The 144,179-nt window shown below is 41.8% G+C and overlaps 1 protein-coding gene across 2 annotated transcripts; it reads left to right on the forward strand.

Annotated features, from left to right (window-relative positions):
• The first annotated feature begins 1,058 nt into the window (after positions 1–1,058).
• BBS10 (Bardet-Biedl syndrome 10) lies at positions 1,059–96,724 on the forward strand. Of its 2 annotated transcripts, XM_057555850.1 has the most exons (4): positions 1,059–1,300; positions 14,412–14,510; positions 64,170–64,278; positions 96,676–96,724. In XM_057555850.1, the coding sequence occupies exons 1-3, from the start codon at positions 1,116–1,118 to the stop codon at positions 64,186–64,188; spliced, it is 303 nt and encodes a 100-aa protein (XP_057411833.1). In that variant the 5' UTR covers positions 1,059–1,115; the 3' UTR covers positions 64,189–64,278; positions 96,676–96,724. The 2 variants fall into 2 exon arrangements, with proteins under 2 accessions (XP_057411833.1, XP_007195055.1); XM_007194993.2 differs by lacking the exons at positions 14,412–14,510; positions 64,170–64,278; positions 96,676–96,724 and adding an exon at positions 1,733–5,739.
• Positions 96,725–144,179: the final 47,455 nt, after the last annotated feature.

The following is a 144,179-nucleotide window of genomic DNA, read 5'->3' on the forward strand; positions in this document are numbered from 1 at the left end:
CGCGATGAAGAGTGGCCCCCGCTCGCCGCAACTAGAGAAAGCCCTCGCACAGAAACGAAGACCCAACACAGCAAAAATAAATAAATAAATAAATTTATAAAAAATTTTTAAGAAAGAATTACTATTCAAATTTTTTTTTAAACCGCTTTGTAAACATTCTCACCCTCCTTAAAACCTTGTGTTTTTTTTTTACATATCTATTATCGCCATTTTTTTTTAAGATGAGAAAAGCGGAGACAAAAGAACGTCACAGATAAGTACATGGCACAGCAAACCCAGGTCTAAATATTAAGCCTATGCTCTTAACCGTTTCATCCTTAAGAGAGAGGGTATGTGTGTGTCAATATACGAAACAGTTATGTTGTTTCTGCTTAACAGTATGTTTTTTTCTGCCGTCGGATTGTGTCCAATAATCTTGGGTCACTGTGTTTTTAAAGCATCCTATTGATTTACCAATGTGGCTAAGTGTTCACATCTATCACCTCTGCTAAAGAAAAATTAAACCTTGGTGGGTTTCATAGTGATACCTAAGCCCAGGAAATGTGGCAAAGCCCCCAGCAGAAAGCACGAAGCCGGCAGCTCGTGACCGTGGCCAGGGCCTCCTCATCTGTCCTACATCCCGAAAGAGAACCGCTGATGCAGAGTGTGGACAGGACATGCACGAGTCCAAGGCAGAGGTTTTTGTTACGGAACGGTGAACTTTTGACGGCGGTCGGGAACGAACCGAGCTCTAGCCGCGGTGCCCAGTCCCTCCGCTCTCGTGCCGAGTTCCTGGGAGATGGAGGGATCTGGTGGCAGCTGAAGCCTCCAAGAGAGAGGAATGAATTCACCTAGGAGGGGGAGAAGGGCTTGCGGTTTCCTGTCCGGAGACAGCTCCCGAGAAGCCCCGACCTCTTTCCCATCCCCGCGGGCTTTTGGACCGCTAGCTCCTACTGGCAGAACAGCGGGGCTCTCCCGCTGAGTGGGCGGGAAGGCGGACGCTCGCCCAACCAAGAAACAGAGCAGCACCGGCTTCCGGCCTCCTGTCCGCCTCTTCCGCTTCCGCCTGCGCCCCGCTCCTGCTCGTCCTGGGCTTCTACAGGCGGCGACCTGAAGCCGTCAGAAGCTAAAGGGCTATGGCCGCTGCGGGATCTGTGAGGGCGGCGTTGCAGGTGGCGGAAGTGCTAGAAACCGTCGTGAGCTGCTGCTTGGGGCCCGAAGGGCGGCAGGTTCTGTGTACCAAGCCCACTGGCGAGGTGCTGCTCAGCCGTGATGGAGGCCGCCTCCTGAAGGCGCTACACTTAGAGCATCCCATAGCCAGGTACTTGCGTGTCACGCTCCAGAGCGTTAGAGCATCCTATAACCAGGTACTCAGGTCCCGCACTCCAGCCCTCAGGCCATCTCCCTGAACTTCTTGTCCCTGAGGTTATGCTCCTGGAAGAACTGACCTTGGACGAGACCCGTGTACGCTCAGAGTTAGAGCGCTGCCCGCTGCCCGCTGCCCGAGGGAACATTCCCAGACATCGAATCATTAACAACTGCCGAGAGCATTTCTCACTCCTTTCCTTCCTGCTCGACCCAACCCCTAGAATCTTGAAGTAGAACAAAGTAACTTAAAAAAGGAAAAAACTAAAACTAGGGATATCACAGAGACGGTATTCTCGTTATATGCCTGTAGCTGTAAAAACATGGTTTCAACTTGATTTAGGCAGCCCTCTGAGAATCTGAGTTGCTTTATTTCTTTCTCGTACAGGATGATGGTGGCATGTGTTTCCAGTCATATAAGAAAAACAGGAGATGGTGCTAAAACATTTATTATCTTTCTTTGCCATTTACTCAGAGAACTTCGTGCAATCACAGACAAGGAAAAGGATTCTTTCTTTTCTGAAAATATTCAAACCCATGGAAGGCACTGGAAAAATTGTTGTCGGTGGAAATTTATTTCCCAAGCTCTTCTAACATTTCAGACACAAGTATTAGACTACGTTATGGACCATTACTTAAGTAGACACTTTTTGTCCATCTTTTCTTCATCCACCAAAGAGAGACCATTGTGTAGGAGCTCTTTAGAGATGCTCTTAAGAGCATACTTTTGTGGAAGAGTGGGAAGAAATAATCACAACTTTGTATCACAGTTGATGTGTGACTACTTTTTCAAGTGTACAGCTTGTGAAAGTGGGTTTGAAGAAGTACTTGAGTTAGTGGATGACTGTTTTGTCGAGTTGAAAGTTGGTGTCACCGGCCTTCCCGTTTCCGATTCCAGGATCATAGCTGGGCTTGTGCTTCCCAGAGACTTTTCTGTGTACTGTCCAGCAGACGGTGACATAAGAATAGTGATAGTAATAGAAACCATTCAGCCTCCTTTTTCAACTTTTGGATCAGAGTTTATTCTAAATTCAGAAGCACAGTTTCGGACATCTCAATTTTGGATTACAGAAAGGACAAAGGCAATAATGAAATATTTACAGAAGCAGAATGTAAAATTGCTCCTATCTACTGTGAAACAACCAGACTTAGTAATTTATTGTGCAGGACTGAATGGCATATCTGTGGTGGAGTGTTTATCATCTGAAGAACTTTCTCTTATCCAGAGAGTCATTGGTCTCGCTCCCTTAGTACTACCACAGGCCTCTTCTCAGTATGAACTCTCTAACACTGCTATGGTGAAATTTTGTAAGCCCTTTATTCTTAGATCCAAAAGGTATGTTCATCTTGGCTTGATTAGCACATGTTCGTTTACACCACACTGTATAGTTCTTTGTGGTCCAGTGCAGGGTCTTGTTGAACAACACCAGGATGCTTTACATGGAGCATTTAAAATGCTTCGGCAGTTATTTAAAGACCTTGATCTAAATTATGTGACACAAGCCAGTGACCAAAATTGTACTTCAAGTCCTCTTATTTATAAGAATAGTAGAGAAAGTAATGACTTACCAGAAATTGTTAATGGCTCAATACAAAGGCCATATCAGGACACAGTTGTAAAGAACAAGGATGAACTGGCAAAAACTCAAACATATTTAAAAGCATATTCAAATTTGGTAGTTCCAAGTGTAGAATTAGAAACAAATATATTGTGTTCAACACCAACAGTGACACTAACAGCTACATACCAGACAGATGCAACACTGAGATGTTTCTCTCCAAACAAAGCCAGGATAATGGATGACCATGAACCATTTATTGAGAGTAATTCTGCTAACTCAACAACAGAAAATACTAGAAGAGAAATTTCTTATGAAAATTTACAGGTCACAAAAAATGGTAGAAAGGGGAGCATATTACCAGTGAGAGATAAGTCACTAGAGATGTGTACTTCCCAGAGTTACTGTTTCTCATCTGTACCAGCTGGTTGTGTTTTGCCAGTGGGTGGTAATTTTGAGATCTTGTTGCATTACTATCTTCTCAACTATGCCAAAAAGTGCCGGCAATCAGAAGAAACCATGGTTAGTATGATAATAGCTAATGCACTTTTAGGTGTTCCCAAAATCTTGTATAAGTCTAAGAAAGGAAATTACAGCTTTCCACAAATATATATAAGAGCTCTCCATGCACTGCAAACCAATCAACCCATGATAAGCAACCAGACAGGTTTGGAATCAGTTGCTGCCAAATACCGGTTACTAACTTCAGTTCTTCAGTGTTTGACAAACATTTTAACCATTGACTTGGTAATCAATATTAAGAGACAGCCTCAGGAAATTTATGATCAAGATTCAGATGAAGAACTATAAAATTGGAAGCTTTTTATTAACCAAAGTTTTAATCCAACTCAAGCCATAAAGCAAGGCAGGCATGTGACCACTGATTTTCAAGTTAATTCAGTCTAGTTAGGAAAACAGCATAACTTAAAAAGTCTTTAGAAGTACACAAGGCCAGCACACACTCAGACACAAATATTAGAGACTACATCATGGCACAGTTCTGAGGAGGAATCCTGGGTGGGTGAAGCCAAGATCTGAGTAAGCGTATCGTTTTTCCCCCTCAGTATCCCTGTGTCTGCTGTGTGTTAGTCTGTGCGTTTGGGGGAAGGTATTTCCTTATAGCTCCTTTTTACTCTTCTGTATCTTTTTTCACTCTTCATCCCTTCTCCCTTGCTTTTCTGTATCTAGTTTAATAGAGTAATTTAATCTCAGATTTGGATGTCGTCTTCAAATGCCATCCTACTTTAATTGTTTATAATATAAAACATTTGCTTTATTTAAAATGATTTATTTTCCCTACTCGTAATTTCTATAGCAATGAGTAAAAGGCTCATTTTCTTTTTCTCAAACAGTGTGTGAGTAAAATTAGTTTTTACTTTTTTGTGGCCCCTTGTTTAGAGCCTGGGTAGATTTTTTTCCCCATTCATACACCAATGAGTATGTCACCATAAATAGGATTGTGCATTGTAAACTTATTTTCATTTCTTTAGTTGAAAGTTAATTCCAGAAAGGATATGAAATTCATACTATCATTTTCTCCTGTCCTCTAAGAGCTTGCAAAACTAATTCATGTATTTGCTGAGTTTTCTTGTATTTGGTGCATAGCCAGAGTTCAGTAGTAATGCAAGAGGGAGGGGATATGGGGATATACATATGCATATAGCTGATTCACTTTGTTATACAGCAGAAACTAACACAACACTGTAAAGCAGTTATACACCAATAAAGATGTTAAAAATAATAATAATAATAATAATTTGAGAATTACAGTTGGCTCTCCAATCCTTGGGTTCTCCATCTGTGGATTCAACCAACTGTGGATTGACTATATTCAGGAAAAAAAATTCCAGAAAGTTCCAAAAAGCAAAACTTTAATTTGCCAGGTGCACTGGCAACTATTTATATAGCATTTACATTGTATTAGGTATTATAAGTAATCTAGAGATGATTTAAAGTACACAAGACAATGTGCACAGGTTACATGCAAACACTGTGCCATTTTATATAAGGGACTTGAGCACCCACAGATTTTGGTATCCTCAGGAGGGGGGGAATGTTCTGGAACCAATCCCCCTTGGATCCCAAGAGACGACTGTATTTATTTCTAATATGAATTTTTTAATGTTTATATTTTATCTTAAAGGTTTATAAATGCAAATAATACTGTGCACCTAGCTGTGAATAAGGACAGTGTTTTCTACTTTTAGTAGTTCTCTGTAACACCCCAGGCAGTGCTATGTTCATACCAAGTATTCGGAAGTGCTTGTTGAATAAAACTGTTATCTTTAATCTGATCTAATTTTGTGTTTCCAGTTTACTAATTCAGCAGGTTCTTATTGAGTGCCTACTATGTGCCAGATGCTGAATATACCATGGTAAACAAATAGATATGGTTCCTACCTTCATGCACCTTTCCTCAAAGGTTAATGGGTAGTAGATAGTGACACCACTTGGATCGAGATTAAATTTAGGAAAACTGATGAAAATTTCATTACAGTTAAACTTGAAAAAGCGATGACTAACGTATTTAAGAACTATAATATCCCATCATGCAGATCTCATGATCTTTTATATTAAATATAATTTCATTTTTGTAAGGTTTATGCCATATATGATAACATTATTTTACTTCTGTGACTGTGGAGAGAATGTATTAGCTCTACTTCTTATACGGATTTCATAGATATATAAACGTACTGTAAAATTGTTGTATAATTTTTTCCATTCACTTTTTTAAATTGCCTGTCAGGTCACTTGATAGCTTTGCTTTATTTTGTTGTTGTTTTAAATACTTCATCATTGAAGGCATTCAAAGACTTTTCAATGTATGCCTGTGCCTTGCATATGGTAGGCATTTTAAAGAAGCAAAAAATGTAGAACAAATCTGCACAAAGCAATCGTTTTTCTTTTAATTAAAAAAATCCTCAAAAATGGTGATAAAGCTTTCATGGGTCATCCTTGTCATTTACAGAATAACACTAGGGAGTTTATATTACTGGGTTAGATAAAAGAGCACTTCAAAAATGTAATTACGTTATACTTAAACCCACTTACACAAAGGATTTGAGGTGACCTGCAACAAAAAATAGATGAAATTAAAGTAAAATCTAAATAAAAATTAAAGAATCAAGAGCAAAGAAAATGTAAAAATGATTAAAAGTCAAAACCATGTTCCTGTTTTTATTCTGCATAATGAATAACCTCAAAATTTACTTGATTGGAATCACTGTATTATTACCTCTCATGGTTCTGAGAGTTGCCTGGATTTAGCTGGACAACCTTCCCTGTATTCTGTTGGGTGAGGCAGTCATGCAGGTCAGCTGGAGTTCAAGGGGAGGGAACACAGGCCCCACCACTCAATGGAAAGTGTCAATGACACATTATAAGAAGAGCGTGTGGGATGAGATATATTGAGTCAGCTATCTTTGGAAAACAGTCTGCAACACCATGGGAGAGAAAAGAGGACAACTTCTCAGCTGAGGTTTTTATTATTGTTTTCTGAAGTTACATGTCAGTCCACCTCCCACAAACACATTTTCCCCAATAACTTTTATGAACTCCTTATTTTTTTCTCACTGGGCTAGCACAAGCCATTTTTATTCCCAAAACAATAGGCATTGAATAGTTGAATATCTCTGAACTGCTTTAACCAGGGAGCTCTTTAACCATGTTACACTGGAAATGTTAGGGTATGCATGTTTTAGACTAAAAGGGATGGGGAAGAGGAATGCAATTTGAGCCTGAGCTTTTTTTTTTTAATAAATTTACTTATTTATTTATTTTTGGCTGTGTTGGGTCTTCGTTGCTGTGCGCAGGCTTTCTCTAGTTGCGGCGAGCAGGGACTACTCTTTGTTGTGGTGTGTGGGCTTCTCATTGCAGTGGCTTCTCTTGTTGCAGAGCATGGGCTCTAGGCGCGTGGGCTTCAGTAGTTGTGACACACCGGCTCAGTAGTTGTGGCTCGTGGGCTCTAGAGTGCAGGCTCAGTAGTTGTGGCGCACGGGCTTAGTTGCTCTGCCTGTGGGATGCATGTGGGATCTTCCTGGACCAGGGCTCGAACCCGTGTCTCCTGCATTGGCAGGCTATTCTTAACCACTGTGCCATCAGGGAAGTCCTGAGCCTGAACTTTTATCAGAAATTACTCATCTCCTCCCAAAAGGAATAGAATATGTTTTTCTTATCATCACAGCACAGCAGAGAAAACAAAAACTACAGTTGGAGGGGGATATATATATATGTATATATATATATATATGTTATATGTATGTGTATATATATATATATATATATATATATATATATATATATATATATATACTTTGCAGTTTTGTAAACAGCAAGAGATTGGTAACAACCTAAACTCTAGATGGATCCGCAAACTAAATTGGATAGGGGCAGTGACTGGGGGGGAAACGTGCATAGGGAAGAGGTGAAAAGGTGATTTGTCAGTGTATACCTTATGGCATTTTGATTTTTGAACCATTTGAATACTACTTATTCAAATGAGATACAATTTTTAAAAATAGGTTTAGAGCAAACACATAGAATGCACCCCAAATAGTAATAATGTAATAAGGATCCTGGCCTAAGGAAACACAAGATCAGAATGGAAGAAAAATGATGTGAGATACACAGTGATGGATCAGTACTTTTACAATGGAAGAAAGGATACAGTCAAAAGAGGGAATATTCTCTTAACTGTAATTGGCTAGGGGTTTTCTCAACAACTCTGGAAACATTCTCCCTTAGCAGGCTACTATGAGCCAAGGAAGTGCCAGCAAGCAGTGTGGCATTCACTTCCTCATGGAATTTTCAGTCCTGGGTCTGGCTTCCTCTTATGCAGACTCACCATCAGATTTTGTCAGCACGTTGAGAATGGCTTTGTCTCAGGGTCTGAGTCAAACCAAACTTGTGAGAGTGATCAATTTATTTACAATAAGAACTGTCCCAGGAACTAGAATATTCCAAGTCCATCTGACCAGTCTTTCCTCTATGTATGGACCTGTATTATTACTTCCTGTGGGAAGTAATAATCAGGTGGTTGCTCAGTAAGCATGGAATCAGAACAAGAGAAATCAAATTAACTCCTCCCAGCCAGTTATGCTCCAGTTCCCCAGTGCTCGGTCCTGGCCGCCTTCTACACCTACACTTGCTTCCTGTGGGATTCTATCCAGGTATATAACTTGGGTGCCACTACATGCTGATGATTCCAAATTTTGTATTTCCAGCCAACCTCTTCTCTCAACTCCCAACTCATTTATCCAACTCCCAACCCAGTCTCCATGTGGATGCTTACCCTTAAACATGTCCAAAACAGGATCTCTATTTCCCATCCCCTAAACCTGGCCTTTCCCCTGCTGTCCCATCTTAGTTAATGGTATCACCAGTCTCCCACTCATTCAAAACAAAAACCTGAGAGGCATCTTGGCTCCAGTCTTTCCTTCACATCCCACAGCCAATCAGCAAATCCTACTGGCCCCACAAATAAAGTGGATTTCAAATCCACCCACTTCTCACAATTGCCTTTCCAGCCCAAGTCACTACATCTCTTACCTGCAGCAGCCTCCTAATGGTCCTCTTCGCCTCTCTCTCACCTTGTACTTTATCCTAGAGTGATTTCCCCCCAACTTCTTATTTCAAATGTTTTAACTCCACAAAAAAGTTGAAAAAAAAGCACAACAAACGCCCACAAATCCTTCATCTAGATTCATCAATTACCATTTTACCCTTTGTGCATGCGTGTATGTGCGCACGCACGCACACACACACACACACACAGACACACACACACACACATTACTGAACCATTTGAAAGCAAGTTGTATCCCTAAATACCTCAGTAAGTATTTACCATGAACAAGGACTTCCCCTACATGATTGAATGATTCTTTTAAAAATGCAAATCCTGTCATGTCATTCCTCTGCTCAAAGTCTTCCAAAGGTTTTTCCTTCACACAGAATGAAATCCAAATTTATCATGGTCTACAGGGCTGTACATTATCTGTTCCCCTGCTTATCCCTAAAATCTCATCTGATACTCTCCCTCTAGCTTTCTCCCCACCAGTTACACTATCAGTCAGGACAAGTTATGCCATACTGAGGTAACAAATAACTCCAGATCTCAAGAGCCTTGACACAGTACAAATTGATTTCTTGCTCACATTCATGCCTATTAAAGGTCAGGCTTCTCGGGCTTCTGATCCCACACTGTTTTCTTCCTCACTCCTAATTCAAGGCTGGTGGAGCAGTCACTGTCTTGAGCATTACCAAGCATCATGCCAGAGAGAGAGAAAAAAGAGATCTAGAGGGTCTTGCATTGGCTCTGTTCAGAACTGGCACGTGTCATTTCTGCTCATGACTCACTGTCCAGAATTCGTCACATGGTCCTACCCATCCACAGAAGAACCAGGTAGTGCAATTCTACCTTGTGCCTGGAATAAGAGAGAACCAGAACATTTGGCAAACAGCACTAATGAGTACCCAAATTGGCCTTCTTTCTGTCCCTTGAACGCACAAGTTCATTCCAGCCTCTGAGTTTTCCATTTGCTGTTCTGTCTGCATAAAAGTCTTCCCCTCTGATCTTCATATGGCTCACTTCCTCACTTTATTCAGGTATTTCTGCTTTAATGTCACCTCCTTAGAGATAACTTTTCTTGACCTTTCAATCTAAAATAATACCATATTCCTTCCCCATGACCTCCCTTGTTCTCTATCTTCCTACCTTGTTAAGCTCTTTTTGAATCACATATCTGATGTTATTAGTATGTGTCTTTATTTTTTGTATTGACTGCTTTCTCCACAAGAATGTAAAGTCCATGAGGACTTTGACTTTTTCACTTCCATATTTCCAGCACGTGGGATAGTGCCTGGCCAAGTAGGCACTCGGTGAATGAATGAATGAGTGAATGAATGAATAGGAATGAACCAATGGAAAGACTGACTAAGGCTCCCTTCTCCTGAGCTGTGATCACATAGATCCAACCAACATTTGCCTCAGTGACTCCATTTTTGTTTGTTTCCAACACCGCCTAAGTGCCAATGAACTCAGTTTTTTCTTAAAATACTAAATCACTGCAGAGTCCTACCAGCCTGGAAGCCATTCTGTTTCCTTCAGGTGACTTAGCATGTCCCTGTTCTAAACAGTCATTTGTTCATTTTAAAGAGTAGCTCTCAGTAGAAATTTCCTTCCCAAGTCTGTGCCGAAAGCCTCCCTGTAGCCTTATGTAGACATGCTGTATTATGGTTGAATCGCATTTATGCTTAGGTTAACGATATGGTAAATATGCATAGTTCTTGCAGTGTCTGTCATTTACAACAACTCCTTTGGATGTTTGTATTGATATTTAGCCCCAAGTAAAATCACCAGTCACCAATGCCAGATCTTATTATAAATAAGATCTGGGTGAAAACCTCCCTGATTATAGCAACCAAGGTTCTTGTGCCCAGATTAAACACACCTAGTTAGTAATTGGCTGTGCTCCTTGAACTACTCAGGGAGGTTTCCATTATCTGTCCCCCACTATGGGGAAATCCCTGCTATGGCAACAGAAATGTCCATCTTCTTTAAAAAAGGGACCCCATGGTATATTTAGCCTTAATACATATTTCAAAAGTACATTTGTGCAAAACTTCCTGGGGCTTCACTTGTGTTTCTGTCACAATTTACACATCATTTTGTACTTAATAAACTCCCATACTGAACTCTTCTAATTTGTACTGTATGTCTTAAAATTTACATTAACTCACAATATAATTAATCTTAATAATTAGTTAGGGTTTCGTATACAATCCCCCAGATGGTAATGCCTACAAGATTATTATCAAATGATAAACTTGGGCATAACTTGATAAGGAAGTTATCTAATGTGCTCTTTGAGAAGACTTTGTTGGTTATTTAGGGGGAAAAAAAGTCCATTTATATATTTCTCTTATTTGCAATATTTTACTTTAACCCTTTTGAGAAGTGAAAGAGGAGATCTCTTATATATGTATCAGAAGAAACGAAATTAACTATGTAGTGAAGACAAAATTGGGACAGTTTGAAGATTGTATTTCTGTTCTAAACTGAGGCACAGTGTAGTAGAAAGAACATGGTATTTGAAGTCAAGCAGACCAGTATTGCCATCCTGGCTCTACCAGTTACTATTTGTGTAACTTTGGACAAGTTGCTAAATACCTCTTCTACCTTAATGTCCTCATCTATGAAGTAGTAATAACAGAACCTACTTCATATAACTGTGGTGAAGATGAGTAAAGAGGTCTGATGAGAAGTGCCCCGCACAATGCCTGCCACATTATTAAGTAGGAGCTTAATAAATAAGCTTTATTTCTTCCTTTGGTTGCCATAAATTTTTTTAAAATATTTATTTATTTATTTATTTATTTGGCTGCACTGGGTCTTAGTTACGGCACGCAGGATCTTCGTTGACACGTGCAAGATCTTTAGTTGCGGTATGCAGGATCTTTTAATTGCAGCATGCGGAAATCTTTTATTTGCGGCATGCAGCCTCTTAGTTGCAGCAAGTGGGATCTAGTTCCCTGACCAGGGATCGAACCCAGGCCCCCTGCATTGGGAGCGCGGAGCCTTAACCACTGGACTACCAGGGACGTCCCACCCATAAATTTTAAGCTTTTCCCTCCATCCTCCAGTTCTTCAGTTATACTTGATAACCTGTTCCCTACATGGAAAAACAGCAGAAACCTTTGGGACTCATGCCAGCATGGACCACGGATATCACAGATATAGTAGAAATTCACTGTGGCAGATTGTATTTTCTCCCATATGTCCCTTGCCATATTCTCTAAGTATGACCTTGACACTCCTCTGATGGAATGGTGGAATCTAAGTCTCCTCTTCTTAAACCTGGATGAGACCTTGTGACTGCCCTGCCCAGGAGACTATAATGAGTGACACTGCGTATGACTTCTTAGATTATAAAAGGCAACCTCTTGGTTCTCTTGAAACTCTTGCTCTTAGAACCCAACCACCAATGCTGTAAGGAAGCTCAAGCAGCCTGAGAAGAGCCAAGGCCCTAATCCACAGCTTTAGTGAAGTTTCCAGCCAACAGCAAGCATCAACTTTCGTCATTTGAGTGAAACTTTTTTTTTATTTTAATATTTATTTATTTTGGCTGCTCCAGGTCTTAGTTGCAGCACATGGGATCTTCGTTACAGCATGCAGGATCTTTAGTTGTGGCATGTGGACTTCTTAGTTGTGGCATGCAGACTCCTTAGTTGCGGCATGCAGACTCTTAGTTGCGGCGTGCATGCAGAATCTAGTTCCCTGACCGGGGATCAAACCCAGGCCCCCTGCATTGGGAGCACGGAGTCTTAACCACTGGACCACCAGGGTAGTCCCCTGAGTGAGCCTTTGAAGTGGATCCTTCAGTACCCAGGGTTTGTTTACAGGTTTGCTTCATGTGAATTGTGCCTATTGCCAGCTGAATTAGATAACATACCACAGGAAGAAAATTTTCCTGTTATATTTTAAGAATTTGATCTTAACTTACAAGTAAGTATATTATCAACTGGAAAGCACTGATAGAGCTACACATGTTGTCAAAACTGACATTCTTCTGAATTGGTTTGGTAAATAGCTACTGTCTTCAGCCTCCCAAGTCTACTACCCTCTCCCCCGAATCCCATCCTACCACCCTGGTCTCCTAATCCCTATCCTAGGCGCCCTTGGGTTCAGGTTAATATCTGGTTCAGCAGGGGAGTTTGGTGGGATCTTGCCCCAGTTCTATGGTGTCCACTTTAATTGGTGAAGTATTAACCATGCCACAGAGGTTGAAGTATTTTGAATATCACTCCTTAATGCAATAATATATATTAATGTGATCACACCATACATACTATTTTTTCATTGGAGTATAGTTGATTTACAATGTTATGTTAATTTCTGCTGTACAGCCAAGTGATTCAGTTATACATATATATACATTCTTTTTTTATATTCTTTTCCATTATGGTTTATCACAGGATATTGAATATAGTTCCCTGTGCTATACAGTACGACCTTGTTGTTTATCCATTCTATTTATAATAGTCTGCTAACCCCGAACTCCCACTCTGTCCCTCCCCCACCTGCCTCCCCCTTGGCAACCATGGGTCTGGTCTTTATGTCTGTGAGTCTGTTTCTATTTTATAGATAAGTTCATTTGTGTCATATTTTAGATTCCACATATAAGTGATATCATATGGTGTTTGTCTTTCTCTTTCTGACTGACTTCACTCAGTATGATAATCTCTAGTTGCATTCCATATTTCTGCAAGTAGAATTATTTCATTCTTTTTTATGGCTGCATAGTATTCCATTATATACATGTACCACATCTTCTTTATCCATTCATCTGTTGATGGACATTTGGGTTGTTTCCATGTCTTGGCTATTGTAAATTGTGCTGCTATGAACACAGGGGTGTATATCTTTTTGAATTATAGTTTTGTCTGGATATATGCTGAGGTGTGGGATTGCTGGATCATATGGCAGCTCTATTTTTAGTTTTCTGAGGACCCTCCGTACTGTTTTCCATAGTGGCTGTACCAACTTACATTCCCACCAACAGTGTAGGAGGGTTCCCTTTTCTCCACACACCCTCTAGCATTTCTTATTTGTAGACTTTTTAATGATGGCCATTCTGACCAATGTGAGGCAGTAGTTTTGATTTTCATTTCTCTAATAATTAGCCATGTTGGGCATCTTTTCATGTGCTTGTTGACCATCTGCGTACATACTATATTTAGTGATTAGTTTTCTTTTCCTGTTTTGCTTATCTCCCTACTCTCTTCCCCACTTCTTTCACATTGTCCCCCAGATGCTTCCCCCCAAACCAGGTAATCCTCATAATCTATGAGGTGACTCATAATCCTATGAGTCACCTACCAGGTATCCTTCCATATTTTTCATTATGCTGCTTATAAAATCAAATAAAAATATATTCCTATTCATATCTGTACATTTGGATTGTTTTTGACCTTGGTTGAGATTTCTCTTGGCTTCTTGTCTCACTCACTACCCCTCCAGGGAGGCAAAGGGACTTACCTGATTGGTGAGTTTGGGTGGAGGAACTGCGTGTGCCTGGCTCAGCACTCCCTTTCTTTCTCTTGGTTAAGAGAAATGAAGCAGGGTCAGCATCTCCCCACAGGCCTGGGACAGGAATCAGCACTGTTAGGAGCCATGCCTGTGTCCATCTGTCTGATTCAAAGGTGGAGCATTCACCTGCCTGTTCCATTTAGCACTCTAGGCCCTAGGGTCCAGTATAGGCGTCCTAGGGAGTTACTGTGGTGTTTCTGTCTCCTTCAGCCCGACTCCCATGTATGCCTCCCAATGGGAGGGGAGTTATTTATTGGGTCTCCTAGAACTTGTTCCCTACCACAGACATTGCCAGCTTTATATTGCCAGTGTCAGGTAAAGTAGCAACAAAGACCAATTGAAACTGCCTGGTATCCTTATCGTTACCACCAGTGTGCCAGTGCTTGCATGCTCACATGGCTGAACTCTCTCCCCAGGATCCACTCATCCCATGAACAAAGAAGCAGGCCCACAAAGAGAAATGGAAAGGCCAATGGCTCCACATCACAAACAGCTAAACTGTCCTTGGAAAGAAGGTATGTGAGCTGGACAGGAGACTGAGATTTTAGTAATCAGCTCTAAAAGCAGTCACTGGAATGGGTTCATTTATCCAGAGAGACCCAAGTGCTCTTACTTGACATTATTAGATTTTTTTCTACTTCCGGGGTAAACTGAGACTCTAAAAAAGCAAAGTTATTTGGAGAACCAAAGTGTTGCATGTTCTTTGCCACTGAATAGAGATTCTTGCATTAAACCTACTCCACAGACGTGAAGTTGGAATCATAGACAAGGGATGGAGAGAGAGCTCTCCAGTTAGAGCTTGCCAAGGCCCAGCAATATTCCTGCTTTTGGGCGCCAGGAGACTCCCCTACTTAAATTAGCTCAAGGAGTCTAATATTCCTGAGGAGGGCACTAATGATAATGCTTAGTGGAGTGACTAGATGAAAGGACTGTTTTATTAATTTGATTAGGAAAATGGAAGGAACAGAAGGAGAAAGGGAATTGAGTCATTCCAGGGTGATGGGATGAAGATATTAGGTCTTATCAGCATAGACTGGAAGACTTCTGGGCACCAGGCATGTAAATAGCTTACAATAGCTAATTAAGGTTGTGTTTTTAAGATTGGCACATTTTGTGTCCTGTTGAAGAAATCTTTGCCTACTTCAAGATTTTGGCCTTTGGAAGAGTAACTAAGAAATCTCAGAGAAATAATGCGTTTCAGTAATTCCTTCATAAATATTAAATATAGATATTTGAATATATACATATATTAAAGATGGATAATACATAATATTGAACCCAAAAATATATTGAATATATTTTAAAATTGAGCAATCTAGTATAGTCCATTCACACTCTGAAAACTCTTTTATAATACCATAATAATGAGCTAAAGAAAAAAGTTACTTTTTTATCTCTAGTTACTTTTGTATCTCTTTTCTGCTTTATAACAAACTTGCTTCAATCTACTCTTCCAACAATGTCTTCACAGAAATTCTTTAAATAGTACAGTACACTTCTTCATTAGAATTGCCTTTTTACCCAGCATTCTCTCAGAAATTCTTCCAGTCAGCAGCTTCTTTGGAAATCCAAAAAGCAACCTCCTGAAACTGTAACATGAACCAATCTGCAAAGATTTTATAATAGCACAATCAAACGATTTTGCATTTGCCACACTAAGCATCTTTAGGAGGCAGCATGGTGTGGTACAGAGATCAGGGGCTTTAGAGCCCCACCACCTGTGTTTGGATCCTGGATCTGCCACTTACTAGTTACATCACCTTGAACAAATTACTTAAACTTGCTGTACTTTACTTCCCTCTTTGGTTCTTTCAGTTATCTATTGTTGTGTGACAACAATATTATCCTCATACTTAGTAACTTGAAACAGCAAACATTTATTCTCTCATATAGTTTCTGTGGGTCAGGAATCTGGGAATAGGTTAGCTGGGTGGCTCTGGCTCAGGGTCTTTCATAAGGTTGTAGTGAAGATGTTGGCCAGGGCTGCAGTCATCTGAAGACTCACTGACTGGGGCTGAAGGATCCACTTCACTCACTGACGTGGGTGTTGGCAGGAGGCCTCAGTTCCTCACTGTGTGGGCCTCTCCATAGGGCTGCTGATGTGTCTGAATGACATGGCAGCTGGCTTCCCCCAGAGGGAGTGACTCCAGAGAGAGCATGGAGAAAGTGCAATGCCTTTTGACACTGTCACTTCTGCTGTATTCTATTCATTAGAAGTGAGTCACTGAGTCAGCTTATGTTTAGTGGGAGGGGAATTAGGCTCCACCCTTTGGAGGGAGGAAAGTCAAAGAATTTTTGATTTAAGGTCATCACATCAGTAAAAAGAAATAATAATATTGATCTTATTGTACCTTTGAAAGAATCAAAAGTGAACATCTAGAACAGTGCTGGCTTCAAAGTGTATACTCATTTACTTAGTCTTTATTGAGTATTTACTAATGTGCTGTATGCTCAGCATACGGTCATGAGCAAAACCCAGTCCCTGCCCTCATGAACTCACAGTTCAATGGGAAGATAGACATTAATCAAATAATACATAAACAAATGTAAAATCACTGCTTCACATGTGCACGATGCAATGCAGAGGAATTGAAACTAGATAGGAAAGACTTCTCTGAAGAAATGATGTTGAAGCTGAGATCTCAAGGATGAGTAGGAGTTGACTAGGTGCAGAAGAAAGAGAAGAGGGTTCTAGGTAAAAGGAGCGACGGGGTAAGATGAGTGGGTGTAAGCATGGAGAGGACGAGGCACTGGATGAGGCGGTGTGGCTGGGGCAGGGGAAGGGCTGTGTGCCAAGACGGGGGAGGTGACAGGGAGCCAGCCTCTACTCTGCTTGTCTGTGTCTGACAAAAGAGGGGAAGATAAGCGTTTTATATATTTTTATGAGATCGGTGAGTGCCAGGGAGTAGAGCTAGGTGTAGGAGTTGAGTACAAAGGGGCATGAAGGAACTTTTGGGGATGATGGGCTGCTCTGTATCTTGATTGTGGTGCTGGTTGGAACTTATACAGCTGTAGACTAAAGAGGGTAAATTTTACTATATGTAAATTATACCTCAGTATCCCTGAGTTTTTTAAAATGTACTTTTTATGCAAGCACTGTTATGAAGGGATACCGTAACATCGTGAAATTTCCTATAATATGGGTTTTGGATTTCTTCCAAACAGTATTAATTCCTGCAGTATGAACAGAAGACTGCCACAATGAAGTTTAACCTACCTAGTGGTGCTGTAGCTAAAACCCCACAGTCAGTGAGAGTGAGGGGTGTGTGTGTTTTGGTGGAGGGGGACTGAACACATATCAAAGTAAACTAAATGTAGTACACTTTTTGGCATTAAAAGTAACATGTTTTCACAGCTGTGTAAAGCATGAAGAGAAGAAAAATTTCAGAGGTAATAAATCAAGTTACTTTAATGTAAATGCTGACGTTTTTGTTTGCTCTGTTTTTATTTTGAAAAATGTTGCCATATGAATACAGTTCTAAGATCAGCAATGATGTTTAACAATGGAATTTAAGAGACTATTATTTTGTCACAAAGCTAATAACAGATAGGAAGCAAAGCAAGTTTTCCTGGCTCAGAAGCTGATCTAGTGCCTATAATATTATCCTTATGCAAGACACTGAGGCCATTAAGCTTTTGTGAATTTTAAGATTCAAGAGTCTTGACACACAGAACAACACTGTGTTCATTGCAGCACTGGACTTCACTTTCAACAGCTGAGCTCTTGAGATTTCCAGTGTAAAATATTGTTAATGATAATGAAATGGGTAGAATTCCATTGTATAAATATACCCCAATTGATTTATTCATTGCAAAGCAACGGGAAGGAACAGCCTACCACATGCACACAACACTATGGATGAATCACAGACAAAAGAAGCCAGCTACCAAAGTGCATCCAGTATGATTCCATTTATATAAAGTACAAAACCTGGCAAAAGCAGTCAAGGCTGTTACAAGTCAGTACAGCAGTCCCCTTGCAGAGGAGTTGGGGGAACAACTGAAAGAGAGCATGCTGTAGATTTCTTGGGAAGGATGATGTTCTTTTTTTTTCTTTCTTTTTTTGAAGTGTAGTTGATTACAATGCTGTGTTAATTTCTGCTCTACAGCAAAGTGATTCAGTTATACATACATATATATATATATATATATATATATATATATATATATATATACACACACATTCTTTTTTTAATATTCTTTTCCATTATGGTTTATCATAGGATACTGAATATAGTTCTCTGTGCTCTACAGTGTAACCTTGTGTATCCATTCCATATATAAAAGCTCACATCTGCTGACCCCAACCGCCCACTCCATCCCTCCCCTAACCTCCCCACCCTTGGCAACCACCAGTCTGTTCTCTGTGTCTGTGATTCTGTTTCTATTTCATAGATAGGTTCATTTGTGTCATATTTTAGATTCCACATATAAGTGATATCGTATGGTATTTGTCTTTCTCTTTCTGACTTCACTCAGTATGATAATCTCTAGTTGCATCCATGTTTCTGCAAGTAGAATTATTTCATTCTTTTTTTATGGCTGAGTAGTATTCCACTGTATATACGTACCACATCTTTTGTATCCATTCATCTCTTGATGGACATTTAGGTTGTTTCCATGTTTTTGCTCTTGTAAATAGTGCTGCTATGAACATAGCGGTGCATGTATCTTTTTGAATTATAGTTTTGTCCAGATATATGCTGAGGTGTGGGATTGCTGGACCATATGGCAACTCTATTTTTAATATTCTGAAGAACCTCCTCCATACTGTTTTCCACCGTGGCTGCACCAACTTACATTCCCACCAACAGTGTAGGAGGGTTTGCTTTTCTCCACACCCTCTCCAGCATTTATTTGTAGACTTTTAAATGATAGCCATTCTGACTGGTGTGAAGTGGTACCTCATTGTAGTTTTGATTTGCATTTCTCTAATAATTAGGGATGTTGAGCATCTTTTCATGTGTCTGTTGGCCATCTGTATGCCTTCTGTGGAGAAATGTCTGTTTTAGGTCTTCTGCCCATTTCTTGATTGGGTTGTTTTTTTGTTGTTGTTGAGTTGTATGAGCTGTTTGTATATTTTGGAAATTAAGCCCTTGTCGGTCGCATTGTTTGCAAATATTTTCTCCCATTCTGTAGGTTGTCTTTTTGTTTTGTTTATGATTTCCTTTGCTGTGCAAAAGCTTGTAAGTTTGATTAGGTCCCATCTGTTTATTTTCATTTTTATTTCTATTGCCTTGGGAGACCTAAGAAAACTTTGGTACAATTTATATCAGAGAATGTTTTGCCTCTTCTCTTCTGGGAGATTTATGGTGTTCTGCCTTATGTTTAAGTCTTTAAGCCATTTTGAGTTTATTTTTGTGTATGCTGAGAGGGTATGTTCTAACTTCATTGATTCACATGCAGCTGTCCAACTTTCCCAACACCACTTGCTGAAGAGACTGTCTTTTTGGGATGGATAATGTTCTATTTCTTGATCTGGGAGCTGGTTACACAGGGTGTTCAGTGTGATAGTCACTGAGCTGTACATTTATGATATGTGCGTTTTTATACATTATGTTTTACTTCAATAAGAAAGGTTTTTAAATTAAAAAAATATATGGAACAACTATAGGAGATGTGTGCCCTAACACAGAAAATTAGAACATTAGACCACACTCACCATGATAATAGATTGTTGTAATAGAAGGCTGCTACACATGTGACCATGGAACCGTCCTCCTGTCTGAGAAAACCCCCCTCGTTGAGCAGGTGGCTTCAGGAGGCGATGCTTAGGTAGAGGTTAAGAAGCAAAGCAACACCAGATCAAGCCTAGGAATCAGTGAGGTGACGCTCATAGCCCAGTCACCCTCACGTTCTCTTTACAAGGTTTGGGATTTTACATAATAAATCCAGTTAAAACTTTTAAAATGACCCAGACATTAATGTGTGAAAATATTTGCGCACAGCATTTCTGTAGGACTTGGAAGTTGGAAAATCTGTTTTCTGGTATTTCTCATGATTTCACTATTCATAAGCAAATTTATCAAACAACTTTATTCAAGTCCCTTTTCCAGAAGTTGTGAGGGATAGAATGATATATGAGACACAGTCCTTGACCTCAATATGCTATTGATTTAATATGGAGATAGCCCAACCATGAAAAGATTAACCAAAAATACACAGGCGTATACTGTAAGGGTTGAATTGGGGGGAGCATTAACCAAAGGCAGCTATTGGCATGTGAGGTAAATTTACTGTGTTCAGTGAAGGACAGAGAAAGCTTATCAAAGGAGACAGAACTTGAGTTGGAATTTGAAGGAAGGAATTTAAAGGAATAAAGAAGACCTGGAAATGTGGGGAGAAATTTCAGGAGAGAGGTTAACAGTGTAAACAAAGATTCCAAGGAATCAGTACACAAAGGGGATTTAATTGGGATTGTCTTGTGGCTCAGTCTCTGAGAAGACATTCAAAGAAAAAATCCAGTGTTAAAAGTCATTCAAATTTTTACTGGAACCTTTTAAAGACTGTCCACAGAGATTCATCCAATTGGTAATCCTTAGCATCACTTCTTAAAATATCCCTTTCTACATTCCTTGAGGTCTAAAACCTCTCACATATTGCAGCTGTAACTAGACTAGGGGTTGGCAAACTTTTTCTATAAAAGGCCAGATAGTCTTTGTCACAACGACTCAACTCTGCAGTTGTTGCACAAAAGCAGCCATAGACAATGTGTAAATGATGGATGTGGCTGTGTTCTAATAAAATTTTATTATAATAACAGGTGGCAGGCTGGATTTGGCCCACAGGTCATACCTCGCTTACCCCTGAACAAGACATCCAATCCCCCACAAAGATGATTTCTCCTCACCTGTGTCCTTTTCATTTTTCTCCCTCCCTCTATCCTTTTGCTTCTTCTCTCTACAATTAAATTTTATTCCTTATGACACCAATTCCTGTTCCTGTGATGAGTATCCCAGAACAATGGGTAGAGAAAACAGGAATCTCAGACATCCTGGGGAACTATGGACGGTTTCTAACCAGTGAGAGTGAGTCAATCCAAGTGATATTTTGAGAAAATTAATCTGGCAGCGCTGTGTAGGATGGATTGTCGTGGGTATAACAGAAAGCATAGAGACCAATTAGGAGGTTATTGCAAAGAATGTGTGCAGTAGATGTGGAGTCTAAACTAGAACGTCAGCTAGGAATGGGAAAAAAATGGATGGGTGCGGGACAAAGTGCGATTCAAAGATTAACTGGAATTGGGACTTCCCTGGCCGTCCAGTGATTAAGACTCTGTGCTTCCACTGCAGGGGGCACGGGTTTGATCCCTGGTCGGGGAACTAAGATCCCACATGCCACACAGCACAGCCAAAAAAAAAAAAAAAAAAAAACTAACTGAAATTGACAACAGAGTAGATGCAGAAGAATGCAGAGGAAGGAGTCAAAGATACGTAAACAATTACTAAGATACAGAGGCTGAGTAAGTAGGAAAATATTTGCATCATTTTTGTCTACTTTTTAAATTTTCCTTCTCCTTGTCCCATAAATGTCAGTGTTCTTCAGGTTTCTTTCCTTTCCTTCTGTTCTCATCCCTTCACCTCCTACCTCATACAGTTTTCCTGGGTGGCATGATTCAAATTTATAGCTTTGACCAAGACTTCTCAGCTAATGATTTCCAAATCTGTTATCTGTAGCGCAAGTGTCTTTGGTGCGATGCAGACCCCCAACTGATGTTTCCAGGAAGACTCACAGACCCTCAGCTCGGGCTCCGGTTGAAGTTGGTTTTACCCTACTTTCAAGCCAGTAAATTAGCCTATTACTGTTTCATGGATGCAGGCAAAAGAAGTAAGGCTCTTGGTTCAGAGACAGAAGTTCTTATTCCTCACAGCACAGCAAGCAGCATAAGCATCAGCATGTTGACGTCAGTTGCTCTTGGCACCCCAAGTGCACCCCAAGTCCCACAGGGTGAAACGGAGGGCCAGATGGAGGCTTGCACACGCAGCGGATTGCGCTACAGGAAGGGGACACTGAGCTTGAGGAACCTGCTGTTTTATTGCAGGCGGTGAGCAAGCCTGCTCCTTGTCCTGGAAAGAGTCCCTCAAGGTTACTCAGGGCAAAAACAAGCCTGAAAAATGGCTCAGGTAAAGAGCAGTCAGGGCCTTGCATTCTTAGCATACGCTGCAAAACGTGTAGGAGTGGAAGAGACCCCATTGAAGATTGTTCTAGCAGTCTGAATGTCCAAAACTGAATTCACCAACTTCCTTAAGACCTGCTTTTCTGTTTCCAGTCTAGGTGAAGGATACCATCTTCTACCCCAGTCACCCAAAGCAAAACCTGACAGCTATCTCAGGCTTTACCCTATTATTTGCTCCCCTCATCCGAATTAACCACTGAACCAGTGTCCTGTAGCTGCTGTAACAAATTACCATAAACTGGGTGGCTTAGAACAACAGAAATGTGTCCTCTCACAGCTTTGGAGATCAGAAAGAAGTCTGAAATCCAGGTATTGGCAGGGCTGTGCTCCCTCTGAAAACTCTAGGGGAGAATCTGTCCTTTGCCTCTTCCGGCTGCTGGTGGCTCCAGGAGTTCCCTGGTTTGTGGCCCCATTACTCCAGTCTCTGCCTCCAGGCTCACATTGCCGCCGCCTCCTCTTCTATCTGCCAGATATCCGTCTGCCTCACTCAGAGGGCACTTGTCAATGGATGTAGAACCCATCTGGGTAACCCAGGATAAATGCCTCCTTGCAAAATCCTTAACTTAATTACAGTGTTTGCCATGATAAGATAATACTCACAGGTTCCGGGGATTAGAATGTGGACATATCTTTCTGGCTCAGTCCCTACAGTCACCATGTTCTCGAAAGGTTCTAGCTTAGTCATTTTTACATAATAATACAAGTTGGATTTAGGAGTTATTTGCTTAGAAGTAATGGCTGAGCCATGAACATGCAGCTAGTGAATAGTTATTCCAGGTTCAAAGCCAGGCTGTATGACTCCGAAGTCCATGCTTTTAATCAGTAACAGGCGCTGTCACCTTCTTGCCCTTTTTAAATGTTAATTTTGTCAAGTTACAGAAGTCAACAGCTATGAAAGGAAGCATGGGCTCAAGTCGTACCAATATCCCCTCCGTCCTTGGGTTGGCAAGGGTTCTATGGACATAAGAAGCCTTTTGCACCACCACCGGCCCCCAAAGATTCCCCTACTGAAAAATCAATGTGGCACATGGATGCCCTGCAACTGAGTAACCAGGAAGCCGAGTTCCCTTTCTTGCCAGTTCCCTTTGATTTGCACTTCAGTGCTCAGAGTTTCAGTCTGCGAAGTAGAAATGACCCTGACAGTCATCTGCCTACCCGATGAGTTCTCTGATCGGGGTTGGTGCAATTTAGTGAGAATCAGCCCTGATGAGGGGCATTCATAATCAGCTTCTCATTTTGCAGAGACTTTCTGCCCTACAGGCCGAATGAGAACATGGGAGCAAAAATCCTTAAGACTTATGAAGCACTTTATATTTCATAAGCACTTCGCTAAAATTAATTATCCAGTTAATCTCCAAGGATGATAACCAAATGATTTCTTTTAAAAATTATCGTTACTTATTAACAGATTAGAAAGCTGGAAGCTGATGGAGATATTTTGCCTAAGTTTCCACAGGGGAAATTGGAGTCACTGAGGGACCAAATTCCAGTCCCTTCAAGGTCTTTCAATAAAGCAACAGAATCCAAATGTACGGAGGTGGGACACTGGAATCTGCCCCGTCCCACTGTATGGAAATCACGAAGTCACTAAATCCCTGGAGGCTTCTATTTCTGTGTCAACCACAACACTAGAATTCTGCCCTTGCTTCTCGTGCTGAACTGAGAAAATGTTGACGTCTTCATGGAAATTAAAACATTTTATTCTGGGAATGTTGATTGACTTGCATATTAAGCGAATTTAAAATAAATTTTAATTAAACAAGAATGCTTTTAAGTCAGGGATCCCTTAACTATGATTTATTATGTAACTGGCTTTGCTGGGGTTATGTTGTGGTTGTGAACAAAGGATCTGGAGCCAGATGGCAGGATTTGAGTCTCACTCACTACCTGGGTGACTCTGGGCAAGTTACATGCCTCAGCTTCCTTTTCCATAATATGGCATCACGATGGTGTCATTTTGAGGACTGAATGAGTCAATACAGGTAAAAGCTCTCAGCCAGGTTCCAGTTACGTGGTAGGTGCCCAGTTAATGATTATATCTGCACAGCTCATTAAGGACTTGAGAATTTTATCACAACAAAGAGAGGACATGAGTGTGTCCCCTATGTTTCTCTGTCTCCACAGCCTTTGACCAGATGAGCACTGACCAACTGTCCAACAGACTTACAACCCCTCACATCCCTCTTCCCCTTCTCCCACTCCTCTATGTCTGTCTTTCCCCATCTCTCTGTTACTTTATCTCCCTGTCTTCTCTCTGCCTCCCCTTTTCTTTTCATCCCCCTCTTCCTGCATCTTCACCATCCAGGGCAATGAAGGATCCCACAATTGGCTGGGTCTGCTTGTGGGAACTATTTTATTCTCATGAAGTATCAGAGAAAAACAACCTGCCCTGTGAAGGTCTCTGAATCCACTCTCCTCACTGAACAGACTGTGTTTGTACCTCTGCCCCACTTTTTATATCTGCCTCTCTCTGACTCTCTTCTTGTCTTGGTCTGCATGTCTTTGTTTCTCTCTGTATCTGTCGTCTCTTGCCGTGTGTGTGTGTGTGTGTGTGTGTGTGTGTGTGTGTGTCTCCGTCAGTTGTGTGGGTCCCCTTAGCTGTGAGAGGTGAGCTCCCTGGGCCCTCTGAAGACCTGCTGGTGGGGAAGAAGAGGGGAAAAGATCTCATGCCTCCTCCTGCACTGGGACATGATTGAGAGAACTGTTTCCTCCAACGAGAGTAACCATCAGTATGACCTGGCAGGCGGTTCTGGAGCTCCAGGGAGTCGGGTCGCTCTAGATAGCCCCTGAAGTAGCAAGACTTTAAACAGTGTATCTCCCAACAGATGTCTAAGTAGAGCAGAGATGATGATTCTAATCAAGACAACTTACATGAAAGTTAACTGGGCACATATTTAATGATGCACATAATTATGATTGTGCTGCATGATAATTCGCATAAATGGTAAGGGGCTCATGTAAATGACTGTAATTAGCATTACTTTTTCCCAGCTAAGCCAAATTTTATTTCCCCTTTCTACATTGCTAATTCGCCAGCATCTCTAATCAGTGTCAATGTTGATAATTTCTTGATGTCACATACTGTTTACTCATCACATCCCATGAACATACTTAGATCCAGACACACAGATGCACATGGAAACACACACACACACGCGCGCACACAGAAACAAAGAGCGAGCCTGGACCCAACTCTCTAAAATGAGGATTCCCTTATCCCTAGTTCACTTACCCTCCTCTGCAGGGCAGAGGTTCGCTCTGTTCCACCCATGAATCCCCACCCCATGCCCCTCCTTCTGGGATCCTTGCGATCTCTTTGGAGAGGCTTGACCACTGGCTGAGGTGACCTGTGAGTTCCCTTCTAATCCTAAAATTCTATTTTAAAAATAGTAATGGGGGGGGGCATTTAAAACATATGAGTAGGTTTTGGTACCTTCATAATATCACCATCATCTTCATCACAAAAAATTATTGAACATATTACGGATACAATGATGTGCTCTTCATATGCACACTCCGTTTAAATTTTGAAGTAGATATTCTTCATTTCCTAAATGAGAAAACTGGGGCTTATTGAGGTTAAGTATTCGCCCAAGGTCATGGAGCAAGTCAGTGGGAAGTCAGGGTTCAAATTCTGGGGATTTTGACTTTAAAGCTCATGGTGTGTAACCAACTTGTTCTTCTAGCAAAATATAGATGATAAGGACAGATATTTCCTTCCCCTAAATCTTTATTTTTTTCATCAGTAACTTTGTTCATAGGGCAGATCTGTCTTATTTTTATAGGAAAAAAGGAGCTCTGAAGAACTGAAAAGTTCCCTCTGTGGCCCTCAATGTCCTTGTCAACTGTAGCTTGTACCCCTGCTTGCACATGACTTCAGCCCCTCACTGTTCTCCCACTCCTCTTGGTAAAATCCAAATTGTCCAGACAATGACTGCTAATTAGTCAGAATAATTCCTCCCTTTCCTGAGAAGCATCTCTGAACAAATATTCTTGAAAATAGCTGAACTTTAGCTGACCCTGCCTGCTGAAGCCCTGTAAAAAATTCCACCCTCCTTCCCAAGTTAGAACGCTCCTTCTCCTGCCGACAGTTTTGAAAAAAGACTTATGCTAATGGCAGTCTTGTTTTTTTCCACAAAGGGTATGAATAAGGGGTGCTGAGATGCTAGTAGGCGGTCCACAACTTGTGGAGAAGCCAGCCTAAGAGTGAAATTAACATAGGAAGAGGTAAAGACATAAGTTCTGGGAGAAGAGAGAAAGAGAGTGGTGGAGGCAGAGACAGATATCCAGTGGTGTTCAGTTTGCCATCCTATCTCTCTGAGGCCAGCACAACATCTGTTATTACCATTGTTTTTCTTATATAAGTGAATTAAACATGTACGGTCAAAAAACAAAACCAAAAAAAAAAAAAAGGATAATCACAGCAGTCCTCAAATTTAGCTCTGCAAACATATGATTTTTATAACTCTATACTGAAATAAACTCAAATCTCGAGCCTCTATGTCAAGGAATGAGGGTAAACATTATTTTTCCCTTTTTATTAGCTCATTCACCTAGTCTTTTCTGGGTACATGCTCAGTCAGAAACTCAGGGTTCTCCCCTCACCCCTTGCCAGCCCCACTTTTGGAGATGAACTCAGTTGCTAGAGAATCAGGGTGCTAAAAGATAATTTTCAAAAATTATGACTCTCATACAAATATAAAATATGTGTCAAAGATTTTATTTCACTCATTATTTTAATGAGGAAACCAGTGAGAAGCAAAAACTGGTTCAAAGGAAAATCCAAAGGAAAAGCATGTATATAGGCAATCAGGACTACTGAATTGAATTTGCTGATAGATACAAAACTGACATCTTCCATAGAGTGGAAATTGATGCACCTTCATTGGATAAAGTTCACTGGTATTTCTAAAAATTGAATTATTTGCATCACCATCAGCCTTTCACAATTTAACTTCAATTTCTACAGACTTGCAAAATAGGGTCAATAAAAGACATAGATCCCTGTAGAATCAGATAATCCTGAAACGGTCCTTTCTCCAGAGGTTTTTACCGAGAAATCTGTGTGTTTAGTCTGATCTGCCACACAGGATCTACAGACTGGTTTAAATAGAAGTGAGATTTGAATAACTGAACTTGAGAAACTTCCTGCCAAATATGACCTATAAATTGCTGCCAAACTAAAAATATTCTGTTTTCATACAGTCCCCCAACCCAATTCATGGACATTGTGACAACACAATATCCATCTAAATTTTTAGTTTTTACCATTAATTTTAATTAGGGCAGTTTATCTCGCACATTAGGAAACCCTATCACAAGCCTTTGGCATCCCCACCTTGAGATGCATATGCAGATGGAGTGCTATCTCAGAAACTAGGGTTTCTGTAAGAGGAGGAAATAGGTTTAAGATTTCAAAATCAGATAAAACAGACCATCTGAGTATGGACTTGTAGCCCCAAATAGGAAAGCTTGAAAATCATGATGAAAAAACTTAAAAACCAGCACCTTTGTTATCTGGTCTCCACTTGCCTTTTAGACACATTGTACTTCATTTGGATATTTCATCCTGGCTTTTTGCATCAGGAAACAAGATGCACACTTTTGGTTTGGTAAGTGATCAAGAAATAAAAACATTCATGGTCTGGTGGGACTGCTTCTCAGAGCTAATAGTAGATGTATTTACTCCTCATTGGGAAAAAAATATGGTCAAATAAGGCAAATTGAACACCTCACAAGCAAGTGGAATATCAGCCTCCTGGATATCTCCCCCCTTTTTAATTGTGAGAGGGGTGGAGACAAGAGCTGAGAGTCAGTGATTGCAAAGGCAAAGACAAAGGAAGGTTCGTTTCAGGCCCAGATAATGGAGCACCGGATAAAATTCTGATCAAGGGTCTGAAGACTGAGAGAAGTCATACAGATCTGCCCCATGTTTTTCTTTCATCTTGGTCTGAAGTGGCCCTCTACAGTTTAAATACCAAAGTTGGTATTGTACCCACTAGTACACTCTCTAGTTCATATACTAGGTTCATTCTCTCATTCATCTCTTCATTCATGTATATACTAAGCATATGCCAGTTGTCATCTTGGTGTCCCTAAGTCCTCTAGTCTATGTATTTAGTTGCTTTCGTATTTACTGTTTAAAGAAAAATGGCTTGAGTACCTATCCAACATACTATGGAGAGTTCAGTGCCTTTCCCAAGATTTCTGCAAACCCCAAGGGGCTTGACTGCTGTGCTTGCTCCTTGCTCAGATTTCCTAGTCCTGCTAAACTCTCAATCCACCTCACATTCCACTTCCTATGGTTCTTGACCTTTCTCCATCCATTGGCACCTTACAAGGGAAAAAGTCACACATTTTTCTTTGATTTCCTCACTGATACAACAAGTTCTTGTGTAGCAAACATTTACAAAAGTTTGAAATAACTTTTGAAATAGTTTTACAATGCTGGACAGTACAGCAAAAAATTTAAAACGAACCATGACTCTTCTTAAAACCCTTTGGACAAAAATAGATGAAGTAAATGTGGCAAAAAGTTGATAGAGTCTAAAACTAGATGGATCCATAGGGTTAATTTTTCCATTTTTGCTCTTTTTTATCTGTTATAAAGGTTTCATAACAAGAGTTTAAAAAAATACACTGGTCATGGGGCCATGGAAGATATTTTGCTGTCTGTGTCACTTAGGGTAAAGGCAGAGCTGCCATATCAGTCTCCAAAGTGCAGAGGCTAACAATGTAGACGTTTATTTCACTCTCATATAGCAGATGACTCCTCACAGTCACACAGGGTTCCAAGCTCTTGTTTCATCTTGTTTCCCTGCCTTCCCCTAGGGCCTTGTCCTTGACTGCACAGTCAAAGCTGGGCTGTAGACAAGTCTGTGTTACCATTCACAGATAAGACAGAGTAGAAATGCAGGGCAGTCACATTCTTTCTAAACAAGTGAACAAAAGCTGCATATGTCACTTCTACTCTCATTCCATAGTCAGAGGACCACACCTAGCCACAAGGGTGACTAGGAAACAGCTTCTAGCCAGGCAGTCATATGCACAACTAAACTCTGTTCCTCCGGAAGAAGGGAAGATGGCTTTTGGCAGACACCTAGCAGACTCCCCAACACCATCTGCCTCCTTCTGCAGGATCCCTGGCCTCCCTCCATGGGATGCGGCTTCTGTGTTCCCTCATCCCTCCCTCATTCCCAGCTTTCCAACCTCTATGTTCTACCTGTTTGTTGTGGCTGAATTGTGTCCCCCACCAAAATTCATACGTTGAAGTCCTAACCCTGAGTAATCAATATATATTTAAAAAATCTGCACATATTTAATGTATATAATTCGATGGGTTTGAACATAAGCAAATATGCATGAAAGCATCACCACAATCCAGGTAATAAACCTATCCATCACCTCCCAAAGTTTCCTCCTGTCTCTTTCCTTTTGTATGTGTGTGTGGAACACTTAATCTGAGATCTACCCTCTCAACAAATTTTTCAGTGTGCATTACAGTATTGTTAACTACAGGCACTGTATTGTACAGCAGATCTCTAGAATTTATTCACCTTGCATGACTGAAACTTTATACCCATTGAGCAACACCTCCCCGTTTCCTCCTCCCCCCAACCCCTGGTACCATTCTACTCTCTGCTTCTATGAGCTTGGGATCATAATGAGATATCACTTCACACCTATTAGGATGGATATTTATCAGAAACACAAAAGACAACAAGTGTTGATGAGGATGTGGAGAAGTTGAAACCCTTGTATGTTGTTGGAGGGAATGGAAAGTGGCGCAGCTGTTATGGAAAACAGAATGGAGCCTCCTCAAAAAAATTAGAAATAGAACTACCATATGATCCAGCAGTCTCACTTCTGAGTATATATCCAAAAGAATTGGCATCTGAATCTCAGAGAGGTATCTGCACTCCCATGTTTACTGCAACATTATTCACAATATCCGAAATATAGAAACAATCTAAATGTCTACTGATGGATGAATAGATAAAGAAAATGTAGTGTATACGTACAATGGAATATTATCCAGCCTTTAAAAAGAAGGAAATTCTGGGAATTCCCTGGTGATCCAATGGTTAGGACTCTGTGCTTTCACTGCCGAGGGCCTGGGTTCAATCCCTGGTCGGAGAACTAAGATCCCACAAGCTGTGAGGTGCAGCCAAAAAATGTTTTTTAATAAATAAATAAAAAGAAGGAAATTCTACCACATGCAACAACCAAATCCAGGTTCATATGGATGAAACTGGAGGACCTCATGCAAGTGAAATAAGCCAGTCACAGGAGATAGGGTCTTTAAAGAGGTAATTAAGTTAAAATGAGGTCATTAAAGTGGGCCCTAACCCAATATGACTAGTGTCCTTATAAGAAGAGGAGATTAGGACACAAACACAAAGGAAAGACCATGTGATGACAGAGGGAGAAAATGGCCATCTACAAGCCAAAGAGAGGCTTCAGAAGAAACCAACGCTGCTAACATCTTGATCTTGAACTCCTAGCCTTCAGAACTCTGAGAAATTTAATTTCTGTTGTTTAAGGCACCAGGTCTCTTTTACTTTGTTATGACAGCCCTAGGAAACTAATACTCTGCTCCTTTTAATGTAAACAGTTTTATTCTCCACTTCACTGCTCTGAACCCACGCAAGCCTCCCTTGGTAAATCCTTAACCTCATTAAGGCTCTCTGCTAAACAAAAGGCCATTCTCTCAGGATATCTGCCCGTTAGTAGCACAGAATACCCATAGAAGCTGGGGAATTAGCCTTTCCTTGAACAAGATCAAACTCTTTGGCATATCAGTCTCCTTAAGTTGGAAGGGAGCAATATACAACTCTATTCTTCCCTCATAAGAAATATGCTACCTCATAAGAAGCTGGAGGCATCTACAGCCAGATTTTCTTCTGTTTGCTTGAAGCAGCCGGTCTCCCCTTCCCACTTCATTCACATGCATTCATTCACCTAGTCTTAAGAGCCTCTGGGGTACAGGCCACTGTGTGCAGACCAGCTCCAGCCCTCATGGGGCTTATTTCCTAGTGGAGAGACAGACATTAAAAGAGTAAACAGACCAATAAAATATAAATTGCTCAGGGATGCATGTTGGATGTGAGAGGGAAAGAGGGATTCACGATGATTTCAAGGTTTGACCCGAGCAACTAAAAGGATGGAGTTGCCATTTATGGAGCTGAATAGGGGTGTGGGTCTCCATGCATTCTTCTGTGTGGAATTCAGTGCTCCCTACGGGGGGTCCTCATCTCTATTAGGAATTGCTACTGACAGGTGCAGGGCAGAAGAGACGGGAACTAACATTTGTTGAGGCTTTAATATTTACCAGTCACTCTATCTGGTGCTTTATTATACATTATCTCATTTCTTCTCTACCAAAAAACCTACTAATTTGTATTTTTCCATTTAAAAAAAATTGGGGGTGGGAGGTAAAGCAAATTGAGTCCAAGTGGGATGGAGAAATGCTCCCCAGGTCCACCAAGTTGAAAGTAGCAGAGCCTCTCCAAACTTAGGAAGTCTGTTTGGCTCTCAGGTATATGTATATTTATCCTATTTTTGAGAAAAGTCCATGGGACAGAAAGCTTGAAAGGTGCTGGGAAAGACAAAGGGGCCCAGGGGTAAAAAGATCATTGGGGAAAATGGGAGAAAGTCTCAAGTAAACCAAAAAATTCTTTAAAACTAGTTCTTCTCGGATTCAGTATCTGGACTGAGCCACATTCTTTGCCCAGCTCTGCATTTCAGTTCTCTGTGCCTTCATTGCCACAGCCCACCCCTCCCCCTCCCCCTCCCTCCCACAAATCATTCTGAGACATCCACGAAGGGAAGTCCCAGCTATGGAGATAGGCAACTTTGCTACGAAGGCACCGTTAACTCTTCATCTCTAAACCCGTCTACACTCCTAACATCTCTACCTAATTGTAAATTCAGTTTTCAGGTTAAACTCAAGTTCAGAACTTGTCAATTGTAAATTACCTCTCTTCTACTATTTCCCAGTTCTACCATGGCATTATGATTTTTCCTATCAGCTGGGCTTGACGCTTAGAAGTCTTTTGTCTCACACCCATGCAGGTCTAAGATCTACCTCCTCAGTATCTTACACAGCCCTTCCTATAATTGAAGGTTACTACCATCTGCTGTGCCACGGGCCTTCATGACCTCCCGCTTGGATTTCAGCAATAACCTCCTGTTTCCCATCCCATCTCGATCACTTTCTCCTTCTATCCACCCCATATCTCTCTGTCAGATTGATTTTTTTCTAAAGCTCAGCTCTGAAACTGTCAGTGTTTCCCTGTTGCTGCCAAAATAAATACAAATCCTCAGATTCCCATTCAAGCCCCACCCAATTCCATTTCTCATCCCTGATCTCCCTATGTAGCATCTTCTATGGATAACTGCAGTAACGTGCTTCTACACACTATTTCCCTCTGACTTTTCCATCTTCATCCCTTTGCCTCTACTGTCATTTGAATCCTACATATCATCCAAGGCTTATTTCAAATCTTATCTGCTCCATAAAGTAACTTGCTGGTGACCCCTTCCTTGAGGGATCTTTTCTCAGCCTCTTATCATATACCTCTCTTGTGGCATTTATCTAGATACTTACAGGTTGGTTATTTTTTATTATTATTATTATTTATTTTTGGCTGTGTTGGGTCTTCGTTTCTGTGCGAGGGCTTTCTCTAGTTGCGGTGAGCGGGGGCCACTCCTCATCGCGGTGCGCGGGCCTCTCACTGTCGCGGCCTCTCTTGTTGCGGAGCACAGGCTCCAGACGCGCAGGCTCAGTAGTTGTGGCTCATGGGCCCAGTTGCTCCGCGGCACGTGGGATCCTCCCAGACCAGGGCTCGAACCCGTGTCCCCTGCATTGGCAGGCAGATTCCCAACCACTGCGCCACCAGGGAAGCCCTGGTTATTTTTTTTTTTCTCATGTAGTGGATATGAATTTACAACTCCAAATACTGATGATCAATAAATGGCAATTCAAAGATCATATTACATTTGACTCCAAGTCCCAATACCTCCAGATTAGCAGAGAATTCAGTTTTCCCTAGGTATGAATGAGAATTTATGAAGCTCACAGGTATCCCACTGAGCTCATCATTTGGTTTCATTATCCAAGTCTTCACCATTCCTTGAGTGGAGCCTGCTGGCTGGGACATACCCTCTCTCCATGGTCTACTCTTCCCCTCTAAGCTCTGTCCTCCCATATGGTGCTGTTGGAAGGAGCGGCAGTCTCCTGCTACCTATGGATCCAGCTGAATTCTATTTCCTTTCCACTTGAGGGATATTTTTCCCCTCTCTTGACCCTGAAAGACACTCCTTTTGTTCTGCCTCGCCTTAATGGATACCGAATATTTTCACAAGTCATACCACCTTTTACAAAAGACAGAAGGACAGATCGCCTTCCTGTATTTCTGCTTTCTGCCCTGAAACATAAACCTCCCTGAGGCAAAGGAGCACTCCTCTTAGCTTGGGGGAGGCTGCAAAGTCACGGAGAGCAAACACAAGTTCTCAATCAGGAATCCAGCCGCACTTGTCCAAGTTTTCTGGTGACAGCAGTAGTCTTACTCATGTTTCTATCCTTTATAGCCTGTGCACATTGAAAAGGTATCTGGCTTAATCAATAGGCAGGACTCAAGAAAATTCAATCAGGAAATGTCCATTTTTTGTTTGTCTTGTTTTTCCTCTCTTACTACCATCAAACATCCTATTGGTTCTCCTTTCTCTGCCTTTGGACAATATCTCAGGCAGATCCCTTAGCTTTACCTGTCACTTCCAAGTATTAGGACACTATTATTTCAGTAATTAGGAAATCCAGATCAATCTAATGTCAAACTTGTGCTCTCTGGGACTTCCCTGGTGGCGCAGTGGTTAAGAATCCCCCTGCCAATGCAGGGGACACGGGTTCGAGCCCTGGTCCGGGAGGATCCCACATGCCACGGAGCAACTAAGCCCGTGCACCACAATTACGGAGCCTGTGCTCTAGAGCCCGTGCTCTGCAATGAGAGGCCACGGCAATGAGAAGTCTGCGCACCGCGATGAAGAGTAGCCCCTTCTCGCAGCAACTAGAAAAAGCCCATGCGCAACAATGAAGACCCAACACAGCCAAAAATAAATAAATAAATAATTTTTTTAAAAAACACAAACTTCTGCTCTCTTCATCTAGTTCAAAGCTTCTTGCCTTTCCCCTGCCCATGCCCAGCCTATGCTCAGAACCCTGGATTTAGGGAGGGAACTGTGGTCTGTCCTTGCTTCATGTCCTCCCCAGGATGCTATTGACTCATCCACATTTGGAGCAAAGGGTGGAGGGGAAGAAGGATGATAGGAAAAGGGGCAAAATATTATTTCTCTAGTGCTGTTTGAGTATCTCTCTTGGCTGTTGAATGCCTTTTCTCTCGTGGAAAACAGCCCAAATGCTGGCTCAGTTTTCTTGTGAGGAACGTTTGTCAGTTCTTTGAAGGACACTCCCCATGCTCACTTCCATAATTCCACTCTGCTCTATTCTCTGCTGCGTGTAATGCACTCTTTGGGTAGTTCCCACTCAGCTCTTCTGCTCAGCTGCTTTTCCTAGTATCCACTTGGCCCTCTAGAAAACATCATTCAGTCTTTCCTCACTTGTCCCCCGCCCCCTTGCTCCCGCTGAAACCTAGAAGATCAGGCCACTCTCCTTGCCCTGCCATCAGAGGCCAACAGGGGCCACCTCTGTCTTCATCAGGCACACACCCAAATTCCTATAGTTACATATAGGTTCTCGGCTCTGGTCGGAGAACTGGGGCACCTCATTGAGCATCTAGCTGGGGACTAGGTGAGCTGTCCCTTTCCCTTTGTGGCAGACGCCACACTCTTGGCTCTGAGAGGTTCTCTGACTGCTTCCTTCACCTGATTGGAGGTAGAGGAATATTCCAGAGCCCATTCTCCTGACAAATCTATTCAAAGAAAGCCTCTTTCCTCCAACAAATCCCTAGCCTTCTCTTAGACAAGCCGGAGGTGGGTGTTAGGCTAAGGGCCACAAAATCACATTTGGTCACTCTTAACAAATCCTGAATAGCTGTGTCCAGCGTCGCTCTTTTTAGAACTTGTAGTACTCCTTAGCTATCGGTCTCAGCTTTGGATTTCAGCTGCAATTCTGAGGCAACAGAAATACCTGTTGAATTAAATAACCTTCAGACCCATTCATTTCTTTGGGTATTTAAATGCAAAATAGTAAGTAAAGAAAATGACTTGACAAAAAAAGGAAATGGCTTCATCCTTGTAAACACATTCTGAGCACCAGTTGGATTAGGCAGGTTGTCTGTCTCCCATCCCCTTAGGGTTGGAAAGGGGCCATTTGGGTGTCCTGCAGCCTCTTGAATAGCCTTTCTGTATCAATTATGGTAGACCTTTTCTCGATCATTTTAATTTACTACATGGAAAATGTTGGTATAAGTAATTACATTTCAACTGCTTGGGGAACTTTTTCTTTTAATGTTTTTTAAAAGTTGCAGTTCTTGTACAAAAATTAAGCTGCTTCTTATATTCAAGTACTGGTCCACTGGTTTCTGCCTTTCTGAACCTAGAAAAATGACCATCACATTCACTGATTTCCTACCCCTCCATGGAAAAAAATTGTAACACAGTGTTCTAGAAAAACTGTTTGCATGAGAGAAAATAGTCTTCAGATTCAGGCAGAGCCTTCCTTACCATCCAAGCAGCTTGTAGGCTTGGGGAGCCCATAAAAGGAGAGGTCACAGGGATGGGTGGACAGTTGGGGTAGGACTCAGAGACAGGCCCTGAAGGGGCCTGGAATTTCGCCTTGTGACCTGGAGGAAGTGCTTGTGTTTGCATTTGTAACTTGTTTTTCTTTTAATCATTAAAAAAGAATCTTAACTTTGTCTCTGTTTCCTGGAACGTGACCTATGGACCATCTATATCAGAATCAGCTTGGAGAGCATGTGTAAATGCAGATGCCTGGATCCCACATAAGACTACAAATCAGGACCACAGCCTTGGGACCCTAGAATTTACACTTTCAATAAAAGCCACCTACCTATCAAGTTTGAGACTCCCTGTAGGCTCTGCTGTCCTCGTTGGCACAGACACTCTGAAGAGGCGTCAGGCTCAGGGCTATTCATCGTCTTGAAGCAGAACCACCAAAGCCCCCAGTTTCAACTTCCTCTCCTTCCTGACAACCTGTCTTCCCAAAATACAGGTGTGCTTTGTCCTCTACTAGTCCCTGATTCTTTTTCTCTTTTTTCTTCATTTTCTTTTGTCTTCTACTTTGCCATTCTTATTCATTGAGATCATAGTTTTATTCAGTTAACCAGAGTCTTTAAGTTTCCATTTTTAGGGAAATTTTGCAGTTTGTCTCTCATGTCTCTCATGTCTCTCTCTGAATGAGTTACACTCTGACCAAGGTTAACCTAAGATGTACTACACATCTGCAAAATTTAAGAATACTTTTGGCCCCAAACTTGAGATACAATTTCCAAGTCCTACAACATCTTCTGGGAAATATGATCCCTTTATTCCAATGATTCCTTCCCCACTAGTTAGATAGACTTTGCTCTGCCTGCCTTCTTTCTTGGGAATAACATGATCATGGAAGAGCAGAACTAATGGGTAAGCTACCCCAAGTGTGTGTGGTGAGGGAGGGGGGGCCTGTCCATATAAAAAATTGGAGCCTTGCCAAATCAGCTTGTTGGCATCATTCTGACGGACCAATCTCTTGTGATCCCGTGAAAGAAGCATTTGCTCACCAAGCTGCCCTTCTGGCATTGAAGACTAGTGAGAGCATTCCAGGACGTCCCCACAGACCTGAGTCCAGGCTTACTGCCCAGATGGCATTGTACTTCAGCCTCCACCAGCTGAAACCCTGCAGGGCAAAGGAACCCAGAGCCCCAAGACTGGGTGTGGTCCTCACTCTAATGTTATGGCCTGCTGCTTCTATTCTAATGCTAGATACTATAGAAATTATGTCTCTTCCCTTCCCTTCTTCCTTCTTTCCTTTCTTTCTGTTCTGTCTTCATCTCTCACACACAGTCAGTTTCTGTTGTTCTCATGCAAGGTGCCTCACGCAGTTGCAAGCTCACTCACTCTTCTCTTTCTCACACACCCTCACATTTGCTTTTATGCTAGGTTTCACGAAGACAGGAGAGTGGTGGAAAAATGTGACAGAATAAAAAAGGTATGAGCTAATAAATGTAGTAAACTTGGGGAAACAGCAAGGCCTGTTCATTCAGATTCCACTTAGTGTCTTAGAGAAGGATGTTCCTTTCCTCTGGGTTTAGGGAGAGCACCTCTCATGTAGAGTTTTATGTCCTGCTTCAAGGGAAGGCCAAAAATCTTTCTTGCACATGCCATATCTCAAATTCCTTCAGCTTAAAAATAGATGATATGTCAAGGTGTTATACGTTGAACCCTGTCGCAAGGGAGGAGGGAGTTTGTCTAGGGTCCTTACTTAGGCTGTGAAAGGTAATTAGAGCTTCCTGGATATGGAACTATATAGAATTTATTTGGAGGCAATTATATAAGAAACAGGGCACCTAAACGGAGGCAGTTGTTCCATCAGGAAATGTAGATGCTGATGCAGGAATGCTGCCGGCAGCAGTGCATGGGAGTCGCGGCAGTGGGGACATTGCCAAACGTACGGAGCGCGCTGGAGGACAAGATCATGCCAGTTTTCTATAGAAGCCCCCAGATTGGGGTATGCAAATTACAAAGCTATGGAAAGAAGGATTTGAGTTCTCTTTTTCCCGGCTGAAAATTTCTTGTTTCAATGCTGATGACATAGTTCATCAGCTAGATCATTCCATAGAATAGCTAAAACCATCTGGACACAATCAGCGTATTCCCAAACCTGCACTCTTGGAGCACGGACAGTATTCATGAGTCTTCTAACTGGCCGACCCTGCCTAAGGTGCAAATGCATATGGAATCATTGGCAATGGAAAAGCACAGGTTACAGAGGATGTTTCCTTCTGAAGGGAATCGCTGATGGCACATCAATTTCTGATATCAGAGGCATGGAAATATGTCTGCCACAGAGTCGCAGAATTTTTGAGTTAGTAGATTGAGGTCATTAGTTTTCACCTCTCAGTCAGTGAAGTATTTTCTAGAGCATGTCAATAATAATAATGACCACTAAATAATAAGGAGGTGATGGTACCTCATCTTTATGGAGCCCTTACTCTTAATTTACACTCTCTTGTTTAATCCTCATATCATATCAGCAAGCTAGGTGGTATTTTCATCCCTCATTTCACCGAGAAGGAAACTGAAGCTGTTAAGTAAAGCAGTTTATCTCCAAGTCAAAACCGTGAGTGAGTGGGAGAGCCAGGGTTGATATTAAAATATTTAACCACAGGTGTGGCCAAGGCATGAGCCAATGAGAACAGACAGTGGTCCCTGGAGGTCCCCTACTGGGCCAGGAATTAACTCTTTAAGTAACTGGACCTGGGGGAGTGGGGCTGGGGGAAGGTTTCTGGGACACCCGGGTTTGCTGGGAGTGAGGATGGAGCGCACTTGGGTACTCAGGGAAAGAGTTATTTACCAGCCTTTTCACTTACTCTAAATGTCTTGGGAGATTACCTAGGATGGAGGAACAATGCTGGCAAGAAATCTCATTCCATTCTTTGTTTATATCTGCTAGAGTAGTGATTCTTTTTTTTTTTTTTTAACATCTTTATTGGAGTATAATTGCTTTACAGTGGTGTGTTAGTTTCTGCTTTATAACAAAGTGAATCAGTTATGCATATACATATGTTCCCATATCTCTTCCCTCTTGCATCTCCCTCCCTCCCACCCTCCCTATCCCACCCCTCTAGGTGGTCACAAAGCACCGAGCTGATCTCCCTGTGCTATGCGGCTGCTTCCCACTAGCTATCAGTTTTACGTTTGGTAGTGTATATATGTCCATGCCACTCTCTCACTTTGTCACAGCTTACCCTTCCCCCTCCCCATATCCTCAAGTCCATTCACTAGTAGGTCTGTGTCTTTATTCCCATCTTACCACTAGGTTCTTCATGACCTTTTTTTTTTTTTCCTTAGATTCCATATATATGTGTTAGCATACTGTATTTGTTTTTCTCTTTCTGACTTACTTCACTCTGTATGACAGACTGTAACTCCATCTACCTCACTACAAATAACTCAATTTCGTTTCTTTTTATGGCTGAGTAATATTCCATTGTATATATGTGCCACATCTTCTTTATCCATTCATCTGATGATAGACACTTAGGTTGCTTCCATGTCCTGGCTATTGTAAATAGAGCTGCAATGAACATTTAGGTACATGACTCTTTTTGAATTATGGTTTTCTCAGGGTATATGCCCAGTAGTGGGATTGCTGGGTCATATGGTAGTTCTATTTTTAGTTTTTTAAGGAACCTCCATACTGTTCTCCATAGTGGTTGTATCAGTTTACATTCCCACCAACAGTGCAAGAGGGTTCCCTTTTCTCCACACCCTCTCCAGCATTTATTGTTTGTAGATTTTTTGATGATGGCCATTCTGACCAGTGTGAGATGATATCTCATTGTAGTTTTGATTTGCATTTCTCTAATGATTAATGATGTTGAGCATTCTTTCATGTGTCTGTTGGCAATCTGTATATCTTCTTTGGAGAAATGTCTATTTAGATCTTCTGCCCATTTTTGGATTGGGTTGTTTGTTTTTATGTTATTGAGCTGCATGAGCTGCTTGTAAATTTTGGAGATTAATCCTTTGTCAGTTGCTTCATTTGCAAATATTTTCTCCCATTCTGAGGGTTGTCTTTTGGTCTTGTTTATGGTTTCCTTTGCTGTGCAAAAGCTTTTAAGTTTCATTAGGCCCCATTTGTTTATTTGTGTTTTTATTTCCATTTCTCTAGGAGCTAGGTCAAAAAGGATCTTGCTGTAATTTATGTCATAGAGTGTTCTACCTATGTTTTCCTCTAAGAGTTTGATAGTGTCTGGCCTTACATTTAGGTCTTTAATCCATTTTGAGTTTATTTTTGTGTATGGTGTTAGGGAGTGTTCTAATTTCATACTTTTACATGTAGCTGGCCAGTTTTCCCAGCACCACTTATTGAAGAGGCTGTCTTTTTTCCACTGTATATGCTTGCCTCCTTTATCAAAGATAAGGTGACCATATGTGTGTGGGTTTATCTCTGGGCATTCTATCCTGTTCCATTGATATATATTTCTGCTTTTGTGCCAGTACCATACTGTCTTGATTACGGTAGCTTTGTAGTATAGTCTGAAGTCAAGGAGCCCGATTCCTCCAGCTCCATTTTTCGTTCTCAATATTGCTTTGGCTATTCGGGGTCTTTTGTGTTTCCATACAAATTGTGAAATTTTTTGTTCTAGTTCTGTGAAAAATGCCAGTGGTAGTTTGATAGGGATTGCATTGAATCTGTAGATTGCTTTGGGTAGTAGAGTCATTTTCACAATGTTGATTCTTCCAATCCAAGAACATGGTATATCTCTCCATCTATTTGTATCATCTTTAATTTCTTTCATCAGTGTCTTATAATTTTCTGCATACAGGTCTTTTGTCTCCTTAGGTAGGTTTATTCCTAGATATTTTATTCTTTTTGTGGCAGTGGTAAATGGGAGTGTTTTCTTAATTTCACTTTCAGATTTTTCATCATTAGTGTGTAGGAATGCAAGAGATTTCTTTGCATTAATTTTGTATCCTGCTACTTTACCAAATTCATTGATTAGCTCTAGTAGTTTTCTGGTAGCATCTTTAGGATTCTCTATGTATAGTATCATGTCATCTGCAAACAGTGACAGCTTTGCTTCTTCTTTTCTGATTTGGATTCCTTTTATTTCTTTTTCTTCTCTGATTGCTGTGGCTAAAACTTCCAAAACTAGGTTGAATAATAGTGATGAGAGTGGGCAAGAGTAGTGATTCTTAATTTTTTTTTTTTTTTTGAGTCTGAGGGTCTGAGATCCTTCTAAGAATCTAACAAAAGGAACAGACTGTCTTTCTAGAAAACACACACTGGTACGTGCACACATGCATGAAACACACATGACACATAATTTTGAGTTCAAAGAACCCTAGAATTAAGAATCAACCCTCCACATGGGTGCACCCATATATACTGACCCTCTTTTTGCCATTTTGCCACTCTTCCCAGCCCCGGCCTGGGTGGAACAGCCTCAGGTCTATGTGACATAACAGCTAAGGAAGGCAGGAACAAAGGAGGAATGACAGGAAATCTGTTCTTCCTATCCCAAGTTGAATAACTGAACACAGTTTTCCATAGAAATATGTTTCTATCTGTTGATCACTGTCTAGATTATCATTAGGTCCATATTGCTGGTATCTTGTGAGTTAACAGATTGTGAGCTTGCATGGAGACAGAACCACTCATCTTCTTTCTCTGCGAAAATGTGTTTAATCTGTTCCAACCAAACAACCTCTGAATGAAGCTTTGGAACTTCTAAGTTGGGTTCTTAGTAAGTTGGGGACAGACTGTGCTCCATTTGTGAAAGAGGAGAAAATATCATATTAGCCATGTAATTGGGCTGCAAGCCCAAAGACTTAAAAGGATGCACGTTATGGAAAGTACTATTTTTTTTTTTTGAAAGTACTATTTTTAATTTAAAAAATTGAAATATATACCACATGATGTTAGGACTCTGTGCTTTTAAACCCCCTCATGTCCTCTGTGATCTAATGCATCACCGTGGTGTTGGTAAGTGTAGGGAAGGCTGTGCTTTTTCCAGATGGTAAGAATTTTTACGTAGACATAGATTTTTTCTTAAAAAATCTTTTTGTAAGGCTGAATAACCAGCTATTTTAATGATCTAAACCGCCTAAAATTTCAGTACTTTGGATTCGATTTTGATGCATAGTGTTCTATAGAAAGCACAAGCAAAAATGTATAATTCATGAATGATGTGGTACATTCATGATTTATTTACAGCCCAGAACTCCTGGTAACTCAGAGAACATCAAACACCCTACACCCTGGCCTGCCATTTAAAGCAGCATCTAGGAAAAAAAAGGACAAGACAGAACACAGGAGATGTACTGTTAACTTTATATAAGGCAATGAGTAAAACACCTAAATATTTGCCAAGAAATAAATTGAACAATGATAGAAATAAAACATGGCTTTGAGAAAACTAGAAGTATCAGGAGATTGACTATTGATGCCATGAGAGAAGTTATATATGCTATTATTTGTCACGGCCTTCTCTGTCTGCTTTTTCCTAATTAATTCTTCATCATATCTTGTGATTTTTTTCAGTCTTCCTGAGTATTCCTATTTCCTAATAAAATTTTAACTACGAAAAAACCCTAAAATCCCTAGGACGGTTAGGAGAGGGACATAATTCTGTCAGTTTTCCAGCACAGTTACTAGTTCGTTGTTTCACGAAACATTCTGTTACATATCACAGGCCCCTGTCACCCCTTACCAGCACTGGCATCATCCTTAGCCCGCACATTCTCAGCTGGGAGGCTATTTCAGGCGTGACTCCTCACTGGGTGGTGCGTTACATTAATCTGGAGTCACCCTGTTGATGATCAAACAAAGAGTTGTGGGGGTGGCTAGGTGGGAGTAAGGATGACAAAGTATCCTCTTTTGGTAAAATTATATTTTCCTCTCCACAAAAAAGCGACTGTCTCTATTAAACTGGTAAAATGGTTAATAAAAAATAAAAAATTATTTTTAAATCCTCCATGAGTTTTCATAAAATGCAACTCCATGTGCACTGGAGACCTTAAGGCTGAAGGACACTGTCCACCTGGCCCCAGGCCTGGGGGACAGTGTATGTCCCCTGAGCTGGGGCAGGGATCAGATGGGAGGCTTAGCTACCCAGGCCTGGACTGACCCTTTTGTCACAGTTGAGGTGAATTATCAGTGGTGGACAAGCTTTTGGTGAAACGTGAGTGGTTCTGAGGGTTCATTTTCCTAGGGGTCATCAAGTTCTGCCTTCTCCAGAAACCCCCACCCCACCCTGTTACAGCGCCTTTGTCTTTATTAACGATAAAACCCCAACTTTGACAAATCCCTGTTCCAGGGGGCATTGTGGGGTTGGAATCCTCGCCATGGATCGCCTCCTTCCACCTTTTGTACAGGTGGGATAGATGGAAATAATCACTCTCCCTGGGAGAGATACTTTGGCAGGTGGTCCTTAGCATGGATTTTACCTCCTTTCCTTCTCTTCAAATATAACTAATTCTTGTGGGAGTTTGTCTTAGTCAGCTCAGGCTGCTATAAAAGTTGCCATAGATTGAGTGGCTTATAAACAACAGACATTTATTTCTCACGGTTCTGAAGGCTGGGAGGTCCAAGATGAAGGTGCCAGCAGATTCAGTGTCTCATGAGGGCAACTCCTCCTGCCTTGCAGGTGGTTGTCTTCATACTGTGTCCTCACATGGCAGAAAGAGGGATCATCTCTCTCGTTTCTCTTCTTGTAAGGGCACTAATCCCATTCCTGAGGGCTCCACCCACATGACCTAATACCCCCCCAAAGGTCCCACCTCCAATTACTACCGCATTGAGGATCAGGGCGTCAACAAATGGACAGGGAAGGGGGCGGGGGGATGCAAACATTCAATCCATATCAGAGTTTATTCCTAAGTAAAAAAAAAAAAAAAAGAATAAAACGAGAACTTTGAAGAGCAAAAGACACTCAGTGGGTTAAAGCCATGGGGAGAATGGGGGTCCTGGCTCCCCATTGCAATTTGACCACCCTACACATTCACCCTCAAACGTGCTGCGTTGTTAGCTGTGGTTGCCCCAGGGACCTAATAATTTTAAGGCTTTGCAGGGGGCATATTAGCCCATATGGACAAGCAGAGTAGCATTTAGGGTGACATGTGAGGCAGGACTCCTTTTTCATGTCCAATTTTGCTATTTCCAAGCCTGTCGTTAGAGCACAATATGTGTGATGTCCACTACAGCAGGTACCAGGCTGAAGGCCTCTCAAGAGGATCATAAATGAAGACAGACTAGCTCCATTAAGTATGTTGTAAAATAAATTATTCTTCTACTACTTTTCCTCCCTTGGGTTTTTGAGTTAGTCTGTGTGATATTATTAGCATCTGTCTTACTTTCTCCTTTAGGACAAAGAATAAAGTCAGTTGCTTTAGAAGAAAGTATAAACATCTTGTCAAACAAAGAGGAAAATTGGGCTCTTTGGAATGTGCAGGGCCCGATTAAATAGGAAAAGGGGAAGCAGACCCCAAGTCATAGAAGCAAGGGTTAGAGAATAGAATAAACTTTTCAGTGGGGAAATCTTGGACTCTGTATGGACGCTGTCCCATAAATATCTCCCACAAGCCACACATACCACTGATCTAAGTCCACCGGGCAACCTAGATTATGATGCTTCTAGGGAGACTGAATCTATAGACACAACATTAACAAATGACCTATGAACAGACCAAATCCTGTGGACCAAATTTGCTGTGAGTAAGTCCATCTGAAACAGCAGTATCAGCAGGGATGGGGTCTCTGAGATCAACGGCCACTGCAAGGCTAGAAGTGGGGCATGGGGATGGCAGACTTTCTAAGAAATCTGCTTTTGCTAAAATGGGGTCCTCATCTAAACTTCTCTCTAGAGCAAACTGCCAGGATCAGAACCAGTCTCCTGCCATGACCTGTAGTGACCAGTGGGCAGCTCACCTAAAATGGGATTGAGCCTAGAGCATACCAGCCTCTGAGGTAACCCAGAGTGTGGGCCAGAGAAAAACAGCTAAACAGGCTGTTTATTTCAAAATTCTCAAATTCTCTAGTCTGCATGATAAGTACAGTACAGTGAACAAGGGGATTCAGCCGGAGCTGGAATTGATCAGACATGAGTTGCACACAATGGCATATAGGTTTTAACTGGCACACTAAGCCCTCCTGGCTCATAGTTGCTCTCTGGGGTGTTGTGTTAAGGAGGATCCTGAGCCCGAATCTGAGCCCAGCAGGAAAGAGGACCATGATCAGTGGCAATATGTACCATGGACCAGAATTGGAAGAATAGCGGCCACGTGCCGTATACGTACCATCTCTGAACACACACTGACAGTAATGCTCTGGGCCTAGAAAAGTAGGCTGGAATCTAGTCATGGAAAGCTTCAAATATCAGACTAAAGAGTCTGCCCTTCATTTTGTGGAATTTTGTGGTTCGTTTGGTCAGAGCAGTAGTTCCAAAAATATGGAATGTTAATGTCTTTAGCCAGATCCATTCTCTCCACCTGGCAGCAAGCCTCCACAGCTCCCTGTCATCCTAAACATTCAGTCACATCTTACACCTACATCACCTGAAGGTATTTGAGTTTGCAGCCCTGTTGCAGGAATTAGAGAATCATTGATGGATTGAGAGCTGGATTGTGAGCTGAAAAATGACATGCTCAGAACAGATTTTAGGAAGATTATTCTTGCAAAGATATAAAAGATGGATCGGAGGGAAGGAAAAAGTAGAAGTTGCAATACCAGTTAAGAAGTTCTTGGAACCCTTCACTTAAGTTACATAGACCTAAACTAGGACTATGGGAATAAAAAGAGTGAGCTAAGAGTCGTGCAGAAGTGATACCAAGGTGTAGATTGGGTGTAGTAGGTGGAAAGAAGAGAGACTTCAAAATAATGTCAAAGTTTAAACCTGAGGGCCTGGGTGAAGACTGGTGATCCCATTAATAGATATAGGGAATTCAAATAGAGGAACAGCTTTAGGCTGGAATGTAGGAAGGAAGGAGATGAGTGGATGAATTGTAGAACCCAGTTAGTTTTCTGATGATGCTACTGTTATATGGACTCACAACACAGCATTTTCCTGAGAAAACCTGTGAGCTAAACATGGTGTCTTGGGCTCCCCTGGTGGCGCAGTGGTTGAGAATCCGCCTGCCAATGCAGGAGACACGGGTTCAAGCCCTGGTCCGGGAAGATCCCACATGCCGTGGAGCAACTAAGCCCATGCGCCACAACTACTGAGCCTGTGCTCTAGAGCCCACGAGCCACAACTACTGAGCCCGCGTGCCACAACTACTGAAGCCCACGTGCCTAGAGCCCGAGCTCTGCAACAAGAGAAGCCACCACAATGAGAAGCCCGTGCACCGCAACGAAGAGTAGCCCCCGCTCGCCTCAACTAGAGAAAGCTGCACGCAGCAACGAAGACCCAGTGCAGCCAAAAATAAATAAATAAATTTATAAAAAACAAAACAAAAAAATATGGTGTCTTGTCCTATCTTTTCCAAGACTAATGGAGGGAGTCCAATTTGGACAGCTGGCTGGGATTAAAGGTTTAGCCAGTGGCCATGGAATAGAGCCAAATTAGCTGGGATAGAATCTGTGCCCTTGACCAGAAGAGCAAAGGACTAGCTGGTAATCAGCTTCAGCCATTTAATCAGGTATCGGTTTCCTGTCCTCAGCTTCTTGCCAGCTGGATGGTCGCCTTTCCTTACCACCTGGCACAGCTTTGGGTAGCTGTCCCACTGAACTTGTTTGATGCTTCACCTCTCTCGGTCAAGTGTGGGATTGATGGAGTGAGCACGATAGGGAGTGGGAAAGTATGGCTAGGCCAACAACAAGTGTGGGTACAGTCTTGCTGGATGCCTAGGATTGCACCTTGCCTGCCCATTGGGTCCAGGAGTCCTGCTTCATGATGCCAGATGTGGGGCTTGCTAGTGACCCTTGCCGCACACCCCCCACTCAACATCTTGTCATCGATACTTGATGCCAAGACCCGTTCTCACCTGTTGAGTCCCAGTTCAGTTATCAATTAATTTAGTGGCTTGGTATAACCTTTTTGTTGTTTTTTCATGCTTGTATAGATTGACTGGGGCTCAAGTGAATGTCTCATGGGACCTTCACACATCTGTGGATGGGGCTAGAATATCCAAGATGCTTCATTCACATGTCTGGTTCCTTGGCAGGGACAGCTGGAAGCTGGACTCAGCTGGGCTACTGATGGCTGGGTCTCTTCCTCTCACCATACAGTCTCCGGCCTCTCCATGTTTCATATGGCCTGCTCACATGGTCTCTCCAGCGGGTAGCTGAACGTCTTATACGGTGCCCAGGGATTTCCAAAGCACAAAAGAAAAAGCTCCCATGCTTTCTGGTGACTTAAGCTCAGAACTGGCACAGTGTCACTTCTGCCTTGTTGTGTTAAACTGAATCATACAGCCAGCCTACGTTCAGAATGGGAAGGGACTTCTTAAGGATGTGAATATTGGGAGGTGCAATTCACTGGGGGGGCGGGCATCTGATGGCTTCACATCTGTCTCTGAATAAAATCCTCTAAGGAGCTCTGGGAACTGTACCCCACACCCTCTGACCTCAACTCATCCTCTCTCCCTCCCTCCCCCAATTCTCTCTAGCTACACTGGCCCCTTGCTTTCCTTCAGCCTGGGAGAGGTGGGGGGAAAGGAGACATCAGGGAGGTGGTGGTGAGAGCCTGAGTGGGTCTTGTCAGACATGTAGGAATCATTTATGAAGACAGTTAATGGTAAGGGAATCCCAAGAAAGGGTAGAACATTTAAGAGCACTGAGGATTTTGAAAATTGCCAATTGTGTGATAAGAACATAGAGTAGCTCTTGGGGTATTACAGAAGATGAGGCTAAGAGACAAATTATGAAGGAAATTATGTGCCAAGCCAAAAAATTTCAGTTTGGTTCCCTAGATATTGAAGGGTTGTAAGCAGGGAAAACTTGATTAGATTTGCATTTTAGAAAGAGCACTCTTTGGCAGTTTGGAAGATGCAAAGTTCGTGGGCCCATGAAAGATGATTAACTGACGATTTAGAAAATGGGTGGAGTAGAGATAATCATAATTGTCTTCTATCCAATCAGTGAATGAAAGATTCTTTGTAATATCCAGTCCCCATCTGTTCCTGTTGAGGTCCAGGGACTATCTCTTCATGCTCTTTCTCGTTAAATATGCTGTTCCCAGCTAATTTATATCTTCCACTGCAAGAAAAAGGTAGCAACACAGTTATTACTCAAATGTCGTGGCTTTCGCAAGCTCTTTCTGTAGAAACAATATAGATCTTTTTGCTCCTGCAGTTCCCTAAAATCAGTTATTTCGCACTGGTTGTATCATCACTCCTGATGCGGCAACATCCGTCATGCTGCCTGTCACACTGGCTTCCAGTGATCCTCTCGGAGGTTGTTATTCTCTCAGAGATCATTATCATTGATCATGATCACAAATGCAAGTCTTGTCCAGGGGATGCAGGAAAATGTGAACAATAATTCATTTTCTGCTCATGTTAAATTTATTGTTCAGGATTTTATACCTTAAATGTAAAATAGCTCATATTCCAACCATGACTTCTTTTGAACTCTTTAGGCCATACTCACTGCATTCCTAGAATGTTATCTCTCTTAACATTGAACACACTCTGAACTTCCACACCACCACCTTCAGTGAGGATGGGAGAGGAGCCTGTGGATCTAATGGGAAGAGCACAGGTCCATTTACTCAAGGAATGTCCATCCCTCATCTGGCAGGCCTTAAGACCTACCTGGGAGAACACGATGTCACCATATCAATCAGAGGAAAGAAAGGACATTGATCAGAAGGCCTGCTGCTGCTGCACAGCAATGATCTCAAAGGCCTTGGAGGAGACAGGTGTGGTCACTCCTGAGGACTCCCTGATATGTGGTACGTCGCCTGCAAAAGGAGTGGGGTGACTGCCCTGGGTGCCAGCAGCAAAGGTTAGAGGTAAAGGATTCCTGCTACCACTGTCAATACCCTTGGGTGCTCGAGAAGGATTCCTGCTACCACTGTCAATACCCTTGGGTGCTCGAGACCAGAAATGGCACTGTAGTTGGAGCATGGACACTCAAGAGCCAATGCACAGGCCCACAGATGCAGCTCAAGTCCGAAGATGGGCAGTGGACTATCAGTTGTCCAAAGCCCTGATTTTTTCTTATGTCTTTTGTGAGTGTCAGTAACCCCAAATCAGAATGTCAGCACTACTCTGGCAACCCAATCTTAAACTATCTTGTGAAATAAATACTGCATTGGCCAGTAGGAACAATCTGCTTGTCAGCCTGCACTCCTGGAACTGGGGCTTGGCCATGTGATCCCAGAAAAACCCCATAGGGGCAAGCTCCAGAGTTCCTTGGGACAACTGGTTGACCACCCATACCAGGTAGAGTTTCAGAGAGCACTCTGAAGAGGAGAAACAGGGACCAGGAACCATGCGGGCTAGGAAGTAACTTGCCTGGATGGCACTGCTGTACCCAGCCAGTCCCAGGCACTGAAGGGGACTTAGAAATGTTTTTTTTTAATTTATTTATTTTATTTATTTATTTTTTGCTGTGTTGGGTCTTCATTGCTGCGCGCGGGCTCTCTCCAGCTGCAGGGAGCAGGGGCCACTCTTTGCTGCAGCGCGCAGGCCTCTGATTGCGGCGGCCTCTCTTGTTGCGGAGCATGGGTTCTAGGCGTGCGGGCTTCAGTAGTTGTGGCACGCGGGCTCTAGAGCACAGGCTCAGTAGTTGTGGCGCACGGACTTAGTTGCTCCACAGCATGTGGGATCCTCCCAGACCAGGGTTCGAACCCGTATCCCCTGCATTGGCAGGCGGACTCTCAACCACTGCACCACCAGGGAAGCCCTGGGACTTAGAAATTTTTGAGGAAAGCCCTCTAAAACATGAGGCCCACTTTGTGGCAAGGTGCCCTGCTTGCCCATGTCTAAGGGTGGTGCTCACAGTTTAAGGGGCACTGGATTGAATTGCTAGAGATTCATTTGACAGACTCTTAGAAGAAGCTAAGGGAAATGATCCATAATAATGATTTCCAAACTCTTCTCCCCCCTCCCCTTCTCTTGAACATATATATATATATATATATATTTTTTTTTTTTTTTTTCAAACAACTCTTACAGGGAACACCAGTATGTAAACAGATACAAGCCCACATCATGGTGGTTGAAGTGGGTCATAAGGGCTCAGAATCAGGGGTACTGAACTCAGGACTGATGGCTGAGTTCAGTACCCCTACCCCTGAGATACCTCTGTCTCTATGGAACGCTAGGAAAACGATAGGCCTCCATGGAACACAGTTTGAAAACCACACATCTAAAGACTGTGCACACAGCCTGGTGGTTTAAGTCTGAATTGCTGCTCACTCTGCTGTTAGTATTGTAGCCATCCACTAAGATTTCCCACGTGGTGTTTTCTGATTGGCTTTGGAAGTTTGTTGAACTTAAAGCCACTTTAACTTTTTCAGTTTTCCTTTTTCCTCAGGAATCCAGTTCAAATCTTTGTTAAGTCTTACAGTTCTCCCCTGCTTCCAACTGCCCTACATAGGACTATAAGGAAATTTTAGGTAAGGGAGTTGTTGTTATTTATAGACAATTTATAATAACTCCCCCCAAAAGGAAATACCAAAAGAGTAAAATAATCTACCCAAATGCTTACAACCAAATGAATTGGAGTGAAACATGACGGTGAGTATCCATGCTTGTGCTTGGTTCTGTGTGAAGGACGGTGTCCCTGCAATTTCATTTCAGGCCCACTTGGAAATGATTTATTTTCACTGGAAAGTCATCCAATTTTTTCTTCCAAAATCCCTTTATCAAATGGCTCCAGGAGGGTTTCACTGTTTTCTGGAGAAGAACAGTAAAGCTATTGTGCCTTAAACTGGAATGACTGACAGCAAAGGAGGCCGAACTTAGTGCCTTTGCACCACAGATAAAAGGGCTGCTTTGAAATTCTTGCCGACCAGTTGACAGTATTTTCATTATTTCTGGAAGCCTAACAGTGGAAACCTTTTAAAGGAGCAGGACTTTGTGTCGCACACCCAGGATAAGTTAGCTGAAATAGTGCACATTCTACCTCTCCTGAAGCTTCCAGAGGCTAAAGGCTGACGACCTACAAAAGTGACTTCACTAAAGATGTAGAAATGAAACCCAGACGGGTTGTAGGGATCAAACCTGACCACTGAAGAAAATGTGGAACAACCGAGAGGAATCTCTATTTCAGTGGCCTGCAAGCCGAAGCCTGGCTAGAAATTGGGCAGAGGGTTGCAGAGAGTAGGAGCCAGAACAGGGGCAGGGCCTCTTCCACTGGTGGATAGAGTAAGTTAATGAAAGAGGAACTGCCTTTTGAACACTTTTCTCTTAGAGTGCTTGCAGAGTGAGCTCTGTTGTTTTAGCCCCACGTCTTACCGATCCTTGAAATGGTGCCGCTATGGGAGAATTGCTCAGACTTGCTCCTACTGTCCTCCTTCTCCCTCTACTGTCAACAGTGCCACCTGCAAGGTGCCTTCAAGTGGGGAAGGACACTTTATCAACCCACACATTTGAGCATCCATCAGGGCACAGTTCAGCGTCACCTCCTCTGAAGCCTCCTTGTTCCTTTTATTCAGAATTAAGCTATGCTACCACCATGAGCTTTAAATCTTAGCTTTATGCAGGATGCCTTGCACTTTATTATGTTGTGTATTTTAATGAGGTAATCCCTGTAGACACGAATCCTGTCTTATTTACACTCTGTTCTCTGTCAGCATCCACACCACACTTGTCTTTTCTGGATTTTCAGATCCTTGGATGTTAGTTGAGAATGCCACATGCTTGGTAGATTTAAAAACAAATAAACATCGGTTTATTGGCCATTGTGATGACACTTTTTGTGGAGTACCTCTCTATGTCTATTCCTCACTTTTCTATTGAGTCACCTGGCTTTTTCATATTGGTTTGTAGAGTTACATATTCTGGATAGCAATCCTTTGTCAGTTGTGAGTATTGCAAATATCTTCTCCCACTCTGTGGCTTCTCTTTTCATTCTCTCAATGGTGTCTTTTGGTGAAAAGAAATTCCTAATTTTATATAGTCCAATTCATCATTTTATTTACAGCTAGTGTGTCTCAAGAAATATTTGCCTAGTCCCAAATCATAAGGGTAGTCTCCTAAATTTTCTTCTAGAAGCATTATTTTCCTTTTCATGTTAACTAGTCAATCGTGATCAACTTTTTCTAGACAGGTGTGTAAATATCTACAGCTCTCAAGGTCACCATCACTCAGCCTAGTTCTATCAATACTTACAAACGCATAATAATGCCCTGTGTAAGTTCTCAAACGTTTACCTCTAATACCTTAAAAGAGAATGTTAGTCAAGTTCATAAAGTTTTCTACACTTCACTTACTTCACTGAGGCCCTTCGAACACAGAGCTAGACTAAGAGAGGCAGAAAAGATGGTTTGTCAAAAAAAAAAATCTTTGCTGTTAAACAGAGCCAGGTTTAAATCCCAGTGCAGCTTCTTAGCTGTTTGTGACCTTGGGCAAATTACTTAATTGCTTTCAGCCTTGGTTTCCTGATCTGGAAGATGGGGATAGTAATAGCTAAGATGTTGGAATGTTTGCTACATGCCAGAATCTGCCAAGTGCTTCACCTGCGTGATCTCACGTAAGCCTCAAGGCAACCCTAATAGTTATGTACAGTTAATATTGTATTATGTCCTCTTACTGATGATAAAAAAGCCAAACAGCAAGTCAGTGGTGGATCCATGATTTAAATCTGGGTAGGCTGACCCCAGGGCTCACATATGTAAACACTGTTCATACTTCGATACTAAAAATCAAAAGCCCTGTTGTGACAATAAAATGAAATAAGCCATGTAGAGTGCTTAATTCAGTGTCTGGACCCTATTAAGTGCTTAATAAATATTAGAGTTTGTGAATACAATGATAATCAAGAAACTAATTTGTATTATCCCCATTCCCAGGCACTTTGAAAGTTAGAGCTAGAATCCTCATTTGCTTTGAGAAATGACACGAAGAAATCTTTTGAGTTACAGGTGAGAATATCATGAACATCATATGTTGGTATGATTGAGGTTAGAAATACTTACTGATTACACAACCAGCATCATAATCTTAATGAATTGCTTAGTTTTCCTCCGTTCTGTCTTTCCTTCCTTTATTCTTTCACTCAGCAAATATTTACTGAGTGTTTAGTATGTGCCAGGCCCATTCTAGGAGCCAGTAACACAGCAGTGAACACAACAATCAAATTCTCTGCCCTGTGAGCTTACATTCTGACTGGGGAAGATAGACAATAAATAAACAGGTAACTATGTAATATTTAGTAAGTGCTCTGAAGTTACATAATGCAGATTAAAATAGTAGAGAGTGAAGAGGCAGGGGGCAAAGGGGATTCCAGGGAAGGCTGCTTTGTTGAGGTAACATTTGAATAGACACCAACTGAAGTGAGGAGTGACACGAGGCTACTTGGGGACAGAGGATTGCAAGTGGAGGAAAGCAGTAGTTTCAAAGGCCCTGAGGTGGGAGTGTATTAGAAATATTCAAGGAACAGCAAGGAGGCCAGTGTGACTGGAGTAGAGTGAGCATGGGTGTAAATGAGACCAGAGAGGTATATTAGGCCAGATCGTGGAAGGCCTTAGGGCCTTGGTAAGGGAGCGTATTAGTGAGAGGTAGTTTTACATAATAGTTGAGAACATAGTTTCTGTCAGCAAATTCTCTAAGTTCAAATGCTAGCTTTACTGTTTATGTGACCTTGAGCATTTTATGGTACCTCTTTGTGTCTCATCTGTACAGTTTTCTCATCTGTAAAACGGGTTTAACAATATTGAATTAAGCTTAAGCAAATTCTGGCAATTTTTTTTTGCATCTAGGTAAAGAGCTGAAATTAAAGCATTTCTTTTTTTGAACTTGTAATTTGTGGAAGGTGTTAAGCCTTTACTTGCATAAATACCAAAAATGGATTTTGTATTAACTGCATAGAGGGTGGTGTTTCAGACTATTATCATGAGATAATCGACAAAAGAGTATCAGTGGTAGTATTTCACTAATTGGTGATAGTACTAATCATTAATTACAGTGGCTAGTCAGTGATAGTATTTCAATCAACAAATGACTTTGCATGTTACTGGTGAGTTTCCAGTGAGACTTGAGAATAGGTCTGAGTCTGAACGCCTATGAGACTATGTATCAGAATGAACTTTCTCCCAGACTTAATCAGAGCCTTTCATTAAGATGGCTCAAGTAATGGATATGAAGATGAATCTAGGCCATAAGGATATAGCCTATAAAGGAAGATAGGTTTTGTTAGTGTTCTAATATACAATATAATTAGATTTACAGTCTAGACTCTTCTGAAAACAACACAAGCAGCCAAGTACATCAGGTCAAGATTTTAATTCAGAAAGGGGGATGAGAATAATATTTTGTAGGGTTGTTCTTCCTTATTAAAGGGTGACCTCTATTATAGAGTATGTGTTGAGATCTGATATATATTTGGCAGTGCCGATGTCATCAGTGTCTTTGATTCACTTCCCAAAGTGAAGAGAGAAATACAAGTGGAGAGGAAATTGGGATTTATTTGGATTCCTTGCTTCCAAATGCAATATCTACTGCATTTACATCTCTTACTGCCTCAGTTAGCCATTAGCCCAAGATTATTTTTTTCCTCCAGGGTGGTAAGTAAGCAAATGGCTTGAGCAGCAACCTCTATGCTAATTTTGAGGTAGAGGCTGACTGTGATTATGAGAAATCTTGTTCCATTTTCATTCATTCAACCATCACTTTGTAAAACATCCACCATGCTGGCCCTGAGAATCTCAGAGTTCCACCATCACTGCTACCTTTGCTCTTCCCTCAAGAACAGGATCAAGGGCAAGAAGAGTAACTGAGACAGGTTTCTAGAAAGTATAGTCTTTTTGAAAGGGTTTAAATTGGTCTGTTTTGGGGAAAATGTTCTGCTGACACTGATTCTTTGGATACTTTTCATCCCATAAGGCCAGATAAGATGGATCTAGAAGTTATGTCTATGGGATAACAGGTCAAAGAATAAAAATCAGGGATGCTGTTGACCAGGAGATATTCACAACTCCTCTCACTCCCCCCACATCCCCTTATTTCACCCCTAGTAGTAAAGAGTCTGTCCATGCTGTTGGCTCTGGATATCTTTTCCTTGATAGGGCCAGAGGCTAAGACAAAAGGCCTAAGGACTCAGACTAGTCTGGGCAAAAATACATTCAACCAAGTTATATGTGGTCTATGCTAGGTCACAAGGCTGTGCACTTGGGCTTGGGCTTCATTGACCAGCATCATTTTCTGTGCATATATTTCACTCTAGAGCAGAATTCAGGTATGCAGATTTCCTTGGCCATCAATTCCTCCATCTCCCCGTGTTCCCAACAAGTGGCATAGATTTGATGAACCAAGAAGGCATATTCCCTGGGGACCAGCAGTTGGGGAGTAGAAGCCCGCAGCGAGTGAGGGAAGCTTTTGTAGGATTTGATATTAGCAGGAAAAGGGATTCCTTTGGGGTGCCAGCTTGACCAGGATTTAGAATGCTGGGCCAGCAAAGAACTGTGAGAGCCAAGGCCAAGTCGACAGTCAGCTCTGCCCGATGGATCTGAAGGCTCTGACTTCCACTGCTCTGGAAGCTCAGCTGAGGAAGTCAAGCCAGGAGGATGAGATCACTGTTGCCTTATTACTGTCCCATATGTAACAAAATGGGGTGGCAGGGAGAGTTCTCTTTCCAGAGAATACTCTGTCTTGTCGCTTAGTCAAACAAGGACAAGAACGTTTCAAAATGTGTGACATTTCAGCAGGAGGCAGGTACAGGTCCACCATCCTTCCTCTGCAATTACAAAATCCAAAAAGCTCTGAAAAACAGAACCCTTTTTTATAAGGGCAGAGACAAAACTCATTTGGTGGCAAAGACAGTTCTGATCATTATATGTGTCTCAGAGCTCCCACTCATCACTATCATATCTGCTGTGTGCATTTTTGTTATTTTGAAATTTGGGTTTAATTTCACTCTTTGAAAAGAGTAGAAGCTGTCCCTGTAAGTAACAGGGAAAAGAAGAAAAGGAAGTACCCGTTGTAATCAATAATGTAGTAAGAAAAGTTATTACAGAAGAAAACGTGGTGTCTGTCTTAATGAAAAATAAAATATTGGAATCAAAACAATGTATGACTGAAAACTGAACGTCAAGTTGTGGAAGATTTCCTATGCAGTGATGATCAAGAACTAATTGCAAAGGGCAAATAATGTAGATCATGACTGTGTGTTTATCAGATGGATTTGACAATGCAGAAGTGAACATATACTTCTAGTTTGTTGGTCCTGAAGCAAGCTACTTTAATATACTATAAAAATTGAGCATGATATCAGCGTGAATACTCAGAAGGCTGCTGTATTAGTCAGGGTTCTCCACAGAAACAGAAACAATAAGGTATTATTTTTTGTATATTTTTAAACATATGTAAAAAAGATTTATTTTAAGGATTTTGCTCACATGATTATGGGGTCTGGCAATTCCAAAATCTCAGATTTTGCACTGAGGCCTTCAACTGCATGAATGAGGCCCACTGACATTACTGAGGGTAATCTTCTTAAAGTCAACTAGTTGTAGATGTTAATCACATCTACATAATACCTTCACAACAGCATCTAGACTGGTGTTTGACCAAATAACTGGCCACCGTAGTCAAGCCAAGTTGACACATAAAATTTGACCATCACAGTTGCCTAGAGAATTTAAGAGCATCATAATGTAAAATATCTAAAACATCTGTAATGAAAGCACTCCTACTGATGTTGAAGAAACTAAAATCTTGATGAATTTGTTAAAATAATGTCTGATGTAAACTTTAGCCTTGAAAATATTTATAATTTTGATAATTAAGCTTTTTACCAGTACTAAAGTTGCCCCTCACACCACCTATAAAAGAAAAATCATTAACAATGGCTGAGGAGAGAGTACCTATAGATTTTGACAACACTAAACACAGGTGGACTGTTCTTGCATGTTCAGAACTGCAGGAACACATGAGATACACTTGGTAGTGCCTGGAAAAAGCCTACATCCAAGAAATTTGAAAGGTGCATGCAACTTATCTGTACAATAGTATGCAAACAAGAATGTATGTGTAATACTTTACTGGAGAAAAATATTTCTAGAGAAGAGAAATATTTTATGATGATTTAATAGCTACCTCATACCGTGAATGTAGGCTCCTTTCAGGCAAGCTGGATTGGAAGAAAGCCGTAAAGTTGTGTTGCTCCTGGACCATGGCTTTGCACACTTTCCTCTTAAACTTTTCGCCTAATGAGAAAGTTTTTCTTTTCCTCTGAAGATGACATCAGTACTACAACCTTGGGACCAAAGAATTTTGTACACTACGAAGAGCAAGTATAAACACTCTTTCCAAGCTGTATGCTTACTTCAGTGAACAGAAGCCCAGGAATATAAGACTTCCTGAAAGAGTTTAGTCTTAAGGATAACATTTATGGTGCTGCCAATGCTCAGAATGATATAGTTAAGTCAACATTGACAAAAGATGAGCACAGAATTTTGGCTACTCTGATAGTGGAAAATAAATTTGCCAACAAAGACTTAGAAAAATTTGGGGTCGTAAATGAAAAAGTAATGATATCAATCTCTATTGCCAGAATATGTTAGAAGAAGCTGATAGCAAACAAATATTGGTCATTGACTGCAATGTAATTGTGTTTCTTAAGTGAAGGGAAAATTGCTAAAATGTTGCAAAATATGGCTAAACATGAGGATAATAGGGATGATAATGATGATGACATTATGAATATAGGTGAAAAAACATAAATGGTCTGGTGATGGTTAGTTAATGTGAGGTTAATTAATCGCTAGCCTTGAATATCATGCTTTCATCAATGATGAAGGGATCCTTGGCATTCACTCAATTAAAGGGAAATTGCTTAGACAGAAGTCCATATTAATGAAATAAATCAAATTGGAGGAATTTTTAGCTTTGTTTAACTTTATTAAAATTTTTTAAAAATTTACATCATTTCTTATGATTCTGTGGTTGCCTGGGAAGTTCTGATGATCTTACTTGGGCTCACTTATGTCATTGCAGTCAGATGAGAGCTTAAGTGGGACAGAAATGTCCAAGATGGTATCATTCACATGTCAGGGCAGTTGGGCTGCCTCTAAGCTGGAGTGTCTCAGTTTTCAAACATGTAGCCTCTCATTCTCTTGTAAGCAAGGTTGAGCTTCCCACATGATGGTGGTCTCAGGATTCCAAGATGCTGAAGGTGAAAGACCTGTTAAGACATAGCCTCAGAATACATCATCCATTCTGCCACATTCTATTGGTCAAAGCAAGTCATAAGACCAGCCAAAATTCAAGGGGGTGGAGAAAGAGATTCTACCATGTGATAGGAGGAGAAGCAATGTTACATTGTAAAGGGCCATGAGAGGAATTATGAGAGGATTGCCTTTATTTGCAGGCAATCTACCACAATGTCCTTATTTCCAGGATTCCTCATTCCTTTATGTAGATTCAAGTTCATTTCTGGTACCATTTTTCTTCTTTCTGAAGAACTTTAAATTTTTTGTGGTTCAGCTCCTCTGGTGATAAATTCTCTCAGCCTTTCTTTAAAAGGGTCTTTAGGGGCTTCCCTGGTGGCACAGTGGTTGAGAATCTGCCTGCCAGTGCAGGGGACACGGGTTCGAGCCCTGGTCTGGGAAGATCCCACATGCCGCGGAGCAATTGGGCCCATGAGCCACAACTACTGAGCCTGCGCGTCTGAAGCCTGTGCTCTGCAACAAGGGAGGCCGCGATAGTGAGCGGCCTGCACATCGCGATGAAGAGTGGCCCCCGCTTGCCGCAACTAGAGAAAGCCCTCGCACAGAAACGAAGACCCAACACAGCCAAAAATAAATAATAAATAAATAATAAATTTTTTTAAAAAAGGGTCTTTATTTTGCCTTCTTTTTTAAAAAAAATTAATTAATTAATTAATTTGTTTATTTGGCTTCACGGGGTCTTAGTTGCAGCATGCGGGATCTTCGTTGTGGCAACGGGATCCTCGTCGTGGCATGTGGGATCTTAGTTCCCCAACCAGGGATCAAACCTGTGTCCCCTGCATTGGAAGGTGGATTCTTAACCACTGGACCACCAGGCATGTCCCCTTGCCTTCTTTATTTGAAGGATATTTTTACTGCATATGAAATTCTAGGATGACATTTTTTTTTCTTTAAAAATATCATTTCATTATCTTTTGCCTAGCACAGTTTCTGACAGGAAGTCTATAGTAATTCTTATCTTGTTCCTCTGTTTTTGATGTGTACTTTTTTTTTTTTGACTCACTTTAAGATTTTCTCTTTATTACTCGTTTTCAGCAATTTGATTATGATATGTTTTGGTGAGGCGTGTGTATGTATTCTGCCTGGGATTCACTGAGCTTCTTGGATTCTCATAGTATGGTAGAAAGAATTCTCAGATGGCTCCCATGATTCCTACCCCCTGGTGTAGACATCCTGTATAATCTCCTCCCCTTGAGGTATGAATTGTGAATATGATGAGATAGTCACTCCCATGATTAGATTATGTTCAGTGGCACAGTTGTCTTTAAGAAGCAAAGATCATCCTTAGTGGGCCTGACCTAATCAGATAAGCCCTTAAACGGAGAGGCTCTTTCTGATGAGAGAGATTTGAAGTGTGAGAGGGATTTAATGCAAGGGAGATTTTCTGTTCCTGGCTTTGAAGATGGAGGGGGCTACATGGCGAGGACCTTTGAGCAGAAAGGTCTCTAGAAGCTGAAAGCAGTCCCTAGCCAACAGAAAGAAAATGGTGACTTCAGTTCTATAATCTCAGTGAACTGAATCCTTCCAACCTAACTGAGCTTAGAAGATCATTCCCCAAGAGCCCCCAGCTAAGAATATACCCCAGTCAGCATCTTGAATGAGAGATGCTAATCCATGCCTGGATTTCTGGCCTACAGAAGTTGTGAGATAATAAATGGGTACTGTTTTAAGCTTCTAAGTTTGTGGAAAATTATAACATTGTGATAGAAAATTAATACACATAGATTTACAGGGTTTTTGTGTTTGTTCTTTTTTTTTTTTTTTAAACATCTTTATTGGAGTATAATTGCTTTACAATGTTGTATTAGTTGCTGCTGTATAACAAAGACAGGTTTTTTTTAGTTTGGAAATTTTTCAAGTATTAATTTCTCAAATATTTTTCTGTTCTTCCCGTCTTCCTCCTGGAAATCAGCTATACGTATAATGGCTTGATTTTGTCTCACAGGCACTGAGACTCTGTTCATTTCTTTTTTCAGTCTTTTTTCTCTCTGCTTCACTTTGGATGGTTTTTATTACTATGTCTTTAAGCTCAATGATTTTCTCTTCTGTAGTGTCTGATCTTCTATCAAACCCATCCAGTGAATTTTTCATATCCTTCATTGCTCTCCTCATTATGCTGATGATTTCTTTTAAATTCTTGAACATATTGAAAATAGCTGCTTTAAAATGCCATATGCCAATTCCCTCATCTCTGTCATTTCTAGATCTGTTTCTATTGATTAATTTTTTTTTTTAGGTGTGAATCACATTTCCCTGCTTCTTCAAATGTCTAGTAACTTTTAGTGGCTCTTGGAATGTAAAATTGCATATTTTATTTTGTTGGACTTATTCTTTGGAGAGGGGGGTGAAGTAGAAAAGAATAGCTTTATTGCTTTGCCAGGGAAAGGGGGCCACAGTGAGCTAATGCCCTCAAAACTGTGTGTCCCCTGTTGGACTTTTTCATAAAAGAGTGTTGGATGTCGTTGCTGTAGGCTTGATCATTTCAAGGCTTGAATGTTTCAAGGCCTCTTTTGTTAAGCCTTGTTAGCGTGGGTTTAAGAGTAACCTTTACTTCGGGGCTAGTTTAGTGTTTCTGCTAATGTGTGGTCCTTTTAGGGTATCTACTGAATGCCCTAGATGTTCAGCAAGGACTCTTCACTCTGAATGATCAGAACTTGAAAGTCTCCCAGTTCTGTGTGCACTCTGGGAATTGTTTAGCTTACAGCTTGCTGGTCATTCAACATATGAGTTTTAGGGGGACACATTTGGTCCATAGTATCTGCAGACAACTCTGGGATATTATGTAAAATATAGTATATGAATGCATAACCTTTCTAAAAATCTTTAAAATCCTAAATTATGAAATACCCAGCCACAAAGGTTTCTGACAAGAGATTGTTGACCTATACGAAAATATCCTATAACTTCTTTTTTCTTTAAATTAATTAATTAATTTATTTATTTTTGGCTGTGCTGGGTCTTCGTTGCTGCACACGGGCTTTCTCTAGTTGCAGCAAGCAGGGGCTACTCTTCATTGTGGTGCGTGGGCTTCTCATTGCAGTGGCTTCTCTTGTTGCAGAGCATGGGCTCTAGGGCGTGTGGGCTTCAATAGTTGTGGTGTGAGGGCTCAGTAGTTGTGGCTCGCAGGCTCTAGAGCGCAGGCTCAGTAGCTGTGGCGCACGGGCTTAGTTGCTCCACAGCATGTGGGATCTTCCCAGACCAGGGCTCGAACCCATGTCCCCTGCATTGGCAGGTGGATTCTTTTTTTTTTTTTTTTTTACATCTTTATTGGAGTATAAATGCTTTACAATGTTGTGTTAGTTTCTGCTGTACAACAAAGTGAATCAGCTGTATGTATACATATATCCCCATATCTCCTCCTTGAGCCTCCCTCCCACCCTCCCTATCCCATCCCTCTAAATTGTCACAAAGCACCGAGCTGATCTCCCTGTGCTATGCAGCAGCTTCTGACTAGCCATCCATTTTACATTTGGTAGTGTATATACGTCAATCCTACTCTATCACTTCATCCCAGCTTCCCCTTCCCACCCTGTGCCCTCAAGTCCTTTCTGTACGTCTGCATCTTTATTTCTGCCCTGCCACTAGGTTCATCAGTACCGCTTTTTAAAATTACATATATATGCGTTAGCATACGGTATTTGTTTTTCTCTTTCTGACTTACTTCACTTTGTATGACAGATTCTAGGTCCATCCACCTCACTACAAATAACTCAATTTCGTTCCGCTTTATGGCTGAGTAATATTCCATTGTATATATGGGCCACATCTTCTTTATCCATTCATCTGTTGATGGACATTTAGGTTGCTTCCATGTCCTGGCTGTTGTAAATAGTGCTGCAATGAACATTGTGGTACATGTATCTTTTTGAATTATGGTTTTCTCAGGGTATATGGGCAGGCGGATTCTTAACCACTGCGCCACCAGGGAAGGCCTATCCTATAACTTCTTTCCTTAAAAGAGTTGGGATTATAGAACTATTAATCCAGAAAATAATATTACAGAGATAAAAGGATATTACAGGGTTTGTTTCTCCCTCTGAGCTTCCTTCTTTCTAAAGAGGATTGGGGCTATTAGGAACTCGATGAACAGGGTCTAGAAATCTCAGCTATGTTTTACATTTCAGCCTCAGTCTACTCTGACTTTGGTGTGAAGCGATGCAGGTCCTCAGAGTCTCTGCTTACTAGTCAGGAACAAGGCAGGATTATGGGCTCCTATCACGAGCACGCACTCTCCCGGGTACAGCACTCCTCTACTCTAGCTCTGCCACTTCCTGGCGAGTGTCCTTGGGTGAGCCTCATCTCCAAAATGACAGTGATAACTGTGCTTACCTCACAGGCTGTTGTGCGGATTTGATGTAATGATCCTCAGGAAGTGCTTAGCTTAGCGCCTGCCGTGGAGTGGGCTCTCAGTGGATGTCTAGCTTTTGCTACCACTGCTTTTTTTATTCCTATTAAAGGTGGAGAAGAGGAGAGATTACTTTGGTGGTTTCCATTAAGGTGTAGGTGGCTCTGAGAAGAAGGAAACTCTCTCAACAAAAGTCCCCCTCCCTGCCCCCCGTTCACAGCTACTTCACTTGGTCTATGGACCTCCGCTTGTGCCTCTCAGAGGGGAATGGGCCCTTTCTCCTTCCAGCTTCTGCTGCATCTGTAGAGCTTAAGGGACTTCACATTCACCAGCTCCAGGAAGGAAAGCAGGGGAATAAAGAGCAATGCTTCTCAGAGACAACTTTTTAAAACATTGCTCTTCTTTTTTTTTTTTTTTTTTTTTTTTTAAATTTTATTTATTTATTTATTTATTTATTTTTGGCTGTGTTGGGTCTTCGGTTCGTGCGAGGGCTTTCTCTAGTTGCGGCAAGTGGGGGCCACTCTTCATCGCGGTGCGGGGACCGCTCTTCATCGCGGTGCGCGGGCCTTTCACTATCGCGGCCCCTCCCGTTGCGGGGCACAGGCTCCAGACGCGCAGGCTCAGCAGCTGTGGCTCACGGGCCCAGCTGCTCCGTGGCATGTGGGATCTTCCCAGACCAGGGCTCGAACCCGTGTCTCCTGCATTAGCAGGCAGATTCTCAACCACTGCGCCACCAGGGAAGCCCAACATTGCTCTTCTGATGATGACGATCCTTCTCTCTTTTCCCAGAGATGATGCCTAGAGAACCTCCAGAATATTCACCATCTACCCCATCACTTTGCCCAGCACCACACTGCTTCCCTGTGCCTCTTCATTGTTTTCCTAAAGCTAAACAAATCATGTGGGCCCCTGAAGTTAGTGTTTACCTAATGGGATTTTAAGCTAGATTAAATAGAAGGAACTGTACTATGGAAATACAATATTAAAATTAATTTCACAGGTTTCTTTTTACTTGTTTTAATGTGATTACTAGAACTTTTTTTGTTGTTTTGTGTTTTTTTTTGTTTTCTTTTGTTTTTTGGTTTTTGGCTTTTTTTTAGGTAAACAACAAGGATTTACTGTATAGCACAGGGAACAATATTCAATATCTTGTAATAGCCTATAATGGAAAAGAATCTGAAAAAAATATATATATATATATCTGAGTGATTACTAGAACTTTAAAATTATACATGTGGTTCGTATTATATTTCTATTGGACAGAGCTGCCTTAGAGAATTCTAGTTTTGTTTTTTTTTTTTTTTCCAATGAAACTTACATGCACAATTAAAAAATACTTAAATTTGGGACACGGTGTGGGGAGGTTACTAACAACCTACTTGCTTTCCCCTAAGCATCAAGTTCTCTTTGCAAGCAGCTTAAATCACCTCTTCATTTACTGAAGACCAAAACTCAAATGTTTTGAGGATTAAAGAGAAGAAAAGAGGGCCAGAGAAAGGGAGATGGTCCCTGCTGGCAGTGTCCTTGTCATATTCTGGGAAGTGAGTTGGCCAAATGGTACTTACAGTTTGACATGTGAAAGGGAAGAAAAGAAGCCACTTCTCAACTCTAAAGTTCTAATATCTCTCTTCAGATCTCTCTCCAGCTTCTAGAAGAGCAGGTGACTTTGGGCTGGGAAGTTAAGTGGCCTTCAGGAGGAACTGCGATGGGGCCTGCGGAAGCTGACTCCTCAGAATAAACAGGTAAAGATAAAAACAGGTAGATGGAGAGTAAGCGTTTGCTTATATTCGGTGGCCTGCCGTAGTAGGAGAGAGTGATCTTAGCCTGAGTCAGTAAGATCCAGAGAATGTCAAGGTAGCAACAAGGAACCTCCATATATAGAGATTAAAAGCACACAGATGACCACAACAGTTTTCTGATGGATGATGACGTATAGGCTATCCACTAAGACTTGTCCCCAGTGGCAAAGTTACTGTACCAAAGTTATTTTCCTTGAAGCAGTGAGTCTTCAGTTTTCTCTCTTGCTGTTCACGTGTTGTCATTTTGCCATTAAGAAGTAAATGATGTGCAAAGTACAGGGAGATAAGCTCGGTACTTTGTGACCACATAGAGGGGTGAGATAGGGAGGGTGGGAGGGAGACGCAAGAGGGAGGGGATGTGGGGATAAATGTATATGCATAGCTGATTCACTGTGTTATACAGCAGCAACTAACACAACAATGTAAAGCAATTATACTCCAATAAAGATGTTGAAAAAAAAATGATGTGCAAAGTAGAGAGTACAGAGACTCTCCTTGTCCTCCCACAGATAATATGCAGATAGCAACATCTAAGAATGTGTCACTCATTCATTTCTGCAGGAGCAATATTCTTAGTATTGTACCAGTAACATCTCTTGAGAGTTATTATTACTAACTGTTTGTATTAAGAAGTCTTCCTAGTTAAACTATAGATTCTGAGTTAATAAACATCTTGTATAATATCTTGGAACATTTTGGGGGTGGTGGAAGGTTTTTAAATATCTTGCTTTGAGTGTAGATTCTGTACTTTACAATTGATTAATCTAAGCACGATATAAATGTGGAATCAGAAATCAAGAGAAAATTTCTGGAATGTTTTAACTTCAGAGATTATTGAAAAGTTATCGTATTAAGATTTTAAGACTATATTATTTTCTTGGCATACGATTTACTCTCTCTTTCTGTGGTTTCTATTACTTCAGGGTAAGAAAATTGTGGGGGGTTTTCTGACACCAAATACATCATTCCAACACCAACCAATTCTCCAATTCTCTGACACCAACTGGTTGTCCAACAATTCAGTTCAATTCTGACACTACCCAGAGTTGGCACAAACCCCACAAGTTAAGGGCTCAGTCCCATAGACTGCCCCAGCTTCAGACACAGCTGCAAATGGGGTCCCCAGGCCAGCCACACTTCTGCCTGGCAGGGTACCAATTTAGAAGTTCCCATGAAGTCTGCCCTCAGATTCAATAATTCACTAGTGTGACTTACAGAACTCAGGAAAGTGCTTTGCTTAGTATTACTGGTTTATAATAAAGGATATAACTCAGGAACAGCGAAGTGGAAGAGATGCATAGGGCAAGATATGGGGAGGGGTTGTACGGTGTTTCCATGCCCTCGCCTGGCATACCACCCTCCCAGCACCCTGATGTGTTCACCAACCAGGAAGCTCTCCAAACCTCATCATTTAAGGGTTTTATGGAGGTTTCATTATGGAGCCATAATTGATTAAATCAATAGTCAATCGTGATTAACCTCAATTTCCATCTCCTTTCCCCTCCCGGAGGTAGGGGTGGAGGTGGGGCTAAATATTCTAACCCTCTAATCGCACAGATGTTTTCTTTGTGGCAACCAGCCCCCATCCTGAAGCTACCTAGGGTCCCTCCATGAGTCATCTCATTAACATACAAAAGACAGCAAATTCCAAGAGTTTTAGGAGCTCTGTGCCAGGAATCAGGGATAAAGACCTGATTTATTATACCCCCAAATGATCATGACAAATAATATCAATCATTCACACGCATTGGATGTCAGTGTTCTGAGAGCTACATAGCTGTTTGCTCATTGCTGTGTGGTGGGGGAGGACAGGGCTGAAGGCAGGGACATAATCCTCAGAGATTCTGGCTAGCAGACAAGAGGGGGCACAGGAAACAGCGTTTTTAATAAGGGCTCTAGATGATTCTAGTTCAGGTGGCCCACAGATTACTATGTCAAGAGACAAAACATACTCTTTAATCAAGCAGTTTTGACATTGTTCTACCTTGTTTAGTCCAGTGCTGCAATAAGACCAAAATGAATTGTTTTTATTCCGATTCAGAAACATCTAGTTTATATACCCTGGTATATCTAACGTTTGCCAAAGATTTTATTCTAATTCAATTTGGTGTCATAAACTCAATAGATACTCAGGCCAATTTGGTTTCTGAAACGGAGAGGAGAGCAAAGAAGTACGACATACAGATGGCTAAGAGGCACATGAAAAGCTGCTCAGCATCACTAATCATTAGAGAAATGGAAATCAAAACTACAATGAGGTATCACCTCACACCAGTCAGAATGGCCATCATCAAAAAATCTACAAACAATAAATGCTGGAGAGGGTGTGGAGAAAAGGGAACCCTCTTGCACTGTTGGTGGGAATGTAAACTGATACAACCACTATGGAAAACAGTATGGAGGTTCCTTGAAAAACTAAAAATAGAACTACCATATGACCCAGCAATCCCACTACTGGCCATATACCCTGAGAAAACCATACTTCAAAAAGAGTCACGCACCACAATGTTCATTGCAGCTCTATTTACAATAGCCAGGACATGGAAACAACCTAAGTGTCCATCAACAGATGAATGGATAAAGAAGATGTGGCACATATATACAATGGAATATTACTCAGCCATAAAAAGAAACGAAATTGAGTTATTTGTAGTGAGGTGGATGGACCTAGAATCTGTCATACAGAGTGAAGTAAGTCAGAAAGATAAAAACAAATACCGTATGCTAACACATATATATGGAATCTAAAAAAAAAAAAATGGTTCTGAAGAACCTAGCGGCAGGACAGGAATAAAGACGCAGACATAGAGAATGGACTTGAGGACACGGGGAAGGGTAAGCTGGGACGAAGTGAGAGAGTGGCATGGACATATATACACTACCAAATGTAAACTAGATAGCTAGTGGGAAGCAGCCACATAGCACAGGGAGATCAGCTCGGTGCTCTGTGACCACCTAGAGAGGTGGGATAGGGAGGGTGGGAGGGAGACGCAAGAGAGAGGAGATATGGGGATATATGTATACGTATAGCTGACTCACTTTGTTATACAGCAGAAACTAACACAACGTTGTAAAGCAATGATACTCCAATAAAGATGTTAAAAAAAAAAAAAAGGAACAAAAATGGGTCATTTGTAGAGATGTGGATGGATTAAGAGTCTGTCATACAGAGTGAAATAAGCCAGAAAGAGAAAAACAAATATCGTATATTAACGCATATATGTGGAATCTAGAAAAATGGTACAGATGAACCTATTTGCAGGGCAGGAATAGAGACGTAGACATAGACATAGGGAACGGATATGTGGACACAGGGGGAAGGGGAGAGTGGGACAAATTGGGAGATTAGGTTTAACATAAATACACTACTATGTATAAAATAGCTAGTGGGAACGTGCTGTATAGCACAGGGAGCTCAGCTCGGTGCTCTGCGACGACCTAGATGGGTGGGATGGGGGTAGGGGTGGGAAGGAAGTCCAAGAGGGAGGGGATATATGTGTACATATAGCTGTTTCACTTCATTATACAGCAGAAACTAACACAACATTGTAAAGCACTTATACTCCAAAAAAAAAAAGAAAAAGAAATGTTCCCCCATAGACTTCATCAAGAGTTACACACTAGCAATAGATCAAGTACTGAAAGCAGTGCTTCTCAGCTTCATTATTATTGACATTTGGGATTGGAAAATTCTTAGTAGGGAGTTATCTGTGCATTGTAGAGTGTGAAGCAGAATCTCTGGCCTCTACTCACTAGATGCCAGTAGCATTCACCCCTTCCCCACCTCCAATTGTGACAACCAAAAATGTCTCCAGACCTTGCCAGATATTCTCTGGGGGGGCAAAATCCACTCTAGTTGAGAATCACTGCTCTAGAGGAAATCAGTTAAGTGTCCTGAGGTAACCTCTCTTTTTGTTCCTCTCCCTTTAATTAAATGGTTTTATATTGTGGGGAGATGTGCAAAGCAGCGGAGAGCTAGTTAAAGGCAGCTTTGAGCTCAGAGTAAATGAGAACAAACATTGGACCCTCCTCTGGCCCACCAGGCACCTTTTGGACCTCAAGTGAGAGTCCTGGTGGAATGGGTGGGGTGAGAGGTCTTTGCTGGCTGCACTTTTCTCCCAGCATTTAAAGAGATCGTGAAATGTAGACTGACTCATTCTCACCCACTTTCACCACAACTAAAATCCCCTAAATTGGACCGTTGAAAACATCATCTTGTCAACAGGAACACTTCCAGGAGGGGTTCTTAGGTGTTGTGAATGCGCATGTGCTTCTACACACGCCTGGAACGCTTGTTACCATCAGAAGCAGGACCCGGGATTTCAGGGGCCTCAGGGGGCTCCACCGTGAGAGGAATGACAGCCTAGGAGACACTGCCAATGTTATTAATAGTTTGCCTCAGGTTATTGAGGTTGGTCCGAGCAATTCTGTCCTTGCAGGATAAATCCAGGTGGCCAGTCCGCTTGGAGAAAAATAAATAACGGATCATCGATTTCTCTGTAGATTCAGGAACTTTATGTGTAGCAAGAAGGAAGAAAACAGATATAAAATCCTCTCCTCACCTCTGCTGTCCAGAAAATGAAATATGTCTTCTTAGAATCTGTTTGGATGATTCAGTTTCCACAGGATGCTGTGACTGTGGAAACTTTTTTCAGTTTTTCAGTGTAAAAGGACAAGGGCCTTCCTGAAACTGTAATCTTAAGGAGCTGCACAGGGATGCTGTCCCCTAACTGAGCCTGGGCACATATAGTTGGAGTAAGTGGTCTGTGGTGAGTCCAGAAGTGAGGGCCACCAGAAAGACTTCTTTGCCAAAAGCCCACAGTCATCCCACTCTTGTCTGAAACTGAGAGGAATAAAAGCACTGAGAGAAATGAAATTACGGCTTACAGCCCATCCACAGCCCTTTATAGCTACTTTATTTATTTATTTCTTTATTTTTGGCTGTGTTGGGTCTTCAGTTCGTGCGAGGGCTTTCTCTAGTTACGGCAAGTGGGGGCCACTCTTCATCGCGGTGCAGGGACCGCTCTTCATCGCGGTGCGCGGGCCTCTCACTATCGCGGCCCCTCCCGTTGCAGGGCCCAGGCTCCAGACGCGCAGGCTCAGTAGTTGTGGCTCACGGGCCCAGCTGCTCCGTGGCATGTGGGATCTTCCCAGACCAGGGCTCGAACCCGTGTCCCCTGCATTAGCAGGCAGATTCTCAACCACTGCGCCACCAGGGAAGCCCCGCAGCCCTTTAAAAAATTCAAACATCCCTGGGAAGAGTAACAGTTAAGATGACATCAATCATTCACACTTTAGTGTGAATTAGGTTATTATCTGGCACAAAAATGAGGAATTAGCATAGACACTGAGACTTTGAGGGACATTTCTGGGGGAGATGGGAAAGCAGGGATTGTTTGGGAGATAGCAGATCATCTAGAAAAAAGAGTCTAAAGCAAATATCAAGTGCTAACAATTTCTTTCTTGTTGTTGTTCGTTTTAGTGCTTTATTATTGTTGCTGTCTTAAACTCTAAAAGTAATATGCTAAACCAAACAATACAGAACCATATAAAATAAAAATGTATAGTCTCTTCCTCCCCCACCCATCTGGTTTCACTACCGTGTAAATCAGTCAGTGTTAACATTTTGTTTATTGGGTATCTTTTCATTGGGTTTATAGGGTATGTTTTTCCATGTTTATATAAACTCACATATGCATATATAGTATACAAACAGAGTTTTTAAAGTTTTTTAAACAAAAACAAGATTATTCTTTATGCTTGGTAATTTATCATGGACATCTTTCCAAATTAATGCCTTTCTCTCATTCTTTATAATGGCTGCGTATATTCTATGATACAGGTATATCATTATTTATTCAACGATTTTTGTTTGCAGATGTACATTTTATTTCTAGTTTTCTTATTATTAAAGATAATGCTCTGTAATATGGGAATCAATAAATAAACTGATGTAGTTATATCATAGAATATCATAGTTAAAATAAATGGACTAGTTGTATATGTAACACATGTTTCATCTTAAAAACAATCTTGAGTGGAAAAAAATATGCAGAACTATATACTGATTACGGATATGTATAGATGTAATTTAAAAAATTAACAGAAGAAAAAGTAATGCTTCAAAAAATATTCTGGTACATATATCTGCATGTGCTGATGCATGTGTTTCTCTAAGAAAGATTTATAGGATATCCCACCTAGGACAAAGTAGCAAATTTCTGTCCCCTTTTCACATGACATGGCTTGGAGTGAATTCACTATTCTGTTTACCAGCTTTTAAATATATTTACTAAGTCCTAGTTGGAAAAAAGAGAAATACAAGAAAAATAATAATTTAAAATTCTTCTTCAACTGGACACAAAATTCCTGGGGAGTTTGAACAGAACATACCTAACCTGACTATTCACTTCCCTTGTTCTAGAGCCTGTCCTTTTATTTAGGGATGGCAAAAAATTGTGTTCACTTTGAGGGCATCAATCTTATTAATAATTTGATCCTGACTCTTAAAATAATAAATATTCCAAAAAGGATCTGAGAGAAATGTTTTTTAATGGTCCAGATATCAATACAAAGCTTTATCCACCCCAGTTTATCCACCCCAAAGGGATACAGAATAAAAACAATCAAGACTAGCAAATCTCTGACCTTGAATTTTAAGTTGAAGGGCTGACCCAATTTTTATATGGTATAGATATCAAGGATGGAAATGTGGCGTGCAAGAGACATGAGTGAGTAAGCAGACACACGATCCAGCCCTGCTCCCATGTCTGACACTGTTCCTTTGAAGGTGTTCTACCTGTTCATGAATGGGCTTCAACAGCCTAGCAGGTGCAGGACTGGTGGCCTTGCAGGTGGCCACTCTAGGAAACTGCCTTGGGTGCTGTTAATTCCTTCCTTCCTCCCTTCTTTCCTTCCTTCCTTTCTTTTGAAATATAGTTGACACATAACATTGTGTAAGTTTGTGTACAACTGCATTGATTTACTACATTCATATATTTCAAATTGATTACCCCCTTAGCTTAGCTAACACCTCCATAGTCACATGATTAACATAGTGAGAACATTTAAGATCTAGTTTCTTAGCAACTTTGAAGTATGTAATGTGGTACTGCTGACTGTAATTACAATACTGTGCATTAAATCTCCAGAACTTATTCATCTTCTAGTTGCAAGTTTGTCCCCTTAAACAACATCTCGCCATTTCCCCCACCCTCAGACCCTGGTAACATCCCTTCTACTCTCTGTTTGTATGATTTTGGCTTCTTTGGATTCCACGTATTAGTGATATACAGTATTTATCTTTCTCTGTCTGACTTAGCTCACTTAGCATAATGCCCCCAAGGTCCATCCATGTTGCTGAAAAATGACAGAATTTCCTTCTTTCTCATAGCTGGATAATATTTCATTGTACGTATACCACATTTTTGTTTGTTTGTTTGTTTGTTTTGGCTGCGCACATGGCTTATGGGATTTTGTTCCCTGACCAGGGATTGAACCCAGGCCCTCGGCAGTGAGAGCACGGAGTCCTAACCACTGGACCAGGGAATTCCCCACATCTTCTTTATCCATTCATCCATTGACAGACTCTTAGTTTGTTTCCATATCTTGCCTATTGTGAATAATGCTGCAATAAACATGGGAGTGCAGATATCTTTTCAATATCCTGTTTTCATTTCCTTTGAATATGTACCCAAAAGGGGGGCTGTTGGTCCATATGGTGGTTCTATGTTTAATTTTTTGAGGAACCTCCATACTGCTTTCTGTAGTGGCTAAACCAGTTTACATTTCCACCAACAGTGCCCATTTTCTCCATATCCTTCTTATCTCTTGTCTTGTTGACAGTAGAAGTTCTAACAGATGTGAGATGATATCTCATTGTAGTTTTCATCGGCATTTCCATGATGATCAGTAATGTTGAGCATTTTTCTATGTACTTGTTGGCCATTTGGATGTTCTTTGGAAGAAATGTCTATTAAACTTCTCTGCCCATTTTATCATCTAATTGTTTACTTGTTATAAGTTGTGTGAGTTCTTTATATATTTTGGATATTAATCCCTTATAAGAAATATGGTTTGCAAATCTTTTCCCTTATTACTTAGGTTACCTTTCCATTTTGTTGATTTTTTTTTTCATTTGCTGTGCAGAAACATTTTAGTTTAATGTAGTCCCACTTGTTGATTTTTGCTTTTGTTGCTTGTGCTTTTGGTGTCAGAGTTTCTTCAATATATATTTAGAAAACTTCTAATCCCATCTACTTGTCAGAATTCCCCCCTTAAGGCACGTTATCTTAAACATTATCTAGTTGCAGAATTCACAAATTGAAGCCACTCTCTAGACACCTACTGAGAGGAAGTAGGGTTTGGATGGGGGGCACAAGGGGACAATGAGGAGACCACTAACCTGAGTATTACCTACAGACCCCAAGTTCTGGGGAGGATGTCTTCACATCTCCCTGCCCTATTGCCTCAACACCCTTAAAATTTTCTACGATGTTATTTGTACATAACCAAAAATGGGTCAGATGTCCACTCTCTTTGATCCTATAGCTCACTGTGCTTACTATCTCAGATTTATCATATTCTAAGATTTTTAAATGAAAGTATTAGTGAAGGCATGTTCCAACTGATACTAAGACTCCTTAGGTCTTTAATCCTCCTATACAAGACCAAATTTACTATATATTGTCACTGAGGCAGGGGCAATGTGATTTTGCTCCCAAAGTACATGCCAGCCTTTAGGTACTAGACAAATAACTTTCAAACTACACACCTGGACAGCCCTACTTCCCCACAAAAACCAAGTAGAATGTCCTACTCTAATTTGGGAGTCCTATACATATTTCTAACCCAGCTTTGTAAAAGAATGCACACAGATCAATCTCAGCCTACTAGGTTGTTAGTTTCTAGGATTCAGGGACTGTGTTTTATTCATCTTTTTTTTTTTTTTTAAGATTTATTGATTGATTGATTGATTGCTATGTTGGGTCTTCGTTTCTGTGCTAGGGCTTTCTCTTGTTGCGGCAAGCGGGGGCCACTCTTCATCGCGGTGCACAGGCCTCTCACTATCGCGGCCTCTCTTGTTGCGGAGCACAGGCTCCAGACGCGCAGGCTCAGTAGTTGTGGCTCACAGGCCTAGTTGCTCCGCGGCATGTGGGATCTTCCCAGACCAGGGCTCGAACCCATGTCCCCTGCATTAGCAGGCAGATTCTCAACCACTGCGCCACCAGGGAAGCCCTATTCATCTTTTTATTGTTGGCTCCCAGTAGAGTGCCTGACACATAGTAGGCACTCAACAAATGTTTGTCAAATAGTTGTTAAATTTAAAAATGGAGCAGAGAGGGACTTCCCTAGTGGTCCAATGGTTAAGAATACATCTTCCAATGCAGGGGACTTGGGTTCAATCCCTGGTTGGGGCACTAAGATCCCACATGCCGGGGGGGTGGGGCTGTGGGCAACTAAGCCCACGCGCCACAACTACTGAGCCCACGCACCACAACTAGAGAGAAGCCCTGTGCCACAACAAAGAGCCTGCATGCTGCACCTGAGACCCGACGCAGCCAAAAAATGAAATAAAATAAATAAATACTATTAAAAAATTAAATAAAAAATAAAAATGGAGCAGAGAAGGAAACCAACAACTTACTGAGCACCTACTACATGCCAGGCTCTGGGCTAAGTGCTTCGCAAAATTCATTGCATTATTTGGTATTTGTTAGTGTTCTGCATGGTGTGTGGCTCCAGGAATTGCACTAGGACTGGTGAAGACTATAGGAAGATACATTTCTGTTCAATGTTAAGAGCTTTCTGATGTTCAGAGCTGACTAAAGATGGAGTTGGCTGCCTCAGGGAGGGTGAATTCCCTATGACTACACGTCGATTGAAGAGGTTCTGTGAGGACCCAAGCATCAAGTCGGGAGGAGGCTGTCAGCCAGATGAGGCCCCCACATTCAGATGCCTGCAGAGGCTAGGCCAAAAGAAGAGGCCAAGGGGAAGAAGTACTTCGCTTCTCCCTTACCGCCAGGTGAAATAGTTACAGCATGGTGATCAACAGTAGCAGGCTTTTGGCCCGTAAGTCGGAGATATAATAGGGAGTAATGGGGTCTGTGAATATTCTGTCTGAAGAGCACGATCAGTTGTTGTTCAGCACCAAGAGTTTCCATGCAGGAATTTGGGTCCTGTGTTGAGAAATTTTCCTGTTTTTCAAGAGAAGCTGGGAATTCTCATTTGTATGACCTCCTGATTTTTTTTTTTTTTTTTTAAAACCCAAACTCCCTCATGGTTTTCAGGGAAGAGTTTTTATTTATTTATTTATTTATTCATGGCTGCATCGGGTCTTCATTGCTGTGCGTGGGCTCCCTCCAGCTGCAGCGAGCGGGGGCCACTCTTCGTTGCGTTGCACAGGCTCCTCATTGTGGTGGCTTCTCTTGTTGCGGAGCATGGGCTCCAGGCGCACGGGCCTCAGTAGTTGTGGCACGCGGGCTCAGTAGTTGTGGCACACAGGCTCAGTTGCTCCGCGGCATGTGGGATCCTCCTGGGCCAGGGCTCGAACCCATGTCCCCTGCATTGGCAGGCGGACTCTCAACCACTGCGCCACCAGGGAAGTCCCTACCTCCTGATTTTTAAATGTGCTATCCAGTTCCATGGGGGGCAGGGGGGGAAACACTGTGGGACACACAACATGTCTGCACGTTTGGCCCATGGTCAGTTTATTATCTCTGCAACTAATGACGTTTAAGATAACTTTAAACCTGAGATTCTTGAAATATTTGCCTTATAGAATGGCTATAATCCAGTGTTTGGGTATAAATGATAAATCCTGACATTTAATGACAATGTCCTAAGTTTACAACTTCTCTAGCTTTAACTTTTACACAGGCGGATTAATTTGTTCTGGCCCTATTTTATTTCACTGCTTTTTTGCCATCATCATCATTGCATCAGAGGCTTATATGATTATTTTATGTAACTTCATCAACCACAGGATTGATTGATAACACAGGGATTGAGAAAGGCAGGTAATCTTATTATGACTTCAAGCACAAAGCTCAGCTCCCAGGGGCACAGGCCGACTACAGTGAATTAAAACCCTGTCCAAAATGATGCACACTTTGGCAGTGATATTTTGACAGTCTCAGTTTTGAATTATCTTTCCAGATGTTCTCTCAGAAAAATTAGAGAAACCCCATTTCCAGTGAAAGTCCTTTGAGCATAAGGTGAAAAATGACTTAGAATAGAAACTTATACCCTTCTACAAAGTGCATTTCTTCCCTTCTTGATTTGGTCTGATGGAAGCTATTATTTGGAATTCAGGAAAAGTAGTGCAGAAACCACAAATGTCTTCTCCTGGGATGATAGATTACTGATGGCCATGTCCTAGAAGAATGTAATTGTTGATTTCTAGGGAATGACCTCGAGTGGCTTAGATCAGCTCTGCTCTGGGCTATAGAAAAAAGGTCCAAGTCCATTCCTTTCCTTCTTTTCTTTCTGGATGTGTTAGTCCATTCAGGCAGCTATAAGAAAATACCATAAATCGGGAGGCTTATAAGCAACATTTATTTCTCACAGTTCTGGAGGCTGTGAAGTCTTAAGATCAAGGCACCAGCAGATTCAGTGTCTGCTGAGGGCGCATGGTAACCTCACATGAAAGGGACAGTATTGCTTCCAGTTGCAAAGTGGTGTCTCCTGAGTGTCCATGTATAGGCTAGAGTGGAAGTTTCTGCATAGTAAATGTGAGGTAAAGGTTCTCCCCTGGGGAGAACTAGCCCAGGGTTAGGACCTTGGGGGTCCACAAGGAACTGAGGGTTGGAGTGGGTAAGACAAAAAAATTTCAAGATCTACAAAAAGGAGGCTAGAAAGAGAAAGTAGATCCAAGATTCAAGTCCAAGAGTATTAGGCACAGAGTAAATCTGGACTCCTGAGTAAATTTCTGGCAACAGAAGACATATGAAGAAGGTAAAGCCAGCAGTATTCAGAGGTGAAGCTATATGCCAGGGTGGTGCTGAAAAAAAAGTGGGAATGGAGGTAGTTATTAAGGGCACCAGGACTTTTCAGGGTATGAGAGTAAATAGATTGGTTCAGTCACAATATTTCTCTAAAAAGTAGAACTATAAAAAAATGGAAGAAACCTGTACACGGAGGTTCATAGCAGCTTTATTTGTAATAGCTAAAAACTGTAGTCAGTCCAGATGTCCTTCAAAAGGTGAGTAAACAAACTGGTATATACATACCATAACGTACTACTCAGCAATAAAAAAGGGAACAAATTATTCATATACTCAAAAACTTGTATGAATCGCCAGGGAATTACCCTGAGGGAAAAAAAATTAACACCCCAGAAGGTTACATACTATATGATTCTATTTATATAACATTTTTGAAAGATAAAATTTTATAAATGGAGGACAAATTGGTGGTTGCTAGGGGTTAAGGACCCAGGATAAGGAGAATAGATTGGTGGATTGTATTCAACTCAGTGTCCTTCCTGGTTGTGATTTACACTATAGTTTTGCAAAATGTTACCATTGGGAAAAACTAGGAAGAGTGCACTCTCTGTGTTATTGCTCACACCTGCATGTGAATCTATAATTATTGCAATAAAAATTTCAATTAAAAAGTTAGAGAGTCACATAATAAAATGACTTGTCAAACCTGAAAGCAATTCAATCTATTTTGATCTAACATACATAATATTGGATGCCTGTTAAGTGATGGTTGCTGAGGTGATGATGAGGGAATGCAAAGGGCTTACCCAAGGGTTTTCCTGGCCAGAGAGGGCGCTCTGAAATCCACCTGATTTCACTAAGGCTTTCCTTAGGAAGACGATAATGGACTCCTCCATCATGTTTTGGAATTAATGAAGAATTGAGTGAATAGGTGCCAGTCCTGGAGACATATACAGTGATTCCCACCAAACTGGCTAAAACACTAGGTCTAACAGAACTGATGTCATGAAGTACATTTGGAAGGGTTGGGTAGCAGTACAGACTCCTCAGAAGAGCTTTCCATCTCTTAGGAATGTATGGAGGTTGGAGGCTGAAGGAGACGTCTAAGAGATCCATGGCCACACTGAGCCAAGTTGAGGTTCATGGAGTTCTCCAGGACACAGAGACCCCTAGAGGCCTCATGCTTTCATCCACTGTCAAGCTGAAACCATAAATTACTTGCACAACTTCCAGATATCTACTCTGTTAGTATATGGAAGAGTTTGGATAGGTTGAGTCACATTATTTCCGTCTTTTACTGGGCAAACTGTCAGACTGCATTTCTGAGCTCTCTTAGAAGTCAGATGTAACCACATGCCTGAGTTTTGGCAATTGGAAATTGACACTGACACTGAGTTCAGGACATGCCACCTCAAAATATACCACTTTGGTATATTGATTATTTTGAGCTGTAGACACTGGAAAAACAGTAAATATAAGGAGGGGCTTTCTCTGAACTCCCCTTATCTGCCTGAAGATGGAACCTCCAAAGGTAACTCAACTGTCATAGATCCCCTCCCCAGGAGTTTCATCAACCAGGGAAAATTGACTGTTATCACCGAAAATACTAGAAGTCAATACCACCCCCAAACTCTGTCACCAACTATCCTACCTCCCATCTATTCTTCTAAGAATTTATCTTTTCTAAAAATCATTTATTCTCCCATAAGAGGCCTACATTTCTACTCCCCTTTCCCCATTAGAATGGTAATTAAGCCTGAATTCTAAGCTACCTTGGAGAGTTACTCATTTTCTCCTGGGTATCTCCCATGTATACATGAGGTATACATATTAATAAACTTCTTTGGTTTTTCTCTTGTTAATCTCCCTTTTATTCCAGGGGTCTTGGCTAAAAACTTCTCCCCTATAATTGTTAGAATGATATGTAAAAAGAACAGCATACAAAATTGTTTTTCCTGAATCGTCTCAAATGTGTTTTTAGAAAAGTGGGGGAACATTTGCCACAATGTTAAAAACTGAGAGAATAAGTTCACTGAAAATACGTATCCCTTCACCTAGATCCAATTCTGCCCCACACTTTGGAGGCCCCTTTATTCCTCCAGCCTCACTCCTCACCAAGAGATGAGGAGTGTCTAGGCCAAAAGGCACCCCATCTGGAGCTTATCTCCCACCCCCAGCCCCTCACTTTTATTCCATATGCTTCAGGTATCCTAGACCCTGGAATTCCTGCTACTTTCATTTATTTTGGGATCTGCTTTCCTGATGTTAGGTCACATCCACTATGCACACCCCTTGGGCCAAGAAACAGTTGTCTGTGGGAGTGGGGAGCTGTGATGTGGATATATAGGGGAGGAAAAAATAGTTTCCCTCTACCCTTCTAAGTCCTTGGCTATGACCCCCACAACAAAAGACAGATTAATAAGAGAAAATAAAACAAATTTATTAATAAGTATACTTCATGTATACATGGGAGGTACCCAGGGAAAAATGAATAGCCCAAAGATTTAGTTAGAACTTGAGTTTATATAGTATCTTAGCAAAGGAACGATACATTTTTATAGAAGTGATGAGATAAAGGAAAAGGACCTTGAGTCTCCAGGGACAGCAAATAACGGGAAGGCAAATATATAGGAAACTAATGGCAGACGAAAGCTGGTTAGTAAAGTTTGTTATGTAGATTCCTGCGGTGCCATCTCCAGGTGTATAGGATCTAAAGTTATCTCTGGCGATTAACTTTTGTTCTTCCTGGTAGAGAGGGGAAGAGGGACACCTTTGAAAATGTATGTCCTGCTTTTAGGCAAATAGAGGAAGGGTAGGGAGCTTATTTTCTATCTGCTTCTTCTCAGTTGCCTTCAGCTCAAAATAATCCTTATGCCAACGTGGCATATTTTGTGGGTGGCATATTCTGCCACCTCACAGATGGTGCTTGAACGCATGAACTGAGGTGTCACACATGCATATGCATAAGGTCCCTTATGGTGCAAGATGGACCTGGGGCGTGGGGGGAAAGGAAGGGGACTGGCTGCAGGCCAGGAGCCTAGGGGTTGGCTCTCCTTACAGTGCCATGTTCTAACTTGTAGGAGTTTGTGAATTCTAAATCTGAACTTGGCTTCTAGGTCATTATGGAGACATACTGGTAAAGTAAAAGATAGAACATATTTTATTACTTGTGAGTTTGCCTTATAACTTTAAATATCTGGGCACATGGTATAGGAGTCTCCATTTGCACCCAGGCCGTGCAGGGATAGGAAGAGGTCTGCTTAAACATGCACATTATCAACATTTTGCCACACTGGCTTGCCTGCCCTCCTCCCCCCATTCCTTCCTTCCTTCCTTCCTCTTTTTCTTTCCTTTCTATCATCTATCTATCTATTTTTCTATCTGTATCAATGCGCTGTTTTTTTTTTAATGCTGAAAAGTGCCCCATAGTGTTAACAGAAGCTGGTGACTAACAGGAATTTTTTTTTTTTTTAATATTTTTTTCCCATGCTGAGGGTTGTCTTTTTTTTTTTTTAATTAATTTATTTATTTTTGGCTGTGTTGGGTCTTCGTTGCTGCGCGCGGGCTTTCTCTAGTTGCAGCAAGCGGGGACTACTCTTCGTTTTGGTGCACAGGCTTCTCATTGCGATGGCTTCTCTTGTTGCGGAGCGCAGGCTCTAGGCGCGCGGGCTTCAGTAGTTGCAGCACGCGGGCTCAGTAGTTGTGGCACGCGGGCTTAGTTGCTCCATGGCATGTGACATCTTCCTGGACCAGGGATTGAACCTGTGTCCCCTGCATTGGCAGGCGGATTCTTAACCACTGCACCACCAGGAAGTCCCTATTGAGGCATTTTGCATGCTGTTTTTTGTTTCTTTGGTTTTTTTTGGCCACACCGTGTGGCATGAGGGATTTTAGTTCCCCGACCAGGGTTGGAACCTGTGCCCCCTGAAGTGGAAGCGTGGAGTCTTAACCACTGGACTGCCAGGGAAGTCCCATTATGCCTGTCTTTTTTTCCATTGTCTAGTTATTCTGTTTTGTTGTAGTTTATAAAATGTGAGTTCATGATGGATTGAGAAAAGAAAAACTGGTTCTTCACCTCAGATAGTTTGAGAAGCACTGTCCTTAAAACAATGTTTGGGGCTTCCCTGGTGGCGCAGTGGTTGAGAATCTGCCTGCTAATGCAGGAGACACGGGTTCGAGCCCTGGTCTGGGAAGATCCCACATGCCACGGAGCAGCTGGGCCCGTGAGCCACAGCTGCTGAGCCTGCGCGTCTGGAGCCTGTGCCCCGCAACGGGAGGGGCCGCGATAGTGAGAGGCCCGCGCACCGCGATGAAGAGCGGTCCCCGCACCGCGATGAAGAGTGGCCCCCGCTTGCCGCAACTAGAGAAAGCCCTCGCACGAACCGAAGACCCAGCACAGCCAAAAATAAAAAAAAAAAAAAAAAATGTTTGGCAGGAGTATGTGTATGTGTGCATTTGTAGGGTGAAGGTGTCGGGGAGGAAGACATTTTCCTTCTTCCCTTCTACGTTCTTCTGGCTGGTCTAAGAATTAAATTGACATGAGACAGATTAACAGGAGAAAAATCGAACAAAGTTTAACAACATGTGTACATGGGAGAGACCCAGGAAAACTGAGTAACTCCCCCAAATGGCTGAAGGCCTCACCTTAAATACCACCTTCAGCTAAGGACAAAAGATGTTGAGGGTGGGGCGAGTCAGTTACCAGGAAGTTACCAGGAAAAGCACAGTGAACAAGAATGATTATGATGCAGCTTTAAGTCCTGCCTTTTCCCGTTTTCCACTAATAAGAGTTTCTAGAGCTTTCCTCTTCCAGGTACAAAGAGGGAGACACACTTACAAATAGAGACTTCCCTTACAAATGTAAATATTTCTTACAGAAGGGCAACTCCTACTTTGTTTTCAGAACCCTTCCCACGTCTACTATTTCTCAGAAAATAACCACCTTAAAACAATTAATATGCCAAAGAGATATATTTTAAGGTGGCAAATTCTGCTCCCCTACAAAGGGAGGGATAAAGTCATTAGTTTTTTGGTTTGGGGCTTTTTTCCAATCTAAGAGTCAATCAAGAATCACCCTGTCGGGCTTCCCTGGTGGCGCAGTGGTTGAGAATCTGCCTGCCAATGCAGGGGACACGGGTTCGAGCCCTGGTCTGGTAAGATCCCACATGCCGCGGAGCAACTGGGCCCGTGAGCCACAATTACTGAGCCTGCGCATCTGGAGCCTGTGCTCCGCAACAAGAGAGGCCGCGATAGTGAGAGGCCCGCGCACCGCGATGAAGAGTGGCCCCCACTTGCCGCAACTAGAGAAAGCCCTCGCACAGAAACGAAGACTCAACACAGCCAAAAATTAAAAAAAAAAAAAGAATCACCCTGTCAAAACAAACTTATGGTTACCAGGCAATGGTGGGGGAGGGATAAATTGGGAGATTGGGATTGACATATACACACTACTATATATTAAATAGATAACTAATGAGAACCTGCTGTACAGCACATGGAACTCTACTCAGTACTCTGTAATGGCCTATATGGGAAAAGAATCTAAAAAACAAGAGTGGATATATGTATATGTATAACTGATTCAGTTTGCTGTACACCTGAAACTAACACAACATTGTAAACCAACTATACTTCAATAAAAATTAAAAAGAAAAAAAAAAAAAGAATCACCCTGTCGACTGAAAGCAAACGTAGAACCTAGAAGTTGAGAATTATGTTTTATTTGGCAAAATTTCTAAGGACTCAAGCCTGGAAGGCAGCCTCTCGGGTAGTTCTGAGGGACAGCTCTGAAGAGGTGAGGGCGGAGCCAGGATATATAGGAGTTTCTGTCACAGAAACCAGGTAATCAGAACATCAAAAGATTACTGTTAGTTAAAGAAAACCAGACATCTCAAGTTAATGAATTTGGCACTTTTCTGTGTATGGGAAGATGCAAGAGTCTGGGCTCACTGAAATCATTCCTTTGATATGCACTTTAGGTATCTAGGGCCAGTATCCTGTTTTTCTCCATCCTGAATCCCCATCAGGGTGCATAGTTGGGGAGGCTGCAGTGCTGATGGCTTGGTGGCCACAACATCCTTTGTTTACTGATATGGCAGGCAACATTCCACAACCCATAACATTTTTTTTCGTGTTGTATAGTAATAAAGTTATGAAAACACCAAGAAAGGGTTCCTGTTACATAGAGATCAAATTAGATTGCTTGGTGTAATTGGTGGAAATGTTAAAACACTAAACACATTTTATGGAAATAGAATGCACAGTCTCCAAAATTCTAAGGGAGTGAGGAGAATAAATGCCTACAGCCTTCGAGCTTTAATTTCACATATTTTTCCAAGACTGTTACTCCTTAATGATATGCACCTGCTTTTCCTTCTGTAGGCTTCTGCTGTGATTTTATATTTATCCTAAAATTTAGGTAGAATAAAAGCAAATGTCAGATGAGGGAATTTTTAAAACAAGTAAAAGTTTGCTCGTTGTGCTCACATGTTTTTAATAAATGAATTTGCACTTTGCACATTTGCAAATCCTTGCACTCTTAAACACTGATTTCTTCACCTCTCTCAGGCATACTTTTTCCATGTCCTCACATGCAGCAGTGAAACATAGGTGTTTGTGAAATGCAGTCGTTTCCTGATAGCTCATTCTTTTTTCATTTAAGAATAAAAATGTTCTTAACAAGAAATGTAAGCAGATAGGGTTGGGGGGGTCCCTGTGTTACCGATCTCAGGTTCAGCTGCTTGCCACTCAAAAGCCAATATTTGAGAGACAAGGGTTGGTTGGAAAGGAAAGGTTGCTTTATTCAGGAGGCCAGTAACTTGGGGAGAAGGTGGACTCGCATCTAAGCACCAACTCTGAAGATTCTACTTGACCATGAGAGTTTATAAAGGGAGACAAGGGAAGCTAATCACAGTTAATCATATGGGGAGGGGGTCAGAGTCTTTGTTATCTTCCACTGTGTGCAGACTTTCTTCTGATTGGTTGGTGGTGAGGTAACGGGGCGGTGCTCCAGGACTCCTGTGCTCTGCCTGAAGTTACCATCCTCCGCCTGGGTGGGGCCTTATTTCCTGCAGAGCTCAAAGGTATTGTTATGTACATGCCTTGAGGAGGAGCCAGGACCCTGCTTTATCGCTGCACTATTGTTTCTAGACTGCTCCTCCTTTGTTTCTGCATTCCCCTCACTTTTCTGAGAGCAACCGTTTGAACCTGCCCTTTGGGACTCAGGGAGGGACTAGGAGGCTGAAGCCTCTTTCTTACAAATAAGAGATGGGGGACATGCAAAGGATTGGTACCTGGGAGGGCCCCACAGGGTCCTGCTTGGTTTCACCCAGAGAAGGAGAACCAGGCGTTGCTTTCTTGACAGAAGAGAAGCCTTTTTTGGCCTAAGCTATTCTGTGATCTAAGCCTGGCCACAGTGCTTGCCCTTGAATCTGTCTCAGTAATTAATGACCTTAAGGGCAGTAAGGGAATGCAGGAACAAAGGAAAAGTAGTCAGCTAACAATACTTCAGCTTTAAAACAGAGTCCTAGTTCTTCCTTAAGGGATATATAATCTGATACATATCTTTGAGTTCTGCAGGAACTAAGGTCCCCACCCAGGTGGAGGATGGTAACTACATGCTAAGACCCCAGACTGGTCAGAACCTAAGCAATGTTGATGTTGACCTTTTCTGACCCTCGTGAATTCAATCAACTGAGACATGGACTCTGGCAACCTTTGCCCCAATTCTATACTGAATTATCTTCTGCTCAAGCCCCTTCATGAATATGCATACACCTCCCAACCCCCTTCATGAATATGCATGTGCCCTTAGCTTAAAACTTCCCCAGTTTTGCTGTTCAACGAGACACTGCTTTGGGAAAGACCCCCAGTGTTCTCCTTACTTGCTGTAAGTGATAAATCCTTCCTTTCCTGCTCTTCCGTTTGGTTGTGTCTTTTGGCTCAACACCCACCAAGAGGCGAATCCAGTTTTCAGGTAACAGAAACACATTGAAAACAGACAAACATTGAGCATTAGAGATCAGTACTCCTAGGTATTTATTTGGGGTCGCCAATATATTTTTATTTGGACCCAAGAGTCCATTGGAAGACTGGCATTTTTTTGAATATTTGTGAGTGGAAAAAAATACGCAAAAAGACCTTTTCAAACAAAAATCTTGACTCCTTAAAGATTATTAAAACTGATTTGCTTTATGTTATTTTATTTTATTTTTGGCCACACCACGCAGCATGTGGGATCTTTGTTCCCCAACCAGGGATCGAACCCGTGCCCCCTGCATTGGAAGTGGGGAGTATTAACCACTGGACCGCCAGGGAAATCCTTGATTTGCTTTTTTTTTTAAGAAATTCACGTTCTTTTATTTATTTATTTATTTATTTATTTATTTATTTATGACTGTGTTGAGTCTTCGTTTCTGTGCGAGGGCTTTCTCTAGTTGCGGTGAGCGGGGGCCACTCTTCATCGCGGTGCGCGGGCCTCTCACTATCGCCACCTCTCTTGTTGCGGAGCACAGGCTCCAGACGCGCAGGCTCAGTAATTGTGGCTCACGGGCCCAGTTGCTCCGTGGCATGTGGGATCTTCCCAGGCCAGGGCTCGAACCCGTGTTCCCTGCATTGGCAGGCAGATTCTCAACCACTGCGCCACCAGGGAAGCCCCGATTTGCTTTATTTTAAAGATACAAGTAATTGAGGATCAGAAGGATAATGTTGTCTATGTAGTGTGATGTGTATGTATAGAAATAATAAATAATAAATTTCTGTATATATGCAACACACTACATAGATGAATCTCTATGCATCTAAGTCAATGCTATTCGAAGTGTGGGCCATGGCCAGTTACCAAATAGCAAAGTATTTGTTGCCAGTTGTTGAAATAAATTTCTAGACACAAGATGGAGCCGCCTCTGCCCTGGGTGTCACATCAGCAAACCAAAACTTAGATAACTTTCATGTCCCTGTAAATGCTCTGCGTCATCTGAAATGCAGGATATCCAGGCAGCCAACCCCAAATGCTAAGCCAAATCTGGGTTCCATACTTATTTCCTTGCTCCTTCTTACCCCAAACAAGGTTGACTCTGTGACTTCAGCCAATCAGATATTTTCTATTTTTCTTTTTCTTGTTCTTTATTTCCTATCTTATAAAAACATCCTGCCTTCCACCCTGTTTTGCAGTTCTCCAAGTGGAGACTGTCTGCTTCATGAAGTGTTAAATAAGGGATGTTTGTAACACCTAAATTGTCTTCTTTAATCATTTTTAAACACAGTCCATAAGGAAGTAAGTATTGCATTGAGAGTGAGCATTTAGAAACTTTTAAAGCAATATGTCAGAGTAATTTTATATATTTTGAAACTAAGAATAGAAAACTTGGCTTGTATTTTGTGTGTCTTTTTATTCCATTTTACTAGTTATTCTTTTTTGTTGTGGTTTGTAAAAGTGTGAGTTCACGATGGATTGGGAAAAGAAAAACTGGTTCTTCACTCAGATGGTTTGAGAAGCACTGTCCTGAAAATGGTGTTTGGCAGGAGAGTGGAGTGTGTGTGTGTGTGTGTGTGTGTATAAGATTAAAGGAAAGAGAGGTGAAGCAGAAAGTCATTCGATCAAATAAAATATCATTTGTGAAAGAGTTGGGGGTTATTTTTTTCCACTGTATTTTACCATAGAGTTTGCAGACTCCGTCTTAACAGGGGAGCTGAATACACAGGAAACACTTTCAGGAGCGTTAACTTGTACGTCCAAACAAGAGGTTTGAGCCCTGCAACTGGCTGAGTTTGTGGACAGGATCCTTCCTCATCTGGTGAGCAGCATTCCTGGGTTCTGAGTCCCATCTCTAATTAGGAAACTAGCCATCCCAAGCAGAGAGGCCTTGGACGCCAGGGCTGCATCCCTAGGGACTCCCGATTGATGGCTGCCCTCCAGCACTACGTTGGACTGTCAGGTGCATTTTCTTTATTCCTTTTTCTTTTAAATTGAATGCAGGGATCACAGAATAACAGCTTCTGGAGGATAGACAAAATGGTTTTGCTCAACAGAATGTAAAGAGTATTTACAGGAAAATGTTGCTCTTCCATGTACAAGTGAATAAAAACATAATGAATGTTTTTATTAGTATAACTGTAAGCAGCACAGAAAGATTCTCAGAGTTGAAAGAGCATGAAAAATCATTTAACCCAAAGGTGAGGAAATGCCTGCTGAGAAGTAGTCCCCAGTCTCTGCTTAGGACATACACGTACATCAGTGAGTGTCCTAGCAGGAAAGAGATGGCAGACTCCAACTGGGTCACTAGAAAGTGGTGATTTGCAAAATTGTGGGCAGCCTTCATGGAAACCATAAGGAATAGTGCAGCACTTCCAAACCAGCAATATCAGGGGGCCCCTACCTTCCCTGTGCCTGAGGCGTCCACAGAGGCCATGGTCCTTGGAACTCTGAGACGATAGCTGTCTTAGTCTGCTGGGGCTGCTATAACAAAATACCACAGACTGGGTGGCTTAAACAACAGACATTTGTTTCCTACTGTTCTGGAGGCTGGGAAGTCCAAGATCAAGGTGCTGGCAGATTGGGTTCCTGGTGAGGGCTTGATTCCTGGCTTGCATACAGCTGCCTTCTCACTGTGTCCTCACATGGCAGAGAGAGAGAGCAAGCTCTGGTCTCTCTTCCTTTTCTTATAAGGAAGATAATTCCACTAAGTGCACTCCACCTTCATGACCTCATCTAAACATAATTACTCCCTCCAGGCACCACTTCCAAATACCATCACTTTGGGGGTTAGGGCTTCGATAAACGAATTTGGGGGGAACACAGATATTTAGTCCAAAACAGCAGCAAATGGAAAGGGCTGCCTAATAGGGGCCTATCACCTTCAAGAGAGGGATTAAGACAATCCATGGCAATATGACATAAAGGGAACCAGGGGAATAAGGACCCCAATCTCACTTTCCACAGCTCTCCTATTGGCCAAACCCACCAAGAAGCAGGAGGATAAGGTGTCTAGTTGATCTGGTTCATGTCAGTCAGCCTCTCTTACCACAGAGCAAGGGGGGTAAGGATCTGGAGAGGCAAACAGAAAATATACAGCCATCCTCTCAGACTACTCATTTCCCTGGAATGACTAAATGCAATAATGTGTATAAGGCTCTTTGTGTACTGACGACAATGCTATAGAAACAATAAATGCTAATGTGCCGGGTGTAAATTTGATAGTCCCAGACTTATGACTCAGCTGTGTATTTATTCAGGTTTTCAAAAAATGCTTAAAAACTGAGTTTGGATCTAAAGTCCCCAATTTCTGTTTAGCAGATTGCAAAAACAGAGTCTTACTAAATCATTATAACTCAGTCATTTTTGAAAAATTGATTTTCTTTAGATAAATTGCCACATTCAGGGTTTTCCTTTCCACTTTCTTCTCCATTTCTCTCCTTCTCCCCAGGCCTGATCTAAATTTCTGGAAGGGTCTTATGAATGATCTAGAAGTTGGTAGTGTATGGCTCGCTGTCATCCTATGTCCTCCGAGATATTATCTATTCTTCCCAGTTCTGTGGTTTCTGCCATGCACTTATGCTCTGAGTCTTCCGGGCTTTATCCTTAATACAGGCCTACCTCAAAGATATTGCAGGTTTGGGTCCAGACCACCACAATAAAGCTAATATTGTAATAAAGTGAGTCACACAAATTTTTTGGTTTCCCACTGCATATAAAAGTTATGTTTACACTATACTGTAGCCTCTTAAGTGTGCAATAACATTAAGTCTAAATAATGTGCATACCTTAATCTTAAAATACTTTATTGCTAAAGAAAGCTAATCATCATCTGAGTCTTCAGAGAGTCATAATCTTTTTGCAATAGTAACATCAAAGATCACTGATCACAGATCACTATAATAAATATAACAATAATGAAAAAGTTTGAAATATTGTGAGAATTACCCAAATGTGACACAGAGACACGAAGTGAGCAAATGCTGTTGGAAAAATTGTACCAATAAACTTGCTCATCTCGGGGTTGTCACAAGCTTTCAATTTGTAAAAATCACAATATCTGCGAAGTGCAATAAAATGAGGTATGCCTGTACTTACAATCAAGCTTTAGAATTAAAAATAAAACCAAATATCTTTCAGCCTCACTTGCCCCCTTAGCTAGATAACCACGTGCAATGAATTATCTGTGCAATCACACACAGCAGTCTTCACAACCCGGTGTTAAAGTGTGTTATTAAGAGTCAAATGTCATAGAGTTCAGTCTGAAGTAATGGAATTAAATATCAGAGGTAATATTTAAGAAAGACAGACAGAAAACTATGATCCTATTTATTATAAAACTTATTTTTTGGCTGCTTCATATTTATTAGGGAGTGAATAAGGCTGACCACCCAATAGCCACACATCAGTGATGTTTGACCTACCTTGTCAAGAGAGACTTTAATTTTCATGGATGTGTAAGTTTGAGGTTTGGCTCTACATTGAGTTTCTGCTTCCAGATAATAACTCTTTTCAGCCTCACTGACAAGAAAATGGAGTAATGGAGTAAGTTTGCTGCTGGAAACTCTGGGGTTTAGTTTGGTAAGATGCCGCAAGGGAATAAAGGAATAAAACCAATTATAATTTTATTTTCTAATGTATTATGGAAGGACATTTGCACAGCTCCAAATGCTCTGAATACTGGAATTTTGACATTTTGAAACAAGATCAATATGGTCTGCAGACTGTGCCAGTATCCAAACTGGGAAAGTATGGTGCCAGTTCTAGGCTTGAAGGTCGTCACCTAAATCCGACTAATGACCAAAGAATGTGGAACCATGGCAGTCAAGAGGATTGAGTTAATCTGTGTCAGCTGTTTGTGGTTTGGTCCTTTGTGGTTGGTTCTGAACAGATGAGAGCCTAAAGTTTAATTCCTCTGTCTCTGTTACCATTTATGCATCCAAAAGAAACATAAGAATAATGAACATTCTGTCCTCCATATAAACACCTAGAGAGTCCAGTAGTAACTAATGCAAGATCCTAACTTGCTGAGGGCTCTGTTAAATTATATAAAAGACCAAGTATTTACATACATCTTCATTGCTAGGACACAATGTATCTCAATGTATTACTGTTGTCACGTCTTTTTTTTTTTTTTTAATTTTATTTATTAATTTTTACTTTTTTCTGGAACTAATTCATTTACATGTTTTATAACATCTTTATTGGAGTACAGTTGCTTTACAATGGTGTGTTAGTTTCTGCTTTATAACAAAGTGAATCAGCTATACATATACACATATCCCCATATCTCTTCCCTCTTGCGCCTCCCTCCCTCCCTCCCACCCTCCCTATCCCACCCCTCTAGGTGGTCACAAAGCACCGAGCTGATCTCCCTGTGCTATGCGGCTGCTTCCCACTAGCTATCTATTTTACGTTTGGTAGTCTATGTAAGTCCATGCCCCTCTCTCACTTTGTCCCAGCTTACCTTTCCCCCTCCCCGTGTCCTCAAGTCCATTCTCTACGTCTGCCTCTTTATTCCTGTCCTTCCCCTACGTTCTTCAGAACCTTTTTTTTTTTTTAAGGTTCCATATATATGTGTTAGCATACAGTATTTGTTTTTCTCTTTCTGACTTACTTCACTCTGTATGACAGATTCTAGGTCCATCGACCTCACTACAAATAACTCAATTTCATTTCATTTTATGGCTGAGTAATATTCCATTGTATATATGTGCCACATCTTCTTTATCCATTCATCCAATGATGGACACTTAGGTTGCTTCCATGTCCTGGCTATTGTAAATAGAGCTGCAATGAACATTGTGGTACATGACTCTTTTTGAATTATGGTTTTCTCAGGGTATATGCCCAGTAGTGGGATTGCTGGGTCGTATGGTAGTTCTATTTTTAGTTTTTTAAGGAACCTCCATACTGTTCTCCATAGTGGCTGTATCAATTTACATTCCCACCAACAGTGCAAGAGGGTTCCCTTTTCTCCACACCCTCTCCAGCATTTATTGTTTGTAGATTTTTTGAGGATGGCCATTCTGACTGGTATGAGGTGATACCTCATTGTAGTTTTGATTTGCATTTCTCTAATGATTAGTGATGTTGAGCATCCTTTCATGTGTTTGTTGGCAATCTGTATATCTTCTTTGCAGAACTGTCTATTTAGGTCTTCTACCCATTGTTGGATTGGGTTGTTTGTTTTTTTGATATTGAGCTGCTTGTAAATTTTGGAGATTAATCCTTTGGCATTTGCTTCATTTGCAAATATTTTCTCCCATTCTGAGGGCTGTCTTTTCGTCTTGTTTATGGTTTCCTTTGCTGTGCAAAAGCTTTTAAGCTTCATTAGGTCCCATTTGTTTATTTTTGTTTTTATATCCATTTCTCTAGGAGGTGGGTCAAAAAGGATCTTGCTGTGATTTATGTCATAGAGTGTTCTGCCTATGTTTTCCTCTAAGAGTTTTATAGTGTCCGGCCTTACATTTAGGTCTTTAATCCATTTTGAGTGTATTTTTGTGTATGGTGTTAGGGAGTGTTCTAATTTCATTCTTTACATGTGGCTGTCCAGTTTTCCCAGCAACACTTATTGAAGAGGCTGTCTTTTCTCCATTGTATATTCTTGCCTCCTTTATCAAAGATAAGGTGACCATATGTGCATGGGTTTATCTCTGGGCTTTCTATCCTGTTCCATTGATCTATATTTCTGTTTTTGTGCCAGTACCATAGTGTCTTGATTACTGTAGCTTTGCAGTATAGTCTGAAGTCAGGGAGCCTGATTCCTCCAGCTCCATTTTTCTTTCTCAAGATTGCTTTGGCTATTCGGGGTCTTTTGTGTTTCCATACAAATTGTGAAATTTTTTGTTCTAGTTCTGTGAAAAATGCCATTGGTAGTTTGATAAGGATTGCATTGAATCTGTAGATTGCTTTGGGTAGTACAGTCATTTTCACAATGTTGATTGTTCCAATCCAAGAACAAGGTATATCTCTCCATCTCTTTGTATCATCTTTAATATCTTTCATCAGTGTCTTATAGTTTCTGCATACAGGTCTTTTGTCTCCTTAGGTAGGTTTATTCCTAGGTATTTTATTCTTTTTGTTGCAATGGTAAATGGGAGTGTTTCCTTAATTTCTCTTTCAGATTTTTCATCATTAGTGTATAGGAATGCAAGAGATTTCTGTGCATTAATTTTGTATCCTGCTACTTTACCAAATTCATTGATTAGCTCTAGGAGTTTTCTGGTAGCATCTTTAGGATCTTCTATGTATAGTATCATGTCATCTGCAAACAATGACAGCTTTACTTCTTCTTTTCCGATTTGGATTCCTTTTATTTCTTTTTCTTCTCTGATTGCTGTGGCTAAAACTTCCAAAACTATGTTGAGTAATAGTGGTGAGAGTGGAAAACCTTGTCTTGTTCCTGATCTTAGAGGAAACGGTTTCAGTTTTTCACCATTAAGGATGATGCTGGCTGTGGGTTTGTCATGTATGACCTTTATTATGTTGAGGTAAGTTCCCTCTATGCCTACTTTCTGGAGGGTTTTTATCATAAATGGGTGTTGAATTTTGTCAAAAGCTTTTTCTGCATCTATTGAGATGATCATATGGTTTTTCTCCTTCGATTTGTTAATATGGTGTATCACATTGATTCATTTGCGTATATTGAAGAATCCTTGCATTCCTGGGATAAGCCCCAGTTGATCATGGTGTATAATCCTTTTAATGTGCTGTTGGATTCTGTTTGCTAGTATTTTGTTGAGGATGTTTGCGTCTATGTTCATCACTGATATTGGCCTGTAGTTTTCTTTCTTTGTGACATCTTTGTCTGGTTTTGATATCAGGGTGATGGTGGCCTCATAGAATGAGTTTGGAGTGTTCCTCCCTCTGCTATATTTTGGAAGAGTTTGAGAAGGATAGGTGTTAGCTCTTCTCTAAATGTTTGATAGAATTCGCCTGTGAAGCCATCTGGTCCTGGACTTTTGTTTGTTGGAAGATTTTTAATCACAGTCCCAATTTCAGTGCTTGTGATTGGTCTGTTTATATTTTCTATTTCTTCAGTCTGGGAAGGTTGTGCTTTTCTAAGAATCTGTCCATTTCTTCCAGGTTGTCCATTTTATTGGCATAGAGTTGCTTGTAGTAATCTCTCATGATCCTTTGTATTTCTGCAGTGTCAGTTGTTACTTCTCCTTTTTCATTTCTAGTTCTATTGATTTGAGTCTTCTCCCTTTTTTTCTTGATGAGTCTGGCTAATGGCTTATCGATTTTGTTTATCTTCTCAAAGAACCAGCTTTTAGTTTTATTGATCTTTGCTCTTGTTTCCTTCATTTCTTTTTCATTTATTTCTGATCTTATCTTTATTATTTCTTTCCTTCTGCTGACTTTGGGGTTTTTTTGTTCTTCTTTCTCTAATTGCTTTAGGTGTAAGGTTAGGTTATTTATTTGAGATGTTTCTTGTTTCTTAAGGTAGGATTGTATTGCTATAAACTTCCCTCTTAGAACTGCTTTTGCTGCATCCCATAGGCTTTGGGACATCATGTTTTCACTGTTATTTGTTTCTAGGTATTTTTTGATTTCCTCTTTGGTTTCTTCACTGATCTCTTGGTTATTAAGTAGTGTATGGTTTAGCCTCCATGTGTCTGTATTCTTTACAGCTTTTTCCTGTAATTGATATCTAGTCTCATGGAGTTGTGGTCGGAAAAGATAGTTGATATGATTTTAATTTTCTTAAATCTACCAAGGCTTGATTTGTGACCCAAGATATGATCTGTCCTGGAGAAGTTTCCATGAGCACTTGAGAAGAAAGTGTATTCTGCTGTTTTTGGATGGAATGTCCTATAAATATCAATTAAGTCCATCTTGTTAAATGTATCATTTAAAGCTTGTGTTTCCTTATTTATTTTCATTTTGGATGATCTGTCCACTGGTGAAAGTGGGGTGTTAAAGTCCCCTACTATGATTGTGTTACTGTCGATTTCCTCTTTTATGGCTGTTAGCATTTGCCTTATGTATTGAGGTGCTCCTATGTTGCGTGCGTAAATATTTGCAGTTGTTATATCTTCTTCTTGGATTGAGGCCTTGATCATTATGTAGTGTCCTTCTTTGTCTCTTGTAATAGTCTTTATTTTAAAGTCTCTTTTGCCTGATATGAGAATCGCTACTCCAGCTTTCTTTTGATTTCCATTTGCATGGAATATCTTTTTCCATCTCCTCACTTTCAGTCTGTATGTGTCCCTAGGTCTGAAGTGGGTCTCTTGTAGGCAGCACATATATGGGTCTTGGCTTTTAATCCATTCATACAGTCTATGTCTTTTGGTTGGAGCATTTAATCCATTTACATTTAAGGTAATTATCGATATGTATGTTCCTATTACCATTTTCTTTATTGTTTTGGGTTTGTAATTGTAGGTCTTTTCCTTCTCTTGTGTTTCCTGCCTAAAGAAGTTCCTTTAGCATTTGTTGTAAAGCTGGTTTGGTGGTGCTGGATTCTCTTAGCTTTTGCTTGTCTGTAAAGGTTTTAATTTCTCTGTTGAATCTAAATGAGATTCTTGCTGGGTAGTGTAATCTTGGTTGTAGGTTTTTCCCTTTCATCACTTTAAATATGTCCTGCCACTCCCTTTTGGCTTGGAGAATTTCTGCTGAACGATCAGCTGTTAACCTTATGGGGATTCCCTTGTATGTTATTTGTTGTTTTTCCCTTGCTGCTTTTAATATTTTTTCTTTGTATTTAATTTTTGATAGTTTCATTAATATGTGTCTTGGCATGTTTCTCCTTGGATTTATCCTGTATGGTACTCCCTGTGCTCCCTGGACTTGATTGACTATTTCCTTTCCCGTATTAGAGAAGTTTTCAACTATAATCTCTTCATATATTTTCTCAGTCCCTTTCTTTTTCTCTTCTACTTCTGAGACCCCTATAATTCGAATGTTGGTGAGTTTAATGTTGTCCCAGAGGTCTGTAAGACTGTCCTCAATTCTTTTCATTCTTTTTTCTTTATTCTCCTCTGCAGTAGTTATTTCCACTATTTTATCTTCCAGGTCACTTATCCGTTCTTCTGCCTCAGTTATTCTGCTATTGATTCCTTTCAGAGAGTTTTTAATTTCATTTATTGTGTTGTTCATCATTGTTTGTTTGCTCTTTAATTCTTCTAGGTCCTTGTTAAACGTTTCTTGTATTTTCTCCATTCTATTTCAAGATTTTGGATTTACTTTACTATCATTACTCTGAATTCTTTTTCAGGTAGACTGCCTATTTCCTCTTCATTTGTTTTGTCTGCTGGGTTTTTACCTTGCTCCTCATCTGCTGTGTTTTTCTCTCTCCTCTCATTTTGCTTAACTTACTGTGTTTGTGGTCTCCTTTTCGCAGGCTGCAGGTTTGTAGTTCCCGTTGTTTTTGGTGTCTGCCCCCAGTGGTTAAGCTTGGTTCAGTGGGTTATGTAGGCTTCCTGGTGGAAGGGACTGGTGCCCGTGTTCTGGTGGATGAGGCTGGATATTGTCTTTCTGGTGGGCAGGACCACATCCGGTGGTGTGTTTTGGGATGCCTGTGACCTTATGATATTAGGCAGCCTCTCTGCTAATGGGTGAGGTTGTGTTCTTGTCTTGCTAGTTGATTGGCATAGGGTGTCCTGCACTGTAGCTTGCTGGTCGTTTAGTGGATGCTGGGTCTTAGCGTTGAGATGGAGATCTCTGGGAGAGCTTTCGCCCTTTGATATTACGTGGAGCCGGGAGGTCTCTGGTGGATGAAGTACTGAACTCAGCTCTCCCACCTCAGAGGCACAGGGCTGACATGCGGCCGGAGCACCAAGACCCTCCTGTAGACATGGGAGATATCCAGGAAAACTGAGAAACTCCCTTGTTGTCACGTCTTGAGTGGTAGTGTTTGGTTGCTCATTGAATAACAAAAGAAGAGCCAGTATAAACTGTAGAGAGATTATAAGAGCAAACACGTATTTAGTGCTTTCTCTGTGCCAAGCTCTGGGATAAGCACTTTTCATATATTAACTTATTTAATTCTCCTAATAACCCTATGATTTAGTTACTATTCCCATCATTTCCATTTTACTGATAAAGAAACTAAGGCAGAGTCATTTATTCAACTAATATTTAGTGAGTCTCTACTATGATCTGATACGGGCTTAAGAATTAGGAATACATCTAAGCATCCCTGACTTCATAGAATTTACCATCTAGTGGTAAGAGGAAAAAAAAAACTATAAATGTATAAATTATATAGTAAGTTAGAAAGTGGTAAGTGATACCAAAAAAAGTAAAGCATTAAGGAAGGAAAGGGTTCTGTGTATGTTTGTGTGCATGTGTGGATGTGCAGCTTAAAGTAAAGGATGATGGACAGTGAAAGCCTCACTGAGAAGGTGACTTTTGAGCAAAAGATTGAGGGAGATAAAGAGAGACCCGGTAAACCCCTGGGAGAAGATCATGCCACAAAGAGTAAACTGCCAAGTGCAAAAGCCCCAAGGAGGTACCTGCAGTGTAGCAGACAAAGCAGTGAGGCCCTCTTGGGTGGAGTGAAGCAAGTAAGTATTTTGGGGAGGAATAGAAGAGGTCAGAAAAATAGCTGGATTCCGTGGGCTTTGCAGACATTAAATTTTATGGAGCTGAGAAGCCTTTGGAAGGTTTTGAGCAGAGAAATTATATGATTTGACTTGTGCTGTAAAAATATCATCTGGATGTTATATTAAGAATAGACTGTGTGTGGGCAGGCAGTAGATGGGGTGCTGGTAGGTTAGGGCAGGAACCAGAGAGATGAGATAGGAGGCAAATTATAATAAGCTGGGGGTTCTGGAGACTATTAACAATAACATGGAGAGTAATGAGAGGAGGTTGAACCAGTGTAGCTGCGCTGGAGGTGGTGAGAATCATCAGATTCTGAGAATATTTTGAAGGTGGAATCCCTAGGATTTGCTAATAGATTGGATATGAGATAGAAAGAAGAGTAAGAATGACTCCAAACTTTTTGGCCTGACTTACTGGAAGGGTGAGGTTGGCATTGACTGACATTGGGGGAGACTTAGAGAAGAGCAGGATTGCTACGATCAGGAGTTCAGTTTCTATATGTTAGGTTTGACATGATGACAAGACATCTGTGGCAGGCAGGACAATGGCTCCCTAAAAGGGGTCATCCAGATCCTAATTCCTGGAACCCGTGACTATGTTTGGTTACATGGCAAAGAGGAGTTAAGGTAGCAGATGGAATTAAAGTTGCTAATTAGCTGACCTTAAGCTAGCATTATCCAGGTGGGCTCAATGTAATCACAAGTCTTTAAATGTGGAAGAGGGAGACAGAGGAGTCAGTGTCAGAGTGATGCAGTGTGAGAAAGATTTGACTGGCCGTTGTTGGCTTTGAAGACAGAAATCGCCACGGGCAAAGGAATGCGAGCAGTCTCTAAAAGTTGGAAAAGGCAAGATAATGGATTCTCTCCTTAGAGCCTCTAGAAAGAAATGCCACCCTGCTGACACCTTGACTGTAGACCAGCGAGACCCGTGTTGGACTTCTGACCTCCAGAAATGTAAGGTAATGAATTTGTGTTGTTTCAAGCCACTGTGTTTGTGATAATTTGTTGCAACAGCAAAAGGATTATATAACATCCAAGTGGAGCTATCTGGTAGGCAGCTGGATATAAATGTCTGAATTTTGGGTAGAGGTCCAGGATGGGGATATAAATTTGGAGTTATTGATGATACTTAAAACTAGGAGACCTGATGGGATCGAGGAAGTCAGTACAGACAGAGAAGAGAAGAGGGGAGGGAAGATGAAGGGGAGGGGAAAAGGCAAGGACTGAGCTTGGAGGAGCTCTGATATTAAGAGATCAAGAAGATGAGAAGGAGCCAGCAAAGGAGACCTGGAAGGAGAAGCTAGTGAGGTAGGAGGACAACCAGGTGTGTATGCTGCCTGGAAGCCAGAAAAATGAAGTGTTTCAAGGAGAAGGGGGTGATGATACATGTCAAATGCTGCCGATGGGTCAGGTAAGATGGAGATGGGGAATGAATGGATCGTTGGATTGAGCAATGTAAAGGTTATTGGTGACCTTGACAAGAGCAGTTTGAGCAGAGTGGAGTGGGCTAAAACCTTTCGGAGTAGATTTTAGCAAGAACAGGAAGACTGGAATTGAAGACAGTGAGTATAGACTCCTTTTTGAAAGAGTTTTGTTATAAAAATGAGCTGAGAGTGAGATAGCTGGAAATGAAAGAGCACTGTTTGGGAGTGAGAGAAATAACAACATATCTGTGTTTTAATGAGAATGATCCAGCAGAGAGGATCAGAGAGGTTAGGTCTCTAGCTCAAGGTCATGTGACCGTGTAGAGCAGAGATGAATTGTCCCAGCTGAGGGCCAAGCCCATCCCCAGAAGCGGAGCCACTTACCTAACCCAGCAGCTGACCACACACTCATGAGTGAGCCCAGCCAAGACCAGCTTAATAATGCTTGCAGTTTTAATCTACTGAGTTTATGGGTGGCTGTTATGGTAAAAGAAAAAGATAACTGGTATTGGGTCAAATTAGTTACAAGTGTTTGGGGTACACATGACCACCTAAGTTCAAGATCATAGCTGACTAATATATGCCAGGGGTATTATTAGTTTCATTATAATGAGATTGTAAGAGATCTTTTGCTCTCAAAGGTCTGCCCAGGTACAATAATGTATATTTTACCCTAAATTTCTTTTTTTTTTTTAATTTATTTAATTAATTAATTTATTTATAGCTGCATTGGGTCTTTGTTGCTGCACACGGGCTTTCTCTAGTTGCGGCGAGTGGGGGCTACTCTTTGTTGTGGTGCGCGGGCTTCTCGTTGCGGTGGCTTCTCTTGTTGCGGAGCACAGGCTCTAGGTGCCTGGGCTTCAGTAGTTGTGGCTCCCGGGCTCTAGAGTGCAGGCTCAGTAGTGTGACGCACAGGCTTAGTTGCTCCACGGCATGTGGGATCTTCCTGGACCAGGGCTCGAACCAGTGTCCCCTGCATTGGCAGGTGGATTCTTAACCACTGTGCCACCAGGGGAGCCCTTTGCTAAATTTCTAATTTCCTTTTTCACTTGAAAAAAAAATAGGAACGTAATCACCTTCAGCAACTTATTTACAACATGAAAATTGATATATCTTTCTCTCAATAGGTGGCAAAATAAGAATAAATAACACTATCACTGTTCTCTGAATGCTTGTCTAGACAACACCAAGTAACTGCTTTTTCTTGTCCTAATATGCCATAATTTAAATTTTTTACACTTTGCTTTCATTTCTTTGATAAAATCATGGGGGAATAGTTTGTAACTCAAATGTATTTTATTTGAAAAGATCATTTTCCTATGTTAGCTTGATTGTGATGATTATTTCACAATGTATACATATGTTGAAACATCAAGTTGTATGTCTTAAATATATACAATTTTTATTTGTCAGTTATACCTCAATAAAGACAGGAAAAAAAGAAAATAAATTTTGGTTCTTCAAAATGAATTCACCAGGAAAAAAAAAAAAAAAAAAGAAGGAAGAAAGAAAACGAAAGCATCATTTTCCAAAGCCTTAACTGGACTTAGCACTGACCCACAAGTAATTGTCTGCACGATTACTTTTAGGTTATTATGACTTTGGTGCAAGAAAAATTGCGATGGCTATAAACTCATCAGCTTTTAGCTTTAGCTGTTAAGATCTAGAAATAGAAGCTAGGAATAAATTTCTTCTTGATGAATCCATTCCTTTTCTCAAAAAGTCTAGATCGAGGAGACCAGAAGTATAAGTGAGTTAGGAGCAAAACCTTCTTTTGCAGCACTTATGCCTTTTAGTGAGTCTCTAAGCACAGAACATCTTGCCTTGTATTCATTCCTCTTTTCCGTCTTTCCTGTGGAGTAAGGATATTGTGGTTCTCCTTAGGGTCATGATCCCCATGGCCTCCCTTCTCTCTCCTCCCCCATTACCCTCACAATCCCATATCAGAGGAATAGGAAGCACTATGCCTTTGCTGGTGCTTTCTTTGTGTAAGTCTAGTAATTCCTAGTTTTACCAGAATTTATATTCTTCACCAGACTGCATCGCCAGTCTGTGTGTACCTTTGATGTAAGATACTGTTTGAGGCCTATACTTTGCAGATTAGGTAAGATGTATACCTGGTTTCCTACAGACATGGGACAGAAATTTGCAAGTTTAAAATCTAAGAAATGCGTTTGCCCAAAGGCATAGTGATGTGTTAATAACCGTTCCTGTCCACAGAGGTTTTTGAGTCACTTTGGCTCTATCATTATACAATGACTTTTCTCTGGCATATCAGGAAGCATTTAAGAGAGGGCAACTTTGTTCATGACTCTATATGGCAGATGATGGAGAAATCATTGCTGTGGAGGGGTCTTGATTAGAATTAAGGGAGCTATTCTGAACTTGACATCCACTGTAGAGCCTAACTGGATATCTCTTCCACATTTGGTCTCCAGGTATTAAGCACTTACTTACATTAAGCATTTCCTTGTCTATATCATAGGGTGTCAACCAGCACTTCTATAGAAATAATAGTTGTATTGAACACATATGCCAGGAAATATTCGAAGACCTTTGTATACATTACCTCCTAAGATGGGAATTTGAATGCACAAAGCAGTTGAATTTCACACATATTAATTTTTAAAATTTCTTAGACATAAAAACAGTCTTCAAAGTTCTTAAAGGTCATTTTGTCATAGAATAAAAAGCAAATATATGACTTGGAGAAGTACTGAAAGAGAAACAAGCACTCTGAAATGTGTTTCTGTTAAAGCAATCAGTTGGGTCATAGGAAGGCCAAACAAGAAAGCATGACAGGGAGTAATGCAGCAATTGGACAGCCATGAAAGAAGGGAATTTTGGCAAAGGCAAGGTGTGATCTTGAAACAGAAGAGATGGAAATCATAATGAAACCACAGCTACATGCAGTAATGTAGCTTTTTTTCTTTTTCTTTTTAAGTTGTGGCTTGAGTGTAGCTGAGTTTTAAAACCATGTGGCTAAGAAAATGCTGGCGCTAACTTATATCTTTCTTATGAAGTGTATGACGCCAAACAAATTGCATAGTTTCCAGGAATGGTGGAATTAGCATAGTCATGTGCCCCAGGACAGGGGGAGAACTTTGGGATGAAAAAGTGTATTAAATATCTATCACTGCATAACAGATTACCCCAACATTTAGCAACTTAAGGCAACAGAAATATTTACATTATCTCATATAATTTCTAAGGGTTCAGAACCCAAGAACAGCTTAGCCAAATGGTTCTGGCTCTTGAAGTTGCAGTCAAGCTGCCATCTTCTGAAAGCTTGACTGAGGCTTTGAGGAGAATCCACTTCCAGATGCATTCACATTGCTGTTGGCACAAGACTTCAATTTCTCACCTTTTATTTTTATAACCTAATCTAGAAAGTGACAGTTACTTCTGCTGTATGCTAATGATCAAGCAGACCAACTGTAGTAAGATCTGACTGGCTACTACACAGCGTGTGACTATCAGGAGATGGACTGTGGGAGGCCATCTAGGAGCTGGCTTTGTTTATGGTTTATTTTCATAAAAAGTCATTTGGCCCTTCCAGTTAATGAGCCAGCATCTGCTCATACACCTACATCCTTTTGGGTTACACAAATTGTAATCACAGGAATTTGGAGCTGGAAGAGACTGTAGAGATGATCTTCTAACCCAATCTTTGTTTTCTTCTGAGATTCATCAGGATGGAGTAGGGAAAATAAAGCTCAGGGGACTTCTCTGGTGGTGCAGTGGTTAAGACTCCACGCTCCCACTGCAGGGGGCCCGGGTTCAATCCCTGATCAGGGAACTAGATCTCACATGTATGCCACAACTAAGAGTTTGCATGCCGCAACTAAGAGTTCTCATGCCACAACTAAGGAGCCCACGTGCTGCAACTAAGGAGCCAGGTGAGCCACAACTAAGGAGCCCACCTGCTGCAACTAAGACCCAGTGCAACCAAATAAATAAAATAAATAAATATTTTAAAAAATAAATAAATGAAGCTTGGAATACATAAATGACTTGCCCCAAACCACCCTCCCCTCCAAGAGCTGATTCAAAATTTTATCTTTAGACCTGTCAGTACCTTTTTATAAAGTATCTGAATCCACGATTTTTTGTTTATGATTTATTTTACTGATAAATCACAAGAACCCAAATGTTTAATTTTTACGAGCCCAGATTCATTCAAGTCAATGTTCTTTTCTTTTTTTTTTTTTAATTTCTAAAAAAAATGTATTGAATGTTATTTTTTGCCCAATACATGTTAGAAACTGGGTACACTGTTTAAAATAAGAGAAAAAAAAAATCCCTCTTCTAATGAAGCCTACAGTCTATTGGAGGGAGAAGATATATTTAACAGGTATTGAAATAGGTGCTATATAGGACACAAAAATGAGAAAAATATCCTTGTTCTAAGAGGCTTAAAATCTAGTACAATTAATATTAGAATTATGTGTACAAGATGCTAATTGGCATAATTTAACTTTTCACATGACTGATCTCATGGCACTAGTGTTAAGCTAAAAGTCTTTGTGGCTCTGGTGGTGTTAGCTGGATTTGCTGGCAGTCAAGCTGGGTCTATGTTACTTTAATGTGTTTACATTTGTTTACTGAAGTACAATGGATTTACAAGATTATACTAGTTTTGTTACCGACCAGGGTTCTTGGCTTTCTTAATCAATAGAAATTGATAAGAGGCCAGACAAATACAGGCAAGGCTTTATTGTGACTGGTGCTACAGCAGGAGGGAGTGAAAACAAGTAACAGGTTCCCTTGTTCCTCTCTTGCTGAGGGGGCGGTGAGCTGGTTCCTTATATGGGGTGAGGGTAGGGGTGGGTCCAGGGGTCGGGTTGGAAGGGTGACTTAGGTGGTCTGCCCACCCCCTTGGTGGCGCTGTATGCAGGGTGCGTGTGCAGCACCCTGCTTTTGCTCCCATGCCCTGCTTTTGCTGGGTTTTTGGTCTTTTTGTATCTTGTTCCTAATTTGCCCCAACTGTGCATGCACACAGTTATTTTTAGTCCCTTATAGTTTCTCTGTATTTCGTTGCTGGAAGAGACGTTTGTCCAGGTGCAAGCACTGTAGCAAAGGGTCCTAGGTCCCAGCCTGTCTCAGTTTCAGGTGTATAGCATAGTGATTCAGTACTTTTACAGATTATACTTCATTAAAAGTTATTACAAGATAATGGCTGTAATTCCTTGTGCTATACAATATGTCCTTGTTGCTTATCTGTTTTATACATGATAATTTGTATGTCTTAATCCCATACCCCTAATTTGCCCTCCTCCCTTCTCTCTCCCCTTTGGTAACCACTAGTTTGTTTTCTATATCTGTGAATCTGTTCCTGTTTTGCATAAACACTCATTTGTAACATTTTTAAGATTCCATATATAAGTGATATTGTACAGTATTTATCTTTCTCTGTCTGACTTAGTTCACTAAGCATAATATTCTGTAGGTGCATCTATGTTGCTGCAAATGGCATAATTTCAGTATATCACAACTTCTTTATCTTCTTTATCCATTTGTCTGTGATGGGCATTTAGGTTGCTTCCATATCTTAGCTATTGTAAATAGTGCTGCTATGATCATTGGAGTACATGTATCTTTTCAAATTAGTGTTTGTTTTCATTTTTTCCCCTGATATATACTGAGGAGTGGAATTGCTGGCTCATATGGTAATTCTATTTTTAGTTTTTTAAGGAACCTCCATACTGTTTTCCATGGTGGCTGTACCAATTTATATTCCCACCAACAGTGCAGGAGGATTCCTTTTTCTCCACATCCTCACCAACATTTGTTATTTGCAAACTTTTTGATGATAACCATTCTGACAGGTGTGAGGTGATATTTCATTGTTTTGTTTTGTTTTGTTTTTTATTCTTGGCTGTGTTGGGTCTTCGTTTCTGTGTGAGGGCTTTCTCTAGTTGCGGCAAGTGGGGGCCACTCTTCATTGCGGTGCGTGGGCCTCTCACTGTCGTGGCCTCTCTTGTTGCAGAGCACAGGCTCCAGACACGCAGGCTCAGTAATTGTGGCTCACGGGGCCAGTTGCTCCATGGCATGTGGGATCTTCCCAGACCAGGGCTCGAACCCGTGTCCCCTGCATTGGCAGGCAGATTCTCAACCACTGCGCCACCAGGGAAGCCCCTTCATTGTTGTTTTGATTTGCAATTCTTGAATAATTAGTGCTATGGAACATCTTTTCATGTGCCTGTTAGCCATCTGTATGTCTTCTTTGGAAAAATGTCTATCAGATCTTCTGCCCATTTTTTGACTGGGTTGTTTGTTTGTTTTTGTTTTTTTTTAATATTGAGTTGTATGAGCTGTTTATATTTTTGAATATTAACCCCTTATCAGTCATATCATTTGCAAGTATTTTCTCCCATTCTGTAGGTTGTCTTTTTGTTTTTGTTGATGGTTTCCTTTGCTATGCAAAGGTTTTAAGTTTAATTAGATCCCATTTGTTTATTTTAAAATTTTATTTCGGGACTTCCCTGGTTGCGCAATGGTTAAGAATCCGCCTGCCAATGCAGGACACAGGTTCGAGCTCTGGTCTGGGAAGATCCCACATGCCACAGAGCAACTAAGCCCGCGTGCCACAACTACTGAAGCCCGCACGCCTAGAGCCTGTGCTCTGCAACAAGAGAAGCCACCGCAGTGAGAAGCCCGCGCACCGCAAGGAAGAATAGCCTCCGCTCGCCACAACTAGAGAAAGCCCGTGTGCAGCAACGAAGACCTAACACAGCCAAAAATAAATAAATAAATTTATAAAATAAACAAATAAATAAAATAAAATTTTATTTCTTTTGCCTTAGGAGACAGATCCAAAAAAATATTGCTGTGGATTATGTCAAAGAGTATTCTGCCTGTGTTCTTTTCTAGGAGTTTTATGGTTTCAGGTCTTACATTTAGGTCTTCAATCCATTTGAGTTTATTTTTGTATATGGTGTGTGGTAATGTTCTAATTTCATTGTTTTACATGTAGCTGTCCAGTTTTCCCAGCACCACTCGTTGAAGAGACTGTCTTTTTTCTCCACTGTATATTCTTGCCTCCGTTGTCATAGATTAATTAACCATAGGTACATGGATTTATTCCTGGGCTCTCTGTTCTGTTCCATTGACCTATTTGTCTGTTTTGTGCCAGTACCATACTGTTTTGATTACTGTTGTTTACATTTTTAATGTTTGTATAACATAGTCTTGTTATATACAGACTTGGAGTATATGCATGAAAGAGAAAAGTAATAAACAGAGTAGATGCAGTTAAAAATCTCTAATTTCATGCTTCCTTGGGGTGCTTAAATAATGCTAAATGATGGCTATTTTCCCAATTACCAGCATCACGTCATTAGGAAATGAGTTTTAAAATAGAGTTGGCATCAGGCTCGAGATCTGCTCGGCATCATAAAAACTGGGTTCTTCTCAAAGACAGGGGATGACAAAAGTTCTTCTTCCAGCTTTATGGTCATTGTACTTCATCCGTCGAATGTTTGTGTCCAGGAACCAAATCATAAATTTTTAGAGGAAGCTGTGTATAAAATAAACAGTTTCTCGGTGATATGCCCTTGAGAAAGATTTTTGGATGGAAAAGTTCTCTTTGGATGATTTCTGCAAGCCCCATTCTGTCTACTAATGAAACTCCTGTGGCTTTTCTTCCGACTGTCCTGCAAATACCGGCTGCTAACCACTTGTGATTCAGGTCTGTATTGTATGTGCAGCATGTCCTCCATTTGTTCCCCTGCACCAGGGCTGGCTCTCCCGGTAAGCAGCCAATTGAAGGGAGAGATGAAGCCAGATGTAAACAGTGAGGTTTAATTTTTTCTTCCTAGTACATAGCAGAGCATCAAACACAGGAAGATACATAATAAATGTTCTTGGATAAAAGCAAGGGCTGCTATTAGCACAGTTTCCTGGCTCAGGATAGAATGGGCTTGTTTTTGCTTTTCCTAGATGATACTGAATTTAGGCATTTCTTTTAAAAAATTCTTTAGCATTATAAAGTATCCCAGAGGCAAAAAGAAGCTATGATGGATGCAAAGGATCTGAGTACATTGTGGTGAAAGGGAATGAGATTTGGAATTAGACAGAGATTTATTCATCCATCCATTCACTCAACACGTATTTATCTAGACAGTGCATGTACTAGTGAATAAAACTGACAGTCCTGCCATCTTGGAACTTGCATTTTGTTAATGAAAATATGTGGTATGTTGGAAAGTGTAAGTGCTATGGAGAAAAAGCAAGTGAGGAAGGGGTGAGAGACAACAGTGAGTGGGGTGTACTTATAATAGGAGGGTTAGAAGGCCTCACTGAGAAAGTGACATTTCAACATGTGAAATACATGGAGGAGGTGAGGGCACCACATGGATAAGGGGGAAGAGTGTTCACACAGAGGGAACAGCTAGGACAGAAGTCCTGAAGTGGGTGCAGCAAGCAGGCCATTATCGCTCCAGAGGAGACTTGGGTATAAATCTAGTCCTGCCTCGTAGGGTGCCTAACCTCCCGAAGCTTCAGGTTCCTCCTCTGAAAAAGTAGAGACGAAAATGCTTAGATAACTTGCAGGACTGTAGTGAAGACCAAACGAAAGAGTAAAGGTAAAGAACCAGCGTAATGCCAGGTATCCAGATAAGAGTTGTGTTTTTTTGTTTTTTTTTTTTTAAAATTTTTACGCTTTATTTATTTATTTTTGGCTGTGTTGGGTCTTCGTTTCTGTGCGTGGGCTTTCTCTGGTTGTGGCGAGTGGGGGCCGCTCTTCATCGCCGTGCGCGGGCCTCTCACTGTCGCGGCCTCTCTTGTTGCGGAGCACAGGCTCCAGACGCACAGGCTCAGCAATTGTGGCTCACGGGCCCAGTTGCTCCGCGGCATGTGGGCTCCTCCCAGACCAGGGCTCGAACCCGTGTCCCCTGCATTGGCAGGCAGACTCTCAACCACTGCGCCACCAGGGAAGCCCCAGATAAGAGTTTTAATTACAATATAAAGGATGTTTCATAACACTGATTACTGCTTCTGTTTCTTCTTCCTGGAAAATGAAGGAAATAAAAACACACTGTAGGTTTCTCATGAGAAGTAAAGGGTGGCAGAATATGCCACCCCAAAATATGCCTCTTTGGCATAAGGATTATCTTGAGAAACAGCAGACATAAGAGAAGCTCTGAAAACACAGAAGTTACCCTTTTGTAAGGGAAATTTACATCTGTAAGGAAATCCCCATTTGTAAGGTTATCTCTTTCTCTGTACCAGAAGAGAAAGATGACTAAATCACAAGAAACTCATCCATGGAGAAGGCACCAATTTAAATCTGCATAGCAAACCTTACTTTTGTTTACTATACTTTTGCTGGTCACCTCCCTATAACTGGCCTCTCCCATACCCTTCTCTCATTTGTCTTTAGCTGAAGATGATATTTAAGCCTGAATTCTAAACCACCTCTGAGAGTTATTTGTTTTTTCTTGGGCATCTCCCATGTATACATGAAGTATACATGTTAATAAACTTCTGTTTGTTTTTCTTTTGTTAATCTCTCTCTTGTTACAGGGTTCCAAGGAGAGAACTTAAAAGAGTAGAGAGAAAATTATTTTTCCTCCCCTACAGGAGTAAATGCAATAATCCATGTAAAATACTTAGCCCAAAGGCTGACACATAGTAGATACATAATTTATGGCAATTCTCATTATCAGATGTTTCAATAAAGCATTCATTAGTATAGACATAGATAAAATTGGGAGAGCAACAGCAAGCCACGAACCAACAGGGCTGGGAGGAAAACAGGAACTAGGTCCAGGGCCCAAAGAACTAGGAAATAATGAGGGCAATGGATCTGGCAATCAGCACAGTGAGGATGAATTCCATCAAGGTTTTACTCAAAGCCATGGCAGACTTGGTGGGTAATCTGCTTTATTTGAAGGGGCTGGAGTGGAAGAGACAGCAGAGCAGAGGCAAAAACTAGGTGAATCTGAGGCTTCAGTATAGGAAAGGAAATATACCCAATAGGTATCATAAAGTTGAGTAGAAACATCATAAGCAGACTTGGCCATAAATGGGCATAATTTGTCAAAGGAAACAGGCTAGGATGGAGGGGAGAGAGATTAATGCAGTATGTCAAGATGATATCCACATATGTGGAAGCCCATAACTGTTAGGTGGGAGTACAGTGGAGAACATTTGGATAAGGATAAAAGTAGAGAGAAAGCAAAAATGATATAGTTGTGGGAGGATACTAAAGACAGTTCCATAAGGAGTAGGAAATAGAAGTTGTATTCTGCAATCAGACAGCAAATGCTGGCCAAGCTATCCAGAAGTATTGCTAGATCCCAGGTTCAGTTAAGAACAATTCATCAAATCCTTGAAAGTCAGAGTATCATGGTAGTTAACTTAATGGACCATAAAGGTGAACAGATTTAATTTCAGATGTATTGTCTGACATTTGATAAATTAACCTCTATTAACCTTGATTTTCTAGCAAGTAAAATAAAGATGATGAAATTCTTTTGAGGGTACTATATGAGAAGTCTTTTGAAAATGGTTAAACATTTTCCTAGAATTTCATCTTCCTATTAATGTAGAAATGACAAAGGGAGTTGCTATTTTGGATTTAATTTTGACCAACAGTGAAGAAGCCATGAGCTGAGTTGGGAACTTCAGAAGAAAGGGGAGAAAACACAAAGCAATTACCTACATTAGAGCCCTGGATAAAGAGAGGGGCACTCAAGGCAGGAGCCTGAGATTGCATCATTTCTTTCCATTTCTCCAAGAGCTTCCCAAAGCACAACTTGACATGAACTTTGTTTTTCCTCTTTCAGCTGGACCACCCAGATGGCCACACATTTCCCACCTCTTTGAAATGTTCCCTTTCCCTTTGTCTTTCTGTGACATTTTTGTACAAACATTAATTATTTTTTTTTCCCCTAAGTGGTTCTGAAAGTGCAGAAGTCAGAGTCAGGAGCACTCAAGCGCTCTTTTATTTCCTTTGTCCTGTCACTTTTCTACAAAATTTATTGTTCCTTTACTAAGATACCATATAAGCCCAGGTTTTAACCACTCCTTTGAGTTCCTCACCTCTGAGGGCTCTCATGTGTACGCATGATACACATGTTAATAAACTTCTGTTTGTTTTTCTCCTGTTAATCTGTCTTTTATCAGACAGGGTGCTTCCTGCTGAGGTAAAGAGAATGTAGGAGGGTAGAAGGAAAGAGATTTTTTCCCCCCTCTACAATAGGTATGTGATGACACAGCATCTAAAAAGCATAACCTTCAGGCTTTTTAAGACTTAGGTCCGGATGGGCACAGCATCGCTACCACCACATTCTCTTGGTTAAAGCAGTCACAGGGCCAGACCAAATTTGAGATTGTGGGAAATAAATGCCATTTTTCAATGTGGGGAGTGACAAAGAGTAGGTGGCCATGTTTTTTTTTTTTTTTTTTTGATCACTTAAAATTTTTTTTAAGCCAATCATCTTTTTGCACAGTTTGAAAGAAACTTTTCTTTATTTATTTAAAATTTATTTATTTATTTATTTTGGGCTGTGTTGGGTCTTCATTGCTGCACACGGGCATTCTCTAGTTACGGCGAGCGGGGGCCACTCTTCGTTGCGGTGCGCAGGCTTCTCATTGCAGTGGCTTCTCTTGTTGTGGAGCACCGGCTCTAGGCGCGCGGGCTTCAGTAGTTGTGGCACGCGGGCTCAGTAGTGGTTCGCGGGCTCTAGAGCGCAGGCTCAGTAGTTGTGGCACACGGGCTTAGCTGCTTCGCGGCATGTGGGATCTTACCGGACCAGGGCTCGAACCCGTGTCCCCTGCATTGGCAGGCGGATTCTTAACCACTGTGCCACCAGGGAAGCCCTAGGTGGCCATTTTTAATCTACCACACTCATATTTAACCTAAAAAAACTCAAGCCCTTCATATAGACTTGGAAGTACCCAGATTGGGGTTGGAAGTAGGGAAGATATCTGTCCTAGTTGTAGCCTATCGGCTCTCACCCCAAACTCCCAGATTCTTCTCAATTGCTTCTGGTCACTTTATTACCAACTCTCCATTCCTTTTGGGTCTACTTCTTCCCCAAACAGGCCCATAGCTGTACCTTCTCTAAGGTAATACTATCACAAGGGTGGTAATGGGGAGCAAAAGGATGGGAAGTCAGACATCAGACACCCCTATTCCTCCAGTCTTGAGCCTCCACTCCCACAGGGAGTGCCCAGCGGGCAGCCATCCCTCTCCCCCAGGCCAGTCCTCCTACCAACTTATTGAGGATTGTCCTAACTCTCTAGTTTCTTTCATTTCCTCTCTTACACACGTTTTACTTTTTATCTCCCTCCAGATGAGTCCAGAAGTCATTTTCCATTAGAACAATCTCCTCAACCCAGAGAGAAGCGTGTTGACTTTATTGTGCTGGACCTTATCTCATCTTCCCCACACCACAGTACTGACCCTGGACCTTGTCTTTCACACCTAAAGGCCCATTCATGTGTGACATGGAAATGACAAGAATTGATTTTATGCTTTTTCTTATGAATATAATAACTTCCACTTTTCTCTCTTACGATTTTTATACATGGCCTCGCCTCTGTTCTGCCAGAGCTGTCTGCTTGCCTTGGGGAGGATGAGGATTGTAGCGGTAGGAAGGCAATGAGGAAGGGGGAATGATATTCAACTTTTGATTTCCAGAGCTGTCAGAAGTGCAGTGATAGTCTTAAAAACCAGTCTTTGTCAAGAGAGGAAATGACTTCTAAATTCCATAAGCTATCATTAACATATCAAGAGCAGAATCCAGGGGGCTAAAATGAAAGTGTTATTCCAGGGAGAGAGAACTGAGGGTAAGAAAAGTACCTGCTACAAAGGGGTAGGAGGACTGGGAAGTGACGTTGTGGGAAGCCCACCTCCTGACCCTAAAGGATTATGGGAAGAGGAAAGGAGATAAAGTTTGTGGGACAGGTGGTAAAAGGAAGTTGTGAGACACTTGTGTTCTTTCCAGGCTAAAGTCCTAGAGGAGGGAGGTCATCAAATCAGTACCAGAGAGCAGATAGCAAAACGGGTTTTGTCCTTTTCTTTTTTTTATTTAAATTTATTTATTTATGGCTGTGTTGGGTCTTCGTTTCTGTGTGAGGGCTTTCTCTAATTGCGGCAAGCGGGGGCCACTCTTCATCGCGGTGCGCGGGCCTCTCACTATCGCGGCCTCTCTTTGTTGCAGAGCACAGGCTCCAGACGTGCAGGCTCAGTAATTGTGGCTCACGGGCCTAGTTGCTCCGCGGCATGTGGGATCTTCCCAGACCAGGGCTCGAACCCGCGTCCCCTGCATTGGCAGGCAGATTCTCAACCACTGCGCCACCAGGGAAGCCCCTTATCCTTTTCTTAATTGGAACCCTTGAGGGAGACTGCCATGCAGGGTGGTATCCAGTTCCCTGGGTGTGGATGGAACGGGATGCACAGGTGTTTTGCAGAACAGGGAGATGTGCAGAGACAGCTGAGGTAGAGATCTTGACTCCTTGGGGTCTGTGTATGGCTTGTGAGGAATCTAGAGGTTCTCAAATGCCCTCAGGGAGCTGCTGAAAGTAGATGAGGTTCAGGCTGGGGAACTTGCTGCAAGATGTCACTGTGTGGAGTGGAGGCAAGGAAACCCTGAGGCTGGGAACTCAAGGTGGGATGGGGAACAACTGAGATGCGTGGCTAGACTTCCAGTGGCTCTGTAGCAACCAGCAAAGGTGTGAGGTAGGCCGAGTGCCAAGGGTGACCTTAACCAAGCTAAGAGAAAAGACAGAGATGAGTTTCTCAGTTGCAGACGTTAGCCGCCACCACCTGTAGGACGCTCCGAAGGACCCTGACTCACACCCACCTTAGTGGGTACCAACCAGCACACACCCAAGGACAGCGCCGGGGGGCCTGCAGTGGAGACAGCAGAAAGACAGACACCACTCCAGTCCCATCCCCATCTCCCCAGTGCTGACAAGATGTGAGTCTTATCTACACCTTAGAGCCATAATGGGGAAAGGGAAAGGAACAATCCAGCTCCGATAGGGAGTTAAACTTTGATAGAATGTTTAGTCCTCACAGAATATTTTCAGTCAAATGTACCATTAATTAAAAAAAAAAAAAGTACCATTAATTAGAAAAGTTGATGTGCTCACCGCACCCCCAAATTGGCTGCTACCCAGCAGGATGGGAACTCATGAGGATTACGTCTATGAGAGAAAATTTTAAAGTTACATGGTCTCTGTACATTTGAGTTTTAGTTTGTGTTCATTTTGCAACTTCATTCCTCATATATTTCTCAATAAATGACCAAGTTTCCTACAGAGATGAATTCTTCAGTTCCCCAGTTCCCCCAGGATGCAGAAGTAGCTGTAATTAATTTTTTTTTTGGCTGTGTTGGGTCTTCGTTGCTGAGCGCGGGCTTTTCTCTAGTTGCTGAGAGCAGGGGCTACTCTTCATTGTGGTGCGCGGGCTTCTCATTGTGGTGGCTTCTCTTGTTGCAGAGCATGGGCTCTAGGCACGCGGGCTTCAGTAGTTGTGGCACGTGGGCTCAGTAGTTGTGGCTTGCAGGCTCTAGAGCACAGACTTCAGTAGTTGTGGCACGTGGGCTCAGTAGTTGTGGCTCGCGGGCTCTAGAGCGCAGGCTCAGTAGTTGTGGCACGTGGGCTCAGTAGTTGTGACTCGCGGGCTCTAGAGCGCAGGCTCAGTAATTGTGGTGCATGGGCTTAGTTGCTCCGCGGCATGTGGGATCTTCCTAGACCAGGGCTCGAACCCGTGTCCCCTGCATTGGCAAGCGGATTCTTAACCGCTGCGCCACCAGGGAAGCCCCTGTAATTAATTTTTAAAGCAAAAATATTTCTTCCCTTTTCATCAGAAACCATTATTTCTCCTAAACTCCCCATTTCTCATGTTTTATTTAGAAAGACCCAGAACTGGGAAAACACAAAACTCAGATCACGAAGCAATTTCTGGCACCTCCCCTCTGAAAAACTTGACCCTCAGTAGCTCCTGCCACCTTCCCATGTGCTCTGCTGCTTGTCTGGAGGGAGCTGGCGGAAGCTCTGTGGGTGGAGTGGCCCAGGGCTATTGGGGGCCACATCCCAGCTGACCCAGTTCTGTGATCTTTTCTAGGTTCCCGTCTGTCTCAGCCTCAGGTAACTAACTGTCCAGCTGAATTACAAAAATAAAATAAAATAAAATTCCTCTTTTTCTTAGTTTGAGATAAAGTTGGAATTTTTCAAAAGGTATTTTCAGTAAGAAACTGAGAGGTAATAAAAGAGAAACACAGTAAAATATAAAAACCAAGGGTTTTTTGGATTACAGATTTATTACAGTAAATGGAGGAGGGTGGGGAGGATGCCCAGGCCAATATCGTCTCAGATGCACAGCTTTTAGGGCGTTCAGCCATGGCCTCCTTTTCCTCCTCTTGATCCTGCCAGAGGACTCTTGTCCCGGATTCAGAACTACGGCTCGTGATTTTCTTCTTCCTTTAAGCAGTGGTTTTCACCTGGGGTGGGACTGGGGGCGGTTTTAGCCCTAGGGGACATGTGGCAATGTCTGGAAACACTTTTGGTGCTCACAACTTAGGGAGGGCGGTGCTGCTGGCATCCAGTAGGGAGAGGCCAGTGAGGCTGCCAAACATCACACAGTGCACAGGACAGCCCTCACAGCAAAGAATGATCCTGCCCCAAATGTTGGTTTTGCTGAGGTTGAGAGAACCGATTTTGAGAGTCATATCCTGTATGACAATTTACTGCTATGGTGAAAGGATTGTTCTCATTGGAAAAAAGACAAAACCACACTTCTATATTAATTAACTAACTAATTAATCAATCCATTCGTGTATCAAATATCTTTTTGGTATTGACTATGTGCATGACCTTGCTAAGCAATGAACAAGACAGACAGCCTTTTCCCTTGCAGAGCTTATGGGCAAATGCAAAAGAGAGTCATTAAACATAAAAGTAGACAAATGTTATATTTAATTGTAATTGTGATAACGCCACAAAAAATATGGGCAGATAGGAGAGTACATATTTGAAGGGAAAACTAGCTTTTTTTAAAAAAAATCAATAGAATATTGTTATATTTTCTTTTTTAATATTTTTTTGGTAAACTTATTTATTTTATTTTTGGCCGCGTTGGGTCTTCATTGCTGCATGCAGGCTTTCTCTAGTTGCAGCGAGCGTGGGCTACTCTTCGTTGCGGTGCCCGGGCTTCTCATTACGGAGTCTTCTCTTTTTTTCGGAGCACGGGCTCTAGGCGCACGGGCTTCAGTAGTTGTGGCACACGGGCTCAGTAGTTGTGGCACACGGGCTCAGTAGTTGTGGCGCACAGGCTTAGTTGCTCAGTGGCATGTGGGATCTTCCCGGACCAGGGCTCGAACCTGTGTCCCCTGCATTGGCAGGTGGCTCCTTAACCACTGCGCCACCAGGGAAGCCCCTGTTATAGTTTCTAAAAATTAAAAAATTCATTGAAAAAAATTTTAATGTTTTATTCCCTTAAACTTTCATCATAACCGTTTTCATCATAACCAAGGACATAGTCTCCTTTGTCATCCTTGGTTTTCCAAAGGAGAACTGTGACTCTCCTTGTTTTTAAAATGTTCATTTAAATCTCTTTTCCAAAATGTAATAGCCTATTGAAGCTTGTTTGCTGCTGAGCACAAGCCCTACCCTCCCTGTGGATACCAAAGCAATGCTGGGAAGGGCCGGGGTTGGAGGGCAACGTTGGGTTAATCCAAGAATTAAGACCGAAGTGACAGCCACCAGTTTCCAGCTGGTGGTCAATTCCCTTTCCTGCATAAAGATACTCAGTAAGCAACAAGATCCATATTTCACAATGTGAGTCTATGGTCTTTTCCCAGGGGTGTTAATCACGGAAGCCTCCTCTGGGGAAAGGAACAGATAAATTGAGACCTGAAGGATGGATTAGGCAAAGTTGGGAAAGATGAAGGCAAGCATTCCAAGAATGTGAAGGTCTAGTAGGTGCAGGCTGGCATATCAAAATAACCCTTAGACACAGAAAAAGTACTCACTATGGTCTCTTCCTTACTTGTTGTTCAAAGAGGTCAAAACTTTACTTTTACACTGGATCCTGAACGTGTAGCCCTATTTAGGGGGAAGCGAGTGGTGGCAGAATTTGTTTTACAGTGACTCACTGAACAATAAGCCCCAACCAGCTCTCCTGCAAATCTGTGACAACAAAATTATGACAGATGCGTACAAAAACCAAGCGGCGGGTATTCTCTACTGAGAATGTGTAAGGCTATGCAGCAAATGTTTATGTAGACCTGGCTGAGGGTCACACCAGGGCAGACTTTCATTTCCCTTTTGAGATCAAATATTCCGTGGAGAAGGTGATGAAGACTAGGGAATCCTCTCCCGAAAAAGGCACAGATGCATATATATCCAAACATTTGCATACAGTTCATGGTGTTTCCAGTTCTGAAGCTCATCCATCTCAGGTAAACACAGCTGCTCTCAAACTATAACAATGGAACCAACACAAGATTGGAAGTCAACCATACTTCAATTAAAAAAACCCCACAAAACTATGACAATGGATAAGGAAGATCATGCTGGGGGTGGGAGGCATCGTGCCCTGTCTTGGACGTAATGAGTTTGAGGTGCATGTGACAGGATATTCAGGTGGAAATGTCCCAGGACTGGTTTTGTATGATTTTATAAGTGTGTTTAAATCGAGAGGAAGTGGGTGGGTATGTATCAGTACAATGGGCCCCATCTCAAGAGTCCAGATTCTCCTGTGTCCATATTTAGAAATATTTTTTTTCTTGGGAAAATGTTAATTGTAGAAAAATTTCCTGGGTTTCTGTCTATTTAAAATATGACCCACCCTTTGCATTTTTAAGGTCGTTTTCATAATCACTGTCTCCTGCAGAGCCTGATTAAAAAAAGGTCAGCCCTGTGGATGTCTGGGGAGCCAATCTATGAGGAGAGGCTGAAATAGTAAATGTGGTTGAAATACTGCATAAATCTTCTGCTCCCCACCCCATCACCCTGCTCAAGGAGCTGCCCAAACTGCCCTCTGAGGAAGCTGAGTCTATGAGCTGCACTGCTTTTCTTTGTTGTTGGGTATAAAGTTGGGGGCTGTAGACTGCTGATATATGGCCCCCCAAAAGACATCCACATCCTAATCCCAGGAGCCTGTGAATGTTACCTTATATGGCCTTTGGCCTTGTAGGACCAAAAAGTCTCTGCAAATGTGATTAAGGATTTTGAGATGGGGAGATTATCCTGGATTATTTGCATAGGTCCTTGTAAGATGGAGGCAGAGGGAGATTTGACACAGATAGAAGAGGGGAAGGCAGATGGAAGAGGAGGCAGTGTGACTGCAAAGGCAGAGGTTGCAGTGATGTGACCACAAGTCAAGGAACACCATTAGCCACCAGAACGGAAAGAGGCAAGGAAGAGACTCTCCCCTAGAGCCTCTGAAGGGAGGACAGCCCCGCTGACACCTTGATTTCAGCCCAGTGATATTCATTTCAGACTTCTGGACTTCAGAACTGGGAGAGAATAAATTCCTGTTTTAAATCACCAAGTTTGTGGTAGTTTGTTACAGCAGCCGTGGAAAACTAACTATGGGGCTAAACTAGTCAGTAGAAGAGGGGGCAAAAGGTCCAGATCAGAGCCTATTTGTCTCAGGTTTTTCATGAAGTTTTCCGGTTTCCTTTCCATTTTCAACCGCAATATTTCTTTCTGAATCTAAGTAAATCTTCTCTCACCTTAACACTTGTAGCGTAAAGCTCCACTGTCCTTTACAGACTGATTTTGATTTACTAGTACAAAATTCTATTCTGTTTGTTTTGCCTCCTTCCCCCCTCAGCTTATATTTCCTGCCTCCTGTAAATAGTCGTTTATTGTTTGGGAAGAATCAGTCTGTCTTTGTCTCTCTCCCCTTCCCTCCTATTGTGCTTGATCTTAAAATACAAGTTACATACAGTAAACAGCCTCTTCTTTCTTTTCCTGTGATTTCCTTCATTCGGCAGTGTAGAACTGTGAGGCTGCTTGCCCCCAAGCGTTTGAAGCCACCCACAGACTTCGAAGCACTCTCTCTAGCAGCTGACAACGCGCAACACAATCAAATGACAGTCACGAACGCCGCCATCATTAGTTTCACAAATCCACTATGAAAATGGGTCTGTAGGAAGTAAGAAAAAAGGTAAAATGGTATTCCATGACTGGAATTTTTAAAACTGAGAGATGGGAAATAAATTGGGCCAGATGATTATGTTAAACTAACCAATGGTGAGAGTGGGAACTAAAAGCAAATCTACATCAGAGAATTTGGGGAATCAAAACAATCCACGTGAAGTCTTTTTGCATGAGGACCTCCTAGTGCTTCTGGGAGAAATGGCATAGAGAGGACTCTAGGAGGACGGCCAAGAGATGAGGCACCGGGATCTCAGGTGAGAACATCATATAACGCAGGGGTCAGCAAACGATGGTATGGACCAGATCTGGCCCACCATCTGCTTTTGTAAACAAAGTTTTATTGGAACACAGTCATGTCCACTCATTTACATATTGTCTATGGCTAGTTTTGAACTGCAACGGCAGAGCTGAGTAGCTGTGATAGAGACTGTACGTCACATAAAACCTAAAATATTTACTAGTTTGTTCTTTACAGAAAAATATGCCAACTCCTGTTATAATGAAATTGTAGCAGCAGTTCTGGGTGTAGAAAGTAAGCTCAAACAATGAGAAATACCAAGAATTACCGACTGTAGTAGTTTCTTAGGGCTGCTGTAACAAATTATTGCAAACTGGACAACTTAAACAACAGAAATTTGTTCTCTCATAGTTTAGGAGGCCAGAAGTCCAAAATCAAGGTGTGGGCAGGGCTGTTTCTTCTGGAGATTCTGAAGGAGAGTGGATTCCATGTCTCTCTCTCTCTGGCAGCTTCTGGTGGCTGCCAGTGATGTGTGGCTTGTAGGCACATGATTTCAGTCTCTGCCTCTGTCTTCACGTGGTCTTCTCCCCATGCCTCTTTGTGTCTTCCCCATTACTGTCTCTTATAAGGACACGTCATTGAATTTAGGGCCCATCCTCAATCCAGGGTGATCTCATCTTGAGATCCATAACCTAATTTATTATATCTGCAAAAACCCTTTTTCCAGATAAAGTCATATTCACAGGTACCGTGGGTCAGGACTTGTTTGGAGGGGACACAGTTCAATTCCCTGCACCACCAAGAATATGTTAGTCACATTGGAGATTAAGGAGGCAGCTTGAAGGCCTTGAAAATTGCCCCACACATCGTGCACCCACTCTTGAATGTAGCCTTAGGAGACAGTGATTACATAAATATTTTATCAATTTTGACAAAAAGTTAAAAATTTTTACATATTCAGGAATATATTGAATCCACAGACAACCCTGAACTTTCATTTGATAATCTGGTTTTTACTTTCTTTCCTTATTCAGTTTTGTGTCACTCAACTTTATGGTCTACATGTAGAAAATCTGGGGAATTTAAACGATTGTGGCCCTAAAAACAGCAAAGTAAACAAAAGACAGACAGTAAGAAGAGAAGAGGCTCAGGACCAGGAAAATTGGCTCCTGCAACCTCTGTTGTTGAGAAGCATCAGGTTGGGAAGCCCTTGGATAGCAGCAGGGAGGGAATCCAGTGAGTCCTTTTAAGTCTGCAGGAATCTCTTTCGTCAGAGAGGTTTTTTTGTTTATCTTTCTTTTGAATCTGTGACTTGAAAACAAAGAAGTGCAGCTGCACTCTGCGTGTCTCATCTTGTTCTTTGTTTTATTCTCTTTACCAGATTTCAGACTAACATTTAGCAGACAAAACTTGGGGGGAGAAGGAATGCAGCCCGTATTTCTGCTAGGATCCCTTCTTTTTTACCCCCATCAAAATATGTACCATTCTGACCAGAATTCACAAGCAGGGGTGGAAAGAGGGTGGGGAGAACCCGCAGTCAGGTTGGCACTCTTTTGAGACTGTCTGAGTAGACGTGACAGTTTTCTCATAGGGATTGTCCTTGACTGGCACTAAAACCAAGCTGGAGAGAAAGAATCAGGGAAATCAGGACTCCTCTCCCAGGAATGGGAAACGACAGCACCTCGAGGATGTGTCAGGGGAGGCCCAGGGCAGGAGAAAGGGGACAGTCACAGTAGGTACCAAACTGAGAACACCCTGTGCTAATGTCTTTCTGCTTGAAATACCTCCTCCTTTCTCCTGTGTGAACCTCCAGGAGATGGGACAAATCAAGGCGCCACGATCTCTTGTAATTTTTAGATATTTTCTAAGAATTCACACCCATGGCACACTGGTTTCTTTATTCTTCATTCATTTGTGGCAAAGTTTCCTGCCTTCATTAAATGTGACTTGCATTTTCTAAGCTGCACAAGCCTAATGAAAAGGACGTCTATAACAGTGATTAAAAACAAACGAACACTTTTCTAAATGCTGTGGAAGGGAGATACAGTTTTTCCTTTACCATCTTAGAGTTGCTGGCATTGACATTAGACAGAATTAACAGGAGAAAAGCATACAAACTTTATTAACATGTACATGGGAGCCCTCCCAAGAAAAATGAAGACCCAAAGAAGTGACTAGGCCTAGGTGTTTACATATTGGGTTGAACAAAGAGTAACACTTGTGGAAAGGTAACTAAAATATGCGAGGTTTACTATATTAGGCATTAAAACTGAGAAGTTTAAAAATGTTTATTAAATCATTTTAAAACAACAATGAGGGCTTCCCTGGTGGCGCAGTGGTTGAGAATCTGCCTGCCAATGCAGGCGACACGGGTTCGAGCCCTGGTCTGGGAGGATCCCACGTGCCGCGGAGCAACTAGGCCCGTGGGCCACAATTGCTGAGCCTGCACGTCTGGAGCCTGTGCTCCGCAACAGGAGGGGCCGCGGTAGTGAGAGGCCCGCGCACCGTGATGAGGGGTGGACCCCGTTTGCCACAACTGGAGAGAGCCCTCGCACAGAAACGAAGACCCAACACAGCCATAAATAAATAAATTAATTAATTAAAAACAAACAAACAAACAAAAAACAACAATGAGAAAGCTGTTACGTGTTAACAAATACATTTTTATGCAAGGTATATATTTCAAAAGATTTTTTTAAAAAGAAGAGAAGAAAATCCAGCCAATAAACCATAAAAGCAGAGATATGTGCTCCTAACAAATCAACCTCAGTGGCCTCCGCCAGTCAGCCCTACTCTCTTCCCCGTAAAGAGAACTAAAAGATAAATGAATATGCTAATTAATTCCATTTGTGGCCTTCCCACTCGTCAGAAACACAGGCATCTCTTCCCTAAAGCTAAAGGAATCTTCATCATGCTATATCAATTTCCAAATGAACAAATAAATAAAAATATTTGCGGAGATTAAAGGGTTATTTTAACAAGGTCTGTTTGTACAGCTTTCTCTCAGCCTCGACACCATCTCTGGTGATAAGGATGTTTCTTCCTCCTGGCACAGAGAGGGTACCTTTCAGGTGGAAATTTTATCTCTTGCTTTTTAGGGGCAAAAAAGGAAGGTCAGATTCTGGCATCTGCTGTTTTTCAAGTGCCTTTAGCTCAAAATAATATGTCAAAGCAGCATAATTTGGGGTGACATGTTCTGCGTTCCTTCAGTACGACTTATTCCACTGGAACTGTCGCTCCTCTCAAATTTCTTTTATCAAATTCCAGGGTATTGTAATTCACAGGCTAATGCACAGGCTTGGGAATCAAAGAGACCTGGGTTTAGATTCCAATTCTACCACTTGCAGGCTAAGTAATCACAGTTGAGGTTAGGGGCGCCAGCTCCCATGAAGTTGAAAATTCGAGCATAACTTTACAGACGGGTCTTCATATCCATGGTTCTGCATCCTTGGATTCAGCCAACCCCTTTTCGTTTGGCCCTGTAGTACCTATTTATTGGAAAAATAAAATAAAATATGTAAGTGGACCTGCACGTTTCAAAAGCCGTGTTATTCAAGGCTCAACTGTAGTTGACTTCTCTAAGCCTCCTTTCCCTCATATGTAAAGTGGGGATAAAAACATACCTACTGTGTAGAAAGGAGTTATATAGAAAGCCTGGGGCTGCTATCATCAGAAAGCCTTGATTGCAAGGTTGGCCCTTGGCTGGTGTCTGAGAATTTGGATTTAGGGAGGGTTCCCACCATTTCCTAAATGATAAGAATGGTTCACTGAGCCTAAACTGTTTGTAAAACAATGTGGTTTGTGCTGAACATCTGCTTTCCTTTTGGGAGTCTGGATTTTGGTACATGCTCGGCAAAGAGTGCCTATGTTACCAACCCCCAATAAAAACCCTGGGCCCTGAGACTCTAATGAGATTCCCCAGTGGACAACACTTCTCCTGTGTTGTCACAACAAGTAGCTGGAAGAATTAAGCACATTCTGTGTGATTTAGGACTCTTGGAAGCTTGTGCTTGGTTTCCTCTAGACTTTGCCCCATATGCCTTTTCTCTTTGCTGATTTTGTTTTGTATCCTTTTACTGTAATCTCAGCCTTGAGTAAGACGGTGTCCTGAGTCCTGTGTGTCCTCCTAGTGAATCATTGAAACAGGGTTGGTGGGGAGAGAGGTTGTTTTGAGGACTCTTGTCTTGGTTTGTTCCGGCTGCTATAACAAAATACTACAGATTAGGTAGCTTATAAACAACAGAAATTTATTTCTCACAGCTCTGGAGTTGGGAAGCCAAAGATCAAGCTGCTAACGTATAGTGACTCTCTGAAGGCCCTCCTCCTGGTTCAAAACTGGTACCTTCTTGGGACTTCCCTGGTGGTCTAGTGGTTAAGACTCTGCCTTCCAAGGCAGGAGGTATGGGTTCGATCCCTGGTTGGGGAACTAAGATCCCACATTCTGTGGGGTGTGGCCAAAAATTTTTTAAAAAGCTGCTACCTTCTCACTATGTCCTCACATGATGGAAGGGGCACGGAATCTCTGTGGGTCTTTTTTTTGGCTGCGTTGGGTCTTTGTTGCTGCACAAGGGCTTTCTCTAGTTTCAGCGAGCGGGGGCTGCTCTTCGTTGCGGTGCGCGGGCTTCTCATTGCAGAGGCTTCTCTTGTTGCAGAGCATGGGCTCTAGGCATGCTGGCTTCAGTAGTTGTGGTGCATGGGCTCAGTAGTTGTGGCTCGCGGGCTCTAGAGTGCAGGCTCAGTAGTTGTGGCACACGGGCTTAGTTGCTCTGCGGCATGTGGGATGTTCCCGGACCAGGGATCGAACCGTGTCCCCTGCATCGGCAGGAGGATTCTTAACCACTGCACCGCCAGGAAAGTCCCAGGAATAATTTTTGTTCTGACAAACATCTGAATTAGTGTTGTCTATTTCAAAGTAGTCGCCTTGAGAGGCTCCACCCTTTATTACCAATGATCCAAACATTTGGGGATATTTATTCTTGTAACTGGCTTACAAACCACTGTTAAAAAAAAGTCCACTGCATCCCTTTGCAGTCACACTCCGTAGAATATAGCTCCCACCAGGCACCCCTGTGACTTTCAGGATTTACCTCTTTAATTGTCACAGCCCTCCATTGTTCTGAGCTGAGAGAGGACTAGCTTAGAGCCTCTCAGAGGGCACTGGGGCCATCTGTAGGGCTACTGGTGATGATCAACAATGCCTAGGGACCCGTGGCCTTGACATAGGTAGGTACAGGAGAAGGTGAAAGAGGAAGGAAGAAAAGTAAACATATATATAGAAGAACCAAACAATAAGAGTAAAAAGAAGGCAAAATAGAAGAGAGGAAGGAATTAAAAAAAAAAAAAAGTACTTTTGAAAGCAGAAGAACAGTTTATGACTCAGATTCTCCAACCTCTGAATGAGTGAAGTCTGTTACTCTGGTTTATAGCTGGTTCCCAGCCACCAGGTGAAAGGGGGTGCAGTGGGCATGGGAGGAGGAGGTGGGAGGGTGTGAAGAGGGGCTGCCCAGAGACACTAGTTTTGGGTTTTGTTATCCATTAAGAAGTTTCTCTCTTGGTGATTAAACTTTGCTCAAAGAAAGTTGGGCTATGAAGCAACCCACCCAATCTATCAATAAAAAAATCGTGTCCTTTCTTTTCAAAGTTCTGAAGCCATTATCTGTGGTGTGACAGCTGACTACAATAGAATTAATTATCATATTACAAATGGTGGATTAAGGGATGAATGAGTGAAGTAAGTAGGTGGACAGGCCTATTATAACTGAGAATACAGTTTGATTAATAGAAGGAAAGGCTGGGGAACAAAAAAGAAAAATCAAAGGGAAAAGACTACTTTAAAAAAAGAGATAGGTGTATAACTGATTCACTTTGCTGTACAGCAGAAACTAACACAACATTGTAAGGCAACGATACGTCAATAAAAATTAATTTAAAAAAAGGGAGAGGGAGAAAAATTGATGTAGAAAACTTAAAAAAAATAGGTTATAGGTTGTAAACAATATATCAATACATAATGAAATAAAAAGGAAAAAAAATCTGCGCTCCTTTCCTACCCCACCCCACTTCTAAATTTCACTGATGGCACAGGCAAAAATCACTCCTATATGTGGCTGCGCGTGTGTGTGTGCGTGCGTGTGTGTGTGTGTGTGTGTGTATAAACACAATTTATTTAAATTACCTGAGTTATGTACCTGGTACTATTTCACACTGTATATTTGCCTCCAGAGTATAAAATAAGTTAGATGACTAATGATGGACCCAGAAATTACTACTGAATAATTTTAACCTTTAGCTTTAATAAAAGTCCTTAAAACAAAAACATATAGAGAACCTGTATAAAATCTTGTTGGAATTTTTTTCATTTTTTTCCCCATGACTGACATCCAGAAGCAAGCTGCCTGAGGAATTAATCTGAATGTTTTGTCATCTTGCACATTATTTGATTTTTTTAAAGACAGCTTTTGCTATTGAATCAGGGATAGTGCAGTCCCTAAGAAATTACTAATTACTAAGAGATTACTTATTCTTTATTAACAGATGTGTTTTATTATTCTACTCAACATTTTAATATAGGAAATTTGTTTTAGTAGACTAGTTTGAAACCAGGGTCACTTGACAAAAATAGATTTTATAGAAAAGTGAAAAGCAGTGGTGTACTCTAATGATAATTGAAAAAAATTTATTCTCAGGTAGACGACAACATATGCCAGTGTTTCTTTTATTAATCAATCGGATATCTTAGGAACACAAAAGATTGCAAAAGGCTCATGCATACATTAAAATGTTTATCATTGGCTTTCATTTCATAAAATGAAATTCTTACTAAAACTATTCATACGAATATAAAATATAAAATTTTAATACAGTTGTTATCACTTTGGTGCCTTGGTACTTAGTTCTGTTATGATGATCTAAAGTAGTTCACAACCTTGACTGCACATTAGAATTATCTCGGGAATTTTAAAAAAATCCTGCTGCCCCAGGCAGCAGCTCAGACCAATAAATCAGAATCTCTTGGTGGAACATGGTATTTTTTTAAAAACATCCCAGGTGATTCCAATGTTCTGTCAAAGTTTTTTTTTTTAATTTTTTAAAAATTAATTAATTTATTTATTTATGGCTGTGTTAGGTCTTCATTTCTGTGCGAGGGCTTTCTCTAGTTGTGGCAAGCGGGGGCCACTCTTCATCGCGGTGCGCGGGGCCTCTCACTATCGCGGCCTCTCTTGTTGAGAAGCACAGGCTCCAGATGCGCAGGCTCAGCAATTGCGGCTCACGGGCCCAGCTGCTCCGTGGCATGTGGGATCTTCCCAGACCAGGGCTCGAACCCGTGTCCCCTGCATTGGCAGGCAGACTCTCAACCACTGCGCCACCAGGGAAGCCCTCTGTCAAAGTTTTGATCCACCAATTTAAGTAGTCCTTCATCAAGCCTCACTTTAATCATCACCTCTGTTAGAATCATTCCCTCCTCTGCACTAAAAGGAGAGCACATAGCAAATCGTATCTTTGCAAGTCAGGTCTGTGTTTCATTGTTTTTTAATCTTCAGTACCTGATAGGTGCTCAATAATGCAATGACTGAATGAACACACATATCTCCAGCCATCTTGGGCCATGGAGGAAGGTTGCCACAATTTTCAAGATAGCAGATTCTGCCAGAGCATATAGAGAGATGACGTGACTCACTTAGTTACATTACACAGCTCTGAGTCACCTGGCACTTAACCAGTCAAAAGTTTCAGAACCTAATATTTCAGATCCTTATCCAGTGGGCATTTTTATCCTGGGAGCCGGGACTGAGGATGCAGCTGACTGAATCAGCACAGGGCTTGTCTTCGGGAAGCATTGGGAAGCCGAAGCTGCTCCCCACTTATGTAACCATAAGCACAAGCATGACCCATGGGATGTGATCCAAACATTATTTTCATCTCCCTCCGTCACTTTAAACTCAGTTCAGTGGGGAAAATCTTAATCTTGTCCGTGGATAGTCTTGCATCACTCTGAGTGGTATTTACTTGGAGTTATAAAAGTCTCATTTTAGAAACAATATATTCAGTCTCACATAATAATCAAAAATCAACCTGAAGTTGGGGTTAAACCATCACCCTGTCTCCACGCCCGGGCTGCTTCTCAAGCCTGTGGTGGGGAGGAGTTTGTGGTCCTTCTGTTCTCTCCTTTCTCTCAGCTCCCCTGTGCTACCTGTGATTTCTCTCTTGTTGGAGTCAACGTAGGGAGAGTGAGGAAAAAGAAGGGAAAATGATGTTACCACTTGGCTGAACCTGGAATTGGTTAAAGCTGGAAATTCCTGGATGGGGCTGGCAGGTGGTTGCAATAAATTCTCTTCTTGTGGGGGCTTTTTGGGTTCTTCAGAGGTTTCTTGTTGAGTTCCTTGCTCTTGCAGTCCCCTGGACCTGTAGTGATTGATCTCTGCTCTTGGTGGCCATCTGTGATGCCTTCTTCACCCAGAGGTTCACCTCTGAAAGAAGAGCCTCTTTTAGCTGAGGTCTCTGTGCCCCTTCAGGCAGCCCTTTTAGGCTAAAAGGACCCCACACTGCCCCTCTCCTTGGCCCGCACTGGTCCATCCTGCGCTCAGGCATTCCCTCCCTCCCCTTCACCTGGGGTCAGGCTGTCTCTACGCAGCATCGCCCACCTGGCTCCAGCGTGGGGGTAGCTGCCTTTGGAATTCCAAGGTGGGAGTCAGCCACCATTCACAGGCCACTTTATCTTTCTCAGGCCTGAGGGAGGGACCCATCCTCTTTGTCCCTTAATTGTAGGGAGCACTTGAGAGGCACTCAATGCAATTGCCTTCAAGTCTCCATCTTCAAGATCAAAGAGGTGCACCTCCACTGTCTTCAGTCAGCCTCCCTGGAAGCAGAGCCCGAAATGGGGATTCTTGTTCAAGTGATTTTTTGAGGAACTGTTCTCATTAGAAGAGGAGCGAGGAGAACAGGATAAAGCTGGGGGAGAGAGGGAAGCCAATGGAGGAAGTGATCCCAGCTAGAGACTAGCTTCAATCTGATCCCAGAGGGAAAACCCTGCAGACAAAGTGCATGACAGACAGTCCCACCTGGAGGCAAGGAGTTCAGTTTATATCCTCCTGCTGGTTGGGCTGAGGTTTGCTGGGGTGATCTGGGTGGAGGTGTGTAGCCTACAGGTCCTGGTTGGCCGAGGACAATTCTCCAGAGAAGCGGGCAGCTGAATGTGGTTATGGGTGGGGAAGGGGGTTGTCCAGTTTTTCAAGGTGATCTGGAGGGGCATTAACTATATCCACTATACCCACCCGCTCCCTCCCTCCAAGGATACTTTTTCTCCTCAGTCTCATCTTGATCTCTTGGAGCAGTTCAAGGACTATGGAACAGATTCTTGGAGATGTTTCCTTTTAATTGTACTAATTGGGAGAGGGAATGTCATCTCACTTTGGTATCTGACATCTTTCATCTCGCCCCCTCAGCTGAAACAGAGGCAGGAAATGCTCCATTCTAACATCCTCTTGCTTTGGGGAGTGTTCAGGCGTTTCTGTTACACCAGTGACCACCGAGCCTAATGACTAAACCCACAGGACAGGGTCCAGAAAGGCAAGTGAACACAAAACCATGTCTAGTGGCTTCCCTGGCAGCTCTGATGGACCTGTGCTCTTCATACTCTTTCCTCAGCAGACCCCACTTGAGATACTGTCCATGAAATTGAACACGGTCAACTGGAACAAACCCATGACTTTCTCATAAAAAAGCAAGCGCATTAAGTAAACTGAATTAACAAGCCACAGAGAATGACTTTTCGAGTATCCGTGACCAAGCTGGGGCTAGAACAGCTTTTTGGAAATCTTACATTCAGGATCCAGCATTCAGGAGCTGCAGGAGAGCAGAGAGGAGAGGCAGTGACCTGGTATGGCAGTGCATCACTGATGTCCCGGAGAAGCCCGGGGGTAGGGAGCCCCCACTGCAGAGAAGCCGCAGAAGGGCTAGAGTTAATCAGGGGTGAAGAGGAACCCAGAGAGCTGACAGTCAGCTGGTCTCCCATGCCCTTTTCCTCCTTTTCCTCCCCTGTTATATAATTTCCTGATTCCTACTGAAAAGATAGGAAATAGTCCGTCACCCATTCCTGTCCAGAGTTCTCTCGTCACTGATTCAGCAGGATGTAGGAGCTGGAAGGCACCCTAGGCTTTATCTAGAAAAGCTTCCTTCTCTCACAAATGAGGAACTGTGGCACAGAGAGGTTATTATGAAGTGTTTGTGGGCTGGTGACTCACAGGAAAAACCTGACCTCCACAGCCTTAGAATATGAATTCTTTGTAAAGATTGAAAAACCAGGAGATTTCTTTCTCTCTCTCTCTCTCTCTCTCTCTCTCTCTCTCTCTCTCTCTCACACACACACACACACACACACACACACACACATGCACGCACATCTTTTGGAAAACTGGAGACCCGGCCACAAGAGGCTTTTAGTCTAGCACAGCAGTAACCCCCCATTGGTTATTATAGTTTTCATACAATCTAGTGTGCTGTGTCCCATACCCAGCCAGTTTGATCTATCTTGCCCACCTGGTCCCTATAGGTAACTGAGTTTGTGGCTTCTCAGTGATGGTGTTTATCCAGAGTCACATAGCTAGTGACAGACTTGGGTAGGGGATCATGTCAAAACTGAAACTTAGTAGGCACTGGTAAGAAAAGCATAGAGGGGCCAGGACCTACAACCCCACCCCCTGCCGCCCCTATCCCCCACCCCTGGTCCAGAAGTGGTGTTGGATGTTGAGCCAAATTGGAAGGAGAGTTCAGCCAGGATGGCAAAACCAGCTCCGGTGTGTGTGAGGAAAGCATAGGTGGTGGTGATCGTCCACACCACTCAGCAAGACCTGGGGGTTCAGGAAATTGAAGCGAGCACAATGACACAGTCTTGTGGCAAACCACTGGTTGGCATTGGGAACATTCTGGCAGTGGATTAGCAAGGCCCCAGCCACAGGGCTGGCAGTCAGGAGTAGGACCCCAGCCCCAGTTTGGAGGAATGGTCAGAACAAGGCAGAACTCAATCTTTAAAGAAGAGCTATAATATCAGGAGAGATCTAAGGGTGAGAGAATAATCCTGGGACTCAGTTATGCGGCTAGAGCTGGGATGGGAAGTCAGAGCCGACCTTGGAGGTGGCTGACTTTTTGCAGAGCCACGTGGGCTCTGTGAGTTGCTCCTTGCTGTGGTCCTAGAGCCTGGGGTGGGAGCTGAAGGGGTCAGTTAGCTGAGAGCTCAGCGTGGAGACAAGAGTGTCTTAGGATCGGGCAACCAAGCCAGGGACACGTTCCTGATCAGACTCCTTGACCTGGCCCCTGACCCACTATTTCTCATTCACCTGCAAACCCAACCTTCACATAATTAAAAGACTGACTTTGCCCTCAGTCTTCACCACGTCTCTTCTCATATTTATAAATACCAACTGGAACAAAACAAAGAGAGAATTCTGAGAATTCTTCAGCTTGGCAGCAGGTGGAAAAATGAGCCCACGATGCTGTCAGGTATCCTGTGAAGCAACAATGGTGCTTGGCAGCTGTTACTTTCAGTGGCCATTAAGTTTGATGAAATAACCCAGTTGTACAAAAAGGGGAAAAAATAAGTGACAGCTATGGAGACAGATGGTGAAAGACTTTTTTCTGCACCTACAGATAAAAAGTCTACTGAAATACCTCTAAAGGTGACCTTCTTAGACAATTGTGCCTCACCGTGAAGTGACTCTAGTTTCTAGGGCATGTTTCTTTTTGTTAAACTGTGGAAAAGATAAATCATTTAATCTGGGCAAAAAATAAACACCAATAAGGTCAGCCAGGCTGAACACATAATCATTACCAATATTTTCTGGGTCCCTGCTCAGGGCCAGGTGCCATGCTAGCTACTTTATGTCTCATTTAATTCTCACAACAATCCTAAGAGCTAAGCATCTATTATTATCTCTGTTTGCATATGCGGCTTAGAAAAGTGAAGTATTTAAGTTACTCAAGTGCACGCCACAGGTGAGAAGTAGAGTCTGATTCAGGGCAGCTCAGCCTGTCCCCAGAGGCAAAGCGTGGAAGTCCTCTCCAGTGGCGACAGCCCTGATGTGGCAGTGTGCTGGTTCACTGCCCAGTATCCATTCCCCTGTCCTCCTTAGCAAGAGAATCCCACATGTATTCAGGGTGGCAATACTAAAGAACTCCCATCTACCAGCGTAGTTGATACCTTGCCTTGATGGCCCCAATTAACGACTTCCCATGTGCCCATGCCCTTTGCAGTGAGACTTGTAATAATAACCTTGAGGTTCCCTAACCTCTCCTCCTCTCTTGGCCCAGCCTGGTCCCCACTCCCCTCTGTTCCCTCTAGGAAGGTCCTGGCCACCCCTAACCTTTCCCCACTGGCTTCACAGCCCTCTCTCTGGGACTGTTGCAGGACCAGAAGCACAGAGTACAGTTCCTCCAGGAGCCTTAATTATCTGTCTCAGCCCCCAGGGCTTATCTGTACTTGGAGAATCTCACAAGGAAGCCCAGGAGCACCCGCTGCCTGGGCTAAGGAGGTCTTATCTCTGAGGGGTTTAAGTGCTGTTTGCAATAATTTTATATCTTATCTATTTAGTGGAGTAAATATTTTATACTGTATGTGAGCAATCAGAGTACAGTGTTAATTCTATTAGCATAGCATAGCTGACATTTAGTCAGGGGTTACTCTGTGTTAGATACTGTTCTAAGCCCTTTACATGGATTCTGGCATTTATTTGGTTATTCAGTTATTTGCTTATTAATAAATTGGTTATATAGATTTAGAATATATTGTAAACCACATTTCATATATATGCACATATATCAAAGTATATATTATATATTATATAAAGCTGAAGTTCCCAGCTTATCCATTAAAGTACTATTTAATCTGTAAATGAAACCAATGTGCTAGTTTCAGTTTGAGTTCCTGCGGGTAGAGGATCATTTGATAATGCAAGAGAAGGGCCAGAGGATACTTTCACTCCAGGCACTTTTGAGATAGATGAACTGGAGGTCTTTGCCAGCCTCGCTGTCCCTCTCTGTGTCTCAGTGTTCTCCTCTGGTACCCGCCTCCCTACCACGCCCAGTGTCTTCCTGTGGCCCTCGCCGGGCACTCCTCCCGTGTGCCTCACGATTCAAACCCCACCTTCAATCAAAATTTGCCTTGCTCCGTGTAGAAAGTTCAGATATCTCTTCAGAGGAGTCTGACCTCAAATTAGGAACTTGTCAAGAGAAGCTGAAAAGTCTAAGCAGTTGGGAGTGAGGGGGCACGTGATTCTGAGATGGGCATAGCATCCTACAGAGAGAGCCACCACAGGAGTCGGCTTCTCCCGCCTCCCCCTCCGTCTCCCTGCGACCACAGCTCTTCCCTGTCTACTTCTGAGTCCAGGGAGTCTCTAAATCCCGCACTTTTTAAAGGAACAGTGCCTATGGTAGCATCAGTGGAAACTTTGGAGGTAGGAAGCTGTGATACTGCTTCATATTTACTCATCTGATATGTAGTGAAGCAGCGTGAAAAGCCTTACACATTTGTAAGCTTTGACCCAGCAGTTCGACATTTAGTAGTTTGTCTTTAAGCAATAAGTGGATAAGCGCATAAGAATTTTTGCCAAAGCGCTTTTTAAAATATGGAAAATAGGCAACAACCTAATTTAAACAAGTAGATTTGAAATAAACAATCATAACATAGTGACTTTAAAAACAAAGAAACCGAATTTGCCTGCTTCAATTCTGACATTCTCTGTGACCACTCTGAGGTTTTTATTTGTATTTAAATTTTAAATAGTGGTAAAGAGTGCAAAATGCAAGATGTGATATTTTTGTTTAGCAAGTGCAAATTTTAATTCATGTGTGAAATAGTTCACTGATTTTTTTTAGCACTCTCCTTAATTTTTTTTCAAAACAAACTTTTTATTGAAGTATAGTTGATTTACAATGTTGTGTAATAGTTTACTGATTTTAAAGTAGTATTTTTAAAACTGGTATTGGGGCTTCCCTGGTGGCGCAGTGGTTGGGAGTCTGCCTGCTAATGCAGGGGACACGGGTTCGAGCCCTGGCCTGGGAGGATCCCACATGCCGCGGAGCGGCTGGGCCCGTGAGCCACAACTGCTGAGCCTGCGCGTCTGGAGCCTGTGCTCCGCAACGAGAGAGGCCCGCGCATCGCGATGAAGAGTGGCCCCCGCTTGCCACAGCTGGAGAAAGCCCTCGCACAGAAACGAAGACCCAACACAGCCAAAATCAATCAATCAATCAATCAATCAAACATACGCATCTGATTCAAGATCCTCATTAAAAAAAAAAAAAAAAAAAACTGGTATTTATTCTTTAAAAAAAAAAAACTATTGCTTATTTTAAACCTAAAAAAAGAAAATAAGAATTCACATTCCTGATTATTACATGACTATTACTAAAACTAATGTTGTCTTCTACACCAGGAGGGTGTTAAAAACTGATCTGCTCCAGGTATCAAGTACCCTAGGTGTGCCATTGCTTGGGGGGAAAACTTACTAAGAAGCTAAGTGTTGCTAAGATTTCTCTGAGACTTGTGAAAATTGTTGGCGGGAAAGCAATTTGTCATTGCATGTTTTAGTTCTTCGAGAAAAGAATGCCAGGGCACATGGACATGCAGTGATAATCTCCTTCCCCCACTTGGACAGTTTGTCACCAATAGCCAGCCATGGCATCTATCTATCTACCATCATGGAAGGTAGCAGAATTCAATAGCAATTCTCAAAACTTTCAGAAGTAACCAGTACTTTGGAAGCTGAGCTGTTAATTTAAGGATAGCAAAAGCACTGAGGGAGACATCTAACATCTACCTTATTGATGAGCAGATAGGACTCCAAGCAAACTATTGAGGTGACAATATGACTTCCTGGAAGAAGCACAGATTTTGCGGAAGACCTGGACTTTAGTTGTGGCCCTACCAGAATGATTCCTATTAATTCATTCAAAATATTTATTGATTGTCCACTGCATAGGTGCTGGGAATATAATGATACACAAGACAGGTATAGTCCCTGCCCCAAAGGAAGGGAACTCCCACCCACCAAAAAAACCCAGTAAACTGACAAATGGATGAAATACTTTTTTGTTGTTTTAAGGAAACAAACAAATGGCTTCCCATTGCTCCTAGATAAACACCAAAATTCTTAATAAGGTCCCCACCATTCTCTCCTACCACATCTAACACTTCTCCCTTGCTAGATCTATCTGTTCCAGCCACAGCCTTCTTTTAGTTCCTCGGATGAATTAAAGCCTTCTTGTTTTAGGTCCTTGACATATATTGGCCACCTCCACCCCTACTTTGCTTCAGTTAATTCCTAATATATCCTTTGGATCTCAGGACAAATATGTTGGCAGAAAAGACTTTCCCGATGTCCATCTACCCCCATCTCTGCTCCACATCCCCCATTCCCATTATACATACAATCAGTGGCCAGTTCATATATCCCCAGAGCACCCTGGGCTTTTTCTTCATAACTCTGTAATTATCAATTGGCCTGTATAGCTATTTGTTTAATATATGTGTTCTCTCCCACCACCATCTCCTGTCATAGACTGTGACCATCATGGAGGCAAAATTCTTCTCTGTTTGGCTCACACCACTGAATTTCCAGTTTGGCACAATAAATATTTGGGGAATGAATGAATGGAGGTAGGCATGGATGAATATGTAACCAAACTAAAAAAACCTGCCACCAGGGATGGACCTCAAGAGAGGAAAAGCCTGGCTGTCCAAAGAACTTCCTCATTCCTACTTTCCCTTGAGTGGCCCAGCTGGTCAGGTGGTTGTTGTTTTGAGTTGTGTTGTTATGAGTTCCCTTTTTTCTTACTTTCTTCTACTTCTTAAATTGCACTTACCTTAATTATTTTTTCTTTTTATCATTTGGATTTAGCTCCAGCTTAATCTTATAGCTTTTCCATTTCAAAGCTTTCATCTCTTATTTCACCAGCCCTCTGTCTTTTCAAAAACTATAAATATCTATTTTATTCTATTTTTATTAATTCCTAATCTTAATTTAGAATATTTTGCTCTATTCTTAACTCCTTTTTGTCTTTCTGCTTTCAGTTTTTCCTATATCCCATTTTAAAATAGGTGTCATTCTCTCATACTTTATCATTAATTTGTTAATTTGCTTATTTTTAATTTAATTGATAGACCATCTAATCTATCTCTTATATGGAGTTTTACCGCATTGGCCCTCAACTCCCTCCTCCTCTCCTTCCATCTTCTTTACCCCGCTGCTCCCCTCATGCCCATTTTCCCACTCCTACTTTCCACTTGCTGTGACCAGAAAGCTGGAAGTCAGAGGAATATAAAGAGTGGAGAGAGTTGCTTTTTTCCACGTGAAAGGATGGAAGCTATCTTTTCCCCTCCAGTTTTCCCTGCATCAGCCTCTTAAGACTCCTTCATCAAATTATTCCTCAGACCTGTTAAGGATGGTTCTTCAGAGAACCTCACTGCAGAAGATTTGGTGAATTCAGTCAGTTCTCCTCAGGGGAGCAAGCCCCATTCTGTAATTATATTTGATTTGCTTGTTAATATCCCTTACCATCTAGTCCTGAGATGAGGAGCTGGGGGAAACTATGCCAGCTTCTTGCCCAGGAGGAGATCCTTGAAGGGATTCTCCGGTCCTGATCCTGGTAATGTGCTGACAAACCTCTCAATAAATACTTACAGGATGTTCCAGATGAATCTGTGGCCAGTGTCTTGGCACCACTTTAAACCAGCTGCGGTCTTCCAAGGATGTTTCCCTTCCCTTCTTGGCAGTTTGGAGAGGAAGATTCTTCTGGCTGTGACCAGCCTCAACCATATTCCTTGTCCTGAGGCCTAGTAGAAACTGAAGGGTGTGGGCTGATGGCAGTTTCACAGCATCTTAAAAAGAGGAACACTCATACCCTTGCCTCAGGGTTAGTTTACATTTTAAATCCTGTACTTGATAATTGAGGCCGGTTCAGAGGAGCAGATTTCTAGGAGCTAACAGAGAACTCCCTCACTATCTGCTCACAGGACACAGGCCTCTGCAGGATTTTAAGAAAGTTCTGATGCCAGGGATTTAGGCTGTGTTAGTAGGACCTTTTGCCCAAGTTTCCAGAGGATAGTTGGATGGCACGCTGGGAGACCAGGGCCCCTGAAGGATGCCCAGACCAGACCATCAAATCCCACCTTCCCTCCTCTTGAGCTGAGTTCCTCTGTAGGCTTCTGTGGACGTGGGCTCTTCTTCTCAAGGAGATCTGCTCCACTCCATATTAGCTGGATAGATTTAAACCGTTCCCATCCAGTTGCAGGGAAAGGACCAACTCTTACGGTGTAGACCCTCAGGCTTTCACTGTCTTGTCATTCTTAAGAACCTTCCTTTGAGCACACTCCTTTGACCAGTTCACCTGCTGGCCCCATTCCAGCACCGGTGATCAGAACTGCAGATTCACCTTAGTTTCCTCAACTGTAAAATGAGGATAATAAGATCTACCTCTTAGGGTTCTCCTGAGGACTACACGATACATTTATATAAAGCAGTGGATGTGTATATATAGCAGTGTCTGGCAGATATGAGAGGTGGTTAATAAAAGTTAGCTATTTTTATTGGATTTATCTTCATTTTTCCTGTTAGAAATAGATCTGATTCATCGGATCCATAGAACTATAATTTCTGGCACAGGAAGATGTATTCAACACACACAGATCTAGAATCTTCCCAGGAGGCCAAAGCCCTCTCTCACGCTTAAAATAATTGGGGAGGGGGTAATCCTGAATTTTTTTTTTTTTAATAATTGAATTTTATTCTCAGTTTGAACAAATGGGAATTATCCTTTACTTCCCACTGCTTAAGCCTAGGCTGGTATGGTGGTATCCTCTGGCTCTGAGACAGTCCCAAAAGTTATGGTAGGACTTGGGTTATGAACATAAGGGCCCTAGAGCACTTTCCATGAGATAGATGAGTTATTCCCTGTATCTTGAGCACATTTATGTATGCAGAATAGCCCACTATCTGATTCACCCCAGTGGATATCCTCAGTTTCTTCCTCAGCCTAAAATCAGATTGGTCATTACATACACACACAAAAAAGTATATATTGGGTTGTTACGTTTATGTTAAATTCCCAAACAGGCAAAAGTACGATCTAATGTTAGAAGTGTGCATAATGATTACCTTTGGGGGTAGGGTAATAACTAGAAGGGGACCCAAGAGGGGCTTCTAGGGCATTGGTAAAATACTGGTTTTTGATCCAGGTGCTGCTTACATGGGTGCCTTCATTTTATAAAAACTTATCAAGCTGTACACTTGATTTGTGTATGAACTTTTCTGTACAAATGGTATACTGTAATACTTTACTAAGAAAAGGCTATGTCCAATTAGCGTGGTCATGGTGAGTGGTTATCCTGTGTTCTGAGGAATGGAGAGAATCAAAATACATGTAGATGTACACATTGGAAGCAAAACAAAACACAAAGATATTCACTAAATATCAACAGAGGTTCTCACTGGATAATTGGATCAAGAGTCATTTTTTTCTCTGTTTTTTTTTTTTTCCATTTTCATTTATTTATTTATTTTTGGCTGTGTTGGGTCTTCGTTTCTGTGCGAGGGCTTTCTCTAGTTGTGGCAAGCAGGGGCCACTCTTCATCGCAGTGCGCGGGCCTCTCACTATCGCGGCCTCTCTTGTTGCGGAGCACAGGCTCCAGATGCGCAAGCTCAGTAGTTGTGGCTCACGGGCCCAGTTGCTCCGCGGCATGTGGGATCTTCCCAGACCAGGGCTCGAACCCGTGTCCCCTGCATTGGCAGGCAGATTCTCAACCACTGCACCACCAGGGAAGCCCTTCCCTGTTTTTTTTAGCACGTTCCAAATCCTCTGCAAGGAATCTGTATTAGTCTTGCCATCTGGTCCTGTGGGATAAGCAGAATCCTAGAAGACATAGTTTTATCCTCAAGTACTGGATCAAAATGTCTACAGTCATCTATTACTTCCTTGTTGCAAGAAGTATGGATTTCTTTCTAGGTCTCTACATGCCTTCCAGGATTTTTAGGTAGATAGTTTAGAGTTAACTATTGATAGATTTGTAGTTATATCCCTTTGGAGAATTGTAGGAAATAAATAGATATTAAGCTCCGAAGACGTAGTATAGGAAAGTCAGGAAAGGCTTCCTGAGGGAAATGACATTTGATCTGGGTGTCCAGGTAGGAGAGGAATTTGGGAGGTGCAGTGGGAGGAGGGGGATGAAGGGCAGGAGGGTCACTGTGGACTGAGGAGATAGCACGTGCAAGGCATGGAAAAGAAGGACGTGTTCAAGAGCCAGGAAGAAGCTTGGCATCACTGGGGAAGGATGGAGGGACAGGATGCTGGAAAGGAATTGGCGCCCCAAAGTTTGTGACTTTCGACCCGTGCCGTACATTGTGTTTGTAGATATAGTTGTAACAAATGCCAAGCATTCTTTCCATCAGACTATGAAAATGTATATTTCAAGTCCTAAAGTTTTAAATTGTCTTTTAAAAAATATGTTTTATAGCAATAGCTTAATAACAAAAATAATGGTGCCTACATTAGCATTTATATTGGAAGCCGTGAAGTAATCAGCTGGAATAAAAGCAATCTTTGTAAAATATTCTGGAACTTAAGTTATTTAAGCTGATCAAAATCCAAGCATGGATATAGCAGTTGTTATGTCAACTACAGAGGACTCTCAAAACCTCTTCCCCTAGAATTATAGCATAGCTTGGTACTGACATCAGCATCCTTGCATGAAATGGATTTTCAAAGAGATAATGTTACATTCAGGGATATCAGTATTGTAAGGATACCTATTATGATGATAAAGAGCTGCAGACACAGTGTCTGTAGCCTGTCATAGAACAGCTCTCTGGTTTGCCAAAAAACCACTTAAAAATGCAGAAATGCACTCTTCGTGCTAATGGAACAGATCTCTTTAGTGTTTTCCAAAAAGAGGAGAGAAGGGGCACAGAGAGGGCAGCTCTTGTGCCACTTCCCATGGCTTCCCCGTGAACATAACCAAATGAGAGAAGGCAGTGTGCTCCCTGGGCAGCATCAAGCTAGGAAGGGAGATTCAGACCACCGTCTACTTTTCATTCTTACTTCGAAATTACACGATGAAAGTGGAGGCGATGAGGTGTGCATCCAAACACACCGGCTTGTGATTAACTCTGGGAGTGAATTCAGCAATATAGACAGTGGTTGTGTGCAGTGGGTTACACAGTCGCCAACCTGACCATCGGCATATGTGAAAACCAACGCCACTCCAGACCCTGTGGTAGAACAGGCAGTCTGCTTTCAGTTTCAGTTCCTGGCAAGAAAGTTGCAGAATGAATCACCTTGGGGCAGATTCCTGACTGCCTAAGAGCTATAAATTGAATGGTACAAGACTTTGTTGCTTTCACTGGCTCTGACCTTTGCAGAAACAGCTGAGTAATGAGACAAAAGGCGGTGAAAGAGGAAAGTGGAAGGGAATTAATATTGCACATCTGCTCTGTGCCAGGCATAGGCTAAGCGTCTTCACGTGTGTCATGGAGACAGCATGGTGCTGGTCATGATGCTGGTCAGCATCTACCACGTGCTGGCTGTGTGAACTTGGACAAGCTTCTTAGCCTCTGTGTACCTCAGTTTCACCTTCTAAGGCTGTGTGGGAGGGAAAAGAGGATCCGTGTTCATGGCACATAGTAAGTGCTCTGACAAAGTACGTATTTTTTGTTGTCATTACTATCGTTATTATTTTTATCCCCAAATCAGCATCATTACCCATTTTACAGGTGTAGACACTAAGGCTCAGAGAGGTAAGAGGCTTATCCAGGGAATATAACCTTGGTACTGTGATACCAACCCAATCTCACACCATAATTCATACCCTCTACCCCTTTAGACCTAACAGCCTTTATCAGTCTGTTTTGAATAAACGGATTACAGAAATGAGAGGCAGTACAAATGGGCTTGTTTACAAATATCCATGAGCCAAAAGTTGGTGTGGTGTATTAGTCAGGGTTCTCCAGAGAAAAAAAACCAACATGTGTCTGTCTGTCTGTCTGTCCGTCTATCTATCTATTAAGATTTTAAGAAATTGGTTCATGCAATTGTGGCGGCTGGCAAGCCTGAGATCTTCAGAGTAGGCTGGCAGGCTAGGGACCCCGGGCAGGGTTGATGTTGGAGTCATGAGTCCGAAGACAGTCTGGAGGCAGAATTCCTTCTTCCTCTGGAAACCACAGTCTTTATGTCTTAAGGCCTTCAACTGTTTGGAGGCCCACCCACACTATGGAGGGTGATCTGTTTTACTCAGCGTTTACTGATTTAAATGGTAGTCTCATGTGAAAAATGCCTTCACATCGAAATCTAAACTGCTGTTTCAGGAATTCCCTGGTGGTCCAGTGGTTAAAACTCCACGCTTCTACTGCAGGGGGCGTGGGTTCAATCCCCGGTCGGGGAACTAAGATCCTATAAACCGCGTGGCACAGCCAATTAAAACAATAAATAAATAAAAAATAAACTGGTGTTTAACCAAATATCTGAGTACTGTGGCCTAGCCATGTTGACACATAAAATTAACTGTCACAGATGGGGAACAGGGATCTGTGGCAAATATGAACCCAGAACCAGAATGTTTGAACTGAAGCACTGTCCCAAATTGACTTCAGCCATCAGTCTGCTTAGGTTTTGATTTCTTAAAACCCACATACCTCTTTGGCTTTTTTTTTTTTTTTTTTGGTTGCACTGGGTCTTAGTTGCGGCACGCAGGCTCCTTAGTTGTGGCATGCGAACTCTTAGTTGCAGCATGCATGTGGGATCTAGTTCCCTGATCAGGGATCGAACCCGGGCCCCCTGCATTGGGAGTGCAGAGTCTTATCCACTGCACCACCAGGGAAGTCCCCCTCTTAGGCATTTTTGACTAGTCAGATGAACTAAGATTATTAAAAAACAAAACAATACCATAGTGGGAAATGTAGCCTGTGAGTTTTTAGCAGCAAAGATAAAAACAGAGCTTCAGGGCTTCCCTGGTGGCGCAGTGGTTGAGAATCTGCCTGCCAATGCGGAGGACACGGGTTCGAGCCCTGGTCTGGGAGGATCCCACATGCCGCAGAGCAACTGGGCCCGTGAGCCACAATTACTGAGCCTGCGCGTCTGGAGCCTGTGTTCCGCAACAAGAGAGGCCACGATAATGAGAGGCCCGCGCACTGCAATGAAGAATGGCCCCCACTTGCCGCAACTAGAGAAAGCCCTCACACAGAAACGAAGACCCAACACAGCCATAAAAATAAATAAATAAATAAACCCAAAGTTTAAAAAAAAAAAAATTAAAAAAAAAAAACAAAAAACAGAGCTTCAGGAAGTGAGGTCCTTTTGCCCAAGAGACTATTTTACCTAATCCAAGCTTGAGGGTGAGTTATTATTTTTAAAAAAAAAGAAAGAAAAGAAAAAAAAGAAAAAGAAAAAGCTTTGTATGTCTCCCTTCTGTTCTCTGTTGCTAAGCTGTGGAACTTATTCATAGCAAGAACAGAGTTATTTTAAACAATTGTTGGGATATTTTTTAGGAGGGTGGAGATCAGCTTATTTCCTAGGCAAAATTGGAAAATACTTTTATTATAATAATTCAAAAATAGCAAGTTCTTCAAGTGCCACCTATACTAGAATAAATTTGCTGCCTTTCACCTGTGAAAATGATTCTTTAGATCCTCAGTCGACAAGATAGTGCCTTCCCTCTTAGGCTCCTCTCGTGGCTTCACGGTGTTGGAAAACAGAGGGCTTTGTCCAGATTGGCCCTTGTGTTTGGGAGAAAGCTGTGCAGGACTGAGGAAATGGCCAAGGAATCCAGCTGAGATAACTGGCTATGACAAAGCCTGCTGGATGGTCCTATTTCTTCTCAGTAACAGGACCCCAGTTTTATTTGGGGTAGCAACATGCCCAGATAATGAACAGCATTTCCCAGTCAAAGGATGCCCCCCTTTTGTCACTTTCCCCTTGCTCCTGGAATGTAGATGAAAGGGTTGGCATCCTAGCAGTCATATTGTGTTAGGAGGTAACCTTGAGGTTAGTAGCCACATGCAGTGGAATGTCTTTATCAAGCCACAATACTTGCTGTGGATTTCCTACCTCCAAATTCTTTTATGTCAGAGAAGAAAACCTTGTGTTTTTAAACTATGGGAGTCAGATCTTTGCTTCTTGCAGCACAATTTAGTCCTTACTAAATCACTAGCCCAGGCAGTGATCAAAGCACTCAGCTTCCTTAACATGCTCTATCGGAGGATAATAGACCACAGACTCAATATAATTTTTAAATCCATTGTGATTCGATATATGGGACAATTTAAATAACCTAAGGACAGAAAGTTAGTTCTTGGTCCTTACTGCCTTTAGCCATAAAATAAGAAGCTGTTAGACTGGAAAAGTACTTTAAAAATTCTTAATCTAACTTTCTGCCCCACCATCTATTTCACAGATGAGGAAACAGAGGCCCAAAGTTTAATTCAGCAAAGATACTCAATAACTGGGCCAGAATCTGAACACAAATCTCCCAACACCAGTCCATTACCCCATGATTATTTCCAACTCTTGATCTATAAATGGAGAAGTAATCTGACATAATCTGGATGTTTTACACAGCCATGAAAGAAACTAGAAACCATTGCACATACTAGAGTCATGTTCATCTGAACATCAGTTTGCCTACCTTGTAGCATAGCTATGCCAGATCTACTGATAGAATCACCTGAGCTCATACCACAGCGCTCATTCCACATCTGAACATCACTGAACAGTTCTTACCCAGTGATCAAAGCCTTCTGATGCTCCACTTTTTGGCTTCTAGTGCCAATTCCTGTTAGCTGGAGGCAAATGATCTACAGGCCCAGGAAAGAAAGGGGCCCATTTGGCAACTATTCATCCTTGTCAGATTTGAAGCTGTTCTGCTAAGGCATTTTAATTAGGCAGTGGGGGAGCTGCCACATTTAGAAGCAGCTTCTAAATGGGAAGCAGTGAATTCCAGGACCAGCTGAAGTTCTTGGTGCTTGTGTTGTTTACCACTTAAAAGACAGCCCCAGCGAATTCTTCTCCAGTACTCCTTTCGTATGTACTCCAGGCTTTATAAGATTCAGAACAGTCAAATGATTTCTCAAGGCTCATTCCTTAGTTCTTATTGCACTTCTGACTGCATGGTTTGCAGACAGAATGCAGGTCCTTTGATCATGGTTTAATTAACTCAAGCTATGTACCATACAAATAGTGACTGTTTTGATTATTACCTTCAGTTTTTCCAAAAGTGTTAAGAGACAATTCACTTTAGTGGAGCCTTTACAATCCATGAATAGTAATTTTTTTTCTACAGTCAAAGCAATAAACCAGTAATCATAGAAATGTTCTGTACTAGTTACCTGCTTACTTACAAAAAGCTGAGCAGTTGTTGAGCATCATTGTCTCTATTTTACAATGACGAGACTGCAACAGAGATTCAGTCACCCAGCTCGTGAAAAACAGGATAAGAACTGGAAGCCAGAATCCAAATCACATCATAGCAATTGTTCAAATGAGAAATAACACTTTTCATCTTCTGATCTGTATCAGCCATTTCGGCAATATTTGTAGTGCCGTGTGAGTGAGCATCTATTGAAAAGAAGTTGCCCAGCTTAGGTGGAGAAGTGGAAAATGGCATGTGGTAGAACAAAGAACACTGGACGAGAAATTGAGACTGGAATTCTGCCCTCAGCTCTGCCCCTGACAACCACTGTGACCCTGAGCAGGTTACCCCACATCCCTCGGCCTCCAGTTCCTCACCTACAAAATGAAGTCTTAGCTTCAGAAATCTTTCATCAGAAGAAATATGTTGCAAAATCCCAATGTACAAAACAGATAACAGCAGAATGCTCTGATGGAAGAGGGGCTGAGGGGCCAGGTGCCTAAGGCCTCGGCCATGCTCCTCCCACGGGGATCTATAGCTCACAAGGATCCCTTTCTAAGCCTAGGGCATTGGTCCATGGAACTGTAAATTCCCTTCCAAGGCTCTGTTTTTACATTTTAAAAAATTTTGTTTATTTATTTAATTGAAGTATAGTTGATTTACAATGTCATGTTAGTTTCAGGTATGTAGCATAGTGATTCATTTACACATACATACATATATGTGTGTATATATATCCACACACACATATATATTCTTTTTCAGATTCTTTTCCCTTATAGGTTATTACAAAATATTCGATATAGTTCCCTGTGCTATACAGTAGGTTCTTGTTGGTTATCTATTTTATATACATGTAATAGTAGTGTGTATATGTTAATCCCAACCACCTAACTTCAAGGCTCTGATTTTACATTTATTCCCTCTCTCCCAGGCTTTTCCAAAACTGAGGTATATGGAAAATTCAGGCAACACTCTGTTATTTGCCCATCACTTAGACCTTGCTTTGCCTTAGAAGACACCAAGCAAAGCTGAACTTTATTGCATTTCAGAAAGGGAAATATTTCTTCTGTGCCCATAGGGGGCCTTTACGAAGCAGGCCATTTGAGAAAGTTGGGGATATTTTCTAGAAACCACAATCTGCGAAACTTGTTCGTGGGTGAGCAGAAGGGGATGGGGAGGGAGGAAAAGATCTTAGTACGACCTGATTCTCCCCCATTATAAACAAGGAAACTAAAATACAGGGCCAAGTTGCACTGATGTCCAGACTAATTAGAATTGCCACGCCCCTCAGACTGAAGGATTCTCAGACATTGTCACATGGAGCATAAGCTTGCTTTGTGACAGTTACCTAGAGATTTCTTCTCTTATCCAAGGATTGGGTCTCAGCTAAATGCCCTTTCAGTCACCAAGTATGCCTATTCATAAAATCATGCACATATATATGTATTTGTTTTACTGAGGTAACTGATTCATAACATTACATCAGTTTCACGTGTACAATGTTATGTTACACTCCTGTATACCCTACAGTGTGCTTGCCACCAAGAATGTAGGTTCCATTCCTCAGCATACAGGTAATCCCTTTACTCTTTTCAGGCTCCCTTCCAGTCCTCCCTCTCTGGTAGCCACTACTCTATTCTCTGTATCTGCTTGTTTTTGTTTGATTTGGTTTGGGCATTGAGAGTATTATGCCAAGGGAAATAAGCCAGACAGAGAGACAAACACTGTATGATCTCACTCACATATGGAATTAAAAAACGGATAAACAAAAACAAAACAAAATAAATGAGCAATTTTTTTGGCCCGGGGATGCCACATCTATTTGCTCTCGTGAGAAAACAGAACGTCCTTCTGTGTCTGTCACCTTTTAGCCCACGGTGGCGTCATGGAAGGTCAGAGGCTCACTTGACTACCTTGAGAAGCCTATGCTGACAGAGCACGGGCGGCCTTTCCTGACCGCCCACCCATCCATACTCACCGCACTTCTGTCCGCCTGCAGCTGCTCTGCGTAGCAGCTAGTTCTGTGGGTAATCTAAAAACTAAAATGGTGAAAGAAAAGTAGGGATTTGTGTTGCTGAATGAGGTTTTGAGGATTTGCCTGACTTGCAGTTGTGTCATAATTGGACATGAGGACAAAAGCTAAAATAAAATATAAACTCCAGCCATTAAACCATGGCAGATGCCTTATCTATTTTTTAAATGTTAGGCTTTTCACAAACTAAGCCCTTGTGGTAGATTGCAAAAATGGCCATCGTTTTTCCCCATCCCTCTAGGCATACCCTTTCCATGTGAATTTGAAGTTCCTCTCATCAAGCGGTGGTGTCTGTTTTACCACACGCTGAGTCTGGGCTGAGACATATGACTTGGACAGTGAGATTGGCAAATATGAAGCAAGCAGAGACTTGCACGTTAGGCCTTGTTATCTTTTACTGTGGTTGGAACCCTGAGGTCACCACGTCAAGGAGTCCAAGCTGGCCTGCTAAAAGATGAGAGGGGTACAAGGAACGGATTCGAGGTACCCTAGCAGCCAGGCCCCAGTCACTACTTGCCAATAGCCAGACATATGAGTGAGGCCATCCTAGACCAGCCAGCCTCCAATCCCACCAGCAGCTGATCACAGACAATATAAGCCCAGCAAAGAAAAGCAAAGGCAGCCTAGAGAAGAACTGCCTGTTCAGTCCACAGAATTATGAGCTAAATAAGTGCTTGTTTTTTCAAGCAGGTAGGTTATGGGTATTTTGTTATTCAGCAAGAGCTAAGTGATATAGCATTTAAGAAATAATTACTAATTCAGATGTCTAATAAGAGTATGAGAATGCAAAGATAATGTATGTTTAGAACAAGGCAAAGAGAAAATTGCTAAGTAGAATAGGAACTGGCAGACGTAAGACATGGATAGGCTGATTTTTCTCCCTGAATTTTAAAAAAAAAAATTGCTTTTTAAATAAAAAAGCAGCAGAAACAAATTTGTATTCCCAACTTTTGATTCCCCTTCCACTCTTATCTACTCTGTGAATCTGCTGAGTTCATGCTGAGCCTCTTTCAAAAAAATACTGACCCATCACTCCCACCTCCCCTTCCCGCCCTGCCCCACGCCAGTGTGTAGAAGACTAACACATTCTTGTTCAGAAAGAATCCAGGGCTCCTTGGATGACATAGGAAGGACAGAGCATTATTGCTGACACAGAAAATAGCGTCAGTGG

The sequence above is a fragment of the Balaenoptera acutorostrata genome, chromosome 11 (assembly GCF_949987535.1).
Source record: "Balaenoptera acutorostrata chromosome 11, mBalAcu1.1, whole genome shotgun sequence".
Lineage (NCBI taxonomy): Eukaryota > Metazoa > Chordata > Mammalia > Artiodactyla > Balaenopteridae > Balaenoptera > Balaenoptera acutorostrata.

What these genes read in the sequence shown, in the direction of transcription:
- BBS10 (XM_007194993.2), top strand. Translation starts at nt 1,116, where the DNA reads ATGGCCGCTGCGGGATCTGTGAGGGCGGCGTTGCAGGTGGCGGAAGTG. An exon ending in TTAGAGCATCCCATAGCCAG is followed by an intron (nt 1,301 to 1,732) that starts GTACTTGCGTGT and finishes TTTCTCGTACAG; the next exon opens with GATGATGGTGGCATGTGTTT.